The sequence below is a fragment of the Pan troglodytes genome, chromosome 4 (assembly GCF_028858775.2).
Source record: "Pan troglodytes isolate AG18354 chromosome 4, NHGRI_mPanTro3-v2.0_pri, whole genome shotgun sequence".
Lineage (NCBI taxonomy): Eukaryota > Metazoa > Chordata > Mammalia > Primates > Hominidae > Pan > Pan troglodytes.
In genome coordinates, this window is record NC_072402.2 from 11315554 (window position 1) to 11459732 (window position 144179).

The 144179-nt window shown below is 47.4% G+C and overlaps 1 protein-coding gene and 2 pseudogenes across 1 annotated transcript; 1 reads left to right on the forward strand and 2 right to left on the reverse strand.

Moving 5' to 3' along the window:
- Window positions 1-1758: 1758 nt before the first annotated feature.
- On the reverse strand, window positions 1759-14186 carry LOC129143924 (intersectin-1-like; annotated as a pseudogene).
- A 2564-nt stretch (window positions 14187-16750) lies between these two features.
- Window positions 16751-119572, reverse strand: DAP (death associated protein). Its single transcript, XM_024356551.3, has 4 exons — window positions 111781-119572; window positions 98938-99034; window positions 34123-34165; window positions 16751-18690 (listed from the first exon to the last, which is right to left on the reverse strand). The coding sequence occupies exons 1-4, from the start codon at window positions 111833-111835 to the stop codon at window positions 18577-18579; spliced, it is 309 nt and encodes a 102-aa protein (XP_024212319.1). The 5' UTR covers window positions 111836-119572; the 3' UTR covers window positions 16751-18576.
- On the forward strand, window positions 31855-57895 carry LOC134810052 (tigger transposable element-derived protein 1-like; annotated as a pseudogene).
- Window positions 119573-144179: the final 24607 nt, after the last annotated feature.

Genomic DNA, 144179 nt, shown 5'->3' on the forward strand with positions numbered 1-144179 from the left:
TTGGACCACTCCATTCTCTCCTGGGTTCACCCAGTGTCAGGAGCAAAAAATCTTGAATTTTAATTTCAGGCTTTATATTGTATTATTTGTAAAATAGACCTCAAATCCTTCACCCATTCTCTGCTACCAGCCTAGCCTGAGCTACCATCACACCTCCCAGACAACGGCCTCATTCCATGTTCGTTCCCCGCAAATCCATCCTTCCCTTAATGGGCAGAAGGATCTGTTGAGAGTATGGATGAGATCCTGCCACTGTCCTGCTCAAAACCTGCCAGCAGTCTTTGGTTGCACCTAGAAAAACCACCCAGCCCCTGTCCCACGGCCTGGAGGCCCATGGGGTGTGGCCCTATCTGCTGTTCCTCTTCCTGCTTTCCCTGCTCAGCCTTCAGCCCAGTGTCATTGCTCAGGTCCTTGCCGGGCCCCCAGCTAAATTTGGCTCCCCTTGGGGTGCGCTGCCCCCCGTCACACTCCTCTTTCCTTTATGGCATTTTCTATACTCTTCTGCTTGGTGTCCATTCCCCATGATGTGTCCGTCCCAGCACCTAAACTGGGCTTGGCCCACAGGAGTTGCTCCCTGGTATTGGTGAGCTGACAGAGAGGAGGGCTGGGGCTACTTTTTGACTTGGGCCTTGCGACTGAGTGGGGACCATGAGCAGAGCACAGCTCTCCACCCCAGGGCAGCAGCCTGGACCTCGGAGTCACGGCATGGCCTGTGGGTCAACCCTGCCCGCCTTGGCTGTGGGGCATGGGCATGTTATTTAATTTCCCATGCCCAGGGTCCTCATTTGTAAAGTGGGGATTGTAGGGTTTGCATAACAATTTAATTAAATGACAGAAATTCTACTCAGATCTTTAACGAGGCTGCTGCAGAGTTGGAGGCCACTAAAAGGTAGTTTCCTGCCTTCCTCTGTCCTGCTTCAAACTAAATAACAGATGGCTACAAAATCCAGGACCACCCAGGGTCATCTTCCAGAGGGCCAGTCACTGAGGCTGCAGGTGAGGGAGTTTTAACCCTCCCCCCAGCCCCTGTCTCCCACACCCACTGGCTCACTTTCCATCAGCTCTAAAAGTTTCTTGACTATCCAGGGGCCACAGCTGCGGCTGCCTGGGCTTTTCCATTCCTGAGACTAAAAGAATGTTCACAGCTGGAACCTGCACCAAACCCACCCAGTGACCCCAGATGAAAGCCCCCTGCACCCCATAGAGAGGCAGGAGCAGAAACAGGGCCTCCAGTCACTCCGTGCTCCAGGGTCCAGGGCCCAGCTGGGGTTTCCAGCTCCCCTGTTGGCACCTGTTCCCCTCTGCGTCTCTGGCAATGACTCATTCCCAGGGACAGAGCTACCTTCCTGGGGGATGAGCAGGAGCTGCAGGAAGCCAGAAGCGAGGCTGGAGGCAATGGTCCACCTCCTCACCCCTTGTGCCCAGGGGTCAGAAAAGTGACCTGCCACCAGCGGCCGCCTATTGGCGTGTGGGAGGTGGCTGTCCTCCCAAATGCTGCAGGACATTGCTGATTAGGCTGCTTCAATGTGGGCGTTGTTTGACTAGGGGCATATTAAATGGCAATGGAAACCAGCGAAATCAGCCCTCCAGGAGACAGCAACGCGGAAAGTACCTGCTCCATTAGGCTCAGCCTGGCTCTTCTCCCAGAAAAGCAGACTGGATGAAGGCACTGGGCCAGCTTAATGAAACCCAGCAGCAGTCCACGTATTCTTTTTTTTTTCGTTTATTTTATTAAAAAGCTAAAATATATATTTTAAAATAACTTTAAAACTATTGAAAGCACCTGTGCAAAGGTGGGGTAAAGTCAATTTGAGTAACTAGGAAAGCCACAAAAGGACCCACTGCCCTGTGTATTTTTGTAATTTTTGCTCCTATCTCTGCAAGTAATAACTCAAACATTGCAATCACATGCAACTAAGGTAAAATGAGGTAAACTGCTCTGCAGTGAGTTCTTCTACTCAGAAGGCAGTAGGTGAGCATGCTGGAAGTCACATGATCAAGGCTGCTTCTCCCATCATCCCTCTGGGCAGTGATATGGGATAGTGGGTCTCTTTGAGGACTTCCAAGCCTGAGGAGGGGATGGACAACATATGATTCATTGCTGGCTTGGGTCCATGTCTGGTCAGCTTCACATAATTGGATGGGAAGAGCCCCACTTGTCCATTGACTTCTCCTTTCCACCAGTCAGGGTCCTCCTTGTTGAGGATGTTGATGATCTGGCCCTTGTTGAAGGCCAGCTCATCATCATTCTGCGCGGTGTAGTCGTACATCCCAATCACCTGGCACACTGCCGCTAATGCCGTTGACTTAGGTGGCTCTGTTGGAGTGATTTTGCTCGTCCCAGGGCTTAGAAGCTTTACATAATTAGCTGGGAACCAGCCTATCTGGCGCTTTTTCCCACGTGCTTGCAGCTCTCCTTCCCACCATCCACCTGGGTTCTTTTTTCAGATCAAAATCAGCTGACCAGGGGCGAGAGTGAGCTGCTCGGGGCCAGTGGCGGTGTATGAGGAAATAACCTGGGCAATTTCAGGTTTTTTTCCTAAACTCCCTGATTTCCCCAGCAGTTCCAGAGCCCTCTGAATCTTTAAGCCTCACATAGTTAGAAGGGAAGACTCCGGCCTTGTCGCCCACTGTTCCTGTTCACCGGTCACCATCTTCTTGGTAACCAAAATCACATCTCCTTGCTGAAAGGTTAAATCTCCTTGCTCAGAACTCTGGTAAGTGTACATGGCAATAAATTCTTCTCCCGAAACGACTGGCTTAGCAGTCCACGTATTCTAGGCTGTGTGAGAAGGGGGCTTCAGGGGCAGAGACGGGGTTCCACCCCTGGCTACACAGTTTCTGCAGCCTTGGATGTATACTCTCTGTGCGACTCTGACAGTGTTTGTTACGTCCTAGAGAAGAGCAAACTTCTGAATTCGCTGCACACCTTGCCTGGGCCAGTCCTAGACAGAACGATGCTGGGGGCCACTCTGAGCACAGACTCTGTGCCCATCACCTTGACTGAGAGTCCTCCGGGGTTCTCCACCTCTTCTCTGCCTCCACACCCTCCCCGTGATCAGGAACGGTTCCCCAACCTCCCCCACCCCCCAGCAATTCTTGATGGAAGGTAGAGCAGCATCATACAGCCTGCAGTGGGGTGTGTTTTAAAGCAGGGGCCCCAACCCCCGGGCTAAGGCCTGGTGCTGGCCAAGGCCACACAGCAGGAGGTGAGTGGTGGGTGGGCGAGCGTTACCGCCTGGGCTCTGCCTCCTGTCAGATCAGCAGTGGCATTAGACTCTCATGGCAGCTTGAACCCTATTGTGAACTGCGCATGCGAGGGATCTAGGTCTCGCACACCTTATGAGAATCTAGTACCTGCCTGACGATCTGAGGGGGAACAGTTTCATTCTGAAACCATCTGCTGCCCCCTCTCCGGCCACCCATCCGACCCCAGTCATTGGAAAAATTGTCTTTCACAAAACCAGTTCCTGGTGCTGCAAAGGTTGGGGACTGCTGTTTAAAATCCTTCTGAATTCTCGCACCTTCCGTTACAGGTCTTCCTCCAGGAGAATCAGACCACAGCTCTTTGCCCCAGGCCCTGTGTGAGCCCCGGCTCTGGTGCGTGACCTTCCAGCAGGTGAAGAGATGCACTCGCTCCTTGTCCCTAGGGCCATGCTGTCATCATGGTCTGGAAGACCCCGTGGTGTCCTCAGTACCAGCAACAGCGTCCCAGACCATCTGGGCCCAAATCTTTCCAATCCTGGTAAGAATAGTCGGGAACCCCCAGGAGAAGCCCCCCGCTTCTCTCAGAGCCTAGAGTGAGGTGTGGCGAAGAGGCCTGGTCTGGGGCCCTCTGAGAGGAGGGGACCCCTCTGGGGTGGATGGTGTCCCAAATCTGCTCTCCCGCCATCCAGCCACTTGGAACTAGGAGAAAAGCTAGGGCGACAGGAAACGTGGGCCTTCTGTGAAACAATGGAGCCTCTCCTCTCGGCCCCTTCACCCTGCAGGTGGCACCCAACTGCAGCCCGTGCTGGCATCCTCAGGGCTAGAGCTCCAGCAAGCATGGCCTGCTGCTGCCTCTACAGACTGCAGAACACAGCCAATAGATGATTTCATTACGTCCAGGTTCTTTTCTCATCTCCAAGCGAGGAAAAATCATGCCGCTTTTGTAAAGAAATTATGGACACATGGGAAGCTTCAGAAAATCAGGGCTGAGAAAGGCATGTGACAACCTGCTTAGACACGGCCCACTGCCCCTGTATTTCTGACCAATGAAACAGTACGCAAGGGGGTCTTATTTGAGACTCCCTGCCCAGACCGAGCACAGAGAGTGGCATGCTCCTGACCCTCGGGCAGCAACTGCTCCCCCAAGAGAAGGGCCTTGGCCAGAGGCAGCTGCATAAAGAAATGGGGCTGAGGTGGCTACGGAGCCATTCGATGCCTGTGTCTGCATCTGTTTCCCAAAAAGGTTATGGGTGCACTAGGCACCCAGACTGTGAGGTTTCAGGAAATAGTTTCCAAGTCTGCCCTCACTTCTGACAGCAGCTGCAAGCTTGGAGGGTTCCCCAAGCTACCTCCCGCATTAAGAGTTTGCTAACAGGATTCACAGAACTCAGTGAAAGCTATTATACTCATTGAATACAGGGCAAGGGCACTGACAGAAATGAGCCAAAGGCAGAGAAGCATGGGGCGTCAGGGAGGGTCTGAAATGTGAAACTTCCCACTGTCCTAAGGATGTGTCACCCTCCTGAGATTGATGTGTGACAAATGCATGGAGAATTGTCAACCAAGGAAGCTTGCCAGAGCTTCAGTGTGCAGAATTTGTATTGGGGCCTCACTACATAAGCATGAAAGAATGATTGATTGATCACATGCGTAATTGAAATCAGGCACCAAGGCCACTGATATTGTGTAACTCAAAGCCACCATTGTTGGTCTTTCCTGCATGGCCAGCTCTTATCCTGAGACTGTCAGATGTGGCTGGCTCTATGCTAAGGTTCCATATGGCCAGCCTTTGCCACCAACAAAGACACTCCTATCAGGTATGCCATCAGTCACCTCCTAGAGCTGAGGGAAATGGCCAGAACCCCTCTGTGGGCAAGGCCACATTTTTTCCTATGTACCTGGCTCTGGGCTGCACTGGTAACAAATCCCATGAGGCCCACTGACATCCATGCAGACATACTTGATACTGGGTCTGATTGTATTCCAGGGTCATGCCGTGAGAACAGACACAGAGAAAATGGCAGAACCCGGCTTCCACAGCCAGTGATGCAGAGCTTACCAAACGAAGGTTAAAGAGGAGGTGAAGGATGAGTCAGTTACAACAGGCCCCACCCAAGGGGACAACTCCACCAACCCCCCTGCTGGGCACCCATGCTCCCTCTGGGGCCTCAGCCTTGACTTTTAGTCTCTGTATGTTTTCTTCCCTCCTTTGCCCCACACATCCTTGGAGATCTTTCTATTGTCCACAACTTGAATGCTGACTTAGCACAATTGAACCAGTAGTTGGCTAGGTGGGTTATATTCTGTTGCCCCAGTGTGCTCTGTCTTGAAAGTGGGTTCTACTCTATTTTTTTGGAGACAGAGTCTGGCTCTGTTGCTCAGGCTGGAGTGCAGTGATGGGGATATTGGCTCACTGCAGCCTCAACCTCCCAGGCTCAAGCGATCCTCCCATCTCAGCCACCCAGGTAGCTGGGACTACAGGTGTGTGCTACCATGCCTGGTTAGTTTTTGCATTTTTTGTAGAGATGGGGTTTCATCATGTTTCCCAGGCTGCTCTTGAATGTCTGGGCTTGGCTGATCTTCCCACCTTGGCCTCCCAAAGTGCTAGGATTACAGGTGTGAGCCACACGTCTGGTCGGCCTCTGCTCTTCTGAGCTCATGGTTTCACAGGGGAGCTACTGAAAGGTATTGAAGAGTAATGTCTCTTCCTTTGTTCAAGGTTCTGGAAAACCCATTCTGGCTTGGCCATTGTGAGCATATGTACCAGGTTAGGTTTACCTGCACATAACAGAAAACCCAGTAACCATCACTGTCACTGTCATTGTCATCATGATCATGATCATGGCCTATACTTATAAAAGTGCCTACCATAGTAGGACCCCAAGAGTTAGAGGAATAGTTAGGTCCTCTAATTGCAAGTCACGTAAACACGCCATAACATAGAGACCATTTCATGCTCGTTTTACAGATGGGGAAACAGATACAGAGAGGTCAAGTAACCTATCCAAGGTCTTGATGCTAGTGAGTGAAGGTGCTGAGATATAATCCAGGGTGTTCAGCCTCAAAATCTCTACTCCAAACTTTTCTGTTACAACCAAGAAAATAGTGGCTTAAATACTTAAGGGTTTGTGTCTCCATAAACAAAGTCCAGAGAGGCAGGCTGGGGCGATCATGGTGGGGCCACTGTCACCAGGGACCCAGGCTCCTTCTGTTCAGTTATCCTTGGAAGGGGCTGGTATTCCCTCATTGCCTCATGATCTGAAGTAGCTGCTGGAGGACAAGCCATCACACCTGTTTTCCAGGCAGGAGGAAGAAGTGAGGGGGAAAAACAGGCAAATCTTCTGGATGAGTCAGCTCCCTTTAAGATACCATCCTTTTATATAGCCTATTAACCAGAACTCAGTCATGAGTCACAATTACTGCTAGGTTGGAAAATGGAGCGGTAGAACTGGGCCAATTGCTGGCATGGATATAACGCGGCTCCAGTCCAAAGACAGAGGGGAGAATGGACACTGGGAAGCAACTTGGCAGCAAAGCCAAGAAAATCAGTTTCTTTATTGTGTTTTCTTTCCTGAAACGTCTCCTGGGGGGCAAGAGGGAAGAGGCCCCATCCTTTTCTCTGTCTGATTTTTGGAGCTCTTCATCATTCTAGACCTGCTTGCCCCATAGAACTTTCTCTTACAGTTCCCTGTTCCAGGGCCCCTGAAGACCAGCCCTGCAATGTGTGCATAGGGGGTCCTATTTGGTGCTGAGAGAGACAGGGTCTAGAGCATAGAGTTGGATTTCTGCACAGTGAAAGCAGGACTGAAGTCCAGTCTTTAAAGATTTCCTCCTTTTCATGATACGGCCCACTGTCATTGTCATTGTTATCACTGAAAATGATGACATCTCTTCAAGATTAATAGGTTTCAGACTGATAGTGTTACCATCCTGGGAACAGGACCTAGACACCTGTGAGGTTCCAATTATTGACCTAAACGGTTGACAATTGGAGGACCTAGCTGTTCCTCTAACTCTTGGGGTCCTACTTTCACCTGAATGATGGATTGATTGGTTCCATCAATCAAATGTGTGAAAATGACAGTGGAGCTTCCTGCTCTTTAAAAGTTGGTGGTAGAAATCATAGCTGTCATATTGATCTTAGCTTTGCCACCTACTAGCTATATGATTTAAGTATGTTATTTTACCACACTAAGCCTCAGTTTCCTTACCTGTAAAACAGCAATGACGAAAATGTCTACCAGTAGGATATGTGAGCATCTAGCACATAGTAAGTGTCCAATAAATGTGAGGAGGAGGATGATAATGATGATCATGATGGTGGTGATAGTGGTGGTGGTGATAGTGATGACAAATGATGGTGGTGGTAATGATGGTGATAATAGCAATGATGGTAATGATGGTGGTAATGATGGTGATAATGATGATGAAGGTGGTGATGGTGACAGTGATGATGATAATGGTAATGATGATGGTGATGGTAATTATGGTGATGGTGATGATGGTAATGATGATGGTGATGATGGCAATGATGATGATGAGGGTGATGATGGTGATGGTAGTTACGGTGATGGTGGTGATGATGGTGATGATGATGATGAGGGTGATGATAATGGTAATTATGGTAATGGTAATGACAATGATGGCAATGATGGTGATGATGGTGCTGGTGATGATGGTGGTGATGATGGTGATGGGGATCACGATGATGGTGATTTAGGACCAGAATCTCCTTCAGTGGCAAATCTGTCTACTTCAACACTTTTGTGATTAATGAAAGAAAAAGTATAACTCTGGCTAAATTTATATGGGTTAAACAAAGCATTAATTAATTAATAAATGCCCATTTGTCATTGTCTTATTATGTTCAGGTTAGTTAATTGTCCTTGAAGAAAATGCTGGTTTAGTGATCTAATGCTCTTTCTTAGACACTGCAATAGTGTTGCCCCTGAAAAGTAATAATCTTTTGGTTTTGTTATTGTTTCCCAGGATAACTTTCTTTGGGATCCTTTTGATGTACTAAGAGCATCTGTGAGGATAGCCGAATAACTATTAGGCTGAAAAAAATAGTATTAAGACAGGGAAAATACTTTAGCTGTGAAACTAAACAATACATATATGAAGTCCTTAGCATCATGTTAGGGCTGTTAAATATATGTGATGTGACATTACAGAGTAATTTGAGATGATTTCCTTAGTATGCATGATGGAAATGATTCATAATTACCCCAAATACCATTTCTTAGGTATTGTTTTTATGCATGTATTAATTATGGCTGTGGTTGTTTTTGTTTAGAGATGCTTTGTACTCCAGTTTGTCTTCTTAGGCACAGCCTTGCCTGTGATGGGGCAAGTCTCAGGATGTGGGTTTCTTGCATTGGCCACTGGTCCCACTGGGTGAGGATGGAGGTGTCATTGGTATAGAAGGTAGGGAATTTGTGATGAAACTTGCATCTTTTGAAAAGTTTTGTTTTGTACAGTGCTCTGAAATTTGTCTTTTATATATGCGTGACGCAATCTAGTTGCACATGTTGCAGCTAAAAGCGGAACCAACTAATTGAACATTTTCAGAGTCTGACGGAAATGGTGGGTGCTAGCATTCCTAGTCTATCGTCCAGTTAGTTTGGAGGCTTGGGTAAGTGCCAGGTAAGGTAAGAAATGACCACTTTCTCCCAGAACTCACATCTAGCCTTCACTCCTGTAATAGAAACAGGGATTTGTTGAGCGGCTGCGATAGGTAGGAATTCTGCTAGCAGACAGGGACACAGGACAAGGGCAAAGTCCCTGCCCTGAAGGAGATCTTTACCTACATGAGTTTCTTTTCATGCTGCTTTTCTGCAGACACACACATTTTCCTCTCAGCTATTTATCCCTTTGCCATGCACACTGATATCTGGGAGGTTAATCAGCTTGAGGGACACATGGTTCATTTCGGAAAGCAGCTGCAATTGTTTGCAAAGAGGTTTCTAGACCTGTTTTTGAGAATATTTAAATCGCTGAGCCAAAAGCCAGTGTGACTGTCCTTCCTGCCCTAGGTGAGTGTGCTGGGAAGCCACCGAGGACATTGATCTTGGCTCTTCTTTGTATCAGTGATTGAGAAAACAACCACTATGCTGGAGAGCCACTGAACGCTCTCCCTGAAGGCAAAGATTTGCTTTATCTAAAATTTTCCATTGCGTCCAGGAGCAAATCTGCATCACAGCAATTTACTATTTTCTGCTCCAGGAACTGGAAAACACAAACAAGCTTCAGCTACGTTAGCTGCTTCCACGAAACGTGCTGTCATCACTGAAACACATGTATTTTTTTTTTTTTCAGGATTCCAGGTTGAGGGAAATTTGCTTTTGATTGTTTAATTGCATTATTATAGATTTTTAGTGGCATCTCTGGCCTCCATCTACTAGCAACCTCCAGACAGTGTCAAATGTTCCCTGGGGGGGGCAACATCACCCCCAGGTGAAAATCATTGCCCTAGAAATAGTGAAGATCATTATTAGTCCTCTAAGCACATTCCATGTTCTCAGTACATCCCTATTTAAAGACTAACACAAGTGGGTTTCTGGTGACTTGCACAGGAAACTGAGTCCTTATGCTACAAAATGTTGGAGTCTTTCTTTTAAGTGACCCTTGGCAGTGCAGAATGCTGATGTCAAAATATAATCAAAAGCTCATTCCGGGCTTCTGGGTAGAGTTCCAAATCCTCCAGATTATATTAGTTCATTATAGCAGACCATGCTGGGGCTTTTCCAGTTGACAAATTAGATTTTTTTGAAAGCATGGCAGTTGGATTTATGAAAATATTTAGGATTAAAGGGGAGGATGAGGGAAACTAATTTTCTCTTGTCATGAATGCCCTTAATTGAATTTTAGAAACTGTTTGGAAGAGCAAGGTGAATGCTAGACAGAAGGTTGTAAAGATGTGCAGATAGGTCCAAGTAAAAACACATCCGAGATGCTTTAAGGACCCAGAGAAAAATCAGCCACAATGAACACTTACTTTAGCTAATTTTATGTGTCAACTCGGCTGGGTCATGATGCCCAGATATGTGGTTAAACATTATCCTACATGTTTCTGTAAGGATGTTTTGGGATGAGATTAACATTTAAATCAGTAGACTTTCTGAGTCAAGTGGACTGTCCTCCATTATGTGGGTGGGCCACATCCAATCAGTTGAAGGCTTGAATAGAACAGAAGACTGACCTTCCCTGAGCAAGAGGGATTCTGCCAGCAGACAGCTTTCAGACTTGAACAGCAGCACCAGCTCTTCCTGGGCCTCCAGCTTCCTGCCATCCCTGCAGATATGGGATTTGCTAGGCTCCATATTCTCATGAGCCAATTCCTTAAAATAAGTCTCTTCCTATATGAGTGCATGTGTGTGTACACACGGATAAACATGTACACACACACACACACACCCTACTGGTTCTGGAGGACCTGGCGAATACAACTGTGATGAGGATGTCTCAAGTTCGCAAAGCCTCATGGTTCGCCACCACCAACCACTCCCTCCCTCCCTCCCCGTTCTTCAGGCGCATATGGCTGCAGGCGCCTCCTGGGAGGGTTACAAAATGCCTGTTTTTTTGTTTTGTTTTGTTTTGTTTTTGTTTTTATACTGCAGAGGCCAGCAGGATGCCAAGTCTTATGGAAAAAGTTTACTTTCGAATTTGTAAAAAGAAGCATTTAACCAGCACAGCAGCTGTGAAGACAAGAAAAGCTGCAGAACAGCAGAATAGCATGGGCTGCCGAGGCAGAGGCAGATGCTTTAACAATAACCAGTGAATGACAAACCCACTGGGTCTGGCCCTATCTCCCCATGGCTCTGCTCTCTCGCCCCCAATCCCTGCCCTTTCTCAGGCTGCCTGCGTGGCGCTCATCCAGGCCTGGGTGTGCCCTCTGCTTGGCTGGTGGTCATTCCACGGTCTCCTTGGCCAGGTTCCTGTCCAAGCCATGGGCACATCACACCCTGTAGCTTCACTTCCTGATACACACACGGGGGTTCACCTGGTGCCCAAACCTAGTAAGTGGCAGGAGGCACCTGAACCTGAGCCCTGCCTGAGCTTCTGGGTTCTGCGGTCCAGGCACTGGCTCCATCAGGGGCCGGTTCTAGTTTGAAGAACTGGAGCTAAGGAGGTTCTTTGAAATGGTGTCGAGGTGGCAGAACTCCAGGACACATTTGAATAGGGTCCCTGTTCTCCTTCCTCCCTGGACCCAGAAAGGAAATGTCCCAGGGATTCTCTCCCTCCAGGAGGGGTCTGCGGAGAGAGGGGGTGGCCCCAGGGACCTAGCCTCTGGGTCAGGGCGGAGCAACAGGGATGTCCCAGGGGCACATTGCAGGCGCAGGGAGGGGCTGCTTGCTTCTCGGGTGGTCGCAGGGGAGAGCTCAGGGCTTGTGGTCCATGGGGCAGCAGATGAATGAGTCAGGGGCACTGGAAAACAATGTGCTCCTCTTGGTAACCCCTCCAGTCTTGGATCATTCCAGTAACACTTGTAAATGTTATGAAGAAATTTATCAGCGAAAACATTCAAGGCGCTGTGCTTTGTGCTGGGGCCACCTGAGTCCAGAGACTGCGGTGGATGGCATGCGGGAACCAGAGGCATGCACGCGCCGCTGACCTCTGGGTGACAGGTAGCCCCTGGAGGGTCCTTAGGGCCCAGCACCCTCCTGCCCATCCCTGCTCTGCCAACACTCACCTGGGCCCCTGGCCTCCTCTCCATCTCCTCATTGTTTCTGAACACAGTCTTGATTGGCATTGATCCAACCATTCCTTTCTGGAATCTTCTTGCCAACTGCAAATCTCTGTACCCCTCTAGCACCCTTTGTCCATACTGGGACCCCTGTCCTCATGATCCCAGTCACGCCTCTCATTTACTGAGCATCTGTATTAACCATGAGGTTAGCGTGTATGACTTCTTTTCATGCTCACAAAACTGAGAATGCAGAGGTGCAATTGGGTAGGTGGAGACTGGGGTCCAGAGACGCTGATGGAGGAGTCTCTTGCTCTAGCAGGGCTGAAGTTTGAGCCTGGGCAGGGGTGACTCTAGAGCCTGTGCTTGCCCCGGTGCAGTGCCATCCCCCCTCTCCCTTCCTCAAGCCTGCCATTCACCATCTGGCCTTTACCACACATAGGTGCTCACGACCCTGTCTTCCCTGGCTCTGCACAGCAGAGGACAGCTTGTCCCCTACACTGTGTCCCTAATCCAGGGGCAGCAGCTAAGCAGAGCTTCTTGCTCCCTGTGGGGGTTTTTAGGTCACCATTTGTCCTCCTTACAGGTCTCCTTTCTCCGTGTTTTATGCCTTCTGTTTAAGCTCAGCCTTTCCCGGTCCTTACTGCTATCATCTAATCACCCCTGGGATGTGCTGCTTCCCTGAGGATTTCAGTATCAGTTTCATAGTCTCTGGGGTCTCAGCATCCACACTGACCCTTCCAGGTTTTCTCATTTCCTCGACTTTCCTCAAATGGCTCCTTGCCATCCTGCTGACTAGCTCCCCTGAGTTTCTCTGACTGCCAGTCTCTCTTGCCTCCTTCAGACCCCCGAGCTGCCCTTTCCATGATATCTGTCCCTTCTGGGCTAGCAGGTGATAACGTTTGTTTGGTAATTGAACATAAGCCTTTACGGTGACACTGCCTGCGTGCAAGTCCCAAGTCTTCCAAGCCTCAGTTTCCTCATCTTGTAAATGGGTATGACAATATGGGGATCCATCTCCTGGAGCAGATGGTGCGCGTCTATGGCTCGGACAGTAACGCACGCCTGCACAGAAGGAGCACCTGGTGTGAGTCAGCCATCCCTGTCCCCTGGGCTGGGTCCCGGGCTCAGTGATTCTGGGCACTGTGGGAAGCGCTCTTGATCCTTCGGCCCATGGCCATGCTCTGGCCCCGTGTTAATCCCCACACTTCACTGCAGGCAGCCTCTACCTCTTCCAAACTCCCCTGGTCATGGCTAGAGAAAGTCCTAAGACTGGATGCATCACTTCCACTACAGATCCACTCTCCTGTCTCAGCTCAGTCTTTCCAGGCTCAGTCATCTTTCGAATCATCCGTTAGTGGCCTTGCATCTCAAACAACCTGATCTTCTCAGCGCCCTATTCTGCAGAAGCTTTCTCATAGGTTTGTTGAGAAGGCTGGCTGTACATCTGTAGTGGGTGCTCTCTGCTGTCCTCTTCCCAACCTCAGTGTGACTTTCCTGCGTCCACATTGACTTCTGTCCCTCTCGCCTCCCCTCAAGGGTGACCTTCCTGCTCTGGCTCATGAATTCACCCTCTGTGGGGCCCCAGGACCTCTGCTGTCAATGAACATCATGCAGTTGTTCTCTTTCTTATGCCTTAAATCACTCTGGGGCCTTTCCCCACAACCATGTCCAAGTCTCCCTGTAGCTCAGGCTAAAAACAACTTTTCTTCTTCAAACCTACCCTCCCCTCCAGTGAAGGTCTTACCTATAGGTTCCCATTATAGGCAAACTTTTCCATTCCTAATTTTGCGAAATCTGGCTTCCATCTCTCCACTTACCAGAAGCCCCTGCTCTAGGGTCACAGGGTGATGGAATGCAGTCACCTGTCTGCAGCTCCCTGTGTCCCATCTGCCAGAGCCCCTGGCACTCATGACCTTGTGTGTGCTGGTGTGCCTCTCCAACTTTCCCTCACCTGGCACCTCTGCACTCACGCCTTCAGTGTGTCTCCATGGCCTCTCCGTCACTGAGTCCCTGCCTTTATCAGCATCTCCAAGCAGATGGATCCCAGATGTCTCTCCAGCCCTGGCATCCCTCCAAGCAGTGGTCTCACCTTGTCAAAGCCCTGCACAGTAGCTCTGCTTGGAGGCCACGTGGGCACACTGGAGTCTGCCCAGAATGGTCTCTTGCTTCCCACGTTAATTCCTCCTCCATTCACGCTGGCTTTTCTTAACACCTTCGCCAACATCCTGGCCATCCAGTCTTGAAACCGCAGCATGCTCTTGACCCCCTTGCCCTTCACATCAAACCACATTCTGTGTTTTCTGTTATTTAGTCCCTAGACCATGGCAGGGTGAGGTGTGATGTGTTGTGGGATCAGAATGATCTGGATTCAAGCCTCAGCTCTGCCATTTGCTAACAGTGACTTTTAAAAGAAACATCTTTATTGAGATGTATTTCCCATACCACACAATTCGCCTGAAGTGTATAATTCAATGGCTTTTAAAAAGCATATTCAAGGTTATGTGCAAGTATTAACATGGTTGATTTTAGAATATTTTCATCACCTCAAGAAGAGACTCTGTACCCTTTGGCCATCACTTCCCTACTCTCCCTGCCCCCCACCAGCCCTAAGCAAGCACTGTCTCTACAGATTTCTCTGTTGTGGACATTTCATATGAATGGCATCACAGAAGTAATCTTTGGTGACTGGCTTCTTTCATTTAGCATGATGTTTTCAAAGTTCATCCATGTTGTAGTGTGTATCAGTCCTTCATTCCTTTTCATGGCTGAGTAGTACTCCACTATGTGGCTATACATTTTGTTCATTCATTCTTCAGTGGATGGACATTTGTGTTGTTTCTTCCTTTTGGCTATTATGAATAATGCTGCTATAATCATTTGTTTACAAATTTTTGCATGGACATGTTTCATTTTTATTGGGTGTATATACCTAGGAGTGGATTGCTGGGTCATATAACTCTATGTTTAATTGTTTGAGGAACTGTTTTCTCACTTGAGAAACTGTTTTTCTGTTTTTTCACTTGGGACTGTTTTCCCAAGTGGCTGCACCATTTTGCACTCCCAACAGCATTGTACGAGTTCCAATTTCTCTGCATTCCTGTCAGTACCCTTGTGCCATAGACTTTTTGGTTCTAGCCATCTTGGTGAAGTGGTATTTCATTGTGGCTTTGATCTGCATCTCCCTGGTGACGGAAGACGTTGAGCATCTTTTGATGTGCTTATTGGCCAACTGCTAACAGTGACTTTGACACTGGATGCTGAACTTCAGTCTTTCCTCCTGTAAAATGGTACAACCACCATCCATGGAGCACAGTGGCAACACCGCGACTCTCTGGGCTAAGGACACATGCGACAGCAAGTAATCCCACAGCCACTGGACCCAGGGACAGGCAGCCTCTGCAGCCAAGGGTCCTGTCCCTTCATGTCTCTGCTTCCAGTCTTTTCTCTGTATGTCCTGCAGCCAGGCTTGGGCTGCTGCACGGCTAGAGATGCTTTATCATGAAACCTGCAGCAGGTGAAGGTTCTCCCAGCAAAGTTTTTGCAGAAAAGTGATGCACTAAGTGAACTGTTCTTCAAATGGTGTGAGCTGGGAGTGAGGTTTCTGGCTTTTCAGCACATGGGTGATGTTCTTGGGTGAACGATGTTTCCCCAAAAGATATGTGGAAGTCCTAAATCTCAGTGCCTCTGAATGTAACCTTAATTGGAAACAGAGTCTCTGCAGGTGTAATTAGTGAAGGCGAGGTCATAGTGGAATAGGGTGGGCATTCATCTAATGACTGGTATCCTCAGAAAACAAGAAAGATTTGGAGACAGACACACAGACAGGGGATGGCCATATGACAGCGGAGTCAGAGACCAGAGTGATGCTGCCCACAAGCCAAGGAACGCCAAGGATGGCCACAGCCGCCAGGAGCTGGGTGAGGCCAGGAACTCCCACTGAGTCTGCGGAGGGCGTGTGGCCTGGCCAACACACTGATTTCAAACCTCTCCCGAACTGTGAGAGAATACATTCCTGTTGTTTTAAGCCACCCAGTTTGTGGCTTCATTTGTGGCTTTGTTAAGGCAGCAATAGAAAACTGACACAGGATAATGATGTTCAGGAATGATGTGGAGAGCCCTGGGGGTGGTTCTGTTCCATGCTTGTTGGATGCTTGGCATTTCTGGCCACCACAATGTATTTACTGAGAATGGACTCTCTGCCCAGTGACAGAAAATGAGTATGGCCCTGGTTCCTGTCCTCAGCTTAGCATGGGAGACAGGAGGCAGGAATACAAGCAGCAGCTTCAGAGGCAACACCAGGCAAGGCCAGGGTTGTTGGAGGCGTGGGCTCCAGCCACTCCCAAGCCGGGGCTCTGAATGTGGCCCCTGGTGCTCTCTCTGGTACTCCCTGACAAATATGGCCCTGGGTGAGAAAACCTTAGGCCCCTCCCACTCAAATTCCGATTTGATTCTGGATTGCCAGTGTAATAGTTGTGATTATTTTCTCACAAGGGTTACAGGAGACCTTCTGATTAAGGCAAACGTCTTGTACATCAAAAGCTGCTCACTGTCACCCCTGGGCTTACTATTCATCATTCTCTCTTAAATCTGTTCCCAAAGGGCCTACCTGGCACGGGCCAGCTGCTGGGCCCAAGTAATATGTTTTAATCAATGGTATTAAGCTTTTTCCATGTTCTGACATTTTAAGTAGATAATTAGACTCCAGTCACCAGGTGTCCAACAGTTCTACTTTTCTATCTGGAAAATAAGTTTTGAAAATACCTATCATGTACACGTTTGTATTTCTACTGAAACCATCTGGCAACCCTGGTAAAATGTAAAAGGGAATCTCTGATCTATAAGAAAAAACAAAGCTGGAGAGAAATGCAGGAGCTTTATTATAAATCATTAATATTCTTGAAGTTAACAACTGATAAACTCATTTAGGCAAACATTTTGGATTTAATGATCTAAAGCTCACAGATGCATGCCACATCTAGCTAAAAGTACATAAAAAGCGCACCTCTGGAAATAACAGCCCTCCCTCCGGCTGAAGTCTGCGAAGCATTAAGGATGCTTCTGGATTTCTGCAGTGGCAGGGCAGGGGTCTGCACAGGCCTGACCTGGTGTTGCTGGAGTGCGGCATCCCCTCCTGGGTGCTGCTCCAAAAGGCAGGCTGGGAGGTGCTTGCTGGGGTGTTCCATGGCAGCGCTGCCGACCAAGTCTGGGTCTCTAAAAGCCACCCTCAGTTTATACCAACTGATCAGGAAATAGGTGGTGACAGGGCCTTGAAGGGTACATGCCGGCTTCCCTTAAGTTGATTAGATGGGAAACCAAACACCGTCTTTCAAGTGTGAGGCTGTGCCATGCTCCCTCAGGGAGGAGGGGCGCTGGGTCTGACCAGGTCTGCCTCTGCCCTCACCAGCTGGCAGACGTGAACTGGAGAACAGCACCAGAAAGGCTGGTGGTTGGCAGCTGCTCATGACACAGTTGCTGACCTGCAGCAGATCGGCTGTGGGTGAGCAGGACAGTCAGGCCCTCCACAAGCACTGTTCTGGAGTTTCGTCTGACTAGGTGAACCCTCTGGCTTTTCGAAGACGCAGGGTACCCTACTGCCACCAGCCAGTGAGCAGACTAGGACATCTCTAGACAGGAAACTCATCTAAAAATCAGAGGACAACCTGATGCACCCAAGTGACAATGGACCCAGGCAGCTGTGCACACCGGGTGGGAGGCGTTTGGAACAGTTAGACTCATCAGTGGATAGGTTTTTCTAGCACAAATGGAATGTGGTGTCTCATGTCCCTAGGGAGACAAAGGGCAGGTTTCTTATCTGGTCTTTCCAAGCTTTCAACTCTCTGGCTCAAGTGTCCCAGAATGAACTAGAAGTCTATTCCTCCACCCTGGTCCGTGGTCACTTCCAGAACTCTGAAGTGGCTCAGGAGGTGACTCCTGAAAGGCAGCCCTTGCTTGATCTCCTGGTGGAGCCTGTCTGGGCTGAGGCGATGCTGGGCTTGCCGTGCCGAGATCTCATGCCAGAAGTCCTCCCTCGGAGCTACCTGTCTCCAGCCTCATTCTTTGGCATGTTGACTTCTGGAATTCAGGGGCTATTTCTAAGATGCATGCTTTTTCGGCTTTTCACATGGGTGCCTCATCAGCCTGCACAGGATTCCCCCATCTCACGAGAGAGGGAAATTTGGCATTGCTGTTGCCTGCCTCTAAGGTCCTTTCTGAGGGGCCGGCCAAACTCATTCCCTTAGTTCTTACTCTCCCACAGGTGTTAAGATTTTATTGGCCCATACTAAAAAGCATGTAATGACTGAGGTTTTCTCCTAACCTTAATCTCATCTTCTCAAATGTGTGCCTTCTTGTTTTGAAGACCATAGACAAGGACGTCAGGTGACTGCTGAAACAGAACTAAAGCTAAAGTTTTTCTCGGATCTTGGCAAATTCTGCTAATGGCACCTCTAGGGGCACAATGATCCTCAAATGACATCCAACCGGACTCCCCATAAACAAGGTTTGGGCTGGAGCTGTTTCTAGTTTTAAATACGGAAATGTAAGGCAAAGGACAGAGCACTTGGTTTTGCCTTAGATTTCCCAGCAGAGTAGGATTTGGGAGAAACTGCTGGTTCTCTCTGTCGGGGAAATACCAAGTGCAGCAGAGCCGGGGCTGCGGGGCAGGCTGGTGGACTCCAGGCTCACTTGCGTGGCTGCTGGATGTGCTGGGTTCTTGGGGAAGGATGCTTGTCCATGGAGGCATGCGGCTTCTGGTGAGCCACCTGCGCAGCTGCCGGGGGGAAATCTTTGTCACCCTGTCAGGAAACACGGAAAGCTCAGGTTAATCAATAAGGAAGCATGGGGTTTGTGGGTGAGGAAGCCCCAGGCCAGAGCCCACCAGCGTCCCTGCAGGAAGGATAGCAATTCTGTGTGAGGAAGCCTCAGGCCAGCATCCACCAGCGTCCCTGTAGGAAGCATGGGGTTTGTATGTGAGGAAGCCCCAGGCCAGCGCCCACCAGCGTCGCTGTAGGAAGCATGGGGTTTGTGGGTGAGGAACCCCCAGACCAGCGCCGACGAGCGTCCCTGCAGGAAGCATGGGGTTTGTATGTGAGGAACCCCCAGGCAAGCATCCACCAGCGTCCCTGCAGGAAGCATGGGCTTTGTATGTGAGGAAGCCCAAGGCCAGCGCCCAGCAGCGTCCCTGCAGGAAGCATAGCGGTTGCAAGTGAGGAAGCCCCAAGCCAGCGCCCACCAGGGTCCCTGTAGGAAGCATGGCGGTTGTATATGAGGAACCTCCAGGCCACTGCCCACCAGCGTCCCTGCAGGAAGCATGGTGTTTGTGGGTGAGGAAGCCCCAGGCCAGAGCCCACCAGCGTCCCTGCAGGAAGCATGGGTTTTGTTTGTGAGGAACCCCCAGGCCAGTATCCACCAGCGTGCCTGTAGGAAGCATGGCTGTTGTATGTGAGGAAGGTCCAGGCCAGCACCCAACAGCGTCCCTGCAGGAAGCATGGTGTTTGTATGTGAGGAAGCCCCAGACCAGCGCCTACCAGCGTCCCTGCAGGAAGCATGGTGTTGGTATGTGAGGAAACCCCAGGCCAGGGCCCACCAGCGTCCCTGCAGGAAGCATGGGGTTTGTACGTGAGGAAGCCCCAGGCCAGCGCCCACCAGCGTCCCTGCAGGAAGCATGGGGTTTGTATGTGAGGAAGCCCCAGGCCAGCGCCCACCAGCGTTGCTGTAGGAAGCATGGGGTTTGTGGGTAAGGAAGCCACAGACCAGTGCCCACCAGCATCCCTGCAAGAAGCATGGGGTTTGAATGTGAGGAAGTCCCAGGCCAGGGTCCAACAGGGTCCCTGCAGGAAGCATGGGGTTTGTATGTGAGGAACCCCCAGGCAAGCATCCACCAGCGTTCCTGCAGGAAGCATGGCGGTTGTATGTGAGAAAGCCCCAGGCCAGCGCCCAGCAGCGTCCCTGCAGGAAGCATAGCGGTTGTAAGTGAGGAAGCCCCAAGCCAGCGCCCACCAGGGTCCCTGTAGGAAGCATGGCAGTTGTATATGAGGAACCTCCAGGCCACTGCCCACCAGCGTCCCTGCAGGAAGCATGGTGTTTGTGGGTGAGGAAGCCCCAGGCCAGCGCCCACCAGCGTGCCTGCAGGAAGCATGGCTGTTTTATGTGAGGAAGGTCCAGGCCAGCACCCACCAGCATCCCTGCAGGAAGCATGGGGTTTGTATGTGAGGAAGCCCCAGGCCAGCGCCCACCAGCGTCCCTGCAGGAAGCATGGGGTTTGTGGGTGAGGAAGCCCCAGACCAGTGCCCACCAGCGTCCCTGCAAGAAGCATGGGGTTTGTATGTGAGGAAGCCCCAGGCCAGGGTCCACCAGGGTCCCTGCAGGAAGCATGGGGTTTGTATGTGAGGAACCCCCAGGCCAGCATCCACAAGCGTCCCTGCAGGAAGCATGGCACTTGTATGGGAGGAAGCCTCAGGCCAGCGCCCACCAGCGTCCCTGCAGGAAGCATGGGCTTCGTATGTGAGGAAGCTCAAGGCCAGCGCCCACCAGCGTCCCGGCAGGAAGCGTGGGGTTTGTATGTGAAGAAGCCCCAGGCCAGCGGCCACCAGCATCCCTGCAGGAAGCATGGCGGTTGTATATGAGGAAGCTCCAGGCCAGCGCCCACCAGCATCCCTGCAGGAAGCATGGCGGTTGTATATGAGGAAGCTCCAGGCCAGTGTCCACCAGCGTCCCTGAAGGAAGCATGGGGTTTTTATGTGAGGAAGCCTCAGGCCTGCACCCACCAGCATCCCTGCAGGAAGCATGGCGGTTGTATGTGACGAAGCCCCAGGCCACCGCCCCCCAGCGTCCCTGCAGAAAGCATGGCGGTTGCATATGAGGAAGCTTCAGGCCAGTGTCCACCAGCGTCCCTGAAGGAAGCACAGCAGTTGTATGTGAGGAAGCTCCATGCCAGCGCCCACGAGCGTCCCTGCAGGAAGCATGGCGGTTGTATGTGAGGAAGCCCCAGGCCAGCGCCCATCAGCGTCCCTGCAGGAAGCATAGGGTTTGTATGTGAGTAAGCTGAAGGCCAGCAGCAACCAGCCTCCCTGCGGGAAGCATGGTGGTTGTATGTGAGGAAGCCCCAGGCCAGCGCCCACCAGCATCCCTGCAGGAAGCATGGGGTTTGTTTGTGAGGAACCCCCAGGCCAGTATCCACCAGCGTCCCTGCAGGAAGCATGGGCTTTGTATGTGAGGAAGCCCCAGGCCAGCGCCCAGCAGCATCCCTGTAGGAAGCATGGCGGTTGTATATGAGGAACCTCCAGGCCAATGCCCACCAGCGTCCCTGCAGGAAGCATGGGGTTTGTATGTGAGGAAGCCCCAGGCCAGCACCCACCAGCGTCGCTGCAGGAAGCATGGGCTTTGTATGTTAGGAAGCCCCAGGCCAGGGTCCACCAGGGTCCCTGCAGGAAGCATGGGGTTTGTATGTGAGGAACCCCCAGGCCAGCGCCCAGCAGCGTCCCTGCAGGAAGCATAGCGGTTGTAAGTGAGGAAGCCCCAAGCCAGCGCCCACCAGGGTCCCTGTAGGAAGCATGGCGGTTGTATATGAGGAACCTCCAGGCCACTGCCCACCAGCGTCCCTGCAGGAAGTATAGCAGTTCTATGTGAGGAACCCCCAGGCCAGCATCCACAAGCGTCCCTGCAGGAAGCATGGGCTTTGTATGTGAGGAAGCTCAAGGCCAGCGCCCACCAGCCTCCCGGCAGGAAACGTGGCGGTTGTATGTGAGGAAGCCCCAAGCCAGTGCCCACCAGGGTCCCTGTAGGAAGCACGGCGGTTGTATGTGAGGAAGCCCCAGGCCAGCGTTCCCACAGAAAGCATGGCGCTTGCATATGAGGAAGCTCCAGGCCAGTGTCCACCAGCGTCCCTGCAGGAAGCACAGCAGTTGTATGTGAGGAAGCTCCAGGCCAGCGCCCACCAGTGTCCCTGCAGGAAGCTTGGCGGTTGTATGTGAGGAAGCCCCAGGCCAGCGCCCATCAGCGTCCCTGCAGGAAGCATGGGGTTTGTATGTGAGGAAGCCCCAGGCCAGCGCCCACCAGCGTCCCGGCAGGAAGCATGGGGTTTGTATGTGTGGAAACCCCAGGCCAGGGTCCACCAGGGTCCCTGCAGGAAGCATGGGGTTTGTATGTGAGGAAGCCCCAGGCCAGCGCCCACCAGCGTCCCGGCAGGAAGCATGGGGTTTGTATGTGTGGAAACCCCAGGCCAGGGTCCACCAGGGTCCCTGCAGGAAGCATGGGGTTTGTATGTGAGGAACCCCCAGGCAAGCATCCACCAGCGTTCCTGCAGGAAGCATGGGGTTTGTATGTGAGGAAACCCCAGGCCAGCACCCACCAGCATCCCTGCAGGAAGCATGGTGTTGGTATGTGACGAAGCCCCAGACCAGCGCCCACCAGCGTCCCTGCAGGAAGCATGGCGGTTGTGTGTGAGGAAGGTCCAGGCCAGCACCCACAAGCGTCCCTGCAGGAAGCATGGGGTTTGTATGTGAGGAAGCCCCAGGCCAGCATCCACCAGCGTCCCTGCAGGAAGCATGGTGTTTGTGGGTGAGGAACCCCCCAGGCCAGCACCCACCAGTGTCCCTGCAGGAAGCATGGGGTTTGTATGTGAGGAAGCCTCAGGCCAGCGCCCACCAGCGTCCCTGCAGGAAGCATGGGGTTTGTATGTCAGGAAACCGCATGCCAGCGTGCTCAGCGTCCCTGTAGGAAGCATGGGGTTTGTATGTGAGGAACCCCGAGGCCAGCACCCACCAGCGTCCCTGCAGGAAGCATGGTGTTTGTGGGTGAGGAACCCCCGAGGCCAACACCCACCAGCGTCCCTGCAGGAAGCATGGTGTTTGTGGGTGAGGAAGCCCCAGGCTAGCGCCCACCAGCGTCCCTGCAGGAAGCATGGGGTTTGTATGTGAGGAAGCCCCAGGCTAGCGCCCACCAGCGTCCCTGCAGGAAGCATGGCGGTTGTATGTGAGGTAGCCCCAGGCCAGCGCCCACCAGCGTCCCTGCAGGAAGCATGGCGGTTGTATGTGAGGAAGCCCCAGGCCAGCGCCCACCAGCGTCCCTGCAGGAAGCATGGCGGTTGTATGTGAGGAAGCCCCAGGCCAGCGCCCACCAGCGTCCCTGCAGGAAGCATGGGGTTTGTATGTGAGGAAGCCCCAGGCCAGAGACCACCAGCGTCCCTGCAGGAAGCAAGGGGTTTGTATGTGTGGAAGCCCCAGGCCAGAGCCCACCAGCGTCCCTGCAAGAAGCATGGGGTTTGTATGTGAGGAACCCCCAGGCAAGCATCCACCAGCGTTCCTGCAGGAAGCATGGCGGTTGTATGTGAGGAAGCCGCAGGCCAGCACCCACCAGCGTCCCTGCAGGAAGCATGGGGTTTGTATGTGAGGAAGCCCCAAGCCAGCGCGCACCAGGGTCCCTGTAGGAAGCATCGCGGTTGTATATGAGGAACCTCCAGGCCACTGCCCACCAGCGTCCCTGCAGGAAGCATGGGGTTTGTATGTGAGGACGCCACAGGCCAGGGTCCACCAGGGTCCCTGCAGGAAGCATGGGGTTTGTATGTGAGGAAACCCCATGCCAGCGTGCTCAGCGTCCCTGCAGGAAGCATGGGGTTTGTATGTGAGGGACCCCCAGGCAAGCATCCACCAGCATTCCTGCAGGAAGCATGGCGGTTGTATGTGAGGAAACCCCAGGCCAGCACCCACCAGCGTCCCTGCAGGAAGCATGGTGTTGGTATGTGACGAAGCCCCAGACCAGCGCCCACCAGCGTCCCTGCAGGAAGCATGGGGTTTGTATGTGAGGAAGCCCCAGGCCAGCATCCACCAGCGTCCCTGCAGGAAGCATGGTGTTTGTGGGTGAGGAACCCCCAGGCCAGCACCCACCAGCGTCCCTGCAGGAAGCATGGTGTTTGTGGGTGAGGAACCCCCCAGGCCAGCACCCACCAGCGTCCCTGCAGGAAGCATGGGGTTTGTATGTGAGGAAGCCCCAGGCCAGCGCCCACCAGCGTCCCTGCAGGAAGCATGGTGGTTGTATCTGAGGAAGGTACAGGCCAGTGCCCACCAGCGTCCCTGCAGGAAGCATGGGGTTTGTATGTGAGGACGCCACAGGCCAGGGTCCACCAGGGTCCCTGCAGGAAGCTTGGGGTTTGTATGTGAGGAAACCCCATGCCAGCGTGCTCAGCGTCCCTGCAGGAAGCATGGGGTTTGTATGTGAGGAACCCCCCAGGCAAGCATCCACCAGCGTTCCTGCAGAAAGCATGGCGGTTGTATGTGAGGAAACCCCAGGCCAGCACCCACAAGCGTCCTTGCAGGAAGCATGGTGTTTGTGGGTGAGGAACCCACCAGGCCAGCACCCAGCAGCGTCCCTGTAGGAAGCATGGTGTTTGTATGTGAGGAAGCCCCAGGCCAGCGCCCACCAGCGTCCCTGCAGTAAGCATGGGGTTTGTATGTGAGGAAGCCCCAGGCCAGAGCCCACCAGTGTCCCTGCAGGAAGCATGGGGTTTGTATGTGAGGAAGCCCCAGGCCAGGGTCCACCAGGGTCCCTGCAGGAAGCATCGGGTTTGTATGTGAGGAACCCCCAGGCAAGCATTCACCAGCGTTCCTGCAGGAAGCATGGCGGTTGTATGTGAGGAAGCCCCAGGCCAGCACCCACCAGCGTCCCTGCAGAAAGCATGGCGGTTGTATATGAGGGAAGCTCCAGGCCAGTGTCCACCAGCGTCCCTGCAGGAAGCACAGCAGTTGTATGTGAGGAAGCTCCAGGCCAGCGCCCACCACTGTCCCTGCAGGAAGCATGGCGGTTGTATGTGAGGAAGCTGCATGCCAGTGCCCACGAGCGTCCCTACAGGAAGCATGGTGTTTGTATGTGAGGAAGCCCCAGACCAGCGCCCACCAGCGTCCCTGCAAGAAGCATGGGGTTTGTATGTGAGGAAGCCCCAGGCCAGGGCCCACAAGCATCCCTGCAGGAAGCATGGGGTTTGTATGTGAGGAACCCCCAGGCCAGCGTCCACCAGCGTTGCTGTAGGAAGCATGGGGTTTGGGGGTGAGGAAGCCCCAGACCAGTGCCCACCAGCGTCCCTGCAGGAAGTATGGCAGTTCTATGTGAGGAAGCCCCAGGCCAGCGCCCACCAGCGTCCCTGTAGGAAGCATGGGGTTTGTATGTGAGGAAGCCCCAGGCCAGCGCCCACCAGCATCCCTGCAGGAAGCATGGGGTTTGTTTGTGAGGAACCCCCAGGCCAGTATCCACCAGCGTCCCTGCAGGAAGCATGGCGGTTGCATGTGAGGAAGCCCCAGGCCAACACCCACCAGCGTCCCTGCAGGAAGCATGGGCTTTGTATGTGAGGAAGCCCCAGGCCAGCGCCCAGCAGCATCCCTGTAGGAAGCATGGCGGTTGTATATGAGGAACCTCCAGGCCAATGCCCACCAGCGTCCCTGCAGGAAGCATGGTGTTTGTGGGTGAGGAAGCCCCAGGCCAGCGCCCACCAGCTTGCCTGCAGGAAGCATGGCTGTTGTATGTGAGGAAAGTCAAGGCCAGCACCCAACAGCGTCCCTGCAGGAAGCATGGGGTTTGTATGTGAGGAAGCCCCAGGCCAGCGCCCACCAGCGTTGCTGTAGGAAGCATGGGGTTTGTGGGTGAGGAAGCCCCAGGCCAGTGCCCACCAGCGTCCCTGCAAGAAGCATGGGGTTTGTATGTGAGGAAGACCCAGGCCAGGGTCCCTGCAGGAAGCATGGGGTTTGTATGTGAGGAAGCCCCAGGCCAGCACCCACCAGCGTCGCTGCAGGAAGTATGGGCTTTGTATGTTAGGAAGCCCCAGGCCAGGGTCCACCAGGGTCCCTGCAGGAAGCATGGGGTTTGTATGTGAGGAACCCCCAGGCCAGCGCCCAGCAGCGTCCCTGCAGGAAGCATAGCGGTTGTATGTGAGGAAGCCCCAAGCCAGCGCCCACCAGGGTCCCTGTAGGAAGCATGGCGGTTGTATATGAGGAACCTCCAGGCCACTGCCCACCAGCGTCCCTGCAGGAAGTATAGCAGTTCTATGTGAGGAACCCCCAGGCCAGCATCCACAAGCGTCCCTGCAGGAAGCATGGGCTTTGTATGTGAGGAAGCTCAAGGCCAGCGCCCACCAGCCTCCCGGCAGGAAACGTGGCGGTTGTATGTGAGGAAGCTCCAGGCCAGCGCCCACCAGTGTCCCGGCAGGAAACGTGGCGGTTGTATGTGAGGAAGCCCCAAGCCAGTGCCCACCAGGGTCCCTGTAGGAAGCACGGCGGTTGTAATGTGAGGAAGCCCCAGGCCAGCGTCCCCACAGAAAGCATGGCGCTTGCATATGAGGAAGCTCCAGGCCAGTGTCCACCAGCGTCCCTGCAGGAAGCACAGCAGTTGTATGTGAGGAAGCTCCAGGCCAGCGCCCACCAGTGTCCCTGCAGGAAGCTTGGCGGTTGTATGTGAGGAAGCCCCAGGCCAGTGCCCATCAGCGTCCCTGCAGGAAGCATGGGGTTTGTATGTGTGGAAACCCCAGGCCAGGGTCCACCAGGGTCCCTGCAGGAAGCATGGGGTTTGTATGTGAGGAACCCCCAGGCAAGCATCCACCAGCGTTCCTGCAGGAAGCATGGGGTTTGTATGTGAGGAAACCCCAGGCCAGCACCCACCAGCATCCCTGCAGGAAGCATGGTGTTGGTATGTGACGAAGCCCCAGACCAGCGCCCACCAGCGTCCCTGCAGGAAGCATGGCGGTTGTGTGTGAGGAAGGTCCAGGCCAGCACCCACAAGCGTCCCTGCAGGAAGCATGGGGTTTGTATGTGAGGAAGCCCCAGGCCAGCATCCACCAGCGTCCCTGCAGGAAGCATGGTGTTTGTGGGTGAGGAACCCCCCAGGCCAGCACCCACCAGTGTCCCTGCAGGAAGCATGGGGTTTGTATGTGAGGAAGCCTCAGGCCAGCGCCCACCAGCGTCCCTGCAGGAAGCATGGGGTTTGTATGTCAGGAAACCCCATGCCAGCGTGCTCAGCGTCCCTGTAGGAAGCATGGGGTTTGTATGTGAGGAACCCCGAGGCCAGCACCCACCAGCGTCCCTGCAGGAAGCATGGTGTTTGTGGGTGAGGAACCCCCGAGGCCAACACCCACCAGCGTCCCTGCAGGAAGCATGGTGTTTGTGGGTGAGGAAGCCCCAGGCTAGCGCCCACCAGCGTCCCTGCAGGAAGCATGGGGTTTGTATGTGAGGAAGCCCCAGGCCAGCACCCACCAGCGTCCCTGCAGGAAGCATGGCGGTTGTATGTGAGGAAGCCCCAGGCCAGCGCCCACCAGCGTCCCTGCAGGAAGCATGGCGGTTGTATGTGAGGAAGCCCCAGGCCAGCGCCCACCAGCGTCCCTGCAGGAAGCATGGCGGTTGTATGTGAGGAAGCCCCAGGCCAGCGCCCACCAGTGTCCCTGCAGGAAGCATGGCGGTTGTATGTGAGGAAGCCCCAGGCCAGCGCCCACCAGCGTCCCTGCAGGAAGCATGGCGGTTGTATGTGAGGAAGCCCCAGGCCAGCGCCCACCAGCGTCCCTGCAGGAAGCATGGGGTTTGTATGTGAGGAAGCCCCAGGCCAGAGACCACCAGCGTCCCTGCAGGAAGCATGGCGGTTGTATGTGAGGAAGCTACAGGCCAGTGTCCACCAGCGTCCCTGCAGGAAGCACGGCAGTTGTATGTGAGGAAGCTCCAGGCCAGCGCCCAGCAGTGTCCCTGCAGGAAGCATGGCGGTTGTATGTGAGGAAGCCCCAGGCCACCGCCCATCAGCGTCCCTGCAGGAAGAATGGCGGTTGTATGTGAGGAAGCCCCAGGCCAGCGTGCCCACAGAAAGCATGGCGCTTGCATATGAGGAAGCTCCAGGCCAGTGTCCACCAGCGTCCCTGCAGGAAGCACAGCAGTTGTATGTGAGGAAGCCCCAGGCCAGCGCCCACCAGTGTCCCTGCAGGAAGCTTGGCGGTTGTATGTGAGGAAGCCCCAGGCCAGTGCCCATCAGCGTCCCTGCAGGAAGCATGGGGTTTGTATGTGAGGAAGCCCCAGGCCAGCGCCCACCAGCGTCCCGGCAGGAAGCATGGGGTTTGTATGTGTGGAAACCCCAGGCCAGGGTCCACCAGGGTCCCTGCAGGAAGCATGGGGTTTGTATGTGAGGAACCCCCAGGCAAGCATCCACCAGCGTTCCTGCAGGAAGCATGGGGTTTGTATGTGAGGAAACCCCAGGCCAGCACCCACCAGCATCCCTGCAGGAAGCATGGTGTTGGTATGTGACGAAGCCCCAGACCAGCGCCCACCAGCGTCCCTGCAGGAAGCATGGCGGTTGTGTGTGAGGAAGGTCCAGGCCAGCACCCACAAGCGTCCCTGCAGGAAGCATGGGGTTTGTATGTGAGGAAGCCCCAGGCCAGCATCCACCAGCGTCCCTGCAGGAAGCATGGTGTTTGTGGGTGAGGAACCCCCCAGGCCAGCACCCACCAGTGTCCCTGCAGGAAGCATGGGGTTTGTATGTGAGGAAGCCTCAGGCCAGCGCCCACCAGCGTCCCTGCAGGAAGCATGGGGTTTGTATGTCAGGAAACCCCATGCCAGCGTGCTCAGCGTCCCTGTAGGAAGCATGGGGTTTGTATGTGAGGAACCCCGAGGCCAGCACCCACCAGCGTCCCTGCAGGAAGCATGGTGTTTGTGGGTGAGGAACCCCCGAGGCCAACACCCACCAGCGTCCCTGCAGGAAGCATGGTGTTTGTGGGTGAGGAACCCCCGAGGCCAACACCCACCAGCGTCCCTGCAGGAAGCATGGTGTTTGTGGGTGAGGAAGCCCCAGGCTAGCGCCCACCAGCGTCCCTGCAGGAAGCATGGGGTTTGTATGTGAGGAAGCCCCAGGCCAGCGCCCACCAGCGTCCCTGCAGTAAGCATGGGGTTTGTATGTGAGGAAGACCCAGGCCAGAGCCCACCAGTGTCCCTGCAGGAAGCATGGGGTTTGTATGTGAGGAAGCCCCAGGCCAGGGTCCACCAGCGTCCCTGCAGGAAGCATGGCGGTTGTATGTGAGGAAGCCCCAGGCCAGCGCCCACCAGTGTCCCTGCAGGAAGCATGGCGGTTGTATGTGAGGAAGCCCCAGGCCAGCGCCCACCAGCGTCCCTGCAGGAAGCATGGGGTTTGTATGTGAGGAAGCCCCAGGCCAGAGACCACCAGCGTCCCTGCAGGAAGCAAGGGGTTTGTATGTGTGGAAGCCCCAGGCCAGAGCCCACCAGCGTCCCTGGAGGAAGAATGGAGTATGTGAGGAAGCCCCAGGCCAGCTCCCACCAGCGTCCCTGCAGGAAGCATGGCGGTTGTATGTGAGGAAGCTACAGGCCAGTGTCCACCAGCGTCCCTGCAGGAAGCACGGCAGTTGTATGTGAGGAAGCTCCAGGCCAGCGCCCAGCAGTGTCCCTGCAGGAAGCATGGCGGTTGTATGTGAGGAAGCCCCAGGCCACCGCCCATCAGCGTCCCTGCAGGAAGAATGGCGGTTGTATGTGAGGAAGCCCCAGGCCAGCGTCCCCACAGAAAGCATGGCGCTTGCATATGAGGAAGCTCCAGGCCAGTGTCCACCAGCGTCCCTGCAGGAAGCACAGCAGTTGTATGTGAGGAAGCCCCAGGCCAGCGCCCACCAGTGTCCCTGCAGGAAGCTTGGCGGTTGTATGTGAGGAAGCCCCAGGCCAGTGCCCATCAGCGTCCCTGCAGGAAGCATGGGGTTTGTATGTGAGGAAGCCCCAGGCCAGCGCCCACCAGCGTCCCGGCAGGAAGCATGGGGTTTGTATGTGTGGAAACCCCAGGCCAGGGTCCACCAGAGTCCCTGCAGGAAGCATGGGGTTTATATGTGAGGAACCCCCAGGCAAGCATCCACCAGCGTTCCTGCAGGAAGCATGGGGTTTGTATGTGAGGAAATCCCAGGCCAGCACCCACCAGCATCCCTGCAGGAAGCATGGTGTTGGTATGTGACGAAGCCCCAGACCAGCGCCCACCAGCGTCCCTGCAGGAAGCATGGCGGTTGTGTGTGAGGAAGGTCCAGGCCAGCACCCACAAGCGTCCCTGCAGGAAGCATGGGGTTTGTATGTGAGGAAGCCCCAGGCCAGCATCCACCAGCGTCCCTGCAGGAAGCATGGTGTTTGTGGGTGAGGAACCCCCCAGGCCAGCACCCACCAGTGTCCCTGCAGGAAGCATGGGGTTTGTATGTGAGGAAGCCTCAGGCCAGCGCCCACCAGCGTCCCTGCAGGAAGCATGGGGTTTGTATGTCAGGAAACCCCATGCCAGCGTGCTCAGCGTCCCTGTAGGAAGCATGGGGTTTGTATGTGAGGAACCCCGAGGCCAGCACCCACCAGCGTCCCTGCAGGAAGCATGGTGTTTGTGGGTGAGGAACCCCCGAGGCCAACACCCACCAGCGTCCCTGCAGGAAGCATGGTGTTTGTGGGTGAGGAACCCCCGAGGCCAACACCCACCAGCGTCCCTGCAGGAAGCATGGTGTTTGTGGGTGAGGAAGCCCCAGGCTAGCGCCCACCAGCGTCCCTGCAGGAAGCATGGGGTTTGTATGTGAGGAAGCCCCAGGCCAGCGCCCACCAGCGTCCCTGCAGTAAGCATGGGGTTTGTATGTGAGGAAGACCCAGGCCAGAGCCCACCAGTGTCCCTGCAGGAAGCATGGGGTTTGTATGTGAGGAAGCCCCAGGCCAGGGTCCACCAGGGTCCCTGCAGGAAGCATGGCGGTTGTATGTGAGGAACCCCCAGGCAAGCATTCACCAGCGTTCCTGCAGGAAGCATGGCGGTTGTATGTGAGGAAGCCCCAGGCCAGCACCCACCAGCGTCCCTGCAGAAAGCATGGCGGTTGTATATGAGGGAAGCTCCAGGCCAGTGTCCACCAGCGTCCCTGCAGGAAGCACGGCAGTTGTATGTGAGGAAGCTCCAGGCCAGCGCCCACCACTGTCCCTGCAGGAAGCATGGCGGTTGTATGTGAGGAAGCTGCATGCCAGTGCCCACGAGCGTCCCTGCAGGAAGCATGGCGGTTGTATGTGAGGAAACCCCAGGCCAGCGCCCATCAGCGTCCCTACAGGAAGCATGGTGTTTGTATGTGAGGAAGCCCCAGACCAGCGCCCACCAGCGTCCCTGCAAGAAGCATGGGGTTTGTATGTGAGGAAGCCCCAGGCCAGGGCCCACAAGCATCCCTGCAGGAAGCATGGGGTTTGTATGTGAGGAACCCCCAGGCCAGCGTCCACCAGCGTTGCTGTAGGAAGCATGGGGTTTGGGGGTGAGGAAGCCCCAGACCAGCGCCCACCAGCGTCCCTGTAGGAAGTATGGCAGTTCTATGTGAGGAAGCCCCAGGCCAGCGCCCACCAGCGTCCCTGCAGGAAGCATGGGGTTTGTATGTGAGGAAGCCCCAGGCCAGCGCCCACCAGCGTCCCCGCAGGAAGCATGGGGTTTGTATGTGAGGAAGCCCCAGGCCAGAGCCCACCAGCGTCCCTGGAGGAAGAATGGAGTATGTGAGGAAGCCCCAGGCCAGCTCCCACCAGCGTCCCTGCAGGAAGCATGGCGGTTGTATGTGAGGAAGCTACAGGCCAGTGTCCACCAGCGTCCCTGCAGGAAGCACGGCAGTTGTATGTGAGGAAGCTCCAGGCCAGCGCCCAGCAGTGTCCCTGCAGGAAGCATGGCGGTTGTATGTGAGGAAGCCCCAGGCCACCGCCCATCAGCGTCCCTGCAGGAAGCATGGCGGTTGTATGTGAGGAAGCCCCAGGCCAGCACCCACCAGCGTCCCTGCAGGAAGCATGGTGTTTCTGGGTGAGGAAGCTCCAGACCAGCGCCCACCAGCGTCCCTGCAGGAAGCATGGGGTTTGTATGTGAGGAACCCCCAGGCAAGCATCCACCAGCGTTCCTGCAGGAAGCATGGCGGTTGTATGTGAGGAAACCCCAGGCCAGCACCCACCAGCGTCCCTGCAGGAAGCATGGTGTTGGTATGTGACGAAGCCCCAGACCAGCGCCCACCAGCGTCCCTGCAGGAAGCATGGCGGTTGTATGTGAGGAATGTCCAGGCCAGCACCCACCAGCGTCCCTGCAGGAAGCATGGGGTTTGTATGTGAGTAAGCCGAAGGCCAGCAGCAACCAGCCTCCCTGCAGGAAGCATGGTGTTTGTATGTGAGGAAGCCCCAGGCCAGCGTCCACCAGGGTCCCTGCAGGAAGCATGGTGTTTGTATTTGAGGAAGCCCCAGGCCTGCACCCACCAGCGTCCCTGCAGGAAGCATGGGGTTTGCATGTGAGGAACCCCCAGGCCAGCGTCCACCAACGTCCCTGCAGGAAGCATGGCGGTTGTATGTGAGGAAGCCCCAAGCCACGGCCCACCAGGGTCCCTGTAGGAAGCATGGCGATTGTATATGAGGAAGCTCCAGGCCAGCGCCCACCAGCTTCCCTGCCGGAAGCAAGGGGTTTGTATGTGAGGAAGCCCCAGGACAGAGCCCACCAGCGTCCTTACAGGAAGCATGGCAGTTGTATGTGAGGAAGCCCCAGGCCAGCGCGCACCAGCGTCCCTGGAGGAAGCATGGTGATTGTATATGAGGAAGCTCCAGGCCAGAGCCCACCAGCGTCCCTGCAGGAAGCATGGGGTTTGTATGTGTGGAAACCCCAGGCCAACGTGCCCAGCGTCCCTGCAGGAAGCATGGGGTTTGTATGTGAGGAACCCCGAGGCCAGTATCCACTAGCGTCCCTGCAGGAAGCATGGCGTTTGTATGTGAGGAAGCCCCAGGCCAGCACCCATCAGCGTCCCTGCAGGAAGCATGGGGTTTGTATGTGAGGAAGCCCCAGGCCAGCCCCCACCAGCGTCCCTGCAGGAAGCATGGGGTTTGTGGGTGAGGAAGCCCCAGGCCAGCACCCACCCGCTTCCCTGCAGGAAGCATGAGGTTTGTATGTGAGGAAGCCCCAGGCCAGCGCCCACCAGCATCCCTGCAGGAAGCCTGGTGTTTGTGGGTGAGGAAGCCCCAGACCAGCGCCCACCAGCGTCCCTGCAGGAAGCATGTGGTTTGTATGTGAGGAAGCCCCAGGCCAGCACCCACCAGCGTCCCTGCAGGAAGCATGGGGTTTGTATGTGAGGAAGCCCCAGGCCAGCGCCCACCAGCATCCCTGCAGGAAGCCTGGCGTTTGTGGGTGAGGAAGCCCCAGACCAGCGCCCACCAGCGTCCCTGTAGGAAGCATGGGGTTCGTATGTGAGGAAGCTCCAGGCCAGCGCCCACCAGCGTCCCTGCAGGAAGCATGGCAGTTGTATGTGAGGAAGCCCCAGGCCAGCACCCACCAGCGTCCCTGCAGGGCAGGCGTGGACTGTGAATGTGTAAAGGAAGGTGGAAGTCTGTCCCTTGTGGGTGTTAGGGGGCCTGGGCAATCAAAACCAGGGAACGGCAGGTGGCACTGAGGCCCACACACTGGCAGGACAGCAAGAATGCTCACTGGCTCTGCCCCATGCCGTGAGACACAGGAACATGCGACTCCCACAGAAGTGACTTGGATGCTGCAGGGTTTCTTCTGCTACATCTGTATTTGTGACTATTTAAATTGGCAGGACAGAACCAAATCCAGGATCTTAAGTTCAGATGTGCCACCACAGCTGTGAGCCAGGCCTGGGACGCTGGCTGGGAAGGAAATGCACAGGGTGCCTACGAGACAGAGCCAGGTTCGGCCTGTCCAGTCTCAGGAGGGACTCCCTGTTTTCCAGAGGGATCAATGGGCTTCTGTGCCAACTGTGGGTGTGGCCAGGGTGGGGTCCACATGGGCAGGCTGGAGCCACACTTCTCTGGCTGGCAGGTTGGCTGGCTGCGGTCACAGCTCCACCAACAGTGGGCTGTCCCGAACACTGGCACTTTCTTCAGGCATCCTCTGATAAGAAAGTGAATGTTCTGAGAACAGCAGCCCTATGGACGGCAATACTGTGGGGTTCACTGTGGGGGTTCGCTGGCGAGGGTTTGCTGATGGGAGTTCACTGGTGGGAGGTCTGCGCTTAAGTCACAATGTTGGGTCTCACCAGACGGCGGCTCTGGAAAGGTAAAGGATGCGCGTCTGGCCTGCGGTCTGCAGAAGCAGCCTCTGGGGAAACGCGGCAATGAAGAGAGCCATGGCCACAGAGGAGATGAGCAGTGGTGCTGGGTTATTCCAGGTAGAGTTTAACAAAACCAGAAGCAACCAGGAGACTCCATGCTGCCATGCAAAAGCCTCAAACCCACCGCAGACGCTCCCAGACTTACCCGGGCGATGACCCCAGAGATGAACACAGTGGGTTTAGGTGGACTGGAAAAAAAGAAGGGAAAAGGCAGATTTAACAAAACAGTCCACAACAGGGGACACGGTGGCAGACAATGTGTATGTGGATGAGCCAGGCTGGAGGGCCTGGAGGCAGAATGGGAAGCAAACCTCTCCTCTGCGTTATTTGTTGTAATGATCACACTACGGGGCTCGGGAGCCTCCTTCTCCTGAGGCTAGCTCAGCCCCAAGTACGAGAGAGAAACAGACTGCAGCCAACTGCAAGTGAATTGCCTTCAACCACTTTCTATTTGTGTTTTTTTTAGGGACAGGGTCTCTGTCACTCAGGCTGGAATGCAGAGGCACGATCATAGCTCACAGCAGCCTCTACCTCCTAGACTCAAGTGATCCTGCTTCAGTCTCCCGAGTAGCTGGGACAACAGGTGTGCAGCATCATACCTGGCTATTTTCTTTTATTTTTGTAGAGACAGGGTCTTGCTATGTTGCCCAGGCTAGTCTCAAACTCCTGGCCTCAAGCCATCCTTCCACCTTGGCCTCCCAAAGTGCTGGGATTACAGGGATGAGCCACCGTGCCCAGCCTATTTTTGTTTTTTGGTTAAATCAACACATTTTTAACTATGGGCAAGCCCATTTATTTGGATTTAATGAGATCGTGAAACAGGCGCTTCCCTAAAGCAGGGGAGAAGTAGCTTTACATGGTGTGGACTTGGAGACTTTCTCACTGCCTCCTCAACCCTAGGCTTCCCCTTCCAGCGTCCTCACAGGGGAGATTCCAGAGCCAACACAAACCTCCCGTCCCCATCAATCCCTGAGCATTACAAATATAAGGTCCTTGGGAAACATGTCACCTCTTGACATGTTAACTCACACTGAGCTCACCCAAACTGTGGAGCATTGAGGGAATGGATGCAGTACAGCTCAGTGTGAAAAAACAGACAAGCCCAAACAGGCTCAAATCGCCAGCAGGTCTACCACCTGGAAACACACACTGTTAACGTGGGGCTATCCTCCCAGGCTTTCCTTCTATGGACAGATGTACGTGCTTGTCTTCTTATTAACTGTTTTCTTACAAAAATAGTTATACTGTTTTGTAATCTGCCTTCTGAACTAAGGCTATGGCAAGCATCTCTCCATGTAATTATATACTCTTCTGTACACTTATTTTTTATGGCTACGTGTGCCATAATTTAAAAACATCAGGACACAGTTTGAGGTAGTGGACAAGGTGTGTGCACTTCCAAATGCCTCCACCAAGAGGTACAGACACCCAAGACCAGGAGGTGAATACAAGGTCAGCCCAGCTGGGACAGCACGATCGATCGGGGACACTCATGGAGGTGGGTGGAGGGGAAGCATCTCCCTCTTAGTTCAGTTTTGCTTAAGGCCAGTCCTGCTGGGCAGAGGGGGTAGAATTTATCCCCTGAGCTCACCAGCCTGTCTCTTCCCAGCTCTGCTTCTCCTCTGCTGCCAGTGGTCTTTTTAAGGAATCCACTTGTCTTAGCTTTGTTTTGCTGCAGGCAAAAGTCCCAGCATTCCGAAAGTTCACTGACTGTTTACTTCCCCAAAGAGTTTACCAAAAACACCTGAAATTCCCCCAAGTAATTTCTGTTACTTCGCGACATTAAGAAACTTCAAGTTTTACTAAGCAGCACAGAGATGCCCCATACATTACCTTGGTTTTATTTAGTGTTTGTTGTGTGGTTACCCAGGTTGGATTTTTTTCCCCTTCCTTTACGTACATGATTTAGCTATAGGATTAATAGCCGGCCAGAAATGAGTAAGCTCAGCTCAAGTTTAAAAGTCCCGCCACGTGGTATAACTGAATTCATTTGGATTCTTAAAGCACATCCTGCTGTGATGGCTGATACCATCCACAGGGGAGGGCTTCCAGGGATTCAGGGCCAAGGAGTTTGCATCCAAAGCTCAGGAACTGTGGTCTGAATTCTAACATTTTAGAAAAGATTTGGAAAGGAATACACAAATGGCAGCACAAAGTTTCTTAACGTCGTTTGGAATGTTCTTTTAAACATCTAGGAACAGCCTGAAGCAGGGATGGCCCCACTCTGGTAGCGAATCATATAGTATCATCTTCAACAAGGCACAGCCGTCTTTCTGTAGCAGGAGTGCACAGTGGCTTCCACTGTCTCCATGTCTTATTTGTTTTTTAACCTGTTGAGGCTCTGAAAGGCGGAAATGCAGGACATCACCCCACTCCAGAAACTTGATATAAAATGTCATCCATAGAGAGTCAATCTAGTAAGAATACATGTATAATAAAGAGAATTAGCTTCCTCACCAAACTGAGCCCTAAAAGGTGGCTGAGGAAGCTTGAGTAATTATATACATATATAAACACCCTCCCCTCTACAGACATACACACACACAAACACCTTGTTTTATGGCATCTGCTTATTGCACTTCACAGGTAATGTGTTTCTTTAGGAATTGAAGGTTTGTGGCAACTCTGCATAAGCAAGTCTATGGGTGTCCATCTTCATTATTATTATGTCTGTTATGGTGATCTGTGGTCATTGATCTTTGATGTTACTACTGTAATTGTTTTGGGGCACCATGAACTGTGCCCATATAAGATGGTAAACTTAATCAATACTTGTCGTATGTGTTCTGACAGTTCTACTGACCAGCCATTCCCTGTCTCTCTCCTTCTCTTCAGGCCTCCCTATTCCCTGAGACATAGCAATATTGAAATTAGGGCAATTAGCAACTCTACAATGGTCTATAATGGCCTGGAAGTGTTCAAGTGAAAGGAAGAGTTGCATGTCTCTCACTTTCAATCAAAAGCTAGAAATGACCAAGCTTAGCGAGGAAGACATGTCGGAAGCTCAGACAGGCTGGTCTCTTGCACCAAATAGCCAAGTTGTGAATGCAAAGGAAGAGTTATGGGAGAAAATTAAAAATGCTACTCCAGTGAGCACTGGAGTGAGTGACAAGGAAGTAAAAGAGCATTATTGTTGATATGGAGAAAGTTCGAGTGGTCTGGATAAAAGACAAGCCACAACATTCCCTTAAGCCAAAGTCTAATCTAGAGAAAGGCCCTAACTCCCTTCAGTTCTATGAAGGCTAAGAGAGGTGAGGAAGCTGCAGAAGAAAAGATGGAAACTAGCAGAGGTTGGTTCATGAGGTTTAAGGAAAGAAGCTATCTCCAGAAGATAAAAGTGCAAGGTGAAGCAGCAACTGCTGAGGAAGAAGCTGCAGCAAGTGCTCCAGAAGATCTAGCTAAGATCATTGATGAAAGTGGCCACACTAAACAACAGATTTTCAATGTTGACAAAACAGCCTTTTATTGGAAAAAGATGTCATCTAGGACTTTCACAGCTAGAGAGGGAAGTCAATGACTGGTTTCAAAGCTTCCAAGGGCAGGCTGACTCTTAGTAGGGACTAATGCAGCTGATGACTTTAATTTGAAGCCAATGCTCATTTACCATTCCAAACATCCTAGGGCCCTTACGAATTACATAAAATCTACTCTGTCTGTGCTCTATACATGGGATGACAGAGCCTGGATGATGGCACATTGGTTTACATCAAGGTTTACTGCTTATTTTAAGCCCACTGTTGAGACCTACTGCTCAGAAAAAAAGATTCCTTTCAAAGTATTACTGCTGATTTATAATGCTCCTGGCCACCCAAGACCAAGTATACAAGGAGATTAATGTTGTTTTCATGTCTGCTAAAACAACATTCATTCTGCAACCCATGGATCAAGAAGTAATTTTGACTTTCAAGTCTTATTATTTAAGAAATAAGTAATTCCACTGGTAGATTTGGGCAAAGTAAATTGAAAACCTTCTGGAAAGAATTTACTACTATAGATGCCACTAAGAACACTCATGATTCATGGGAGGAGGTCAAAATATCAATATTAACAGGAGTTTGGAAGAAGCTGATTCCAACCCTCATGGGTAACTTTGAGGCGGTTCAAGACTTCACTGGAGGAACTAACTGCAGATGTGGTGAAAACAGCAAGAGAACTAGGATTAGAAGTGGAGCCTGAAGATGGAACTGAATGGCTGCAATCTCGTGATTAAAATCCTCAGGGATGAGGAGTTGCTTCTCATGGATGAGCAAAGAAAGTGATTTCTTGAGCTGGAATCTACACCTGGTGAAGATGCTGTAAACACTGAAATAACAACAAAGGATATAGAATATTACATAAACTTAATGGATAAAGCAGTGGCAGAGTTTGAGATGACTGACTCCATTTTTGAAAGAAGTTCTACCATGGGTAAAATGCTATCAAACAACATTGTATGCTGCAGAGAAATCTTTCCTGAAAGGAAGAGTTGATCTATGTCACAAACTTCATTGTTGTCTTTTTTTTTTTTTTTTTTACAGAGGGAGAGGGTCTCACTCTGTTGCCCAGGCTGGAGTACAGTGGTGTGATCTCTGCTCACTGCAACCTCTACCTCCCAGGTTCAAGTGATTCTCATGCCTCAGCCTCCAGAGTAGCTGGGATTACAGGCACACACCACCATGCCTGGCTAATTTTTGTATTTTTAGTAGAGACAGGGTTTTGTCACGTTTGCCAGGCTGGTCTCGAACTCCTGGCCTCAAGTGATCTACCCACCTTGACCCCCGAAAGTGCTAGGATTGCAGGCATGAGCCATCACACCTGGCCTGTTGTCTTATTTTAAGAAACTGCCACAGCCACTCCAACCTTCAGCAACCACTACCCCAATCAGTCAGCAGCCATCAACACTGAGGCAAGACCCTCCACCAACAAAAAGACTGAGCCTCACTGAAGGCTCAGATGATCATTAGCATACAGAATTTTTAAATTTTTAAAATTTTAAATTAAGTTATGCATTGTTTTTTAGACGTAATGCTACTGTACACTTAATAGGCTACAGTGGAGGGTAAACATAACTTTTATATGCACTGTGAAACCAAAAAGTTGTGGGACTCACTTTATCACAATATTTGCTTTATTATGGTGGCCTGGAGCAGACCCTGCAATATCTCTGAGGTCTGCCTGTACATATTCATTATTGAAACGCAGACAAGCAAAACAAGTTAAAATCACTTGTACTTCTGTATTACTGTATGTGTGTATTTATAAAGATTGACACACACAACTACTGTCCCATCACAACTGCTGAATGGCCATGGAGACTCTGGAGGCTAAAGGAGATCCCCAGCAATGAGGGTGGTCTACCCTGTGAGTACGCCACCCTTTGCAGAGGTGGAGTGGAACTCCAGGACGCAGAGGCGCCATCCAGCAGCAGGGCGCCAGCCTGGAGAGGCCTCCATGTTGGGTGTTCCTGACAGGCTCCTTGGTTGAGCCCAGCCCCACTGTGTAGTAGCTGCCACGTGAGGCTCTCAGGGGACCTGGCTATCAGGAGTCTGTCTCCAGCACTGGTCCCCTGTGTGCACTGAGGACGGGAGTCTGGAGCCCAGGGGCCTGCCACAGTCCTGCCCTTCCTCCCTGCCCTCGGTGCTCCTCAGAGGTGGTGTCCTCTGGGCGTCTCCTGCATTGATCACGACAAGGGTGGGGTTCTATGCCTCGAGTATGTACCCGGAGAAATGTGTGTGAACAGTGATGATATGAGATCATGACAGCTCTGCTCTAGCCTGAGTGCTGGAAAGCACACACGGAAGCTGAGGCCTAGAAACCAGCCTCTGACTCCCGGGGCACGCTCTTTCCTTTCCTAAACCCACATTTAGCACCTCACTCCCATGTGAGCTGCTCAAGACACTGTCCCATCGCAACTGCTGAATGGCCATGGAGACCCTGGGGGCTAAAGGAGACCCCCAGCAGTAAGAATGACCCTCCCCCCACAGGCCCAGCTCATTCCAGGAGTGTCCAGGGCCATGGTTGCAGGTTGCAGAGTCTAAGAGTCCACAGGAGGCATTCACAGATGGCGCTGTCCTTGTGAAACCCCACATTCACGGAGATAGCTCCTTTGTGGTGAGTCATGACTGAATCTGCTGAGCTTTAGTGGCTTGGTGGATTCTGCTTATAAAGACAGAGGATGTCAATGAAAATCATGCTAGGCTCAGCATAAGAAATGTGCCTCTGCCAACCATTGGGTGGCGAGGGGTGAGGTGAGGCCCGCCGGGTGCGACGATGAGCCAGGGACTGGTGTCCTTTGTGCTGCATCCTATACAAAGTGGCTAGTCATTCTGCTGGATGTGGTGCTGGCGACTTGGCTGAGTGATGGCAAGACTGAGGGTCTGGTGCCGCAGTCAAAGGGACTCACTCAGGATGGAAAGGCCGTGAACTTGCCCTTGTGCACACCTTGAGGGCTGACTCTGAGCTGAGGAGCAGGGACAGGGAATGTCACTCAGTGGCAAGCTTAGGTCAGAGCAGTCTTTTGGGGCACAACCAAAACAGTGTGCATTCCACCTAATTAACCTGGGGAAGAACAACATGAAGGCCTGAGACTTCATCCTGCACTGCTGTGCTCCAGCGCCCCCATCTGTTTGGCACTGGTAAGAAATAAGGCACTGAAAGAAAAGAACCCCATGTGTCCAGCACTTCCGCAGGCGAGGTCCTTGCTTTAAGACTGCACTTTTTACACAATATTCAAGAATTGTGTTGCATGAGAAAGTCTTATCGAGCCTCAAGAGGCGACTCGGCGGGAAGTGACAGGACACCAGACTGAGGGTCTCCTTTAGCTCTGGTCTGCTCAAGGCAAACGTTCTTCCTAAAGACAGTCCAAGCTCTCCCTCCCTTCTAACTTCGCTTTGAAACCCCAGCCAGCTCAGCAACTAATTACAAAAAAATTATGTACCATTTTAGCCATTTTTAAGTATACAGTTCAGTGGCATTAAGTATATTCATATTATTATGCTATCATCACCTTTATCTATTTCCAGTACTTTTTCATCATTCCCAACAGAAAGTCTGTCCCCATTAAACACTAGCTCCCCATTCTCTCCTCCTCCCAGCCCCTGGCCATCACCGTGAGTTTAACTGCCCTAGGGATCTCATGTAAGTGGAATCATACAGTACTTGTCTTTTTGTGTCTGGCTTATTCCATCTAGCATAATATTGTCAAGGTTCATTTATGTTGCAGAATGTGTGGGAATTCTGTTTTGAGGCTGAATAACATTCCACTGTACGGACAGACCACATTCTGCTTATCCATTCATCTGCTGATGGACACCTAGACTGCTGCGAATGGTGCAGCTATGGACGTGGGTGTATAAATATGTGCTCGAGTTTCTACTTTCAATTATTTTGTGTGTAACTCAGAAGTGGAATTGCTGGGTTATATGGTAATTCTGTGTTTAACTTTCTGAGGAATCACCAACCTGTTTTCCACAGCGGCTGTTCCATTTTAGATTCCCACCAGCAACGCACATGGGTTGCTATTTCCCCATATCCCTGCCAACGCTCGTTGTTTTCTGTTTTGTTTTATTCTGTTTTTTTGGATAAAGGCTCTATTCTAATGGGTGTGAAGAAGTATCGTACTGTGGTTTAGATTTAGCAACTAATTTTAAGAATAAGCTTCCCTGCCACAGAATAATAAATATCAATCTGTATTGATCATTCATTAAAGGTCTTTATGAACCAAAAGTCGCCCCCAAAATTCTTCTCTAAAACTGAAAAGGCCATAATTGGCTGTAAGGACATATGGCAGCTGCCCATGAAAAGACGGCAAAAGGCAGGCCTCTTCCAAAATGTCTAACAGCGATATGTATTTTCATGTAACTTGTCCCGTGACAGAGCGTATGTTGTGTTGAAGGTTTTCATCAAGTTTGGCCCAAAGGCTTCAGAGCCCAATCCTTTTTTCCAACTATAATTAACAGCAACTTAAATTGGCAAATAATTATTTATGATGTTTATAAAGTAAAAACAGTTACTAAACTCTTTGAGATGTGGTAGCTTGAACAAAATCTCACAAGCGAGAAACCCCAGTCAAAGGTCTGGGTGTAAGGCTGTACATGCAAAACACACCTATTTTAAATGCCATTAGGCTTCCATGCAAAGTATAACCTACATTTCTCCAGTCTAAGAAGTATGATAGCTGCTTTGAGGATTTATTTAATCTGATGAAAATCATTCTGACAGATGCTGTTTTGAAGATGCAACATTATTTTCTCTCAGGAAACAGAGAGTGAAAACTATCAACCCTGCCCGCCCCATATCCTCAGGCCTTTCCAGACTTTAAAAACTACACTTATTTAAATTGAAAAGAACTGCAAGCCAGGCAGAATTAGCCAGGATTAGAATCCAGATAACACTTCCTATACACTAGCAGAAACTGCAGCTTTTTCACACCCAGACTAAGCAGCCACCTGATGTCCGTGCACGTGGGTCTCTATTGTCCATCTGGCAAGGACCACATCAAACTCTTAAAAGGACCCTTTGTCCTTAACAGAAGTTTGCTATTACTTATTTTCTAAATTTTCTTAATGAAGATTTATACCTTTTTGGCATTCTGTGGAAACTGCAGACAGACAGGATAAAATGCCAGAAACGCTCAGTGACTGAGTAACCCTGTGGAATGCAGATATCATCAAGACTGAGTTTGATGGTCTCATCTTTAAAGGAATGTGGAAAGGGCTGAGAAACCCAAATTCATAGTTTTAAAACTTCCCTAAACTCCCAAACAGCAACTATTTAACTCTACCCCAACATGTAACTCATATAAAAATTGAGAAGACTTAACATTCTTTTGTGTTCTAAGGCTTTACACCCTCCCTCATCATCGCGGTGCTCTGACAGCCTGGTTTCTGCCCCAGTTCTGAGAGGTGTAAAGCGATGCACTCTGTGAGTTAGGGCTGGACAGGAGGTTCCCTACCAGGCAGACGGCTGCTGCAATCTATACCTTCATCCTTTCGCAGTTGAAAGCTTAAGGGCCTTCAGTGGGGGCCGCCTGGATGTCTCCCAGGTGGGCCGGATTCTGTCTCCCTGCACTTAGTCCAGCGCCCATCCCAAGTCTAACGCTCTTCCACAGGACAGTCCTTTGGTATTTGAAGAAGGCTACCACAAGCCCCCAGAACATCCCTTTCCCAGACTCAAAGGCATGATTTCAAATTCCTTCACTCTCTCAGCTATTCTCCCAACTGCATTCCAGTGCGGTTTCTAGAGTTTTGCCTAGAACTGTACGCGACACCCCACATGTACCTACTCAGTCCCCACAGGACACCGATATTGCAGTAATACTTTCCCCTGGGCTACAGAGAGCAGGTCAGCCAGGAAATGAATCCGGGCTCCCCAAAAGGACCGATTGCTAATAATCTTCAAATAGGACTGCTACTGACAGGCAACTTGTGAACAAAGTAATTTGTATCTGCTGCCCTGCTCCAGCCTGGCTCACCACAGCTAGTTTTGTGGGGTCCTTACCCTTCTTCCCTTAACCCTGGAGAGCTTCTGCACTCTTAGAAAAATGCAGTGCCCTTCTCCACCCCAAAATAGGATTCTGTGCAACAGGGAGGGTCCGATGTGCATCTGACTGGTCAGCCTCTTCCTTCCCAAGCATCCTGGTAGGGATTAGGGTCAGCTTAGTTACCACGAAGGTGCATTCTGGGATGGGGAGAAACATGCATGCGCATGCGCACACACACACACACACACACACACACGTGCGTAGTAGTAGTGAAACTGGGAATCTGGTCAAATCTCTGATCCCACTGAAAGTAATCAAAATGGCAGCAAAGGCATTACTGGAGAGTTGTATGTAACAGAATCATTTTCATGTTAGTTTTGACCTGGGTTCATGGAAGTCTACTCAAGTTATCCTCTGCAAATGCTGTCTCCTTTTCATGTAAATGTACTCTATCAGCAGGAAGCGTGTACACAGAAGGCAGGGACACATGGCCTTTAATAAGCCACTGGTGCTCTATTTTCCCTAAAGGATAGAAATGATCTCAGGTTGATAAAAGCTACTGTTTATCAATCACCACTATGTACTATGGACCAGGTGCTGAGTTAGGCGCTCCCCTTAGAAGTGCTGTATCTAACTCTCTTGGTCCTGTGAGGCAGGAACTGTCCATTTCACAGATTAGAATGGTAAATCAGAAAGGGCCAGTCATTTGCCCAAGGGTTGCACAGTAATAAGTGCTGGGAACCAGACTTGGAACGAGGGCTGTATAGTGCATGTAATCTTGGCTCCAAGCCCAGTCCCCTCATTTTAAAGGGCTCAGCAGCCTCGAGTTTTAGCTTGTCTTCTGTATACGATTTAGAGATGCAGAGTTTTAAGGTAAGCAATCTAAATGTAACCTGAGAGTCCTTTATTCAACCAGACAGTACAATATATTCAAATCTACCTAAAGATTTACTTTCTGACTTGATAGTGGATTTTTTTTCCTGAAAAATGATCACTTATGTCTCTAGCATTTAACTAGCATACAAAGCACTTCCACATAAATCATTAGCTCATCTGAGTTCCTTCGGCAGGTGATGTTCTATTTTACGGAGGAAGAAATGGTGCCTCAGAGAGGCTGGAACCTTGCTTGGGGTCCTGGGGGTGGAGCCCGGGAGGAAGCGCAAGGGCTGTGCTCTTCAGTCGGGTTGTCTGAGATCTCCACCATCTCAGACGACTCTGTTCCTCAGTCTCGGGAACAAAATGCAGGGGAGGCTTCAAACCATTCAACAGATTCGAGGCAGCCGACAGGGCCAGAGACGATTCAGAACCAAAGAAAGGATGGACCGTGGCAAATGGACACCATGAGTGTGGGCTAGAGTGTTGGATGATCCGGGTTCAAATCCTGACTCTGCCAGGGACAAGCTGGTGAGCTGGTGGTTGACTTTTCTGAGGCTTAGTTTCCTTGTCTATAAAACTGGACAGCAACAGACCCTACCTTCTTAGGTGACTCTATATAAATGTGCATACACACACACACACACACACGCACATACACACAGCAGAAAGCAACAGATTCTAAACAGGGTCGAAACAGAGTTTCCGAATTTGCTTCTAGGCTGCCTGGCGGGCTCTGTGCTTTCCTGAGGAGGGTGGGCAAAGAGACTGCTTTTCCAGGGTAATGACCTTGAGAACTGGGCCGCACCTCAAATCAAACCCTCTGTCAGTGCAGAAGAAGAGGCCCTTGGGCCTCACCCACTGTGTGCTGATGAAAGGTAGTCACAGTGTGTGCTTAGCACTTGTGTAACAGAGAGGACACGACACTAGAGCACTGCAGTGGGAGGACGGGGTACCCTCGATCAGCTTCTGCCCATACAAAGTGAATGGGGCCGGGGGCTCTTCTCATGCACTGATGAAGGGGGTGACGTAGGTTGTGGCCCAGCACATGCGCTCATTGACCGGGAAAAGCAGTCTCCTCAGGAAAGCACAGAGCCTGCAGGGCAGCCTAGAAGCAAATTCCAAAACTCTTGTTTTGACTCTGCTCAGAATCCATAGCTTTGTGCTTCCAGAGTTTACAGAAAATATATTCCCAGCTGGGGTGACTTTTTAAACATTTCCCAGTAAGTCGATGGAAAACAAATCCGTTCCTGTCATTTTTAGTTCTTGAAATACCTTCTTGGCTTGGTCTTAATTTATTTGGGCTATTAATTTTCTGGACAGCAAAATAATAATTAGCATGGCTGGTGAGCAGAGGGAAACGTCTCACTCGACTGCACCCAGACATTTCTGGATAACGTCATTCTTCAGAGTGTGACAGTCGAGGCTGTCTCCCTCCTTCAGCCTGGCTTCAGCACTGACAACATTTCCACAAGATGGCACTGCTGGTCCTCTCAGCCCGCGAACGCTCCGGCCAGCTCAGCCACCTCAAGGAGAAATGGAAGCCGGCCAGGCACTGCAGGCGAGGGCTGCTGGCACCTGGGCACGAGGGTGCCCCTTCTCCCCAGGAGTGGCTAATTGTCACGAGTCTGACCAAAGGCATATAAAACTCAACTCCAGTGTCGTAAACACAATTCTAAACCCGAGAGAAAATAATCTGGAACCTAATTCCTTCTAAATTTGGCATAAGAAATTTATAACATTTTTCAAAAGGGCACAACCAGAGGTGCTTTTCTAGGGGAGAATGCTTGAGCTCATGTTCACGTTGGTCTAACAGCACCTTCTTTGCAGTGAGATGCTGGTTTCATACAACTGGAATCAGCCTTCAAATCCTTCAGTGAAGAGGCTGGGACGGCAATCTGCCCCTTCCTCAGAACTACTGCTTCCAGGACACTGTGATTTCAGGACAAAACTTCATCCCAACCTGTTCTTCTGGGTCTGGGCCAGGTCTGGGTCTGTGTGGGAAGGATGCTCTCATTTGGGGGTTCTGAAATATTTCTCTCCAGGTAGCATTCCACCCACAGATATTTGGCTAATTGTTGATCCAGATGTCAAAACTTCACAGAGATTTTTTTTTTTTTTAGTTAGGAAAGGCTAAACCCCCAAGTTCTGAGTGTGTTGGGTGAACAGGGCTCATCAGTAGATGACATGTTCCACACTCTGCATGTAGTGTGAAAGCCACAGACTGGGAGTCTGGTTTAAACAGGAGGGAACCTTCATTTTCCCTCTAGACACAGCTCCAGAAAGCTCCTGTGTGCCCAGAACTCTTCCCATTCCAGACCACTTCAGCTTCTGGCGTGTGGATCTTCCCTCCCCCTCCTCCTGCTCTTCCTTATTGTACCTCTTTCCCTGGATGCAAAGAAGGGGAAATAACAACAGGAAGTGTTAATTACCCTTCTCACATCTTATGGATTTAATACGTAGTGATGGTCCTGGGCCACTGAGAGTCTCAAAATTCATCACATATACAGAAGCGACCACATCTGAGGGGCACAGCCCAGGCACCACTTCCTGAAAGTGAGCCAGGGAATAGGGGGTGTGGCGGGGGGGAGGCCTCAGCCTGGTGTAGAAATCCCAGACATTCTGCTGCCATCTCCACAGGAGTCATAGGCGATTCAGAACCACAGACAAAAGCAGTGTCATGGCACGTTTGAGGGCTTGGGCTTAGGAAATAGATGGTTCTGGGGTTGAATCTCAGTTCAGATGAGCAGCCTCTCAAAGCCTCAGTGTCCATCTGTAAGATGGGAATGATTCCTACTTTGTAGAATAGGGAGTTTAAAGAAAATAATGTATTCACTGTGCTTGGAATAGGCCTCCACTGACAAGCTCATGTTTAGTGGCAATAAGTAATGAATTAGTTTCCTATGTAAAGAGAGTCTAGAAATTGCTTTTTGTCTTCTAAAGCATAACACTTCCTTTCTCTCTCTCTCATTTCTTTCAAGACTGGGGAATTTCAGAGTTTCTCAGGGCTTCTTTGAAGAATGCCAGCGGGCCCACCTTGAGTTTCCTCACTCCTTTGTTCTAAGCATTGCGCTGTGCCATGGCGCAGGGTTTCAGGGCATTACTATGAGAAAAGGTTCCCCCAGCACCAAAGAGTGGGAATCCGTGTCCACCTCCACTGCCAGCAGCCTGAACAATTCAAACAGTATAAAGCAGCAAAAATGACTGCTTCCTTTCCTTAATGAAATGTTCCAGAGAAGGTAACTTTTAGGAAGAATGTAGGTTATCATTAAGGGCAAGGGGCAAATTTTAAAAAAAGGGTGCGTGTTTAACTACATGGCAATGTGGAACATACTGGGGGGAAGCCTGCCTAGGCTTAGCTCTAAAGCTACATTGTTGGGAGACCTTGGCTGTAGGTGGGCCATCTCTAAAGACGCTAGATCAGGCATTGGACATAGTCCTTTGCAGTATTCAGAAAGGCTCCTGGCACTGCCCTAGGAAGTGCCTGCTCACCGTGCTTTATTACATGGTTAGCTCGTTACAAGACAGATGCGCGGCTGTCCAGCAGGGCCTGAGGACAATTGGTATGATTATTAGTCTGTATAACGATCATCTATGTATTAAAAACTTTACATGTTGCTTGATTTCAGTATGTAACATTTACCCTAAAAACCGTTCCATCTTTGATTCTGAACACGTCCACGCTTTAGAGTCATTCTTTGGAATTTCAATTATGGGGAGGTGCTGGTGACTGCTTAATGCTGATTAGACAGGTGCTTTAAAAATCACTCTATTTATTGTCTATATTTTGAAATGCAATCTTCAGGCTCAAGGGTCATGTTATAAATGGTTTAATTTTTGGGAGGTGGGTGTCCATGGTTCAAAGTACAAAGTATTTTAAATAGGATAAAACTATGGTGGCTCTAAAAAGGAAAATGATCATGTAGGTAGAAAAAAATCCAACAAGACAACTGTCATTGGAATTCCTATTAGAAAGAAGTACACATTAATCCAATACAGACACCAAAAAACTCATCTGGTCTGAGTCTACTTCCATCTCCGGAAGCACAGGTGGCTGACCTTAAATGGGACCAGCTGTCACTAGGATGTTTTTGTGTCGAACCCAGCAACAGAATTAGAGAGATGCCAGAGTTAACTTGCACTGAGGATACTTTCCAGCCAGGTGTCTGGCTGGAAAGTCACGGAGCTACGCATCTAGCAAGAATCAAAGCCTGGCCTGTGAGAACCACGCACAGTGTGGACTCAGGTCAGGGACACTGCGTGATGGACAAGGGCTTTCTGAATTCCTGAATTCACCAGGAATTATGTCCTTAGTCCACCTTTACCACACACAGCAAGGGAGGGAGTTGGTGAGCTGAGAGCACAGCTACTCACCAGCCAGCCAGGCTGATGCAGTAAGTGTCCTCAGTGGTCTCTGGATCTGCAAATTCAACTGCTACCTGACTGGAAATGCTAGCTCTGGGGACCCTCCTAAGGCCCTTCCTCAGATCATACCAAGTACTTGGGCCTTTTCCAGACTTAGCAAATAAAAAAAAATAAAAAAAAAAAAAAAAAAAAGAGAGAGCAGGGTCAAGTAGACAGAAAACTAAACTCACAACCAATTCTGCTTACTTTCCAAAACCAGCTAGTGAGTTGGGATAACTTACATTCAACCCAACAACCCTACCTTCACCCACGTTTATAGCAAACACCGCAGAGTATTAGAATAGAATGGGAGCACAGCAGGGCAGGCTGTGGTATAGACCAGCATCAAAGGCCCCTAAAGTTTGGGTTTCGAGAAATGCACTGTGAGCCACTAATTAAAGTCTTCACTCACTCCCTGATACTGACTATTCATGATGCCCTGATCTCTAGTAACTGGGTCTCTCCTGGGTAAATTAATATTCAGGGCCCTAAGGTTTATTGTGGTTTATTTATTAGTTGGTTTCATTCATTTATTCACACACATACTATACATATATATGCAGAGTGTCATCCTATCTATCAATCATCTATCTATCTGTCAACAAAAGTTCTCTGAAAAAGGAATTTGGAGGAAAGAGACTTTATTCCAGTGAACAGTTTGCAAACCAGGGAGACACAGCCTCCAATATAAAATGAAGGTATGTTCCAAAGAACAAAGGAAGGCTTGGGTTTTAGAGCAAAAGTTCCCACCCAGGTTCCCAATCAGGTCTGTTTATTCAAATTTTAAAAAATGAAATTTGCTTAGTTCTGATTGGCTGATACGGCTGAGTACTGGTTGGTTGGTTCAGGTGAGCTCTAAAAGTCCCAAAGATAAAAAGGTGCAGGTTTGGGGGCGATCTCAGCATACCTGTATGACCCCTAGTCGGCAAATGGCCACTTGGCTCTATTTCAAATCTGGACCCAGTGAGCCACTAAGGATCTATATTGGAAGACTGGCCTTCCAGGTTCACATTTGTTCACATCTACCTACCTACCTACCTACTTACCTATCTGTCTGTCTGTCTACGGTGTTTATAAGTATCAAGCATACCTGAAAATAAGGAAGCATTTGCACAATCTCTGGAGCATCTCCTACTTTTTCCTGCCTGTCCAGTTGCTGGAGGGACATAGGAGCTTGTCTCCGCTTCTTATCACTGTCACCTTCTTCCTCCTCTCCACTAACAGGCATTTGGTGTTCACACACTGTATAGGATGCTGGGTTAGGGACTGAGGTGAAGACTGGTCCCAGAGGGCTCCCTAAATAGCAAGAGGCCAACAGGCCACACCTGTGAGGTTTACCAGAAGCTAATGCGAAAGCAGGTCACCATGGGTTTCTGGAAAAGTGGGCTGTCTCTATTTTCATGTGGCCGGTCTCTGTGGCAACCACATGAAAACTAAGAATGTCCTTATTGACAGGAAGGACTTCCACAAGACTGATCCTCCATCAGGGATGAGAATTCCCCCAGAGCTATTCCTGAGGACCTGCAGGGAACCACAGAATCTCTGTGAACTTGGTTAATGAGCCTTTCCAGAGAGGAATGAAAGGGCAGGGGCAGGAAGCAAGGGGAATGTCCAGAGTGTGCTGCACTAGGCCCCAGGCCCACGGCTCTCACTCCTTCCTGCTTCTCCCAAAGGTTCCCTGGGGTGTCCCCTGCCTTGAGGCAGCTTCCTTTGCTTTCCATGAGGACAACCAGATAATATGCTTTACCACCAGCAAATCTCACCAGTGAAGATATCTATGTGCCCTGTTATTCACAAAGTGAGGAGGCAGATGCTGGATGATGGACAGAGCAAGCTGCGACCCTGAGGGCTCCTCTCTGAGCTGAGATGCACCTGGAGGGCACAACCTCGAGCATGAAGAGGGTAACCAGAATGGGGCCCTGGGTGGGCCCCTCCGCGGGCAGGACGTGACATATTTCTAGGGAGCATTAGGGCTCAATGGAAACTTTGCACTAAGACGTCAGAGGGGTATTGATGTGTAGTGTATAATCCTCACTTTGAGGTGCTATGTACGCGTAGACATCTACATGAGAGCCTTCCTTCTTCCACATGGCTGGGCAGATAAGTCCACCCACCTGACTTCTGAGGCCCACTGAGAAGTGACAGAGAGTGCAAGAACAACACAGGTGCATTTCAGGAGAAATGCCACCACCATCTATCTCTAAGGACAGCTGCAAGCCACTCTGCAAATGTTAATGAATTAGAATGCAAACTAAGGTTGGGGCCAAAGGAGGAACTGGAGGCTCTTTATTCTCCTTTTCACATCTGCTGGGACCTGTAGGAAGGGGAGTCGTTAGGGATGGGAGAAGGGAAGGACATTTTCAGCTGAGGCACAGGTTCTGGTGGGGAGTTCTCACTGGCACTGTGGAGCCCCAGGGGCAGCGTGGATGTGTGGGGCATGGTAGTCAGCGTGCATGGATCTGTGCTCACCACCACTGTGCCTGGGCGCTTCCATCAGGTAAATATTCACTGAGCAACCACCCAGTGCCTGCCCAGTGCTAGGTGCTGGAGACCCAGGAGCAACCACCCAGATGGGGCCGGCCCTGCTGCGGCACGCGGGTGCTGGGCTCTTTGCAGCATTATAGGACTCAAGGCTGACTTGACCTGCTTTGCAAACTAACCCAGGGCCCTTGTTTCTCTGGGTCACGTGCTATAGGTAAGATGGCCCTACTGTTTTACATTCTGTTATCTCAAACCAGAATACATTGGCTGACCAGCACAAGGCAGAATGTGTGAAAACAGAACTTTCCCAGAAAATCTGGGCCATGGGGCCCCTGCTCTGAATAGACGGGTGTGAAATGCCTGTGTCTGTGCTGTTCCATTCATCTGATGAACAAGCTGTCACCTTAGAAACCAGAGGGAAGAAGCCCACAGAGAGGTGAACACCCAGGAGGCAAACCATGGCATCTGGCTGGGGCATCCGGGTACTTGGTCAAGACCTGAAGCAACCATTGGCTATGAGGGCTTATTTCCCAAGGAAACAAAAAACGCAGTGTTTAAAGTGAGATACATGCATAAAGCACCCAGAGAAGTCATCTGCCTCTGTGTTGCTTGTTTAATAAAGGCAGGTGAAGATGGAACAGGAGCACTAACTCACAACACCGATTTAAAAGAAGTCAGCTGTATCATGGAGAACGCAAGTCAAAGAGGAGTTCTTTTCAAGCTCAAGATGCAATCTGCTGCTTTTCCTCAGCATTTGCCTCAATAAGGAACCAATTTGAATATTTTTAAACCCAGCATCTTTATGGTTCAGTAACGGGGCTGAGAGCCCTAAAATGGTTTTCAAGGATATAAGTACAAACATACTGTGCATTGTAGTTTCCAATAATGATTGCAATGTCAGATGACATTGTATTTGTCTTCTATCAGTTTCTTAAAATAAATAAATAAATAAAAAGGTTGAGGGGGGCGGGGGGGCAGTGGGTGGTGCAACCTATCCCCTGCCATCTCATCTCTGACCAGTAGAGGGAGAATGAACTTCATTCAGGGCAGCAAATTAGGCCTCAAGTTATCCCTAGGATGATGGTTATGTCCCTGATTCCCTGGGACGGTCTGGGTTCAGGCATTGGTCCTGGTGTTATTACTAGCAGTGCTTTCTTTCACTCTCAAAGCATGTCAGACTAAATATGCTGCATGGTCACTCCAAGCTGAGACACAGAATTCTGGTATGATCCTCAACTTTTCCGGGACTCTTAAGTTTCATTTTTCATGGAAGAAATGCTCGGATTGCCTATGCTTGGTTCCACCTTGATACTTGAGCCAGCTGATAAACAGCAACTTCAAGGCTGGCTCATGTTCTCTTTCCATCACTTTCCTTCCCCTCCAAGGGCAAGACTTACACTTTCCCAGCTGTGTTGCCGTAAGAACTTCCCAACACGGCTTTAGGCTTATCACAACACGGCTTTAGGCTTATCACAACACGGCTTTAGGCTTCTGCACGCATGGCTCCCCTTCAAGGTCAAGGACCATGGTGGAATTTGTTGTGTGCCCAGCGCCTGGCACATGGTCTGGTGCGTACACATACTCAACAAATGCTTTGAGCACCAAATGACATCACCGGTCAGCGACCCTCAGCTTAGCACAAGTTTGTGGTCGTGGCCAGGCAGTGAATGAACCAGGGTGCTTAGCTGGAACTGTTTGTTGCTCATTTCTTAGGAATGAGTAACTCTCATGCCCTACCCGCCTCAAAGGCTTGCAAAAGAGCGATTAGAGATAGTGGATTTATTTTTGTGACCCGACAATCTGGCTGAGCTGGATCTGCTGGCCATGGGTTGATATCTGGAGTCCCCAAGCAAATGGGCCCTTCCTCCAGCTTTTGCTAGACTGACCTGGAAGATTGGCTTTTCTCCCTCTTTAGAAGGAGCTCAGGCTAACAGGTACTTCTTCAGATCTTTTCAAGGCAAACTTGAGAATGGTGATAGAGCCATGAGCTGAAGCTTAAATGATAAGCACAGTTAGCTAGAGGCGGTAAGGAAAAGAGGGATGGGGTGTTATCAATGACCACATTCATGAGCCTGAATTAACGAATTCAACAGGAAAAACTCCATCTACCTTCTTTATGGCAACTCCTGGCAGCTGCCAACAACAGCTGGATGGCTTTGCAGGACTCTTGCCTAAACCAGAGAAAGACTAAGGATCAAAGGTAGCTCATCTTGTTAAGAAAGCATGTCTTTTTAATAAAGTGCGATGTCACTCATGACCAAAAAAACCCTTGCAAAAGGGACAGTAACATGCAGACAGATGTGCACCCTTACCCTGAGCATAAACGATCTGGCATGCCTTGCCTCCTCAGCCAGAGTCTCAAATGCCTGAAGAATCTGGGTCTTAAGTTTTCAACTTTCGTCTCCTTACCTAAGGTTACTCCACAATTTCTGGGTTTAGTCATCTGCAAGTGAGTGCTGGGAAACAGCCTGTTTCTGTTGATTCCCCTTATCACCAAGCACCTAGGAGCAGGAGCCAGCTGCAGGCTTCTGTGAGGAATGACTCACTGTGGGCAGTAGGACACACCTTACAAAGCAGGGGTGCTCCCAAAATAGGGAGCTTACTCGTTGGGACACAATAAGATGTTTTTCCCTTTAGAAACAATATGGATGATGCTTAGGTTCCTAAACTGTCTCAGAAGACACGTAATCCAAGCGTAGGCTGTGAAATGCTAGTGTGCTGAGTTGGGGCTGAGAGCTGGGCCTGGCTGGCTGTGGGCTTCTACAGAGTAGTTGCAGCCCTGTGCACAGGCAGGGGGGGTGTCACAGACTCGCATGTGGGCAGGTCTGTTTGCTGCGCATCAGGTGCTTTAAGCTTTGGAACAACTGTGCAGGATTCTATTTTAGTATTCTGGAAGCATCATTGAGGAAGTAGTCCAGTGAAGTTAGCTCTAAAAAAACTCTTTACTCTAACAATTAAAAGAAATATACCAAAGGATCCATAAGGGATGAATAAATTATTAAACTATTAAGAAGTTGCTATAAATATGCAGTGTTAATTCAATAATTCATAACGGACTGGTACAACAAGATTTTTTAAGGCTCATAAAATACTGCTGGCTTTGGCAGTAGCTAGTGTCCTGAGGCTCATGCCAATTGCTTCTTTACACAGCAGCCTGGGTGTGGGGGGCACAGGGAGCCTTCCCCTGGCTGGCTGCCCAGGGACTCCAGGTAGAGGACAGCGCAGGGCGTGGCTGTGGGGATGTGCCTTCACTGCCTCTCCAGCCTTGCTGGGGGCCAGGCACTGGCTTGTCTCTATGGCTTCACAAAAAATGCAGCAGCGGTGAAGAGGGGGAGAATTCACAGCACCATGCTGTGGCAGAAAGCAGCATCCCGAGGGCTGGGCAACCTCTTGCCTGAACCCGGGAACAGGGCGTCCTGCCTGTCAAATACCAGCCAGCCTGGTGACCTTCATCTCCACAGGTGCCTTTGTACCCCAGAGTTTCCTTTATAGTCCCTGATGTCTTTTACCTGGAGCCCTTGGGGCTACATAGGTTTCAGAATTCAGGATTTTTCAAGTTTTATAAAGGCAATATGTTATAAAAATCATATATAGTGAACAGTTCTGGAGGAGCTTGGGCAGCACCCCATATTCAAACCCATTAATTTTTCTACAGCAAAATGTATGGATATTACACTAAGTAGGATTTAGGGACCATAAATATCCTCACATCAGCTCAATTTTTGCCACCATGAGTTTCAGTGTGAAAACATAAAGCCCCCTGCAGTTTTCTGAGTGCTCTGGAATGTGTATTTGCCTTGGAGACATGGGCACTTTCCGCTCACCACTTCCTATGTGTCTCTGTGCTGTCGCTCAGTCTGCTGCCAAGAAAGGGAAATGGATTAGAAACAGGTAAGACGGTAAAACTGTCAGGAGGTAAAAAGATTACTCCTGGATTACATGCAGATGCCATGGTCAGCTCTATACACTTATCTGTATAGAGTAAAATTGGATTCATTCAATTAAGTGAAACTCTTGGCAAAGCAGAATAGAACAAATGTAATCAGGGAATTTTCCCCAAATTGTATCTTGGCCTTTTCTGGGTTAATAGAACTGAGCACCAACACCTGTCTTCTGTTTGTGTGGCCTTTCACTGATTCTAGAGCCCGTTGCCTGTGATCCCTCAGTCTTTCCTGCGCAGTGTACAGGGCCAGGAGCCCACAAGCATCACTGACCTCCTTTTCATACAGGTGAGAAAGCAGCTTAGAGGTAGACAGTCCCTGTGGTCGAGGGAATGGGAGGAAGTGGAGCCAGGACAAGCACCTGGGTCCTCAAACTTTCTGGCTAGCTCTGGTCTTCCTACACCTGTCGGATGCAAAACCTCAGAATTGTGGCCCAAAATACATTCTGCCTGGCTCTCATCCTGCAATGCAATTTGAGTAACCTGTGGTCAACTAAATTCTGGAAACACTACTTCCTGTATCCTCCTCTGAGAGACTGAAATGCCCCTTAGTGTACTGGGGCTCTGAGTCATCTTAAGGAAACCAGATTAACTTCATTTCACCCATTTCCTGAGTGCATTTGAATCGGGAAGCCTTTTGGGCAGAACTTCCATTAGCATCAACCCACCGTGGCCCACACTACACACGGTTGTGACACATGTATTAAAGGCTGAGTTTCAATTGTGTTCCATATTTTATGTAGAGGTGAAGGTGGTTTACACATTTTGGAAAGAGTTTTACCTCGGAGGCTAAATAGGGGTCACAGTGATCTAGTGGGAGGCCCAGGCTAGGGAATCCATTTCTCCATCCTCCTTTTCTCCACCACTGGGTCACGTGCTGTTTGGTCACTGGAAGGACAAGTCTGTGTGGCAGAAGCCTGGGCTCTCTCCACTGCTGTGTGAGAACAAGGCTGTGCATTTGGCCCCAGCCTTTCAGCTGCCTTGTCATTTGTGATGAAACAGAAGCAGTTCCATGCAGGGCCACATGCCCTCATGGTGTGTACTATCTGGGCGAAACCTGTCAGACAATGGGCATTTTTCACAGAGAAAGGAGAACTCAACTTTGGTCTAAGATGCTCTCTGCCCTCCTGCAGTTTTCCTTTCCTACTCAGTATCATCTTTCATGGGGACAGAAGCAGATTTAAACGTAAGGTGCAGTCATACCTTTGAGTGCTGATTTTCTTTTGTTATGATTTGATATACCTATGTGTTGGAAAATTCCAGAAATTATGAAATCCTTGGTTAGGTGGGTATGCTGGACCAGGTGTGCTTGGTGAGACATTAGTTCCATGAGCCATAAAAAAAGTGACATTCCTTTGGGGATTTACTGCCCCTGAATCATGTGAGAGCCCTAGAAACAAAGCATTTCTCAAATATGCATCATTTTAGGTAGATGAGAAAGAAGCCACAGTCACCTCCGCCCTCTGGACTGCAGAGAGCTTAGCTCACGTCGGCATTTGCATCCAACAGCACAACATGGAAAGCAGTACACAACAAGAACAGGCAGAAGTGTCTTCATAAACACATTTTGCCTAAATATTCTGTATTAACCACAGCCATCCACTTACAGGGTGTTAGGATAACTTTTAGTTCTAGGTGCTTGACTATAAAATGATGGCAATACATCAACTACTAATGAACATACTACTAATAATAGCTAGTATTTCTTTCTGACTCTGGGCCCAGAACTATTCTATGTACTGGAGACACATTAACCCATGTAATCTTCACAACAGTCAGCTTAGGTAATATTATTAATAATCACAGTTTACAGATAAGGACACATGCACAGAGAGGTTGAATAACCTGCCTAAGGCTACACAGTGAGTAAGAGGAGAAGCTAGGAACCAAACTCACAAGTGTGACACCGAAGCCTGGGCTCCTAACTGCAGCTGATGCTTTCAAATCCAAAACTCAAATGCATTAACGCCTTATATGGCTTGGGCACAATCTTGAGAATTTATTCAAATGTTACCTGGTTTGTCAGAAAATCGGACAGAGACGGACTTGTTAAGACAAACTCACTTTACCAATCAGTGACGAGGCAGTTGAGAAACATTTTACCTGGAAGAATTTCTTGTCTCTTGTTTATGAGACAAAAATGATGATGGGATTTGATAAGGACACACTTTTACTAACCTAGAAACAGTATCCAAATTTAATACATTAAATTGTACCTAATGAAGAGGCCAACAGATGTGTGCACCTGATCCTATGCTGTAGGTGGGAGCACTGCCCTCGAGAAAAGGGCTCAGCATTCCAGAAAAGCCCAGAAAAACCCGATGCACATGGCATGCTTCAGGTCCATCTTCATGAACAACACGAACATCCTGTGTCCTCCCCTAATTAGGTAACCTGGTCACGCGCTTCCTCCTTTCTTGATCTGAATTCCCACAACTATAAGAGGGAAGGATGGCAGGCTAAGTTCAAAACCCACATGGAGAAGTCAGAGGGGACTGGCCTTAAAAAAAGCCATGGGTCTGTCCCCAAGTCAGTCGGCCAGTTTGCAACGTCTGAGGTGGGTGGGGCTCAATGTCAAATGAATAATGAAAACTCAACTGGGCGTTTACATTTAAGCCAAGTGCTATGAAGGGGAAGGCCAAGGTGCTAAAGGAGCACACAGCAGGGGTTTAAACTGGTTTGGAGGGCCAGTGAGATTTCAGCTGATATCTGAAAGGTGTAGCTTAGTCAGCTGAGCAAGTGTTGAGAGGCAGACATGTGGGTGGGTTCGGGAATGGGAGAACTGTCCAAGGGTGCATTCTGCCTTTTCTCAACAGCAGCATAAACTTGAGTAATTTAAAGATTCATATTCAAAACCCCGTAACAATGTGGCCCCAGCACTGAGCTGAGGGCAGGAGAGCTGGTGGTGTGATGCACAGGTGACGTGGTACATAAACTATGTGGTGCAAAGGCAGTGTGATGCATAGGTGACGTGGTACATAAACTATGTGGTGCAAAGGCAGTGTGATGCATAGGTGGTGTGATGCACGGGTGCTGTGATGCATGGGTGGTGTGATTTGTGATCAGTGTGGTGCACAGGCAGTGTGATGTACAGGTGGTGTGATGCACGGTTGTGATGCAGGGGTGGTGTGATTTGTGAGCAGTGTGGTGTACAGGTGGTGTGATGTACAGGTGGTGTGATGCATGGGTGCTGTGATGCATGGGTGGTATGATTTGCGATCAGTGTGGTGCACAGGCGGCATGATGTACAGGTGGTGTGATGCATGGGTGGTGTGGTGTGTGGGTGGTATGGCACACAGGTGGCGTGGCACAGAAATCATGTGATGCACAGGTGCTATGGTGCAAGGATGGTGTGATGGATTGGTGGCACTGGATGAGCACTGGCTCTGCTCATCATCCAGTTCTCTTTTAGATTAAATTCTCCATGAATCACATTAATTTGGTGCCTCACCCCATGCTGTCGCTACCTCCAAGTGGCTCTAATTCTTATTTAGGCTTGAAATTCTTAAGAGTTGGATGCTACACTGAAGAGTTGAATCATCCTTTAATATTAAGTACAAAGGAATTTCATGGGCAATACAAACTTGAGCATTGTTACAACTCCAGGCAGATATACCAACAGGCAGATTATAAAGGGCATATGCTGTCAGAGCAGAGAAATAACTTGGGAGAATATAAACTGAAATGACCACTTTGAGGAGGAAAATTTTAAAACCAAATTATTAATTCTTCTCTACTCTGGAATTGCTTAAAAGATTTTCTATCAAATGGCTTTCCAACATTTTCAGTATGACCCACAATAAAAACCTGGATCATTTTACATTGTGATGCAGTGGGCACAAGTGCACACACACACATAGAGACACACAGACACAGACACACACATATACACACACAGATACACACAGACGCACATACACAGACACACATGCACAGACACACATACACACACATGCAGACACACACATACACACACATGCAGACACATACACACACACAGGCATACACATATACACATATCAGACACACACACACACACACACACACACACACATATCTCCCTAAACAAACAATTCTGCCCCTTGTATCCTGGGATGCACTAATCCCATGTAATATGGGATCTGCATGGTCCCATCCCTGCTGATCTCCATCCACTCAACTGACTTCATGACCCACCATCGGGCTATAGCGTACAATGTGAAAAGCACAGCGACTCTGAAACCATGTTATTAATGATAACAGTTTCCACACTTCCACTTTTCTTTGTCATCGTAAGCAATGGGGGAAAGTCCTTGTGCGGTTGTGCAGGTGGACTCCTACACTGCAGGCCCATATAGGAATGCGTTTGGGGTCAACAGATAAGGCTCTGGACGCTGTGAAATGTTCTCAGCACCTCTAACTAGGGTGCAAGAACACAGGAGCACAGCTGTGCCTGTTGCTGGGTGAGTGATTTTTCTGACAGAGTAAAACCTTATTTCGTTGGATTTCACTAATTTGAAGTTCATGTTCATTGGGTCAAAGGTTATAAGCAACATAAACAAGATAGTACAAAGAATATTAAAATCAAAAGACCCTCAATCTACAAATAATTGATACGTTCATTATAAGTAATCCTCCCTTGTGCTTTCAGTCACATCTCCTCTACGAGGAATTCACCTGGCACCTCTGGAATAGACAAGCATGTGCCATGGCTTGATCATGAAAGTACCACCATATTTCTTTGTATTTAATAATCTGGATTTTTAAAAAGCACATCTGACTACCATTCACTATAATTAACACAAACAGCTGAAGTTCTACTGTATGAGGTATGCATTATAAATGTTTTTAGGTTTGCTATTCAGGACGTGTACATGCATTCCTATAAAAACCCAGGTGAATTACTGGGGAAAGAAGATGAATAAAAGTCTGACTATGCGATGCTGCAGCCGTGGAGCTCACACAGTGTGACTACTGCATGGTGTGGTGTGCCAGACCCAAACGCAGGACACTCCCAGAGTAACGAGGTAGGTAAGGGAGCCCAGTACATCAATCCCACCACTGGGGAGAGCTTGGAAAGGATTTTCAATTCCAACCTCATTGCTTGGGTGTGTTCAAAACATCCCACTGCACTGCCCAGAGGGTTGCCTCGTGGTCAGATAGGTTTGGCAAATGGTTAAACAGGGCTGTGTGGCTTTCTCCGAGGCACGGTCTCCAGGCCAGGTCACAAGCTAAGGTGCATAATGAATTTCCAGGAGAGAATCCTAGAGGCTGCTTGCCTCCGACCACATGACAGGAAGCCAAGGAGCAGGCTTGGAACTCTGCTGCACAGCAGGGCTCCCACCCTCCACAAGGGCATTGAAAATGCGGGCAATGGACCAGAGGCTGACAGTTACCCACCTGGAACATGTCCCAGGGAATACCCCCAAAGGGAAGAGTGCTGGGCACTGCAGCCCCTCTTGTATTCTTTAGGGCAATGATGTCCTGGGACCCAGGGCATCGGTATGGATTCACCTGGGACTGGTCAGAATGCACATTTCTATATACTACATAAGCCTTCCTCAAACACAGAGGCCCAGCGATCTGTGTGTAACCAGCCCCAGGTGATGCTGGCGCTGCTCGAGGCTGATTGCCAGGCTCTGTGATGAGGGAGAAGTGCCCACATAAAGGGGCTGCCTGGGAGTTTCCGTCACCTCCACCTTCAGAAACAAAACAGGGAAAAATCACTTCCTCAGCAAACGACCCCTCCCCTTCCCTCGGCTCCAAAACAATCCAGCCCCGAAGCCTCAGGGAGAGGTGGCTAGGGCCCTTCTGAGGGCCTGCTTTTGGCCGGGGGCCATAAGGAAGCCTTCACAGCCTCAATCACACCAAATCCCCTGAAAAGTCCTGTAAACGGATATCACAGGCCCATCTCCAAGATGAGAAGCTGAGGCTCAGGGAGTTGCAGTTATCTGACCCAAGCCACAGAATGGCCCTGGCAGAGGCAGGTTTAGCTCCTGTTCTCTGTGTTCACCCCACTGCACTGAGAGGCCTCCTGGGAAATGTGTCCACAGCCCCAATACAGACAGAACCATGAGGGGGCCACAGAAGCCTTTCATGGGGCTTAGAGGCCACAGAGCGCTCTGAGTGAGGTCAGGAGGCCTCTGGCATCGGGCCTGGAAGCATGGTGGGATGATGGGTGTGCTCTGGAGGGTGCAGAGGAAGGCATGGGGGTCCACACCAATGGAGGGGCTGGTGGGAAGCACAGAGCCTGGGAGGGTGGCTGGAGAAGGTGCCCTGAAGGCAGGACGTGCCTTGACTTCTGCGGGTGACAGGGCAAGCAGGCTGGGAGTGTCCTTCAGCACTGCACCTGTGCCTGAGTCCCAATCACCGGGTGTTAAGGGACACCGTGGAGTCAGTGAGAAGCAGGTATGAAAGGGAGGGGCAAATGGAATTGTTTGGGACAACTGAAGGTATCTCAGGCATCTGCATCAAGCTGCCCAGTTAGCAATACCAAGCTGAGCCAGGGGAAGTGGTGAGGGCTGAGGGGTTGTCCACAGAGGCACGGTGTGAGAAACTGTGGCTGAAATGAATTTACCCTGGAGTGTGTTGTGTGAGGACAGAAGAGACAAAGAGAAAAGGCAGTGCAGCTAATAAATAACAACTGAGGTCTTTAATTAAACATCAGTGAATCTAAGACTTGAAATCTTGAAACATCTGAAGTTGTCAACATGAAATAAATATGGTCATGGGGTCCACACTTCCATGTTTTGAAACGACGGGAGAGAAAAGGGTTTTGCTCTTCTGTACACAGCAAGGGGAAGGTAGGTGTGAACAGACCTCGGGATCAGCAGGGCCAAGAGCAGCGCATGGCTCCCAGTTGGTGGCTGAAGTCCACCCACCCGGGGTGGCCTGGGGGTTTTACCTTCATCAGAATTTCATTTGAACTTTGCCCTGATGCCAAGCGATCCATGTCTGCATCCACCCTCTATGAAGGCCAGCCTCAGACAGGGTGGGACTGGAGACAAAGGTGGTCTCACCGGGGCATAACTGCCCTGGTTTGAGGAAGGAGCAGTGTTTACAGGATTCTCCTAATGACTGCCCCCACACTGGTCCTCTGAGGACACACGCGCACCTACCTCCAGCGTTTATGCTCTGTGAGAGCCATAACTTCTACGCTCTCTTACTCTATCGGCATTAAAAATCCTCTGAACTCTGACAGCGCTTCCTGTGTTTCCTGGAGTCGGTGCTTCTCACCACCCTGCCCTCCAACTGTCTATCCCCATCTTCCTGATGAGACCTCAGCCACCTTACTCTGGGTGGGACGTCTGTTTACTCTTTCTCACACAGTGCTCTGAATAGAGCCTCAAGAACTGCTGATTCGCTGGCTTCATTAAACCCAAGTTTGGGACTCAAGAGCAAGTCAGTTTTTCATTGAAAAATGACATGTGTCTAGCATTTGCAAGCACTGCGTGGGTGCAAAGTAATATACTACATAATCCTTCCTCAAACGCAGGACCAGGCAGGGCAGGAAGGACTTGAGGCAGGCAACCACTGTGTGCCAAGTGAGAGGCTGTTCTGGCTGAATTTCACCCCCGTCCTTCCCAGCAACACATTCCTATGTTGAAGTCCTAACTCCCAGAATCTCTGAGTGTGACTCTACTTGGGGACAGGGCCTTTAAAGAGGTGATTAAGTTAAAACAACATCATTAGGGTGGACCCTCACCCAATATGATTGGTGTCCCTATAAGGGGAGAGCAGGACACAGACAGGCAGAGAGAGAAGACTGTTTGAGGACACAGGGAGAAGACGGCCATCTACAAGCCAATGAGAAAGGCCTCAGAAGGAACCAACCCTGCTGACACCTTGGTCTTTCAACCTCCAGAACTGTGAGACAGCAAACTTATGCTGTTTCATCCACCCAGTCTGTGGCACTTTGTTAAGGCAACCCTAGCAAACTAACACAGCGACACACACAGCATGTGCAGAAAGAATTCGGATGGGGGAAGCTCCTGTGGGCTGGGGTCATAAGGGTGGGCTGGGGTCATAAGGGAAGGCTTTGAAAAAGCCGCTTCAGTGGGGCCTGGAAGGACCGGCGCAATTCAGGGTATGGAGGGACTGGGAGACCCCTCCACACAGGAAGGGCAGGAGAGGTGCGGAGGAGGACTGAGCACGGTGTATTCTGCCGAGTAGATTCCGGCCTCTCAGGTCCTGATTCATGGAAAAGGTAGACATTGATGTCTGTGAGGAGGGCTGGATGGGGTGGGGGAGACTGGGCAGGGCCTTAAATGACCGGTTACAAAGGGCAGGAACCCATAGGACCAACATGGCACAGGGGAGAGAGTTCTAGACTAGGGCAAGGGAAGCCCTGTGGGTCTACACATTAGCCTTGAAGCTGGCGGGAATGCCCTTAGCTTCTCAGGGCTTCTGTTATTCAGTTGCAGAATGACTACGTTGAACTCTTTCAGTGGTTATCAACTTCTCCGTCTGTAGCAGTAGATCCTGTTTTAAAACATCAAATCTGAATGGAACCTCAAGATATCAAATGGATCTAGGTGGGGCTCCTATTGAAGTGGGGGAGGGAGAAGCCTGAGGTGGACCCCAAGGCATCTACTCATTAGTGCAGGCCTCCATACGACACATGTACCCATGAACTAGGCTGAGGGAAAACCAAACCAGCCGACCAACCAGCCAACCAATCTGCCTTACATCTTTATCTCCGTTGACATCTGACTGATACATGCCCTCTCAGGATGAACTCCACAGGCAACCTTCCCAAGCCAAAGGCTCCATAATCGATTCCTAGGAAGCAAAGGTTACAGGGTGGGGAAACTGGAATCTCAGCAAGACAACCTAACATTGGAATCGAAGGTCAACTGACTAGGGCAAGACTGAGACAAGGTGACCAGTAAGAGGTTCTGTGGCTAACCAAGTCTAGGATCTGTGGCAGTCAGAGCAGTTCCTTGTGGGAGTTATGTTCCAGGCACGACAGCAGGACTGGGCTGGGCAGCAGAGGAGGAGATCACAATGACTGATTTTCAAGCCCAGGAGGAGCAGGGAATGAGGGAGGCAGAAGAGTGAAACAGAGAACCACCACCAACAGCCATTCATAACGTGCTTTATCTTGCTCAAGGCTGGCATCTTCTCATCTGAGAGGGGTTATTGTTTTACCCCCATTTTCCAGCTAAGAAGCCCCGCTGAGAGCTGAAGTGTTTTCCACAATCACACAGGCAACAGGTCCCAAAGCTGGTACTCAAACCCAAGTCTCCTGCCCCAAGCCCTGTGCACTCCGTCCACTAGAGGCTGAGGTAAAGCTGGACCAGCAAGGAGCCGTCCCTCCAGCCAGCAGGCACGCCTGGTGTGCTCTGGCGGGGAAGCGGGGCTGGGCAAGTGCTGCTGTGTTTATTCCTCATTCCGGTGATGACAAAGGCGGGAACATGCAAGTTCTCTAATGGACGGTGAACAGAAGAAAGCAGAGGTCTGAGAACTGAACGTCAGGGAGCAGTCAAGATCCCATCAGGCTTCCCATGTATTTCCTCTTAATATTTGACAATGAAAAGGGTAATTAGGACTCACAGCAAAGCAGGCTTGCAATGGAATCACTTAAACTAGGCCGTGGGTTCTTTCCACATGAAAAGCGCATATGGGGTGTAGAACCGTGAGAGTCACGCTGAGATCCACACCTTTGGAAAGTTGTCTGATGTAATAAAAAATTGGAGTAGACATACATGTTTTGACATAACACAGATCTAGGAGGTATAAGGTAAAGATTCTTAATCTAATGGGCCCAGAAATAAAATTCAGGACACCCATGAACTAGGCTGGGGGAAAACCAACCAACAAACCAGCCAACCCCACATCTTTATCTCCACTGACATCTGACTGATATTTAGCCGGCCTTCTCAGGGTGAACTCAGCAGCATCAGCAGTGCCTGTAACTTTTTCATCAATAGAAATCACAGATATTAATAGTTTTATATCACATTCCTGTTGTTGCACATACCTAGAATTACCGTTGACATTCATCACTACTCTAAAGTGATGGCAGTGATCAGACCTATCAGGAGACCTTGTTATTAAATCTTAAAAAAAATTACAATTTAAAGTAATATTTTGATAACTGTACCTCATACTTCTTACGGCAAGAAAACAGGTAATACAAATAAAAACAAAGTCAGGAAAAATATACAGAAAAAAATTCAAAAGGATTTGAAAAGTGAGGAAGCATAGATATGCAGATACATGGTGATATGGGGATCTGTGTCCCGCCAAATCTCATGGTGGAATCATAATCCCTAATGTTGGAGGTTGGGCCTGGTGGGAGGCGACTGGATCATGGGGGTGGATTTCTCATGAACGGTTTAGCACCACCCCCCGGTACTGTCCTCCCAGTTGTGAGTGAGCTCTCGTGAGAGCTGGTTGTTTAAAAGTGTGTAATACTTCCCCTCTTGCTCTCTTGCTCCTGCTCCCACCATGTGAGACACCTGCTCCCCCTTTGCCTTCTGCCTGATTGGAAGCTCCCTGAGGCCTCCCCAGAAGCACAAGTTGCCATGTTTCCTGTTCGGCCTGCAGAACCATGAGCCAATTCAACCTCTTTTCTTATAAATTACCCAGTCTCAGGTATTCCCAGGTATTTGCACTGCTATAGGGCAAAAATGGACTAACACATATGAATATACAGATATGCACGCCATAAGGGTCTCTGTGTCTTCCAGAGTTGTGCCACAAATGTGACTTAAATTTGCTTGTGCCCAAAGTGCAGGGAGTTATATGGACAGTTGCTGAGTTCCTGTTTTTGGAGGAGAGGAGGAGGCCCCAAATGTAAAATGTTGGAGAGGTTAAAGACACAGTAGCCTGATGTCCCTTGGGTTTGGTCCTTGGAAGGATGCTTGCTGTACTTGCACTAGGGAGTATTTGTGAAGTAATAGGAATGGCAGCCAGATTACAGGGCCCAGGACAGCAACAGGAGCAACTTCCAACCCATCAGGCTGATGCCCCACCCACCTCCAGGTGCCACTCACTCCAGTTCTAAACAGTGCCTGGCCACACCTTGCACCACTCCACCCTTGGGGACATGGAGTAGAAGCCTGAGCTGCCAGGGGCTTCCTACAGCAAAATCCTCTGAGCTTGAGAAACGCAGGCAAACTGGCAATGTCTTGTGGGTCAATTACCAGGCAGTTCCTGAAGACCCAGCAAAGGTACTTTTGAAGAAGCTGCTGGGTCATTTCTAGGTACATAGCACCTCTCAGAAGCAAAAGAAAAATGCTAAGAAGAATTAACACAGTTGTTAGGAAGTGAGTGAGTTAACTAAGGTCTCAAGGAAAACAGGGGTGAGTCTTCCGATGCCACGGAGAGAACGGGCAGGCTGCTGTAGGCAGGGAGGCCGTTAGCCTCATTTATCATTCATGCCCCCTGGCCCTGGGAACTCACCATGGAATTCCAACAAGGAGCTGGCACTGAGGTATTTATTGCTTTCTTTGCATGTCCGCTTGTCACATGTAACAATTAATTTGATGATCCCCAATTGGACCTGACAGGAAACCTCTCGATGATACACCATGCCTAGATTTAGCAGAGATAAACACTGCTGTTAAATTTCTCCAGCAGAGGATGTGAGTATCAACCCAGGGCTGCTTTCATTAATTTCCATCTCACACAATGTGGGCCCACCTCATATTGGCATTGCTCCTTTTAGCTGATAGCTGTGGCCAATTTTAGAAGTGTGGTGTCCTAGGGTTGCCTGCCAATCATTTCCCATTTTCAAAGTGATGAGAACGTGACAGGGGACACAGACATTGAGCTCCATCGGTGAAGAAACAGCAGGCAGAATGAAGCTGGATAAGCCCTGAAACTGCTGGTAAGAAGATAAAATGCGACTAAGAGAAATTGTGCTTTCAATGAACTTTTCAGGAACACATCTATCGTGCAAAGTAAACTCCTTTGAAGTCTAGATATCTGTGGGTAGTAAGAAAAAATAATATTTTTTCTCTCCCTCCACCCCTATACTAACTGTGATGGTTAGTACTGAGTGTCAACTTGATTGGATTGAAGGATGCAATATTGATCCTGGTGTGTCTGTCTGTGAGGGTGTTGCCAAAGGAGATTAACATTTGAGTCAGTGGGCTGGAGAAGGCAGACTCACCCTTAATTGGGTGGGCACCATCTAATCAGCCATCAGCAAATATAAAACAGGCAGAAAAACATGAAGCAAGAGACTGGCCTAGCCTCCCAGCCTACATCTTTCTCCCATGCTGGACGCTTCCTGCCCTCAAACATTGGACTCCAGGACTCCAAGTTCTTCAGTTTTGAGACTCGGACCTGGCTCTCCTGGCTCCTCAAGCTTGCACACAGCCTATTCTGGGAACTTGTGATCGTGTAAGTTAATACTTAATAAACTCCCCTTTATATGTATGTATCTACCTATTAGTTCTGTCCCTCTAGGGAACTCTGAGGAATACAGATTTTGGTACCAGGAGTGGTTCTAGAGGAACAGAATATTAAGGATGGAGTTCTTTCATTGGTTTTGGGGTTTCTGGAGTTGGTTGCTTAATATGATCAGACCCCAAAATGCTAAGGACTCTGCTTCTAATAGTATGGAGAACACTGATAGTCCTAGGCGGAAACTGTTTAGACTTATGCAAAATAAACGCATTTGGCACTCCTGATTCACCGCTTGTGAGAAGCAAGGAGTTCACTGACTCTATACATAATACCTTTGACCATATGTGGAGAACCAAGGAACATAATGCAGCTTGTTGGTTGCTCCCAAGTACAGTGGACAAACTGATGAAAGAAAATGATGAACTCAGGGATTCTGTCTCTGGGCTTCAGAAGCAGATACTGAACCTCAAATCTGCTAAGATTGCCCTGAGTGAGAGTCTTACCTCCTGTAGAGAAAGAGCTGAAATTGTGGAAAAACAGACACAAGCCCTTATGATGTGAGTGGCTGACCTGAAACAAAAGGTGCATGCACAGCCTCGCCAGGTGTCTACTGTTAAAGTGAGGGCATTGATTGGAAAAGAATGGGACCCGCAACTTGGAATGGGGACATTTGGGAGGACCCTGATGAAGCTGGGCACACTGAGTTTGTAAACTCTGATGAACCATTTTTGCCAGAAGGAATTTCCCTATTCCCAGTAGTGGCAACATCCCCTTCCCGACCCATGCTGCCACCAGCCTTTGCACCTCTGTCTGAGGAGATAAACCCTGCGCTGCCAGAGGGAACAGTGATGACCTCTTCTGAGGCAGTTGCCAGGCAAGATAATGTTGATTCTCCTCAGAATCCACCCCAACACCTCTGTTTGCTAATTAGATACCAAGGTGGCAGGGGCCAAGTGGCAGCACTCGACCATCAAAGGCAAGGTGGGTGCAGCTACGACAATGAACGGCAGAGGCAATGAGGCAATCAGAATAGTCTGACTAGTGTAGAGCTATGGCATTGGCTAATTAATCACAGTGTTCCTAGAAGTGAAATTGATAGGAAGCTTACTGCATTCCTACTTAATTTATACAAGCAGAAAGCTTCTAGGTGAAATGGACAAAAGACTAATTTGAATTAGAAAAACAGAATCATGGCTCCTCAATCAATTTCCAGACTTGAGCCAGTTTACACACCCAGAACCCCTTGAATGAAGGGGAGGCTGGGTCCCCTTGAGGAAGGACCCTACTACATTACCAACAATTTATGCAACAAATCTTTCTCCCATCTTTCCCCAAGGTGACCTCCGGCTTTTTACCAGAGTAACTGTGGATTGGAGAAAGGGAAATGATCAGACATTTCAGGGACTACTGGACACTGGCTCTGAGCTGACGTTGATTCCAGGGGACTCAAAACATCATTGTGGTCCTCAGTTAAAGTAGGGGCTTATGAAGGTCATGTCATTAACGGAGCTTTAGCTCAGATCTGACTTACAGTGGGTCCAGCGGGTCCCTGGACTCATCCTGTGGTCAATCCCCCAGTGCCAGGCGGCATAATTGGCACAAACATACTTAGCAGGCGGCAGAACCCCAACATTGACTCCCTGACTAATGAGGTGAGGGCTATTATGGTGGGAAAGGCCAAATGGAAGCCATTAGAGTTGTCTCTATCTAGGAAAAGAGTAAATCAAAAACAATATTGCATTCTTGGAGGGACTGCGGAGTCAGTGCCACCATCAAGGACTTGAAAGACGCAGGGGTGGTGACTCCCACGACATCCCTGTTCAACTCTCCCATTTGGCCTGTGCAGAAGACAGGTGGATCTTAGGGAATAACAGTGGATTATCATAAGCTTAACCTAGTGGTGACTCTAAGTGCAGCTGCTGTGCCAGATGTAGTTTCATTGCTTGAGCAAATTAACACATCTCCTGGTACCTGGTATGCAGCCATTGACTTGGCAAATGCCTTTTTCTCCATTTCTGTCCATAAGGCCCACCAGAAGCAATTTGCCTTCATCTGGCAAGACCAGCAATACACATTTACTGTCCTACCTCAGGGGTATATCAACTCTCTGGCTTTGTGTCATCATCTTATTCGGAGAGACCTTGATTGCTTTTTGCTTCTGCAAGATATCACACTGGTCCATTATATTGATGACCTTATGCTGATTGGATCCAGTGAGCAGGAAGTAGCAAACACATTGGACTTACTGGTGAAAACATTTGCATGCCAGAGAATGAAAAATCAATCCGACTAAAATTCAGATACCTTCTACCTCAGTAAAATTTCTAAGGGTCCAGTGGTGTACAGCCTGTCAAGATATTCCTTCTAAGGTAAAGGACAAGTTGCTGCATTTGGCCCCTCCTGCAACCAAGAAAGAGGCACAACGCCTAGGGGGCCTATTTGGATTTTGGAGGCAACACGTTCCTCATTTTGATGTGTTACTCTGGCCCATTTATCAAGTGACCCGAAAGGCTGTCAGCTTTGAGTGGGGTCCAGAACAGGAGAGGGCTCTGCAACAGGTCCAGGCTGCTATGCAAGCTGCTCTGTCACTTGGGCCATATGACCCAGCAGATCCAACGGTGCTGTAGTTGTCAGTGGCAGATAGGGGTGCTGTTTGGAGCCTACGGCAGGGCCCCATAGGCTAATCACAGCAGAGGCCACTAGGATTTTGGAGCAAGGCCCTGCCATCTTTTGCAGATAACTACTCTCCTTTTGAGAGACAGCTCTTGGCCTGTTACTGGGCTTTGGTGGAAACTGAACATTTGACTATGGGTCATGAAGTCACCATGTGACCTGAACTGCCTACCATGAACTGGGTGCTTTCTGACCCATCTATCCATAAAGTGGGTCATGCACAGCAGCATTCCATCATCGAATGGAAGTGATATAAATGTGATTGGGCTTGAGCAGGTCCTGAAGGCATAAGTAAGTTACATGAGGAAGTGGCTCAAATGCCCATGGTCTCCACTCCTGCCACCCTGCCTTCTCTCCCACAGCCTGCACTGATGGCCTCATGGGGAGTTCCCTATGATCAGTTGGCAGAGGAAGAGAAGACTAGAGCCTGGTTCACAGATGGTTCTGCACAATATGCAGGCACCACCCAAAAGTAGACAGCTGCAGCACTACAGCCCCTTTCTAGGACATCCCTGAAGGATGCAGTGAAGGGAAATCTTCCCAGTGGGCAGAACTTCCAGCAGTGCACCTGGTTGTGTACTTTGCATGGAAGGAGAAATAACCAAATGTGTGATTACATACTGACTCATGGGCTGCAGCCAATGGTTTGGCTGGATGGTCAGGGAGGTCATTCCAAGCGGTCTGATTCACCGTTTGTGAGAAGTAAGTTTATTGACTTTATACATAATACCTTTGACCATATGGTCTGACCAAGGAGACCATGGGCATTTGAGCCACTTCCTCATGTAACTTACTTGTGCCTTCAGGACTTCCTCAAGCCCAGTCATACTTACATCACTTCCATTTGATGATGGAATGCTGCTGTGCATGACCCACTTTATGGCTTGATGGGTCAGAAAGCACCCTGGATGGCTAGGGACTTCAAAGAAGCATGATTGGAAAATTGGTGACAAAGAAATTTGGGGAAGAGGTATGTGGATGGACTTCTCTCAGTGGTCAAAAACTGTGAAGATATTTGTATCCCCTGTGAGTGCTCACCAATGGGTGACCTCAGCAGAGGAGGATTTTAATAATCAAGTGGATGCGATGACCCGTTCTGTGGACACCACTCAGCCTCTTTCCCCAGCCACATGTCATCGCCCAATGGGCCCATGAACAAAGTGGCCATGGTGGCAGGGATGGAGGTTACGCATGGGCTCAGCAACGTGGACTTCCATTCACCAAGGCTGACTTGGCTACAGCCACTGCTGAGTGCCCAATTTGCCAGCAGCAGAGACCAACACTGAGCCCTCAATACGGCACCATTCCTCGGGGTGATCAGCCAGCTACCTAGTGACAAGTTGATTATAATGGACCTTTTCCATCATGGAAGATGGCATCATGGCAGAAATTTATCCTCACTGGAATAGACACTTACTCTGGATATAGGTTTGCCTATCCTGCATGCAATGCTTCTGCCAAGACTACCAGCCGTGGACTCACGGAATGCCTTATCCACTGTCATGGTATTCCACACAGTATTGCCTCTGACCAAGGCACTCACTTTATGACTAAAGAAGTCTGACACTGGGCTCATGCTCATGGAATTCACTGGTCTTACCATGTTCTCCATCATCCTGAAGCAGCTGGATTGATAGAACAGTGGAGTGGCCTTTTGAAGTCACAATTACAACACTAACTAGGTGACAATACTTTGTAGGGCTGGGGCAAAGTTCTCCAAAAGGCTGTGTATGCTCTCAGTCAGCCTCCAATATATGTTACTGTTTCTCCCACAGCCAGGATTCACGGGTCCAGGAATTAAGAGGTGGAAGTGGAAGTGGCACTACTCACCATCACCCTTAATGATCCACTGGCAAAATTTTTGCTTCCTGTTCCCACAACATTATGTTCTGCTGGCCTAGAGGTCTTAGTTCCAAAGGGAGGAACGCGGCTACCAGGAGACACAACAATGATTCCATTAAACTTGAAGTTAAGATTGCCTGGACACTTTGGGCTCTTATTACCTTAAGTCAACAGGGTAAGAAGGGAGTTACAGTGTTGGCTGGGGTGATTGACCCAGACTCTCTAGATGAAATCAGTCTACAACTCCACAACGGAGATAAGGAAGAGTATGCATGGAATACAGGAGATCCATTAGGGTGTCTCTTAGTCTTACCATTGCCTGTGATTAAGGTCGATGGGAAACTACAACAGCCCAACCCAGGCAGGACTACAAACGGCTCAGACCCCTCAAGAATGAAGCAGGGAAAAAACCACAACCTGCTGAGGTGCTTGCTGAAGGCAAAGGGAATACAGATTGGGTAGAAGAAGGTAGTCATCAATACAAGCTACGACCATGTGACCAGTTCCAGCTCCAGAAATGGGGACTGTAATTGTCATGAGTATTTCCTCTTTCTTTTGCTAAAAACATGTTTGTGCATGTATACACTTGTACTAAGAAAATATCTTTATTGTATTTCCTTTTCCTTTATTGTGTGACATAAGATTTATTGACTTCATATCAGCATTTAAGTATTGCTAATCTTATGTAATAGTATTTGGGTTGGGGATCAGTGCGTTTCTGGTAGTACAAAGGATAGTTGTATTATGTTAGGTGTAATTATGATCTTATTGTATTTGAAGATTATGTATGATCTCAGGAAATGTGTATGGGTTCAAGTTGACAAGGGATGGACTTGTGGTGGTTAATAATGAGTGTCGACTTGATTGGATTGAAGGATGCAATATTGATCCTGGGTGCATCTGTGAGGGTGTTGCCAAAGGAGATTAACATTTGAGTCAGTGGGCTGGAGAAGGCAGATCCACCCTTAATCTGGTGGGCACCATCTAATCAGCCATCAGCAAATATAAAACAGGCAGAAAAACATGAAGCAAGAGACTGGCCTAGCCTCCCAGCCTACATCTTTCTCCCATGCTGGACGCTTCCTGCCCTCGAACATCGGACTCCAAGTTCTTCAGTTTTGAGGCTCGGACCTAGCTCTTCTTGCTCCTCAAGCTTGCAGACAGCCTACTGTGGGACCTTGTAATTGTGTAAGTTAATACTTAATAAACTCTCTCTCTATATATACACATACATATGCATATATATACATATGCATATACATGCATATATATACCTATGCATATACATGCATATATATACATATGCATATACATGCATATATATACATATGCATATACATGCATATATATACATATGCATATACATGCATATATATACATATATACATATATACATATGCATACATATATACATATATACACATGCATACATATATACATATGCATACATATATACATATATACATATGCATACATATATACATATATACATATGTATACATATATACATATATACATATGTATACATATATACATATACACATATATATACATATACATATACATATATATATATATATGTTCACGACTGCAAGTGGTCAGATGCTGGCTGCTATACCCTGCCCGGACCCAGATGCCACAGCAATGTCACCTTAATGAAAACTATATGGGGGAAAATGACAACATCTAAGTGACAACACTTCACCCACCAACAGCAACGCCCTTCTCACACCCACCACCCAACGACTGATACTCATGCCAAATCTTTCTTGAAATTACTATTCCCCACCATCCTTTACAGGCTGCACTTAAGAAGGAAGGAGCCCACAGAACCGAATATCAATCACAGAAGCTGCATAGCCAGACATTCAGTGTTCGATGTACCGAAAAATCCTCTTTACATGTCTTTATGCTTCTGGCCACTGCAGCCGCAAAGTCCAGCCATTAGAAGGGACAGCCATCTTTCAGAGTCATGTCCCTTGATGAAATGTCAATGCCAAAGAAATATAGACAGATATGCCTTATGTATTTTGCCATGTCTCCTCCCTCTTGCCATCACAGTCTCCTCTAAAAGAGTAAGCAACTAAAAAAGAAAAGCTAAATGTTCAGTCCCTGTAAAACACCATTTACAATAACAAACTCACACTGATAGAAGAGGGAAGATACTGTATTAATAGCACATCAGGTCAAAAAATTAGAAGAATGATAAAAACCATGGCAATTAATTCAACGCCCTATATATAGTCTATCCTGTAAATATAATTTGATTTGCACAGAGCTGCTCAGCTGGCTATTAGTGCAGCGGTCAGCTCAGGTCTTCTAGGCCGGTCCTTGCTTTGCAGCACAATGCCTTGTAAGAACAATTCAGTGGCTACAAAACCTTGGAAATAGTACTTAACTCCTTTGGGTCATCTAAGCAAAACTACTCTCGTGAAGCTCATTTCATTGGGATATTGGGGAAAGAAATAGCAGAGAAAGGATGGAGGCACATAAGAAACAATCATTAAGAAGACCCAGGCAAGAAACAAAACAATTCTTGAGCATTTTAAGTAAAGAAAAAGGCAGCATGTTACAGTCACTAATTAACACATAGCCCTTTCTGAGGAGAGATTCTATCACAGGCTCCAGGCCAGATACTAAAGCAAAAGAATGTGTGAAACCAAACTCCTACCTCATTAAAGATCTCTGGTCTGAGTTGGCCCTACATGTTATTATATGCCATTATCTTCATCTTCATTACAATGCTGAGTTGTGACACCTTCTATGTTGACAGAGCTCCTAAGGATACAGAAGGAGAGTCGCACATCTTGCTCTGTATCTTAGGGGACTGTCTGCTATCCAAGTGTACTTGCGGGTGTCTATTTGGAAGATTATTGAAGTAAATGCCAAAATACAAACGGTGCATTGTTTGGGTGCAGAAAAAAACATATAGCAAAAAAGTAAACCTGTGGGATGTGTTCAAGGCACCATACAGCAAAGGCAATCCATTTCCTTGTGCTACCCTCAAAATGTTATACAATAATTTCTGGTAAAAACTCTAAATTAAAACGATTTAAAAGCACAGCACCTCTAATCCTGTTTAAGCCTGAAATGATTTATAAATACCTACCCAGGAACTACTCTGCCACCAAAGGAATGCAGATGGCCTCAGTGAGGATTAATCCATCTCTGGAAGGTTCTTGAGGACTGACTTATCCTTTCTTATTTTCTCCAGAGTCTAGCAAGGTTCCACCTCTATAACAGAAACCCCATGAATATGGGACTGCTGTTAATTCACGCTGTGCTTTTAGTTCTTTTCAAAGCTTACAGATATTCACATTTTTCCCTCATTTTCTTTTCTCTATAAAAGTCCCATAAGAGAAAGAGACACATGCTTGTCTTGCACTACAGATGAAGAAACAGGCACCAAAGGTTCATGATTTACCAGGGGCCACCCAGGGCCCATCAGCTTAGGGCTTTCCTAGACTAAATGCTTTACACACATTTCAGGTAGACCAGGGGAGGCTGGCTCTTGTGGACTATGTGTACCTAAATTGCTTAAGAGTCATAAATGTGGTCCCAGATTTTCAAAAAGTCATAACCAGCACATGAACTAACAGACCAAAGACTCAGCCTAGGTGGGGTCAAACTAAAGCTGCAGAGGAAACATTCCTCCTTTCTGGTTCTGTGTCCCTAATGGATGAGGGCTCCAGTGACTTGGAGGGAAGAGTGCTGGTGCTCCCCAGGGCCTCTCAACCCGGGTGCGCAGCCATCTGGAGAGAGTCAAGCTCTGACAAACCCAACAGCCGCCAGGGGGTGTAGCTCTCTCCTCCCCCCAGGAGGAGAAGGTGGGGGTTCTGCAGCTGTGTGCTGACCTGAGCTTCTTCCTCCCCCCTCTCCCCTTCAGGCTCCCCTCTGACCCAACACCCCATGGGCTTGGCCTCGCTAAGGCTGGGAAAGGGCTGCATTTGTTTCTATCTCTGATCACATTTGGAATCCCTGGCAAAGTGAAAACAAACCTTCCATTCTTCAGCCGTGTTTGTTTTGGGCCCATTTGGCACCACCCTTCCCATTTCAGGTTTATTTTTTTTCCACTTATAGTCATCATGAATTTGGTAGAGGTGAGTCATTGGTTTTAACCCTGGCTCCAGCTTCCTCTCGTTTGTACTTTTCCAGTCTAATTTCCTTTATTTGCAGCGCCTTGAAAGTCTCCAATTGCTAGCCTCTGACATGGTTATGCCAGGTCCTGAGCTCGGGCCGTCTCCAGTCCTGAGGCGTGTGGGCTCCTGCACACTGGGCCAGGGGTTTCTGAGTGGTTGTTGTGTTCCTGGTTCTGAGGCTCCTGCCCACAAGATCCGAAGACTCACCAGGGCAGCTGCTGACCTTCAGGTGGAGGCAGGGAGCCTCTGCAGAAGCTGGTGCCGCTGCAGAGCTGCTCCAACACTGCCGTGGTGTCTTATAAAGCCACAAAGCTTGAGTTGACAATTGGGGTAGAAGGCAAATCACTGAAACTCCTCTGTCTTAAATGAGCTTGATGGAAAGCAGTCCCTAATAATACAATCCTAGTGCTGAAAAGATGTCTCTCAACTTAAACATTTGAAGTAGGATTTTAGGCTTTCTTCTCAATAATTTCCCCACAACTCTTTGGGAAAAGATGACTAGTTAACAGAGCAGAAATGGTGGGCAGGAGACTGGAAGTCTTTGGAGTCACACATTTGGATTCACATCTTATTTGTCAGTTATTTTGGTAATGACCTTAGGCATGTCATTAGTCTTTCTCAGTAGATATACTTGACCATAAAAGAGAGTCCCACCACTTACCTTGTAGGATGTGAAGACTAATAAGACTAAGTATATAAAGCACCTGGTCTAAAGGTAGCTGTATTTGCTGTTATTTGGCTATTAGACTTCCTGAATACTGCTGAATTGCTTAAGTCACACTGGGGACAATCTTCTAAACTTCTCATTCCCCAAGGACCGATTAAGTTGAGACATAATCATAAAGTCAACAGGACACATGACAGATGCTTTCAAAATAGATTCAAGTCCCATGGAAAAAAATGTTCAATTCTGCCTGTTGGACAGTTGTCATTTATACTCTCTTCCGCCTCCCCTCTGGAGTCCTTATAAATATGGTGGCCAATTAGGAAGTTATCATTACTCACCCACAGTGAAAGAATAAACTGTTCATGAACCATTTTCTCCCTTTAACACAGTGTTCATACATTTCTGAAATGTGTAGGCTTCACTTGCATTGCAGAGACTGGGATGGTGTGTGTGTCTCAGATAAGTGCTGCTCACAGCGTGGTGGGGAACAAGCAGCACCACTAACTCTGGGAGCTCATGAGAAATAGTCTCAGGCCCACCCCAGCCCTGCTGAGGCAGAATCTGCATTCTGACCAGATTCTCAGGTGATCTGCAAGTGCATTCAAGTTTGGGAGGCTCCTTGGTCACACAGAGGAGGCAGAGGTGTGACGGTGAAGGTGCCGGCCCCGGCCCAGGAGGCAGGGTTCTGACTGCTCTTCAGCCCCTGCCACTTCAGCTTAGCTGAGGGACAACAGGCGAGTCATATCACCCTCCAAGCTTACCCTCGTTACATCCAAAATTGTGAAGGGCCTGAGGTTTTATGTCACTTGTCAGCTAATACGTCAGCCTGCCACTGTGTGTGCATGTGTGTGGAAAAGTGTGTGTGTGTGTGTGTGTGAGTATGAGTGTTCGCAACAGAAGGTGCAAGACCTCTGAGTCAGAGAGAGCAGAAAGAATGACATCTTAGCACTAGTTTGCTAAGTGCCAGTCCCCACAGTGATGTGACATGGTGAGGGCCAAGTGTCACTTATGCATGTAGTGGAATCATCACAGAAGAGAAGCCCCAGAATTAGGGAACGCTGACCTTGTACAGGGCTGCTGGTGACCTTCCCTCTCCACTGTCGAGAGGGAGAGACAGAGACTTAGCTTGATCCTGGAATGTAAGCAACTGTTTTAGGGAAGTGGAAGGGAGACTTCTGTAAGCTGTATTGTCCTAAAATGTCTCCTTATACGAACATTATTAACTTGGCTGTAAATGTCTTTGCTCAGAGGACCTGGACTGTGCAGAAACATGACATGTCCATAGGAACTGTCTCTCCAATGTGCCCATGTGTCAGGAGAATGGGTGGCTGGCACACAGCAGGCAACAGTACCTGGCCACTGCCCCGGGGGAGCTTGTAGTCTGAGAACCACCCACAACGGAACCACAGTGTCATGAGAGGGGAAGTCCCAGGTGCTTGTGGGAACACACAGGGATCAGCACACCCTGATGAAGGCAGGGCTGTCAGGAAAGGGTTCCTGGGGCTGGCTTCCAAGCTGAGACTTGATGTTTGGATTGGCTGGTTCTGAGTGCCAGGCAGGGAGCCCTGACAGTCGGCCGTGAGAGGGTGGTGGTGATGGGGCCTGCTGCCTTGCTCCTGATGCTCAAGGGCCCGACTTCATTCTGAGGGTTTAGATGGGGGGGGGGACTGGGGAGAGGAAGAAATACATGTTGATTCCCTGGTTCTGGCTTGGACAACTCGATATCCAAGTTATGAGAGCCTAGTAACAAGACGGAAAGGGGAGCAGAGTTTGAGGGACGAAAATGGTGTGCTGTTTGTAGGCAATCTGTTATGTTTCTGGGAGTATAAATTGAGATATCCAATCTATGCAGTCATCCCTTGGCAACCATGGGAGAGTGGTTCCAGCACCCCTGTGGATACTACAATCCCACAGATGCTCACATCCCTGATATAAAATAGTGTAGTATGTGCGTATAACCTTCACACATCCTCCCATATACTTTAAATCATCTCCAGTTACTTACAATTCCTGATACGATGTAAATGCTATGTAAATAGCTGTTATCCTGTATTGTTTGGGGAAGAATGACAAGAAAAAAAAGTCTGTACCTGTTCAGTACAGATGCAATCATCCATTTTTTTCCTGAATATTTTCAGTTCACAGTTGGGTGACTCTGCCGTGGGTTGAACCCTTGGATGCAGATCCCACAGATACAGAAGGCTGACTGTCTATGATTAACAGGCAAAGAAAAGAACATGAAGGCAGTCGTAACTTACTTTTTTTTCTGGATATCAGAAAGTGAAATGTTATTTTTTGTATTTATTTACTAACATTTGTTTACAAATATTTATTCTTTTGAGAATTATTTGTTCATCTTCTTTTGAATTCACTGGGAATTTGATGTGTTTATGACTGATTTATATGAACTTCCCATTCATTTTCAGTCTGTATTAGGTTTTCAGCTATCACTGCTACTTTTTAGAAACCTTAAGTGTGGAGTTACTTAAAATCCTGGGGGAAAGATTTAGACTGAGCCCAAGGGATAGGCCAAAAAGACAACAAAGAAGTCCTCTGATGGACCAAGACTATGTTCTTTTGCCCTATTTTCAGAGCTTCAGGGAAATTAAATATAAACGGATGTATGGACAAGTCAATTCTGAGTTTAAGAAATTAAAGCAGTGCTACTAATTGATAATTTTACTGATTTGTTAATGTTCTTGAGAAAACTTGACCTTCCAGTAAGTCCAAGTAAACAGATACAATCACCAAACTCCTGGGTTCAAATTAATCACACACTAGGAAAAACATGTCTTGCCTTAGATACAACTTTCGATCACGACCACAGCACTGGACAGGAGGCTGCGGGGCTAACCCACGAAGAAGGTCTGGAGAGATACTCTTACGTGGCACCCTTGTGTCAAAGTGTGAATGAATTGGGGGGAGAGATGCGGAGAGGAAGAGGCAGGGGGAGAGGGCCAGTCAGCCCCATCCCCAGAATCAGTGACATCATTTATTCTGCTTTTTTCAAAATGAACATTGATGCTGTTCCCCCAACCAGTACAGATTCACCATATTTCCACCTATCAAAATTCTATGTGCTCTTTTAGGTTCAAAGAGTATCAACTTTCTCATGTTAATTAAACAGCATGTTAATTGACAACATCCATGTTGTTAATTGTCCTAGTTTTTTTCTCAACCCACGGAACTTATTTAATATTGCAGGGTATCAACAACCCTTTTCCCACAAAGAGTGTAGGTTTCAAAAATGTCAAAACAATTCCCTCATGTCCACTTTCCACTGAAGCCAGGTATAGCTGAAAGTTAACCTTAGCTACAGAGGTCATGCTCTGCTGTTCTGTAGGTAGGAATGTTAGATAAATGCAATGAATTCATGCTCTTATAATCAAACAAACTTTATACCCAACCACCATCTTTGAAAATAGGCACCCATATCAGAACATGTATATTTCTACTCCATCATCTTAGCTTCCCTCCCCTTCATTTCCTACCTCCCACGATGCTCCCCCAAAAAGTAAACAGCAATTACTTCTCTTAATTTAGATTGGCCAAGATTGCCCTAAATTTCATTATCACTCTGAAACTGCTACAAAGGAATGCTCAACAGATGTCACTTATAATCTTCTTTATTCCTGACTTAGACAAATTCAAAGTGATCTAGTTAGAGGTTTTGTAAAATTCTTGGAATACCAAAGATGTACCCTATTTTCCAGTGTTCTTTCTTCGGTTGTCCCTACCTAGAATGCCAGAGCAACTATAGCCAACCACATTCTGACTAGCACACCAAACACTCTTGATCGTGCCTAGTTTGCAGGATCCTTAGCCTCAGGCTTGCCCATACATCCTGAAGCCATGTCCACAGAGATGCTACTCCAGTTCCCCTTAACAGAAAATTCATCCTTACAGCGACCCCAAGTTAACAGTGAAGCAGAAGTGCTCAGACATCCAGGAACTGCCAGAGCCTGCCTGGCGAGCTCCAGCATGCACTTGTGGGCCCACGAGGACCCTGCCTGCACAGCTGTGTCCTGGGGCAGCTACCCTAGCATCTGTCTTCATTTCCTCTTTCCACATGCATTCTGCAGAAGGCCTTGGCTACCATTAATGGTGGTTACGAAAATTCAATCAGGCTGTCCTCACAGGCGGTTTTCTCAGGAGATAAAGACCCTTCACTGCCCCTTGCCTTCTGTGCTTTCTTTGCAGCATTGCTAAGTCTACTTGCCACAGCTCATCTTCAGCTGTCCATGTGCTTATCATCTGTTGTTCCCAGCGGCATGCCTGCCCTGTGAGAAGAGGGATTTTGTTTTGCTCACTAATGTGTCCCCACTGTGTAGAGTACCTGGCACGGACAAGGCACTTACAGACATCAGGGGAATAAGCAAATGCCCACGTGCAGCGAGTGGATGCTCAGATGTGCGTGCCAGGGAAAACAGCTAAGGGCTGCTGCTGAAAAAATTATGAGGACACGAAACCCTGTCCTATACAAATCTACTACAAGAGTGGGGGACTGAGAGCCCCGGTTGGGGGGAATCTTTCTCTACTGAGAGCCCTGGTCGGGAGAATTTTTCTCTACTGAGAACCCTGGTTGGGGCAATCTTTCTGTACTGAGAGCCCGGTTCGGGGGGAATCTTTCTCTATTGAGAGCCCTGGTAGGGGGAATCTTTCTCTATTGAGAGCCCTGGTGGGGGGAATCTTTCTGTACTGAGAGCCCGGGTTGGGGGGAATCTTTCTCTATTGAGAGCCCTGGTAGGGGGGAATCTTTCTCTACTGAGAGCCCTGGTGGGGGGGAATCTTTCTCTATTGAGAGCCCTAGTGAGGGGGAATCTTTCTGTACTGAGAGCCCTGGTGGGGGGAATCTTTCTCTACTGAGAGCCCTGGTGGGGGGAATCCTTCTCTATTGAGAGCCCTGGTGGGGGGAATCTTTCTCTACTGAGAGCCCTAGTGAGGGGGAATCTTTCTCTATTGAGAGCCCTAGTGAGGGGGAATCTTTCCGTACTGAGAGCCATGGTGGGGGGAATCTTTCTCTATTGAGACCCCTGGTGGGGGGGAATCTTTCTCTACTGAGAGCCCTGGTGGGGGGAATCTTTCTCTATTGAGAGCCCTAGTGGGGGGGAATCTTTCTGTACTGAGAGCCCTGGTGGGGGGAATCTTTCTCTATTGAGAGCCCTGGTGGGGGGAATCTTTCTCTACTGAGAGCCCTGGTGGGGGGAATCTTTCTCTATTGAGAGCCCTAGTAGGGGGGAATCTTTCTGTACTGAGAGCCCTGGTGGGGGGAATCTTTCTCTATTGAGAGCCCTGGTGGGGGGAATCTTTCTCTACTGAGAGCCCTGGGGGTGGAGGAAAGGGAGGAATCTCTCCATGGCTTTGGCTGGTGCCAGTTTTACCTCAGACCCTGGACCTGGATTCTGATCTCTTGCTACCAGCTGCATTGGCTTTGGATCCCGAGCCCTGTGTGAGGGTTCCTGAACCTCACTGCCCAGGCTCCAGGTCCTAACATCTGGCTCAGCAGTGCTCCCTGCACTTCATTCCTTTTCTGTAAAGACCTGGGCCACCTGCTCATCCCCACTACTCCAGGAGACCTCCCTAGCCTGGCTTCTGCCCGGCCACACTGCCTGTGGTGCTGGTCTTTGTGCCTGACTTCCCAACCTCCATGCCACTGTAAACCACATATCTAAGGCAATCTTAGCAATGTCTGACTTAGGGATAGGCAGGTCACCTGATTCTGGCCAATGAGTTTGCTAGGGGGCTTCTGGCGAAGCTTTACTTGCTCCTAAAAAGAGATGAAAGAGGAGATGCCTGTTTCTTCCTCTCAATGCCACTTGTCTGGGTGTGAAGCATGGATCTACTATGGCCAACCCTCTGCCAGCCTGTGGAGGCAGCTGCTCTAGGAGGAGGGCAGAGAGGTGGCCCTGGAAAAGCCCCAGGCACCCACCTCTCCTGTGGTCAACCCCATCCTGAGACTTCTTCAAGGAGTCAATGTGTCCTTGCTGCCTGGGCCTGCAGCCTGGCTGCATGAGATGCCTCTCTCCCCAACCCTGAAGAGTCCTGATGTCCCTGAGGAGTTCAGCCATGGACCTCCAGAAAGTCCTGTCACCACAGTGAGCTTCCGCTTTCTCAGTGATGACAATGTGCAGGCTGAACCTAGCCATGGTTCCCAATTTTCATGCATAAGGACTTCCTTTTTATTGAGGTAACATTCATAGAACATAAAATCCATTTTAACCACCTTAAATTACACAATTTAGTGGCTTTTAATACATTCACTATGTTATGCAACCACCACCACCATCTAATTCCAGAACTTTCATCATCCTCAAAAGCAATCGATACCCACTAAGCTGTCACTCACCATTCCCCTTTTTCTCCTCAGCCCCTGGCAATCAGTCATCTGCTGCCTGTGTCTATGCATTTGCTTATTCTGGATATTTCATATAAATGGCCTTGTTGAATATGTGGCCTGGTGTCTGGTTTCTTTTATGTAGCACAGTGTTTTTAAAGTTCCTCCATGACTGTATCGTTAATCAGCACTTCATTCTTTGTATGACTTACCATGTTTTGTTTCTCCACTCATTGGCTGATGAGCATTTGGGCTGTTTCAATTTTTTGGCTATTGTGAATAATGATGGGATGAACATTCATGTACAAGTTTCTGCTTGAGCACTTGTTTTCAGTTCTCTTGAGTGTATACCTAGGAAGGGAATTGCCAGGTCACATGGAAATGCTGTTTAGCTTTTTGAGGGTCCATCAAACTGCTTACCACAGCAGCAAGGGCCTTGTTTTTTGTTTTAAAAATATTTTTATTATGGTTAAAAAATTTATCACAAAACTTACCATCTTAACCATTTTAAGTGTACAGCTTAGTAGTGTTAAGTATATTTACATTGTTGAGAAACAGATCTCCAGATCTTTGTCATCTTGCAAATCTGATACTCTGTACACATTAAACACTAATCCACATTTCCCTTTCCCCCAGTCCCTGGTAAGCACCATTCTAACTTTCTATGAGTCTGACTACTTTAGATACTGCATATACATAGAATCATGCAGTACTTTTCCTTTGGTAGCTGGTTTCTTTCACTAGGCATAATGACCTCCAGGTTCCCCCGTGATGTGGCATATGACAGGATTTCCCCCTTTTTTAAGGTTGAATAATATTCCTGTGTGCGCGCGCGCGCGCGTGTGTGTGTGTGTGTGTACCCTACATTTTGTTTCTCCATTCATCTGTTGATGGGCACGTGGGTTGCTTCCACCTCTTGGCTACTGTGAACAGTGCTGCTATGAACACAGGAGTACAGATATCTCTTGGTGACCCTGCTGCTTTCAATTCTTTTGGGTATATGCCCAGAAGAGGACGAGGGCTAATTTTTAACACAAAAAACTTTGTGGATTGCTACCCAATATATGTTTCACTTTTGGTATCTAGATCCTTCTGGATCTTTAGCAAAATCTGACATCTCACCTCTCAAGGCCTCCATTTAGGAGCACCTGGATTAAGTGATCCTCAGGTTGTGTCCAACTCTAAATCTGCTGATTCTATGAGAATCCCTTGGGTAGAACAACACCCTTGATACTCCAGCCCGTATTAATTCCACAGTAATGACTATAGTCCTGCCTTAGGGGATGTGCACTATAAAAAATCAAAGTAAACATCTGCCAAGAGAGAAGGGAAGGCCCAACAGAACATGTGAGGATAAAGAATTTTCTTCCCCAACATGGCTACTACTGCATTCACCTTTTTTCACCAACTGGAAAATAAGAAGTAATCAAATTAATTGACTATTTTATCTTTAGAGAATCAAAGTCCAAGATAATTATTACTGATTTACCAAGTGTTTTCTGAGTGCTTTGCCTTCTGAGACAATTGAAGTCAACAGGGCTTATTTAGATAAAAAGGACTTAAAAACTTCAGGCCTAGTCATTTTAATGTAATAAACTCAATAAGGGCTCTTACTTTGATGTGGTTATTATTACATATTTCATTCTATAAAATCCAAGCACTGGAGAGTTGATTTAAATTCAGTTCATATGTTTATGTAATAAGAAAACACTCCTGATAAATAGTGCAACCTTTCGAGTCACACCATAAAAACAAAGGAGCCTCCGTTCCAAGAGGATGACTGCGTGCAGACACACAGAGCAGAGCCTGGAAGGGAGAACTGACAGCCCCATTTCCTTTCTTCCCTCCTTCCATCAGATCAAAACAGTCCTGCCGGTGTAGATGGGAGTGTGACAATCTTAGAAGGAGGCTGGGACCTGTGGAGGGAGAGAGAGCAGGAAGGGGCCATTTGGAAGCTCATAAATCACACCTGGTTTCCACATCCGTTATGTAGCCAGAGTTGTACAAACACTGTCTCAAAGCCTATTACCAGAAGCCACTGGCCCTAAAGGAAAGCCTGGCCGCCCGCACTTTCTTTCTTATCCCCAAATCTAAGGAGTTCAGCCAGGATCTCGGACATATGGGTACCCATATGCTGTGTTCCTCTGTGGCGAGGCTTTGATTCACTGCCTGCCAGCCTCAAGCCTTTCTCTGGCATCCACCTCCAGGACAGGAGGAATCAGGCTAGATTCACTGGGAATCCTGACAGTGCTATTACCCTGTGTTCATAGGGCGACTCTGAGCAAAACTCCTTAAAATACTCACAGCGTCACTTCTACTGAGCATGCTAAAATACACATATCCACAGGTGTTGGGAGAAATGTTTAATTTCTATTATATACAACAACAAAAGTGGTATTGGGCCATGATGAATTAATCCATGATTAAGGCAGTCCCATGTGCTTAAGAAGGCAATTATTTAGCTGGGAAAATGAGCTAAACATGAAGATATATTCTATTTACATTTATTTTTTATCTAAAGAAACAAAATGAATTAAGCTTTGCCACTATTTACTATGTGGCCCCCAGGCAGACTGTCCCTCACCGGCCTCCTGGTCCTGAGAGCTCCCAGGGAAGCCGCGGGGCCGCCACCCAAAGGCCTCCATGCCCTTCACCTGCTTTCAGTGTCTTGCAACATATCCATGACTCCATCTGGTTAACGGGGTAATGAGTTCAATTCTCTAGTATCATCCTCAATATATCCCAAGTGCCTCAAACTGTGCTCAGATGTTGAATTTAGAGTGAATTTAAGCTAACTTTTACAAAATGGACAAGTAGCTTAAAAAAAATTCCTGAAAAAATAACCTCTGGAGGCCGAAGTTAATCTCAATACAAGCACAAGTGAACATAAGCAAAGGGAAGCGCTCCTGCCTGTCGTCATTGGTCTCCATGTTACAAATACCAACAACCTAGTCACATGTGACAAGAAGCAGCTCTCCCCAACAAAACCTGAAATTGCCTGGAAGCCCATGAGAAATTTAGATTTACATCCTGAATCATTAACGAGAAATCCCATCTCAAGGGTATCTGGACCTTGAGATTAGCTAATGATAGTACCAAGTCACTAGAAATAGCAAGACATTTAAAATACTGCTGATTTCATCTTTACCAAATATCTTACCATTCATTTTGTATATGTTTCATAACTTATATAGTGGTAATGCAGTGCACATGTATACTTTTAAAATGAATACTCATATACTGGGGATGCATGCAGAAAACATTTCTCTTAATTGATGGAGTGTGTGATCAAATTTGGGGCCACACCACTGTACACAGCATGCCCTTGGTCAGGAAAATGGGCTGCTGCAGTGCTCAGCCTGAGCAACAGTAAACACTGGCATAGGGGAAGAGAGAATCATCTGCCATGTAAGCATCACAGTTAATAAATTATCGTGCTGTCATTGCTGTTGGAATGCCAACAGAGGCGGGTACTGCCAGCTGATGCCTAGTAGCACAAGGTGCTGCTTGCTTGTTGTGGGTTGAATTTACGTTTCCCCCAGAAACAGAGGTTGAGATCCTAGGCTCCGGTACTTAAGGGCATGACCTTATCTACAAACAGAGTTGTTGCAGATGTAATTAGTTAAGAAGAGGTCATACTGGAGAAGGGTAGGCCCCTAATGCAATAGGACAGGTGTCTTTATAAAAAGGGGAAGTTTGGTCACAGCCAGGCACACAGGGAGAACGTCAGGCAAAGGCAGCAGAGTGAGGCTGCCACCAGCCAAGCACTATCAGAAGCTGCGAGACAGGCCTGCGACAGACCTTCCCCAGCGCCTGCAGAGGGAGTGTGGTCCTGCCAACACCTTGATCTCAAGCTTCTGGCCTCCACAACTGTGAGACGAAACATTTCTGTTTTTAAACCACTCAGTTTGTGCAACTGTGTTATGGGAGCCCTAGGAAAACTAACGTGCTGCTTCTTGGCGGAGAGGCAGCCAGCCTGCCTGGAAGTTCTGCCCACTCTAACCTGGGTGGAGATGAGCATGGCTTTGTCCTAATGGCAGATCTCGAAGCTGCCATTAGGACAGCTTGCAGCCTCTGGAGAGGCTGCCAGACGCCAACCCTCCCTGGGTAGCCTCGCTCGCACAGATGTCATCCTGCGTGGGGCTTCACACGCAGCGGATGCTGCCAGCAGACTCGGCTGCCGTCAGGGGGTTTGAGGGCTTGTGCTTGTTCTGTCAACTTTCTGCCACCCAAGTTGCCACAGGCAAAACGCTTCCTTTTACCACTCCCTTGCTGGCACATAAACGGTGACACTTCAGCAATGCCCCATTTTGCCTAAAAACTTGGTCTCTGAGTCTCAGTCTGACAAACCTGACAGGAAGAGCTGCCCAACAGCAACGGGAATCTTCCTGATTCTCCTTCCCAGGGCAAATGGGCTATTTGTTACTATTTTATGCTGCCATGAAATCAGGCCTGCTTTTTATTCTGAGGGTCTTGCTGTACCTTCCTTACAGCTTCTCCCTGGAAGAGGCATCTCAGTCCATAAGCAGTGACAACCAGTTACCCCCTCAAACAGACATTCCATGTCACTCAGGGCCTGGGCCATGTTGGGGCTCTGCCTTTGGCCAGTGCAGGGCTCTGTGGCCCGTGGCACTCCAGCACCTGGGTCAGCTGCTGCTGGCAAGTGGTGGGCCCTGTCTGCCAGCACAGGGCACTCACAATATTGGAGCTGAGCCAGGTACGGTGGCTCACGCCTGTAATCCCAACACTTTGGGAGGCTGAGGCAGGCAATCACCTGAGGTCAGGAGTTTGAGAGCAGCCTGGCCAACATAGTGATATCCCGTCTCTACTAAAAATACAATAATTAGCTGGGTATGTTGGCATGTAGCCTGTAATCCCAGCTACTCGGGAGGCTGAGGCAGGAGAATCACTTGAACCTGGGAGGTAGAGCTTGCAGTGAGCTGAGATCATGCCACTGCACTCCAGCCTGGGCGACAGAGCAAGACTCTGTCCCAAAACAAAAACAAAAACAAAAACAAAACAACAACAACAACAACAAAAAAAACTGGAGCTGAGAGCTGGCCGGTGCTCAGCATCCCTGGTCTGCTGAAATCTCCACACACATGGTAGAGAACAGGGACACGCCCCTCTTAAAAGGCAGCTGGCAACTAGCCTGGATATAAAAGGTGACATTAGAACTTAAGGGTAATGTTGAAATTGGTTCACCAAACGGCTTAAGGTTCAAACATGCAGATCATGGCTAAAGATAAAAATTCCCAGGCATACAGGCTTGAGATTTAAGCTGGCACATTGCTGGGCCATCTTTTAACTGAAGTTTAAAATTTTCTATTTATTATCTTAACAATGAACTTGACTGACAGAACCATTAAAAATTGCTATAGACCACCGTTTGGCATCTGCTACGGGTTGACTTGTGTCTTCCAAAAAAGGCATTCTGAAATCCTAACTCCCAGTACTTCAGAATGTGAGCTTATTTGGAAGTGGGATCTTTATTAATCCAGTTAAAATGAAGTCATCAGGATGGGTCCTAATCCAGTATGACCAGTGTCCTTATGAAAAGGGGAAATTTGGACACAAAGACACACAAAGAGGAAAGATGATGTAGAGACACAGGGAGAAACCATGTAAAGGCACAGGACTGGAGTGATGCATCTACAAGCCAGGGGATGCCAGAGATTGCAGAAACCACCAGAAGCTAGGGGAGCAGCATGGAACACATGCTTCCCACAGCTCCCAGAAGCTTTGCCAACCTGCCAACACCTTGCTTTCAGCATTCTGGCCTCCAGAACTGAGATGACAAATGTGTTATTTAAAGCCACCCAGGTTGTGGCATTTTGTTAAGGCAGCCCTGGGAAACAAATACAGTATCTCTGCAGTAGTTACTGTTTCAGGCAAGCATCATCAGTGAATGCTCAAAGTAGCAGGCAAAAGTTTGATGAGAAACACAATACTCACAGAGTTGCAAAGTATTCCCCCATGAGATACGTATGAATTACAAAGGGTAAAATAGTAAATTGATAGTGGAGAAACTTGGCAGATGCCATCTTAACCGAACAATCAAAGCTGGCATCACCGGCCATGAGATGGGGAGTGTCGTGTACCTCCTGATCCAATGCATCAAGAAGGACACGACCTCGCTTCTGTGCAGTCCCTGCCCTGAAAGCAGGACCTGAATCCAATCATGAAGGCACATCAGAAAAATTGAACTGAGGAAAATCCTACAAAATACATGACCTATACTCTTCAAACATGTCAAGGTCATGAAAGATTTTAAAAAGCTGGATAACTGTTCTAGATTAAAGGCGACTAAAGATATATCACTAAATGAAGGTATAATCCTGGACTGAAATTTGTGGCAGTAGTGGGAAAATGGGCCAAGTCTGAAGAGTCTGTAGATTAGATAACACTACTGCTTCAATGTTAGTTTCCTGATTTTGATAATTATACAGTACTTGCTTTTAGTAAACACACACTAAAGCATTCCAGAGTAAAAGAGCTCTTCAGAAGAAAGTTCGTATAAACAGACAGATGTAGATTTAGATATATGTGAGCGTAAGAAATGGGAGGAGCAGGGCCGGGCGCAGTGGCTCATGCCTGTAATCCCAGCACTTTGGGAGGCTGAGGAGGGTGGATCACAAGGTCAGGAGATCGAGACCATCCTGGCTAACATGCTGAAACTCTGTCACTACTAAAAATACAAAAAATTAGCCGAACGTGGTGGCATGTGCCTGTAGTCCCAGCTGCTGGGGAGGCTGAGGCAGGAGAATGGCATGAACCTGGGAGGTGGAGCTTGCAGAGAGCCGAGATCGCACCACTGCATTCCAGCCTGGGTGACAGAGTAAGACTCTGTCTCAAAAAAAAAAAAAAAAAAAAGAAAGAAAGAAAGAAAGAAAGAAATGGGAGGAGCAGCAAGTGTGGTGAAATTTTACCATATGAGGAATATGGTGAGGGGTAGATGGGATTTTTTTAGTATTTTTTTTTTTTTGGCAATTTTTCTGTATGTCTGAAATTATTTCAAAACAAAAAGTTTTAAAAATCACCACAGATGTAATAACAGCTATCACTTAATACGTGACTGAGATGGTTGAGGTGTTTTTATATGTTGTCTAATTGACCAGTGAATTATAATCATATGAGGCAAATATTATGATTCCCACTGGCACTCTAGGCCTCACCCAGGACCAAGAAGAGGTCCATCTTGGTTGGAAAGGGATGAAGGAACTGAAAGGCTCTTGCCCACAAGGCTCAGCACACACACAGAGCCTGCTGAAGTCCAATGGCAGGGCAGGAAAATAGACACACCTTCCAGGCATGCATATCCTAAGCCACTACAAGTGGGAAGGTTATAATCCTACCTTCAATTAATTTGATATTTGTGAAGTCTTGAATCTAACTTAAGCAGCAATAGAGCCCAGGCCCGGTTCAACTATAAATACTAAATTAACTCACACACACACACACACACACACGAATGGGTTCAAACAGAAAAGGCATGCTGTTTTCTGGACTGATGTAAATATTATTTACTTCAGCTTCTAGTGTTATTTCTGTCTCTGTCATTCTTTTACACACCAGGTTTTACTTTACTTAAAAATTAAAAGACCCTCGAAGAAGTGATGTGACCCACTGTAAAGAAACAAACAGTTAACAGAACGAGGGACGAAGCCTGGATGTTGGATTCATCAGATGAAGATTTAAAATAACTGTGACAAATATCTGTGAAAAGACAGGAAATTTCAGCAGAGAAATGGAAGCTATATATTTTTAAAAGCCAAATGGAAGTGGAAATGAAAAACAGGATATCAAAGATGAATTCTTTCACTGGACTTATTGCCACACTGGGCACAAGAGAAAGGAGTCAGGTTCAAAAGAAACCATCTACACTGAAATAGAAGAGGAAAAAAGAGTCGGCGGCAGAGAGGAGAAAAACAGAGCATCTGAGGCCTGTGAACATATCAAATGTTCACTATGGGTATAACTAGAGTCTCAAAAAAAGAAGAGAAAAATGAAGCAAGGAAATTTTTGAAAAGACAATGGCCAACAATTTTTCCAAGCTGATGACACCAAACCATAGATAAAAAATGCTCAGTGAATCCCAAGTAAGATACATACAAAGACAACCAAACTCGGTGCATCACAAACACACTGTTGAAAAACAGAAATAAAGAGAAAATCTTGAAAGTAACCATAGGTAAACAGAAACATTACATACAGAGAAAAATGACAAGAATTATGGCTGACTTCTCGCTGTACACAATGGAAGCCAGAAAAAAATGGAATGCCATGTTTAACACATTGAAAGAAAAAATTTTTAACTAGGAATTCAATATATAGTGAAAACATCTTTCAAAAGTAAAAGCAAAACAAAGACATTTTCAGAAAGACAAAACCTGGAAGAATTCATCTCCAGCAGACATTTACTATCACAAATATTTTCAGAAAGAGAATAAAACAGATAGAAACCCAGTGGGAAGAAATAAAGGACACCAGACAGAATGAACATTAGATGTGCATAATGAATCTTTAAAAGATATTTCATATCTATCTTTCTTTAAACATCTTTAAAAGGCTACTATTAAAAACAATAACAATGTAAGTGGAAGTTGTAGCCAGTGGTGTGTTGGAGCTGACTTACACTGGCATGTAGAGCTGACTGTTCACATGTCTTCACAAGTCTATGTTTAGTGATGTCATGTTGTTAGTTTAAAATTGGCTGTAGCTGGGTGTGGTGGTTCACGCCTGTAATCCCAGCACTATGGGAGGCTGAGGTAGGAGGATTGCTTGAGCTCAAGAGTTTGAGACCAGCCTGGGCAATGTGGTAAGACCTGGTCTCTACAAAAAAAATTTAAAATTTTGCTGAGCGTGGTGGTGTACACCTCTAGTCCTAGCTACTTGCGAGGCAGAGGTGGGAGGACTGCTTGAGCCCAGGAGGCTGAGGCTGCGGTAAGCCAGGATTATGCCACTGCAATCCAGCCTGGGTGGCAGAGTGAGACCCTATCTCAAAAAAAAAGCAGGTGCGGTGGGGGGCTGTGGTAGGAGTATTCACACCATAAAATTAGCAAATGCTACAAATTGGGCTTTTAAAATTTTTTCTTGGAGGGCCAGGAGATAAGTAATCACCAGCACATTATTTTTTATAGTATTGGTAGAAGTAAAGTATATGACAAAACACAAAGTGGGTAGAGTGGTAATTAGAAGTATACTGTTGTACGTTTCTTAAGTTGTTTATGAAGTAGTAGACTAGTTTCTGAAGGCAGACTAAGTTAAAATGAGGGTTGGCAAAGCTTTTCTATAAAGGGTGAGATAATAAGTTCAGTCCATCATTACTATTTATTTATTCCATTTTTGTAAACTTGCCTACTTGCTAAAATTTATTTGTAACCCCAAAATCAAACACACGTAGCACCTTCGTGGTCATTCACAGACACAGGCAGAGCAGCGAAGGCTTTTTGTAGTATTTTTTGTGACAATCAACCTGCATTTTCCCAGCTGAGGCTGAAGGTGGTGCTCTGCCTTCTTTCCGTTTTCATACTGTACACAATGTGCTTCTCATGGCTTCCACGGTAAAGACACTCTTTTCATTTTGTTTTGTAATTAATAGATATATTGGGGAAGATACTTTGAGACTACGCAAATATCCTGTTGACTATGTAAATATCGTGTTTTTCCTCAAACTTTTACCCATTAATTCTGACATCCATCAGTGGATCTTGTCTATAACAATTACTGTGCTGTTTGCCTCCTGGTGATATTCTAGTTACCTCCTTTCTTATACATTAAGTAACTGGAGTTCTTCTACAAAAAAGAGCTATCCATTCTCCTGGCTTGTTAATTCAATTATTTATGTCAGTATGGACTCATGGATATTTATTTTACCATATGGGTTAAAGTCTAACACTATCGGCCGGGCGCAGTGGCTCATGCCTGTAATCCCAGCACTTTGGCAGGCTAAGACGGGCCAATCACAAGGTCAGGAGTTCAAGACCAGCCTAGCCAACATGGTGAAACCCCGTCTCTACTAAAAAAATTAGCCAGACATGGTGGCAGGTGCCTGTAATCCCAGCTACTCGGGAGGCTGAGGCAGGAGAATCACTTGAAACCGGAAGACAGAGGTTGCAGTGAGCTGAGATCATACCACTGCACTCCAGCATGGGCAACAAGAGTGAAACTCCATCTCAAAAACAAAAACAAAAAAATCTAATACTATCACTTTGTTGCAAATTATTCCAGCTAAGGCCATAAGGAGATTCTTCAGGTGGGCTTCTATAACATTCTGCCCTGCCCCAAACCTTTCTGGAGAACTTCCTTATATTCTGGCACTACAGTATATTCCAGGCTCATCTAGTATTTTTCCTGTCCTGGCCTGGAATCAACTACTTCTCCAAGGAACCGTGGTTCCTCTGACTGGGGAATGGTGTTTAGACACCACAGTCTGGGCCCTAGGGATGCTTATGGCTGCATGGGTGTCAGTTCTTTAGGCCCTCTCAGTGAACAAAGCTAGGAAATACAGGTATGACACTAACCCTCTCATCCATATTCATTTCTGTATATCTGTATAGGTATGTTTGTATCTACCATCCATCCATCCATCCATCCATCCATCCATTCAGAACCATATGTTCATACAGATACTTCTAGTTCCCATCCAACAGCACCAAGTTCATTTCAATCTTCTCCCTTTCCTATTTGTAACCTCTTTCTCTGACAGTGAGGAACTTGGCTCTTTGTTTGTTGAATCCTAGTATTCACATAAGGCAATTTCAGAATTGCTAAACCGTGCCCCTTAAGAAGCCTGTTTACTAACTGAAGTACACCATTTATGCATAGTTTTTTATTGTCTTTAGCCTTATAGTATCCACTTAAAAATGTTGTTTTCCAAAGTTAATTAGGTAACTCCCTACTCCCTTAAATATGGTTATATCAAGCAATTGCATTTCCCTCTCCCTTCAATCCGTCAGTGCTTGTATGCCATTCTGGGTCCCTCCCACCTCTTGGTTGATGTGAATTGTTGGCTTACTTGTCAGGTGTGTGAAACAGTGCCATGGTTCTAGGTCAGAACCATGCAAAAAGTCAAGCTCAGGGAAGAATTGTTCCTTATTCCCCATTTCTGTTTCTTCCTTCTTTCCATCCCTTTTCCATCCACCACTTGTCAGTGACCAAACCCGTTCTTTTCTGGTTTACCCCTCCTGTTATCCATTCCTTTTTAATATCTTGTACCAAGCCCAGATCATGGCAGAATGTCAGCAAATGTTTGACATTAAACTGTTTTCTCTAGTGAACCTTGACTCCTAAAGTCCATTCTATGTCTGCAGTCTCTCCTTTACATAATGAAACTGGCTACTTTATCTTATGACACTCGACAAAAGGCTTGGAAACCACCACTTTCCTTAATTGGGTCGGCTCGAGATGGAATCAAGCAGCCACGCAGGAAAGTATTAGCTAATAATAATGAAGACTATTACTCTTCCTGGACATGAAGAACCACCAGTAACTAGAACTCAGGTTGACGGAAATTCTTTGGCAGCATTTTCACATTTCGGCTATATTTTTTTTAACACAGCATCTCAAAACAACTTGGTAGCATAAGAAATTACGTTTAAGTCTGTGGAAAGCTACAAGATTAAAGGGAATAAGAGTTGCATAAACAATTGCAAGAAAAATAACTAGTAAAAGTTGCAGGGCTTTTTTTTTCCTGTCAACACAATAACATCTTTAATCTTCCACTTGTCCCTTTTCTCTGTAATCAGTACTTGATTTTGCAATTAATGGGGAAGGAAGCCACCAGAGATGAGTCAGTAAATTTAAAACTAGTCTTGAATGTCTGGCAAGGAAAAGAAAGTTTTGCAAATGTACATCTATAGCTAAGAAGGAAACTGGCATTTGGTGTTAGGTACTCATTTTCATATCTGAACAACGCTGGGATCAAAATTAAAGAATATAAAACTTTAGGATCAGGGTAATGTGGATAGGAAAGTCACATGCCATAAGACATTTCCAAGAGGATAATTAAGTGTTTTATACATTCTGCAAGTAAGTAGGCTTTTCCATACCTGAAGTAAAACCAGCCTAGTCCCCTGAAACCTTATTGTAAAGTGATAATTAGACCACCTACTGATGGTGAGGCTGCAAAAGGGTAGGATTATGGGTTTGAGGAGTGTAGACAAGGTTATGGGCAACCCCAGAATCAGTAAGTTTCATTTACAGAGAGATCAGGATTGCAATCTATGTGGATCCAGGGACTTATGTGACATATCAGGGGCAAGGGCTTCCAAACCAAGACAGACTCAAGGCTGAATCCTGGCCAGGCCAATGACCGACTACATATCATTGGGTTGGAAACCTCCCTAAGCTTTGCTTTCTTCATCTCTATAATGGACACAGTAATACCAACTTATAGGTGCGGTGAGCATTAAATTCAACGTGAAGCACTTAGCAAGTGCCCAGCACAAAACAAGAGCTCAATGGGTAAGCAAAGCCTCGTGGAGGAGCGTAAGGAATCCAGAAGCTGCCACCAGCACTGGAATGTTGGCGCTGCCACTTACCCACCATGTGCCCTTGGAAAAGTCACTTCACTCTCAGAGCTCTTGAAGAGGGAGTAGTAATTCAGAATGGGAGTAATAGCCAATAATAAACAGCTCTGAGATAGGGATGATAACAAACTGAGCAGTAGCACAGATCAAATGAATTAATATGAACAGAGCAGTTAGAACAGGGCCAAGCTCATTGCACTCTGTAAGAATGAGTGATGATGATGATTAACTATGATTATTCAATCAGTCCACCAGAGAAATGGGGAGTGGGAGTGCATGGTGGTAAAAGTAAACTATTACACAGAGTACCAGGCCTCGTGGAGTGTATTAGAAAGAGCTGTTTTGGCAACTTACATCAATAGCTAAAGAGCGTACACAGGCTTACCCCGTTCTGTAAATGCTGTGTCGAGTTGTTTAACCCACAGCAGTAAACAGCCAAGCCAAAGTCAAGAGGACAAGTGCTAACACACTCATCAGGAATGTATCCTAGCAATTTGGCTGCAGGGAACAACAACAACAAAAGCCTTGCTCATGTGCTTTGCAAACCATACCCTGCAGTCGGCCTGCTTCAAAATATCTGGTTCTCTAGAGATAGAGAACAAATCTTTAAGGTAAATAAGATGCTACAATCTACAGTGGTGGGGTGCTCGATCTTTCCTCTTCAACTGTTCATCCTCTGGCATATTTATTTAAATTGATCATCTTCTAGAAAAGCTGCATGTCAACTCACGAAAAAAATCAATAGAAAGAAAACTAGTGGGCTGTTCTGTCCTTATTTCTAAACTTGCTAATAAATTGCTATCTCTCATTGTATTGACACTGTGTTAGGTAGGGAACTAGCTATCTGTACCTTATTCCACTTAAACTCACCAAGAAAAGCAGTGTTTCATTAACTTTCCAGGACCTTTTTTTCCAGGCAAGGCGTTATCTCTTGCCCTCTTTCTTCCTTAGGGAAACAGATGGTTATGAAGAAGGGCAATGACACCCCAGGTTTCCTAGAGGGAAATTACTACAGGCTTACACACTCTTAGCCTCGATTCCCAACTCAAGAATGCTCAGAAAATGGAAGGCTTCCTCATAACTTGTACGGAGGCAAAACTTAACCTGAAGTGACACTAGTCCCTAAATTTAAAAAAATTATCTAATTCAGTTTGAACATCACATATAGATTACAATATACTGCCTGAGACCCCACTGGGGGTACTATGTGGTATATGCAAGGTTTTATTCTCCTAGGGGGTACTATGTGGTATATGCAAGGTTTTATTCTCCTAAAAGCAGTAATATCCTCCTAGACTCCCAAATTTCTCCATTCTAAAATACGTCGGGCCGCAAGTCCTACAGATATACAATTGTGAACTTACAGGAGAGTTGCTGATGCTGTTACGTTCCAAACATAGCTTTGTGAATACAGTAAGTGAGAAAAATAATTCTAGCGTTTTTTTTTTGTTTGTTTTTTGTTTTTTGAGACAAGAGTTTCGTTCTGTTGCCCAGGCTGGAGTGCAGTGGCATGATCTTGGCTCAATGCAACCTCCGCCTCCTGAGTTCAGGGGGTTCTCCTGCCTCAGCCTCCTGAGTAGCTGGGATTACAGGCACATGCCACCACACCTGACTGATTTTTGTGTTTTTAGTAGAGACGGGGTTTCCCCATGTTGGCCAGGCTGGTCTCGCACCCCTGACCGCAAGTGATCCACCCACCTCGGCCTCCCAAAGTGCTGGGATTACTGGCGTGAGCCACCGTGCCCGGACAATTCTAGCATTTTCTTTAAACTGCCTTCTTTTAAACCAGAACTGGGACTGAATCTTTACACTGCTAATCTCATGATTTAAAATGGACAATAATCACTAATAATCACTCAGAAATGTCACCCAAAATGCTGTTCTTCCCTCACGTGGCCGCTCCGTAACTCATGCTGTATCAGGTTTTATAGACAATACTCAATGGGGAAGGCCACTTAGAAGCAGACAGGCAGGGTTACCAAGAACATGCACCACTTCCTCATGTGGGTGCCTACTCTTGGCAACTATCCATTTGGAAGCCTAGCCCGCTGAGCACTCCATGAGAACTGGGTTGAACTTCCTGCTACGTTACCTAGCACGGTGCATGATATGGGCAAGCTGATATCCTCTTTGGGGTTCTGTTTCCTTGTACATAAACTGGGGAGAATACCACCTACTATTCAGGACTGCTGGAATGAAATGAAATAAAAGCATGGGCCTAATCCACAGGAATCAAGGTTAGCTTCTTTCCCCAGCCTCTTTCCCCTTCCACACCCTCTCCTCTTCTGACTGAGACATCATCTGGAGACAGGCTGTATAAGTAGAGAGCTTAGTGCTTTCTTCTACGTGGACGAGCTCCCGCAGAGGTATGTTAGTGGTGCCTGTTTGTGTATTGCAAAGTCGAGAGAAATGGATTCCTTTCAAGGTCCCTGAACCCAACTGGAAATCTGAACCTTTAAGGAAAATAGGTGTTGAGCAGGGGAGGAGGGGTCTGCAAGGAGACCCCTGTGCAGGCCCCAGGAGGGTTGGCAGCAGAGGTATCATATAAGGACATCCAGTCACTCATAAGGGCATGGCCTTGTAATTCTAGATCTGGCTGATGATCCGAGGGAGGAAATGCTTCAACCATTCTGAAATCAGAAGTTCTCGCCCCAGCTACACAGACAGCCAGGTCCACCCCTGAGGTTCAACTAGTGTGGCAATTCTCAAGGGTCTCCATGTGATTTCAGTATGGAAGCCTAAGTTGCAAACTACTGCCCAGAAATTGTTAGTATTTATTTCTCTGGAATGACAACAGAAACCTGGAGTACAAAAGACTCACAGGTGCAAGAATTTGCCTACTTCGTCCACTCTGGTGGTCCAGCCTTGGGAAGAGGGTCCACCATCAGAAAACCAATGAGCCACAGGAAGCTGCTCCTGCTTGGCTTGGCTTGCCCTGGCTTCCAGGAAGGGAGGCACACTGGCTAAACCCAGGCACCTGGGCAGGTGGAGGTAGGTCTCTAACTGTGCAGACAGACGGGGCACCAGCCCTGGGTGTGGGGTGGGGAACAGGGTGGGCGCGTGGGAACTGGTCAGGAAAGAGGAACTCTAGGGGCTCTATTTTCTCCCCTGACTGAAAACAAAGCCCCCTCCTCCCTGATTAGGAAGGGAAAAATACACAGAACAGGGCCCCACATAGCCCAGGAGTTATCAGAATTATAGAACAGAGAACAAATGTTAATGTTTAACCGAATAGGGTTTTTGGAAAACATGCTCAAGAGTCGCTAGCATCATCCCACCTGGGGCTTTCCCATTCCTGGTCATCCTTGTCTTTCTCTTCTTTGGTGTCTCCTGTATGTGGGTGTTTCTGCACAATTCGCATTCCACCAGCTTTCACTGAAATGAAAACAGAGAGTGTGGGATTAATGTGGAAATGGGGCTGCCTGTGGATCAGGGGGACCAGCTGGAAAGGTTTTGGTTGCCCAGTGGCCACAAGTCAGTCTGGAGAATCTGGCAATGAAAATGATTAACTAGGGAAGGTCAGGGTTGTCGGGGTAAATTCAAAATGATACAGCACTCAACATAATCTCTTACTACAGATCCACTCAGAAACTTTCCAAGGCTCTTGTTTTTCTATCTGGTCACCTTTCAAGTATTTTGTCAGAGCAGCAGTGTAACGAGGGCACAAACTACACAAAGAGAGTGGCTGCTGCTTTCAGTTCTCCACAGTCTCAACACAAGGGCTCACCTCAACCCTCCCCTGTGAAATTTACTTTCTCAAATATCGAAGATGTTTTTGATGGGGTGATATGGTGATGGGTGACATGGGACAGCTACTGTGCCTTCACAGAGCCCAGGCAAGTGGCAACAAAACTTCTACTGCAGCTTTGCCCAAACTGTGCTGTGAAACCCTACCGCTGGCAGATGTTAACTTAGTTTTAAAAAACAGCTTTATTGATATGTAATTCATGTAGAATACAATTCATTCATTTAAACTGTATAATTCGATGGTTTTGAGTGCATTCAGAATTGTACAACCATTGCCATAATCAATTTTAGGAGATTTTCATCACCCCAAACAGAAACCCCACAGCCATGAACAGTCACCCTCCATTCCATCCCTCCCAGCTCCTGGAAGCCAGTCACCTGGACTTGCTTATTTCGGACATGTGATATAAGTGGAATTATAAACTATGTGGCCTTTGGTGACTGGCTCCTTGCACTTAGCGTGTTTTCAAGGTTCATCCATGTTACAGCACGTGTAAGTATCTCATTCCTCTTCTTGTCAAATATTCTATTGCATGGATGTATCACACTGTATCTCTCCACTCATCAATTAGACATTTGCGTTGTTTCCACTTTTTTGGCTATTATGAACAATGCAGCTGTGAAGAACTTAGACATAAGTTTTTGTATGGACATATGTTTTCATTTCCTTGAGTATATACCGAGAAATGGAACTGTCAGGCCACATGGTGACTCTGAATTTATCCTTCTGAAAACCACCAAGCTGTCTTCCAAAGCCTCCACACTATTTCACATTCCCACCAGTGTGTGGGTTCCAATTCTCCACATGTTCCCGACACTTACTATTGTGTGTCTTTTTAATTATAGCCATCCTAGTGGGTGTGAAGTGGTCTCTTATTGTGGTTTGATTTGCAATTCCTTTATGGCTAATATGTTAATACTGTGTTGTAAGGGGTCGGGTAATCTAGCATCTAATAAGAGTGGGAAATGCCAGGTTGAACAAAATTAAATAGGTTTCCCCAAGAGAGACCTTCTTGGCCCTTAGTGTGCTACCTGCATGAGGAAGACTTACAGGAGGCATACAGCATGCCGGCTCTCCCCAGCCTATCTGACCACACAACTTTTTTTTTTTTTTTTTGGCTATAATACCAGTTATCCTCCATCAGGGCTACAGTGTTCCAAGAACAGAATTTGGAAATGCTGGCTGGCCCTAAATCCAAAAAGCCAGCCTCGCATGGTGGCCACCAGCATGTGTTTGGGGTCGGCACGTTCCTCCACGCCCTCAGCTATGTGGTCTCAGACTACTGTCTCAGATTCTCAAAGATTCCCTGCTTCATTTGCAGAAAGGAGATAAACCTCCTCAGACTATTAAGAAGAGAGAGGCGTTCGGGAGAGTGGGGTGCTGGCTAGAAAGCAGGGTCATTTTCCTTGCAGTCATTGGCCCCCCAGGCTCTGGATGCGGGCCTTACTGAGCTTTACCCTTCAAGTCTCTGAGTCTCTGCCACAAGACGGCTAACATCACGATACAGTCAACTTGCCACACCATGTCCTCTGGCATTTTAAACTGAGTGGACCCTGCCGAGTCACGAAAACCCAGGCCAACTTTCTTTATGCTGCTGATGAACGGGAAGGAGAATGGGAGAGGCAGCCTGGGGCTTACATGCTTCAGGTGTACTAGTCTTCAATTTCCCTGGGAGACTTGGCCAGCCCGACTGGAGGGAGATGGTGACGTTTGCTCCCAGGACCAGCACTGCCCCAGCAGCTGGCTGTTAGAAAAGGGCAAAAGAGAGCAAGGAAAATGAAGGACTATGTTTAAACCATTCCTCTGCTGGCTTGGGTTTAGAACTAAAATCTCCCCGCTGCCCGCACCTCTTCTCAACGGAGAGGACATTCTACTTGGGGCAGAAGGAAACAGAATCCTATTCAGTAATCCTCTCAAAAATCTGCTCTATATCCCATCAATTGATTTTTAATCACTCTATTTTTCATTCCTACAGCTTTTGTCTCAAATTCACCAGGTATTTGATGGGGTCTTATTCTTTTCTTGTGCGTTCAATTCCTTTATATATTTAATCATTTTAGTTGTATATCCAATTATTTGATTTTATGAAGTCCTCTGGAGTCTAATCCTGCTGTCTGTTTTTGCCTGTGGATTCTTGCTCTTGTCCTGGGAGACTTGGAGGAGGAATCTGTCTTCACTGGGCTTTACCAGTAAGGATCTTATGGGGCCTGTGATGCAGACAGCAACCCTCTGGGGAGATGCTACACGTGTTTTTGTCAGGCCAGGAGTATAGGTGTCTGAAAATCCTTTTCAAGGCAGATTTCTCAGAAGACAAATTGCCAAACAGTACAAATACGAACTGAACTCATGTAAAAGCAAGCCTTTGTTTACAAATTCTCAAGGAGACCTCTGTCCCCATGTGGAGCCCAGCCTGACACAGTCCGGCTTCCTGGCCCTCCTAGGGCCACTGGGCAGGTTTCCCTCTTCCACCTTTCCCCAGGGGTGTGGCCTCTGAGCATCCAACTTTGGCTACTCCCTGCCTCCCGTGGGCCCACCTCTCATGCTAAAGGTCTGAATTTCGGTTCCTTCTTCGTTTTGGGTTTCCAGGAATTCCTTTCACTTCAAGGTCAAATTCTTTTAAAAAAGCAAAAAGCCAAAGACAAAACAGAAAAGACCTACCATTTGCAGGCAGCTTTTTAATCTAAGATTAAAAAGATTTCCCAGCCTATGTAGTTGGCCTCCCAGTCAGAAATGGAGACTGAAAATACAATTATCTACACCTTAGGGTCATTTTCCACTCTCTTGAAACACAGGATCTCAGAGTTATGAATGTTTTGGGCTCAAGGAAGAGCTTAGAAGAACTGTCCCACTAAATGTTTTTTAAAAATTCATTTCCCTCCCTGCTCTATCCCACCTCTTTCCCATGCTCATCAGAAATTGATGAAAGATGCTATTATGGGCTGAATAGTATCCCCCCAAAATTCATAGGTTGAAGTCCTAACTGACATACCCTTAAATTGTAATTGTATTTGGAGAGAGGGTCTTAAAAGATAATTAAGTTAAAATGAGGAATTGAGGTAGGGCTCTAATATAATAGAAATGGTGTCTCTATAAGAGAAAGAGACACCGGGTTGTACACACACAGAGAAATGGCCTGCAAGGAAACAGCAAGAAAGTGCCATCTGCAAGCCCAGGAGAGAGGCCTCAGGAGAAAGCAGAGCTGCCAACACCTTGATCTTGGATTTCAGCCTCCCAAGCTGGGAGAAATAAATGTCTATGGTTTAAGCCACCCGGTCTGTGGTATTTTGTTAAGGCAGGCCAAACCAACAATACAGATGCCCATTTAAAAATGATCTCTGAATCTTTCCAACTTGGCACACATAAAACTTTTAAACTGTAACTCATAGATGTGTTCATAAAGTAAAAATAAAAAGAGCTGTGCAACTAACTACAAAGAAAACTAATGATGAATGTGAAGGTGACATTTGAAATGATCAAGTCTTCTGAAGCTCCTGCAGGGCAGCCTGTCCACTCCTCCGCTGAAATAAGCACACAATGTCAAGGCTCAATCACCCAGCATTAGCACTTGCATTTAATTTAGTTTCTAAAAACAATTAACTTCATTAATCCCTCTCAGTTATGTTTGGTGATTAATGTAGCAATAAAAAGTGGCAATAATAACAATAATAACTCAAAGCTGAGACAGATTCATTTTAACTTACAATACTGCCAAAAAATATGACAGCACATATTTATTGTGATTGTTGTATCACTGTCTCTAGAACTCTTCATTTGTAAAACTACAAAAGAAGAATTACTTTTGCAGAAATCTTTGCAGAATTATTTGCAAATCAGTATTTTTAGGAGAAACAGAAAAACCTTAGATTTTTGTTGTGGTGGTTGTTATTCAAATAAGAGCTTCAAATGTAAAGAATAAGCTTCCTCTTAGCAGAAGTGCTGTGCAGAGGATAAGAACACAGATGCTGGAGCCAGAACCTTGGGATCAAATCTCAGTTCTGCCTGTGTGTGTGTGTGTGCATGTGCCTGTGCATAAGTGTGTACACATGTGTGCATACATATGTGCTTGTGTGTGTGTGTGGCTGTGTGTGGGCAAGTTGCTGAAGCTCTCTGTGCCTCAGGGTCTTCCACCTATGAAGAAAGAGTGAAAATGTTCCCCTCTCCCAGGGCCAGCTGAGGATTACATGAGTTAGGACACATGAAATGCATCCAACAGGACCTGGCACACAGGATGTGCTCAACTGTTAGCTAGTCTTATTAAATGGGTTTTTAAGTTAGCATTTAGTACTTAAGAGAGGCCTCTGGAGTCCTCAAATCGTTGGTGCTTTTCCAGCTCTTCACCCTCTCTTCACAGCAGTTCCTTAAAGAGTGCTGCCCTATGGGTTGCTGGGGAATGAAGGCCATGCCCTGTAAAGCACCTGCCCATCATGGTGCTGACCACCACCAGGACCTCCGTCATTACATCACCACCTGAGGAAGCTTTGGGAGAATCACAGATCCAACTTCTGCTCCTCATCACCACTCTGTGGCAGGCACCGCTCTAACCACTTGGAGTCCACGCATCTTTCACTGCACAGCAGCCCCACGGAGTAGATCCTGAGGCAGGGAGAAGGGGAAGCCAGCGGCCCCAAATTGCACAACTGGCAAGCGGCAGACTGGGTTCCACCCTTAATCGTAGGTAAGCCTTTCCTTGCTCAGACTCCCTCCAGGAAACAGAGCACCATGGCTTCTGAGAGTAACTCAAAGGAACGGCCTATAGACAGGGCCAGGTTATTACACTACCTAGATAAGGGAAGGTGAGTTTGAAATGAAAAGCTCTCCACAGAGCAGTTGCCTGCCCAAGTGGGAAGGGGAGTGGAGGAAGCTTTACCTACGGTCACATCTGGGAGGTAAGCAAACACCAAGGAGGCAAATGACTATGTGGGACCCTGGGCCAAGCATCCGTCCTCAGGTGTCAGGATGCCTGGCTGTAAGACGCAGTCACTGGTGGCTTGCTATCTGCTAGTGCCAAATAGCACACTAGAAAATGCTACTGCGGGAAGAAGAAAGGGGAAATACCGGAACAGTCCCATGAACCAGGGAGCAATTTCCAGCGGGGAGCTAGGAAGGGCTGTTAACTCACACAAATGTCCCAAAAGCATTCACTGCAGGTACTGGAGTATGACTCACAAGTATATGCTACCTTGTTCTTGCCTGAGAAGAGCTATGGAAATGTTATTCAAAGGGAAGCTCTTCTACCTAAAAGAAGTGACGAAAGGTTCTGAGGACTGTTCCGGTGGAAGGAACAAAACAAAACAGAAAACAACCAGTGCTGCAGGTTATGATTAAACCAAAGGATCTCAGGTAGAGCAATGTAGTGGCAGGTAAGCAAAGGGGTTGGTGAGATTAGGTGGGTAGAACTTCCCAATGTGAACAGGGCAAGGGACTATGGCCTATCTTAGTTAAGAAAAATGACTCCACCAGGAGAGAAGAGAATCACTGGCAAGTGGAGACTCACATCTATGGAAGCCCCTGCACCTGAAGGTGGGAACCCTAAAAAGTGGAGAGGATAAAGGGGTGAGAGGCGGTAAGAACGTATGCAGAGAGTGGGTACTGACAGTCTGGCCCAATAACAGACATGAGTTATAGAAGACCCCAATGAGAACCTTGCCCCCAGACCAAGTGGAGCCCTTACAGGAGCTTTCAGGTGTGCATACATAAGGTAGAAGTAATGGTTTGTGCTAAAAAATGAGCTGGAGCCCCAGATACTTTCCTGAATTTGCACTCTCGTTGGCTTCATACTGCTATTCTGTGCTCAGAATCATAGACTGTGAAGGTGAGAAGGCTCTTAAATTACACGGAGCAACCCCGTTAAAGAATGAAGTTCAGAGACATAGTGGGACCCCCCTGGGCCAAACACTCCATCTTCCACAGCAGTGTGTGTTCCATCCTTGACATAGTTTCTGACCCAAAGGACAAAATGAGTACTGACTGGGCCAGGATGGGCACCCTGCCGGACAGCTGACTGGGCCCCTTTCAAGCTGGGAGGTACATGGAGCAGCTACATGTATATCCTTGAGTGTAGGGAGGCTGATTTCAAAAAGTTCAGGGGAAAGTAGGATCGGCTGCCTGGAAGTGCTTTGGAAAAGCTGTCATTGGGAATTGGTTGAGGCAAGGACTAGTCAGGTGTTCGCCAGTCTCACTCCCAGCTTCCCCATAGTTGGATTGGGGGCATCAAACTGGGTCCTGCCCAATAGTATGGGGAAAAGTGACTTTGGTGGGCAGCATCATGTCATCACGTCCCCCCACTCTGGAACCTGTGAGTGTGCTGGGCTACATGGCCAGGGGAAATGAGGGTTGTAGATGGAATTAAGGTTGCTCATCAGCTGACTGTAAGCTGAGGAAGAAGAAGGGAAACTGCTATTCTGTGCTTAGAATCACAGACTGAAGGTGAGGAGATGATTCTGGATTACCCAGGTGGGCCCATGTAATCTCAAGGGTCTCTGAATGTGAAAGAGGGAGGCGGAAGAGTCAGGGCTCTGAGTGTGTGATGTGAGGATGTGACTGGTCATTGCTGCCTTTGAAGAAGCTTTCCTTGGCTCGTGGAGGAAGGCGCCACGAGCCAAGGAAAGTGGGCGGCCTCTAGAAGCTGGAAAAGGCAAGAAAATGGGATTCTCCCCTGATGATCCTCCAGAAGGAACCAGTTGCCCTGTGGATACTTAGATTTTAGCCCAGTGAGACCCATCTTGGACTTCTCACCTCTAGAACTGTAACATAATAAAACTGTGTTGTTTAGAACCACTAAGTTTATTGTGATTTGGTACAGCAGCCATAGGAAACTGATGTGATGATGCACACCACTTGTGGGCCACACCATACAGACCCCAGCACGGCGACCTACACTTGTCCCGTCTGCAGCAGCCACACAATGAAAAGCTAGTGTTATGCAGCAAGGGGTGTCTGGGCCTCTGAATTGCTCTTTGTTAAGAAGACCCCCCCCAGAAGAGAAATAAACCTGGATTAGTTTGGCCACTGAGAATTTAGGTTGTTTGTTACAACAGGAAGTACCATTCTCTATACCTAATATAGTACTTTATACAAAAGTGAATATTCTCTATAGAAACAAAAAAGACTTCTGAAGCTGGGAAGGGAAAAGCAGTCACAAAACCAAGTAAGAATGCACAGGGCACTGGCCGAAATGAAAAGGACACTCACCAAAGATGTTAGAAGTCACAGATAACCAAAAATGGCTAGGGAAGGCTGGGTGCGGTGGCTCATGCCTGGAGTCCCAACACTTTGGGAGGCCAAGGTGGGCAGGTCGCTTGAGCCCAGGAGTTTGAGACCTGACTGGACAACATAGTAAAACCTTGTGTCTACACAAAATACACAAATTAGCTGGTTGTGGTGGTGCACACCTGTAGTCCCAGCTACTCAGCACACTGAGGCGAGAAGATCTCTTGAGCCCAGGAGGCCAAGGTTGCAGTGAGCCAAGATCACGCCACTGCACTCAAGCCTGAGAGAGACCCTGTCTAGACCAAAAAAAAAAAAAAAAGGCTAGGGAAGAGGTGAAATGCCATGGGCCACCTTGACAGAAGGCTTCTGAAAAAACATAGTAACTAAAGGGTCTTGTTTTCCTTGGCATGTTGGGAACAAGGGCAGACCTCTTACCTGGACCGTTCAATTTCTGGTCCTGACTGGTTGACACTGGGACTATGCTTAGCAAATCTGTGACCACAGGGTTAATAGAAGACAAATTAGTCTTCCGTTTCTAGCAATGGATAATCTGAAAGTCTTTCTGCAGGGAGATAATTCAGGGAGAATTACACTAGACTTTTGAAAGGCATCCTTAACTCATGTCTGACGTATCAATTAGTGTAAGAGAGAACTAAGTTACTCTGAAGTTACTAAAAAAAGTAACATGGCTTGAAATAAATACAATCATGCTTATATTTCCATTTGATTCACTTTGAGAGGGGATGTAGAGTCTGCTTTTCAAAGAAAACCACATGTAAGATTAGTAACATTCAAAGCTATCATGTAGCAGATTTATGAGAACTCTACTGACACATGGTTTTGGCTCCACTGGGAAACGGAGGGGAACAGGGCCAGCAAAACGTATTTAACAAAGAGATTTTACCCATCTCACTGCCACAGACTCACAAAGACTGGCAGAAATGAGTAATAGCGAGGCTTATAATTAGGTCCTCTTTTCTGCTGTGGAATGCTATGACTGCTGTTAGATGAAACAGAAAGAATCTCGCTAATTCTAACTCTGCTAATCTGCATTTGCAATAACTCATCAAACAAGCAGTCTCACCCCATTTCTCTGCAAATATTTTGTAGTCAAGAGCAGTGGTGAGGTCTCAAATCATTAAGGCTGGATTACTTCTACAGAGGACTGCAGACGACAGCACATTTGCCAGGACATGATGCAGTGCCATCCATCACTTGTAAATAACAATACCTGTATTTGCACAGCACCTTTCTCTAACACTCTTCAGAAGCCTTTACAAACTGCCTCATTCATCTCCCACCTTGGCAGGAGGCACCTGGCCAGTGATGGAGTCGTCTGTCGGGCCGCTGAAGTTCCAAAAGGCAACAGCCTTTCCGGCCGCTCCCACTAGGTCACTAGCTCAGGGGAGTTGGCAACAGACACTCCAAACAATTTGGTCAGGTTTTTTTTTTTTTTGACGAAATATTCGCTCTTCTTGCCCAGGCTGGAGTCCAGTGGTGTGATCCTGGCTCACCACAACCTCTGCCTCCCAGGTTCAAGCGATTTTCCTGCCTCAGCCTCCAGAGTAGCTGAGATTACAGGCACCCACCAGCACACCCGACTAATTTTGTATTTTTGGTAGAGACGGGGTTTCAACATGTTGGCCAGGCTAGTCTTGAACTCCTGAGCTCAGGTGCTCTCCCCACCTGGGTCTCCCAAAGTGCTGGGATTATAGGTGTGAGCCACTGCACCCGGCTCTGGGTCAGGTTTTTAAACGGCACTGTCCTCGGTATCTCAATGTTAAGATGACTGGTGATTTCATGAGTTAAACGTGCCAAGCGCTTAGAAGTGTGTCAGCACATTGTGACACTCAACAAACTTCATTAGTGTTTCCACCAGTCTGCTGCCTGAACCGGCCAAGAGGACCACCTGCAACCCTGCGCACAGTACAGAGAGCTCAGAGTTGAGGAAGGTGTGGGCCCGGTTTGCTATGGGGGCAGTGAGGGGTGAGAAGAGGCCCTGGGGAAACTCTGGAGTGCTTATTGAGTATTTTGTGCCACCCCGGGAATAAAGAGATCAAGAAGACCCAGCCCTGGAAGCAAGAAGACAGGCAGAGAGGCGAAGGTTAGTGCACGAAGGAAAACAAGGGGATTGCGGGGAATGTACAGGAGATATGGGCCAGACAGCAACAAAGAGAAGACACAAAAGAACATTAAGATAGTCACTGTAAGAGAATTTTATTATTTCTGATTGAGCATTGAGGCACAAGTCTGTTATCCAATTTAAGCACTTAATGAAAGCATTCTCAACATTTTTAAGGCAGTGATTTTGATTTATGAACTGTGCTCTTGGCTATCCTTGATGATTACCCTTTATTGTAGTGGGCCGCCTTTTTTTTTTTTTTTTTAAAAACTGTATCCTTCAGAGCTGCCTACTCTCTGGCAATGCCAGACTAAACAAGAACACCAGAGCTTCCTGCCAGAAAAGGTTCACACATGGTCCTCTGTAACATCTGGGAAAGCACATTTGAGGGGTGCTGTTGGCATCTGAGGGGTGCTGTTGGCATTTGAGGGGTGCTGTTGGCATTTGAGGGATGCTGCTGGCATTTGAGGGGTGCTGCTGTTGGGCCCCTCCTCTAACTATGGTCTTGGAGACAGATGACAGATGGTGACAGCCACCCGCAAGAGCTCACCCCGTAAGTCTAAAGGGGTTGCCCTGAAGTTACTAGAGGAGTTTACCTGGGGGATGAACAGTGCTGGTACCCTGATGCTGAAGCGGGACGTGAGACTCACTGCAGCAAACACAGCCCCACCCTGCGACTTGCCCCGAGGCCCAAACCTCGAATTTCATAAACGAGAAAAACTGAGCCCCAGTGAAGCGTGAAGTGATGTCTTCAAACTTAGAACCCAAGCTCACTGCTACACTAGCACAAATAAGCTGCCTCTTCCCTCCTCAGGGGTAAATAAACTACTTACTCTGTAATTCACAAAGCCTAGCTGTTTACTCTGCAATTCAAAGAAAACCAGAGTCCAGCAAGGAATTTCTCCCAGGGAGTGAGTATGTACAGTTTATACCTCTGACCTTAAAAATCTCCATATGGGCACTTTGGAAGGCTGAGGCGGGTGGATCACCTGAAGTCAGGAGTTCAAGACCAGCCTGGCCAACATGGCAAAATCCGGTCTCTACTAAAAATACAAAAATCAGCCAGGTGTGGTGGCAGGCACCTGTAAACCCAGCTACTCGGGAGGCTGAGGCAGGAGAATCTCTTGAACCTAGAAGGCGGAGGTTGCAGTGAGCCAAGATCGTGCCACTGCACTCCTAGGTGACAGAGTGAGACTCTGTTTCAAAAAACAAAACAAAACAAAAAACTTCTATATGGGTGTGTCTCTGTATGCAATTTAATTACTGTACTTTGGTTCTGTATCATTCCAAGAGATACTCCTTAATGTAACCCATGTCCTGGGGAGCGGAGGGCCAGAGCAGGCGGCTGCTGCAGTTCCTGGAGGCAGCCCTGCCCCGGGTGGAAATCAAGGCGCTCCTCCCCACAGTGGACAGGGACCCGCTGTGGTAGAATGGAAGTCAGTTACCCTTAAAGGAAATCCCATTAAAAAAAAACAACTCCCTTTGAAGTACTTTTTTTCTTAAAACCAATGCAACACAAATTCCCCCAAAACCATTTTCCATCACAGTGGAATGATTTTCTAAAACCCCATGCCTCTTAAGTTCTCTGGCATCAGTTAGACATTTTTCTTTCCCAGTGCCAGTTAGTTTTGTTGTAGAGAGCCTCCGTCACCACTGAAAAATATTGCCTACTCTGGACTGCAACATATTTAAAGAACCGCTCCTATTCATTGTGCTGGTGCAGAGAATTCCCGCCCTATAGCGGAGGACAGCAGAGAAGGATAATGGGAATCTTTTTTTTTTTTTTTTTTTTTCTGAGATGGAGTCTCGCTCGCTTTGTCGCCAAGGCTGGAGTGCTTTGGCTCAATCTTGGCTCACTACAACTTCTGCCTCCCGGGTTCAAGCCATTCTCCTGCCTCGGCCTCCTGAATAGCTGGGATTACAGGCGCTCGCCAACATGCCCAGCTAATTTTTCTACTTTTAGTAGAGACGGGGTTTCACCATGTTATCCAGGCTAGTCTTGAACTCCTGACCTCAAGTGATCCACTCTCCTTGGCCTCCCAAACTGCTGGGGTTACAGGCATGAGCCACCGCGCCTGGCCAAGAATCTTTATTGTCAAGAAAATGGCACAAATGTGCCACCAAAAGAAGCCATGTTTCTCAAAGACTTCTGTTGCTAAAAGACTGAGTTTATGACACTAAGGCGTGCTATTAAGACCTAAAAGAACCTCACGCATCCATACATTGAGGGGACTTGGCTTCTGAGACCCAAGGCCTTTGATCTTCTCACCAGTGTCCCTCCATATGGGCCGACTGCCACTGGAAAGAAGAGTAGAAACGGAAACAGACCCGTCTGGACAGAATCCAAAGTGCAAACAGGAACTGTGCCCAGAGAGAGGAGGAGGTGGCAGAAGCATGAAGGCTGCTTAGATCCCTATGTTCTAAGAAAGACCGCTCTTTCCTGGCTTTAACTTCCTTGGCTCAGAAGTTTAGGATTTGCTCAAAATCAGAAAAGGCAACTTTGGGGGTAAAAAAAAATCTGGATGTGGAAGAAACTGGCGGTGAAAGTCATATTGAGTGATTAATGATAAAAATTATTTCCGCTCCTTGGTTCTTGAGTCGGTATGAAACGCTGGCAGCCTCTAATTAATCACCACCATGATATTAACACCACTTACTTTTCATTACTTCTGCTACTTTCTTTCTAGACATCTGTATCCTCTAAGTAAATATTATCCGCCAAAACTTTGTTATAAGTTATGCAACTGGGTTCGCCCAAGGCACCGGAGGCTGCGCGCAATCGCACAGGTACGCGGCCGCCCGCGTTCCTCAGGAAGAAACGCTTCGCCGCCGCCGGCAAGCGGGGCCGAAGCTCCGGCGGGCTTGTCCCGGGCCTGGGCGCCCGACCTCTCCGCGGCCCGCGCCCCTCGGGCGGGCATCAGGGCCCGGAACCCGTCTCAGCGCTCGCCGGGGCCCTCCCCGCGGAGCCCCCGCCCGGCGCCCCCGGGTTCGAGCCCGCCCCCGGCACCCGCGCGTGGAGAGAAAGAGGAAAAGAGTCAGTACCGGCGGGCGGGTGTCCAGCTTTAGTCTCTAGTTTCCCTTCGGGAGGCGAAGACATGGCGCGGCGGAGCTTCCGCGGGGCCGAGCGGGAGTGCGCGAGTGAGCTCAGGTGTGAGCGCCGGGGAGCGAGCGGGCGGGAGAGCGACGCGCGCGCGTGGGGCGCCGGGGCCGCGCGAGCCGAGTGAGTACCACTGCCGTTAAGGGGGCGCGGCCGCCGCGCGCCGACGTGGCGCAGCCGAGCCCACCGACGGCATGCGCACTGACGTCACCGCGGCCCGCCCGCCCTGCCGGGCCGCGAGCCAAGCATACGGTGCCTGCGCAGCCGGCCGCGCCACGTCGGATGCTGTGGCCGAGGGCGGAGGCGGGGGAGGAGGAGGGAGGGGAGAGAAGGGGTGAAGAAGTGAGAGGGAGAAGGAAGGAGAGGGAGGCGGGCTCCCCGACTGGCTGCGGGGACTGGAGTTGCGGGAAGTTAAGTAGCGCCCAGCTGAGGATGGCTCCTGCAGCGAACGCGCTCAGCCGGGCTCCTGGCTACGCGGCGACGGCTGGGTGACGGCGCCCCACAGTGCGGGCCAGGGCCGGGGCGTCCCGGCAGGGAGGCGACCGTCCCCTGAGGCCCTCAGCCCCTGCCGCGGCAGCGCCTAATGAAGCGCGGAAAGGAGAGCCCAGATGGCAGCGACGGGGGCCGAGAGAGCAGGAATTTGTTAAAAGACGATGAGAGGGGAGAGCCTGCTTTCCGAGTGAGGGCCAGCGCTGGGGAGCAGAGACGGTGGCTTCTGTCCCTGCCCTCCTCCGTTATGAACCAAAAATAAAATTCTAAGCCCTGCAGCCAACGGCTGGACCCTCCCCTCCGCCTGTGGCCTTCTAAGTTATCTTGAAAAACTAGTTCAGGCCTTGATGGGAAGCGGAAGTCAAACATGGCCTCACAAACATCCGCACGGAGACCCTAAGACTAATAGAGGACTCTGATAAGAAACATTTGCAGTGTATTCCCGGCTTCATCTGCATGATAACACCTTGGTCTCCACAACTCCTTCATGCAACCCGGACATTCCCTTCTACTGAGTCCAGGTCTTTAGATGATAACTCTCAACCAGTTGCCAATCAGAAAATCTTTAAATGTACCTATGACCCGGACGCCTCCACTTCACATTTTACCTCCTAAATAGCCAACCTACATCTTACATATTGATTGATGTCTCATGTCTCCCTCAAATGTATAAAACCGAGATGTTTCCTGGCCACCCTGGGCACATGTCATCAGAACCTCCTGAGGTTGTGTCAATGCACGTCCTTAACCTTGGCAAAATAAACTTCCTAAATTGAGACCACTCTCAGAAACTTCTGGTTTTCACCATCATCTACCTGTTGCCGTGGCTGACCCCTGGCTCTCGTGCCTTGGATCGTGTTCTTCCCGCCTGCCCCAGTGCTTTGCAACTGCTGTTAACTTCCGCAATGCCTTGCTGGATTCGCATTCACACAGGCCTAATCTCTTTAGCGAAGGAAACACCACCCCTCTCTTGGCTGTACTTTTCCCTTTGACAACAAAACTGTTCAGGGAGGCTGAGCTCCTCATCTCTTGTCACTCCCTCCAGTCCAGTTTGTCTGGTTTTCATCAAGTTCTGCTGCACTGCCCTCAACCATGGGAGGTCCTTTTGTGGAAGTCACTTATAACCTATGTGCTGCCAGATCCAATGGTCATTTTCTACTTTCATTCTATTTGAGCTCTTAGCAGCACTTGATGCAGCTGGCCGTCCCCCTCCTCCTTTGCTCCGGAGGTGCCACATCACTGCCTTACCCTCCAGTTCTCTGGCCACCCTGGCTACTCACTCTGTCAGCTTGGCAGTTTGCCCTCTTCTAGATTTATAAACATTTGAGTATCCCAAGGCTCAGCATTGGCCTTCTTCTCTATCTAGACTTCCCATAGATAGTCACATGCAGCCCCGTGTGGATGACTATCATGCAGATGCTTACAGATGCCAAATCTGCAACCTCATTTCTCTATTTCTGCCCCTCCACTGAACTCCAGACTCACCACCGCCACCACCTGCAGACGCTTATGGGTGCCACATCTGCAACCTAATTTCTCTCTTTCTGCCCCTCCACTGAACTCCAGACTCACCACCGCCACCTTGGCTTCTCTATTTGTTGTCTAACTCAGTGCTGCGCAACTCTGTGCATCAGGGCACACATGGAGATGCACATAGCATACATTGGTCTTGCATTCCCCACTCCATACACACATTTCAACACCGGTAATAGGATAATTGTTGGCCAGGCTGCAGTCATGATATGCTTGCCATTGTCTTGCATTCACATCCAAACTTCCAAGTGGGTGCCACAGTTTAGAAGAGAATCCTGAAATTAATACTGGGTTACTCTTTAAAGAGATAGCACATCACTCACGTTCTTAAAGGTTTAAGGATACCTAACTGATTAATTTCATGAGTAATTTCCTTTTTATGTATGTGCAAAAGTGCTATATAGTTAAAAACTTGTCTTATGTCTTAAGCCTAAAGAACTATTTCTTGGAAGTATAAAATGAAAATTTTAAGTTGAAAGAGCACATTGTGGTATCATTTAATTGGTAGTGTTTTTACCCTTAGTGGTACCTAAAACAAAGTTGCATGTTATGAGCCACAGCATCTTAGACTCAATAACAAATGCTATTGGTAAGGAACCCTGGGGGGTGGGGGAGAAAGCCTTCACAGGAAGGAGCAGAGCTCCAGAGGGGCCCTGGTGGCCCCTGGACTGCCCTGAGGTCTGACAGGTTGTGTCTCTTTGCCTGTGACCTGTTCTCCAGGGTTGTACTGATTGGGAACCTCTGGTTGTCTTACAGTAGGTAGTTAGTCGGCCTGAGCAGGGCAGGAGAGGACTCTTCCCCCACAACCCACACCACCAGAAATGTTGTGTGACCATCAAGTGATGGTCAGGAAGTTGTTACACTGTTTCTCTAAAATAATAATTGGTTGCAGTCAGTGCCAGGGAAAGGCAGTCTCCCAGTAGGTAGAAAAAACCTGAAAGTGGTGATCAGCAGCTTCCTGGTAAGATCTCTTTGCCACACATCGAGAGGCAAAATGGCAACGTTTGACTGGTATATGACCTTCTAGGAACATGGGGCTGGTAAGGGAAGATTGCCTCAAGTGAGCACGTGTACACCTCCAAAAAACACACTGCCCCTGCTCACTTTCCAAGTGCTAGCAAGTCACTGCGCATGTGGACAGCCTACCCTAAGGGAAGAATCAGGGGACGAGGGATGCAAGACTCCAGAAGTATGCCAGTGTATAAAACCCTAAGTCAGAGGTCAAACCGTGCACTTGATCTCTAAAGTTACCTGCTTGGCCATCTTCCAAGTGTACTTTCCTTTTGTTCCAGATCTAAAGCTTTTTAATAAACTTTCACTCCTCCTTTAAAGTTGCCTCAGTCTCTCTTTCTGCTTTATACCCCTCAGTTGAATTTTCTTCTGAAGAGGCAAGAATTGAGGTTGCTGCAGACTCTTACAGATTCACTGCCACTAACATATTATATTTGGGTGCTATGTGATTCAGATACATTCTGCTCCTGACAGTGTGACAGCGAAGTTAATTTCACATGTTCAAAGAACTCCTGATTCTCCCACCTACCAGCAAATAGCTTCTCCTCTAGAATACAATCCAAGCTACTCATTACAGTGTGGAATAATCTGTCTACTCAATAGCATTTCTAATGAAGGAAATACCGTTAAGAAGGTAGTGAACTTCGCAAAAAAAAAAAAAAAAAAAAAAAAAAAGACATTTATTTTTCAGCTTCATTTGTAGCTAGGGGTAGCCAAGTGACACAGTTCTGACCATGGAAATCTGCTGGGGGGTTTTGGGGGAAATTTACATTCTTAATATGGGGACACCCCTTCCTCCTGGTGACATCATTTGTACCACCTTGAATTCAGACAGAAGGCCAAAGGTAGAACAATCATATCGCAACTGTGAGGCAATCAAAGGCATGAAAATCACATGCTAAAGGTGACAGAGCAGGAAGGTCAAAGGCATGTGGGAATCTGAGGGTCCATGGAGGCACTTCAGAGCTGTGGACTCCTCGTCCAGACTTTTTTGTTGTGTGGGAAACAAATTTCTATTAAATAAAGTCCGTGTGGTTGGTGTCTTCATGGGCAGCCAAATGCAATCCCTAGCACACATGGCCTACCAGACCCTGCATGATGGGGGTCCTGCCCAATTGTGAGCTCCTCCCTCTTGGCTCCTCTGGCCACACTGGCCTTTCTGAGGTTCCTCTAGCAGGACAAGCCAATTCTTCCCCTTGGGACTTTGTGTTAGCCACTCCCACTGAGACAGCCAAGCATAAAGGGGTCCGCAGGGAAACTCTGACTACCTGCACACCGGAAGATGGGGTGGAGCCACAGAAGTTCACGCCCTTTGCAGGGGACAGGAGCCTGACCTCTTCTCTTCCCGGGTGGAACCTGGGATTCAATCTGTGACGCGGGAAACCGGCTAGCAGGACTCTTGCTTTGCTGAAAGTCCCTGTTTCCTTTTTTTCCTTTTTGCCTAATAAATTCCATTTTCCCCACCCTTCAAAGTGTCTGTGAGCCTAATCTTTCGTGGTTACGTGACAAGGATGCTGTTTTTAGCTAGGCTAACAAGAAAGTCCTACAACACCACTGCCGAGAACTGTCTCTTCCAGATCCTTGCGTAGTTAAGTTCTTCTCATTCTGGAATCAGCTTTTCAAGGGGCCTGCTCTGTCTTACTGTCTTTATAGCACTCTATCCTCATCTGAAATTCCTCATTTATCTGTCTGCTGGCTTATTGTTTTTCTCCACTGACTAGAATGTCAGCTCCATGAGGGGAGAAACCTAATCCATCTTGCCCACTAGGTATTCCCAGCACCTAAAACCATGGTGGGCACAGAAGAAGCATTCAACAGTTATTTTCTCCCCATAATTCTAGAACATAGATACATTTAATTTCTTACAACTGCTACCTAAATGAAGAGTAGCCAATGATGACTAAACAGAGAATGAAAAATGTATATAGCATATAGATGGCACATGGCCACTGATCTTTTCTGACATTTGCTTTATCTTGTAAATACTTTGTGTGTGCATATGTGTGTGCACACGTGTGTGCATGCATGCATGGGAGTGTCCAGCCCCTCCAGCCCTAGATGCTGAGGATAAATGTCAGGCATCACCCACTGGTGATATAGATGTACTATGTAGATGTTCTATGTAGATGTACATACTCAGTAGATAGGATGAGAATTGTTGAATGATCTTATTTGCATCTCACAATAACAGTAGGAGTAAGATGTACCAAAGAAAACAAAAACAAACAAAATGGAGAAGAGAAGCATTGTTGGACTTATGTGGGATGCAACTCTGGTGAGTGTGACCTGGGACCCAAAGCTGGATTTTCTAAGCCCCAGTTCCATTCCCCCAAGTGGGGGCTGACTTCTAAATAGAGTTTTGGGACCATTTTCTTTTCTTCTCTAAATAGGCTGTTTTCTCTCTCTCTCTCTTTTTTTTTTTTTTAGATGAGGTCTCTTTAGATGGGGTCTCACTCTGTCACCCCTGCTGGAGTGCAGTGGCACGATCTCGGTTCACTGCAACCTCTGCCTCCCAGGCTCAGGTGTTTGTCCCACCGCAGCCTCCCAAGTAGCTGGGACTACAGGCCCATGCCACCACGCCCAGCTAATTCTTCGTATTTCTGGTAGCGGCGGGGTTTTGTCATGTTACCCAGGCTGGTCTTGAATTCTTGAGCTCAGATGATCCACCCGTAAATAGGCTGTTTTCTAATCCCAAATGGTGGTAAATTCACTTAGTGTGAATGTTGTAAGCGCTAGAAAAAGTATTTGAAGAAGAAACGGAAAATGCAGATTCTCTTCTCCAGACGTGTATTTTGTGTCCGTGGCTACAGCACTAAACCTTTCTGAGTCTCAGTGTCCTCATCTGCAAGTCAGAGATGTGAACGCTAATGCCTCTCCCAGGAAGGTTGTGAGAATTAAGGGCTTTGACTAAACATGATTATGCCTGTACAGCTCCGTGTCACCCCACTTACCCCCTACAGGATCCTGAGACACAGGGGGTTCTCTGCCCTTTTTTGATGGAGAAATTGGATCTGTAGCTGGATTTTTTAAGCTTGGTGCAAGGATTGGTAGCTAGTGTGGGGAGACCCAAGAGAACCCAGCTCTTGCTATCTTATCCATTGTACATTTAAAAGTGTTTTGTAAGCCATAATGTACTAGAGAATGTACTGTTATTACTGCAAAGGGAGTTTCTTTTTATCAGCATTCATGAAATATACGAATAGTCCCAGTGTGTATTAAAATAATCCCACATAACAATCACTTCAATGAATATTGCTTTCTTATTCCAGGCTGGTTTCTGTTTCCTGTCTTCTTGTGCTGTTGTCTGATAGATGAGAATTTTGTATTGTTATTTACTGCTTCTATGGCTTGAATGTGTCCCCCAAAATTCATGTGTTGGAAACTTAATCCCCAATGCAATGGCGTTGAGAAGTGGGATCTTTAATAAGTGACTGGCTCATGAGGGCTCTGTTCTCATGAATGGATTTATGCTGTTATCACAGGAGTGGGCTCCCGATAAGAGGATGAATTCAGCCCTCCTTCCTCTTCTTTCATGTGTTCTCTTGCCCTTCCACCCTCCGCCATGGGATGACACACCAAGAAGGCCTTCACCAGATGTGGGGCCCTTGACCTTGGACTTCCCAGCCTCCAGAACTGTGAGAAATAAATATTTGTTTTTTATAAATTACACAGTTTCAGGTATTCTGTTATAGCAGCATAAAATGGACCAAGACAATGACCCAGGATTTCTCTGATTTCTCCTCCATTGTTAATTTTGCTCATAAGGGGAGAGCGTCAGTCATTCTTGACTTTGCTTTGTAACATCCAGGATATTTCTTATTATACTATGTAGTGTAGGCTTTAAATTAATTTTAATGTAATTTTTTGACATACACACATACACATAAAACACTTGAAGAGGATATACATATCTCAAAATCAAATAAAAATGATAGAATATATTTTACACACACACACACACACAAGTGAGGGATCTTTGGGATTTCATTGGGCCTCAACTTATCACTCAGTGACAGTTTCAGGCATTTTTCAAAAGTAATTCAACAGCTAATAAAGAGCATGGAGGTCCATTTTAGTCACATATGAGGTTATACTTTAGTTAACAGTATTCGAAGAAAAAAATAACCAGGCTGAACCTTGGCAAAATATTCCTCTTATCTTTATTTAAAAGTTAGAAAATAGAAACTTCAAAAAAGTTGAGAGTAACACAACCATGAATATTGATTTTCTAGGGAATTTCGAATGCTTTGTAAGTTATTTATAAAAAATGTGTTTTAGCAGAGAAATGGGAAGTGGTAAGGAAAATTTTATGTCTAGCTCTTGCATTGAGTCATTATTTGACCTTGTGCAAGCTACTTATGCATTCTGTAATTACATTTCCATATTGGAGGCCACAATACCTATCTTACTTAAAGATTCAAATAGTTATTCAATATTATGTCTTAGCATTTACAGCCCTCGTGCTGTACTATGTGCCTCCTAGAGGTAGTTTTGGCAATCTCAGAGTTTTGATAGCATTAGTGACACCATTTTTCAGAAGGGCTGTTTTCACAGGCTTTGAAATGAAGAAGGTCTCAAAGAAGAGGCTGTTGGCCTGGGTTATTTTTTCCTCCAAAGGAGCATGTTGTATCTTCTCTTACTGGCCATATGGACGTTTTGACTACATTCAAGAAAGAATTAATTTTTATGAATAAGTTTTTTTAAAAGTACAAAAAAAAATACACTTTGGAAAACCTAAATAACAGATTAATGTCCAAAGGAAAAAGCAAGTCACCACTTCTCAACAATCCTACCAGCAGGTAAAGTTGACTACTTGTAACATTCTGTTGTACGTCCCTCCAGGCTTCCAGACAAAAATAGACAAGGATTCTTTTTAGCTATCTTATTTTGTAAATTGTCCCTTAATTTGTGTTTGATGTTTTTCTCATAGTTAAAAACAGGAGTTACAGGTTTTTGGAAGGAAGACCATAGTGACCTTTTTTTTTTTATCACATTATGTTAATGTGATTATTAACATAATGTTATTAATATGACTAATCACTGAAGATGTCAACCTGATCACCTCATGATAGAAAGCGTTTTTAAGTATGGCCATTTTATTAGATTTAAGTTAATTTATTGGTGAGTTCAGCTCTATAATAGGACTCAATATGAACATGGGCTAAATTCTTTGTATCACAACCTTAAAGTTCCCCAAGAATTGCTAAGAGTCTATATTAACAAGCCTATGCCTGGTCATGAGTCTGGAAGATACCTCTGGGCTCTTGCCATCTCAGCTTTATTTGCTCTCACTATTCTAGGGTTAGAGATGGCAAGTAATTTCCTTAAAAAAATTTAGAGCTTTTTTTTCCTGCTGAAATTACTTGGTTTTTTTTTTAGACCATCTTTCTTCTCAGCAAGTGATTTCCTATAATTGATTAATTATTCCATTCAGGGTGAAGTATCTGTGTGTGACTTTGCAGGCTAGAGAGGGTTGTAAATAATGACTTCTGTCGGATCCTAGTCCTCAGTGTGTTTGCAGAAAAGCCAGCTCTGTTCTTGCTCAATTTTAGAAAAGGTCCAAGCTTGGGAAGTACAATTGCTGTTAATCCAGATAAGAACAAATCCCAAAGCCATCCTTCAGGTTTGGAGGGACCCTCTGGGGCACCATTCACAAGCTTTTCACTGACACAAGTTAATAAAATGCCTTTGGCCATGGAAAAAATAAAAGAAAATATACAATTTCAGTAGCTCACTGGAGACTTACAACATGACTATTCATGGCCTTAACAAAGAACCACAGGGCATTTGGGTAAAGAAAAGCTACACTTAGCATTCCAGGCAAGGTTGTGGCAAAGGTATAGCTTGACATGACATCACTCAGCACAAATATTGGGGAATAACATGCTGGGTCAGGCTTAGTTTGGGTTTGGCTTATTTACTGTTCCTCTGTCCCTTAAGAATGTTGTTATTCGCCTTTTCTTTTCCCTTCTCTTTTCATTTCAGAAGGAGAAACCAACTCCAAGTTCTTATTGGAATATTTACAGGGTACTGGAGGGGCTCACAGTATTAAGGAGAAGACTCCGGCAGCCTCTGAAAGAAAGAAAACTAGGGAAGCTCTGGAAACACCAATAAACAACCTCTGTCTAGGACGCTGCTGGTGTATGACTCAATGTGATGGTTCATTTCATGTGTCAGCTTGGATGGGCTATAGGGTGCAGGTATTGGGTCAAACATTATTCTAGATGTATCTGTGAAGCTCTATTTTAGATGAGATAGACACTGAAATGGGTGAACTTTGAGTAAAGGAGAGCACTCGCTATAATGTGGGTGAGCCTCTTCCAATCAGGTGAAGACCTTAGCAGAAAAAAGACTGACTGTAGGCGTCCCAATCTCATGAGCCAACTCCTTAAAATAAATCTCTCTGTGTGTGTCTCTCTGTCTCTCTCTCTCTCTGTCTCTCTCTCTCTCTCTCTCTCACACACACACACACACACACACACACACCCCTGTTGGTTCTGTTTCTCTGGAGCACCCTGACTGACATGCTCAGTTATGACTTTCCTCTCTCCTGGATCTCCATTCCAGACCTGATGCAGTGAGCATGCAACATTCTTGGACCTGAACCTACTTTGATTCAGGTGCTATGCTGTACATGACCTTCCTGGGTGTAAGCTGAAGTGGAGAGAACATTTACAACTTAGTGAGCTAATCAAGCAGCCCTGTCAACTGACAACAAGGATGGATGGCCTCATACCATATCACATTTGGCTATATTCTGTTATCTATCATAAGTTACTGATCCTCCTGCCAGGTTTTTCTGAAATTTGATTTCAAGAGATGAGGGCACTCCTATTATCCAGTGTTTTACCCCAGAGCCTATCTTTACCCATTAGGAATGTAACCCCTTAACCTCATACCTTGTGTAACTCCAAGTTGTAAAACACATTTAACATAATTGCATCTGTTCCTAAACCTCTCCCTTGCAGGGAATAGTGTTCATAAATTGTGCCTATTGTTAAAGACTTAAGCTGCAAAATGACCTCGTACTAATTTAGTTCATCATCGCAGATTATATCTTACATAAATTCTCTTGCTAATCAGATTTTCAGAACTCAGTTCTAGTTTTTCTCCTTTCTAACTTGCAAACTGCACATAAACAAAAAGCAATAATGGCTTTTTGTTTATTATTGTTGGTAAGAACACTTAATGAGACATCTACCCTCTTAACAAACCTTTGAGTAATACTGTATTGCTAACTACAGGCATGACGCTGTGTAGCAGATCTTTAGAATGTATTCATCTTGCAAACTGTAAGATACACCAAGAGATATGTCTTCCCCTCTCCCAGCCTTTGGCACTACCATTTTACTCTGTTTCTATGAGTTTGACTGTTGTGGCTTGCTCATGTAAGTGGGGTCTTGCAGTATTTGGCCGAATAGTTTCCCACTGCGCACAGATGTCACATTTTCTGTATTCATCTGTCGATGGACACTTACATTGCTTCTGTTCTAACGAATTCATTACACAACAGGAAGTCTTGCTTTCCACCTCCTTTCCCCCCAACTCCCACCTACCTTGCTGGCCTTTCTGATACTAAAGTCTGCCTGTCCCATGGAGCCAGCTCTTTCCATCAACAGCCCTATGCTCTCTGCTTTGTTTGATCTCAGTTCCCTGGTGTTCGTTTCCATTTCCAACTTTCACTTAGGTGTCTGGAGAGCTGAGTGGTCCTTGAGGGTCCAAACAGCAAAGTACAGGAGCTGAGAGACTGAAAGGAAGTCTGTCCTTATCATCAGCCCAAGTGTGGTTGTCATGGTAGACATCTTCTGACCCTGAGCCTTCCTCCTGGAGTCTCTTTTCTGTTCCTACAGTCCCAAGGCTGTAGTAACGGAGAGGAGGGAGGCATGGTTGGCTACTAGGCTCTGAAGGTAAATCTAGAAATCTCAAGGCCGGGAAGGGAGTTGTTGATTTCATAGACTTTCTTTTATTCAAGAAAATATTTTTGAGCACCTTCCTTTTGCCAGGCACCTTTCTAGAAAGTGAAGATAAAGTTTCAGCTCTCTCAGAGCTTATACTGTAGTCCAATGGAGGCCGACACAGTACATGGTGACGAGTAACAGAGGTAGGCTTCTGGTATTCTCCTCTAAAACAGACTGAAATGCTGAATAATGATCCAGTTTCTAAAGCTTTCCAATATTAATATAATGTGTTGTTTCTGGACAGTTCCTTGGAACACATTTTAAAAGATGAAAGTCAGGTGCCAAGGCATTCATGCTTTATGTTATGTGCAGGCAAGATCTTTCAGGAAGCAATTTTGGGTAGGGAGAGGCTGGCTTGCATACACTTTATCCCTTTCGGTTATTCATGCCAGAGAGATGGGGCAAGTCTTTTGAAGATAGTCCTTCATTCTCTCTAGCAGGTGTCAGTAAACTGTGGCTAAAGGACAAGTCCAGTCCACCACCTATTTTTGTAAATAATGTTCTAATGGAACACAGCCACATCACTCACTTAAGTATTGTCTGTGGCCGCTTTTGTGCTACAAGAGCAGAATTGAGTAGTTGCAACAGAGGTGGCATGGGCTGTAAAGCAGAAGTATTAATTTGACCCTCTAGAGAAAGTGTGTAGGCCCCTTCTCTACAACAGTGGTTTTAGTGTGGTCCCTGGAGCAGTAGCATCTGCACCACTGAGAGGTTATAAAGAAATCCAAGTTCTTATCCTACCATAGATCTGCTAAATCTGAAACCCTAGGCTGGGTCCCAGCAATCCATGTTTTCATAAGCCCTCCTGGTGGTTCTAACGCATGCTAAAGTTTGAGAACCGCTGAACATCGCTAATCTGTAGTTTCTAGGGGACTATTGCCTGCTAGGAAGTCAGAAGCCTGCAGCAGTTTTGAAATACTGATATCTCCTTATTCTTTTACGTGATTGCTTATAAACTGAGTGCTGTGTGTCATGATGTATTGGGTGATGCATTTCAAGAGAAGCTATGTGTAATGGCGCTAATGATTAAGAATTGTGCTTACAGCAGAAAGGATCATTAGCTGATTTTATAACACTTATGAGGACTAATATTTAGCTCATTGATTTATGAACATCGCATCAATGTTCCTTTTTAAAGTTAAATCTCTTTAAATTAATTTCGATCACAGTTGAGGAGAAGACGTTGACTGATGGCATTGTGTTCGTGTGCTGTGATTGCGAACAGCTCCTGGTGTTTTCCCAGGTGGCCATGAATGGGTCTGATTTATGGATTCCCCTGAAAGGCACAAGAAAAGCATGAATGTCATGGTGTCCTTCTTGGCTGGGGTCAGTTGTGATGCTGCCACTGGAGGCTGCTGCCTCTTGCCCACTGTTACCCTCCTTTAAGGAAGAAAAGGCTGGCAGGCAGGGCACACACCAAGTCAAGTTTCAGTTTTGGGATATCTGAGATGTGGTGTAAAGGACAGAATGGAAGGGCAAGCCCCGGGAGCTGTCAGCTTGAGGCCTGAAATAACAGACTTCTCTACTTCTGTGAGTGGATTAGGAAAGAGAAGACTCGGTCAGACTTCTTCAAATTTTCGACTTGGCTGACTCTTGTTTCTGGACATTCAGACTTAAAACATCTTCATGGGCAAGTGCCTTCCTCTACCTTAATTTCAGGTTTAGTAATTATTATTATGAGCTTTTTTTTTCTCATTTATATTGCCTGTATCTCCTAAATAGATGGGATTTTCATGGACAGCCTCATGATTTTTTTTTTTGCCATATTATCAACTCAAAGAAATGTATGATATCACTGTTCCAACTGATTAGGTAGACATTCATCATTAGGGTGACAAAGAGAAGATTTCACATCTTACCACTCTCACCCCAGTGGTTCAACAACTTTTTAAATGATTGTAGATGACAGGAGAAGTCACAGGTCAGGGGTCACTACTTGGATGGTGATTGCCAATACAACCTTTTAATATAATCTGCCCATATTTATGTTAAAGCATTTTATACACGTGGTACTTTAACGCCGTGTCAGAAATAATAATGTTCTAGCTGTACTGTACCATTATCGCTAATTTTAATTTTATTCTCAACTAGAGTACATTTGAGTATTGTTTACTACAGGGTTGGTAAACAGTAGTCTGCAAGGCAGGTCTGACCTGGTGCCTGTTTGTGTAAAGTTTTATTGGAACACAGTCATGCCCATTTCTTTACATATTGTTCATTGCTGCTTTTTGGCTACAATGGCGGGGTTGAGGAGTCGTGGCAGACACATTTGGCCCCCAAAGTACAATAAATTGACTCTAGCCCTTTGCAGAAGGTTTGCCATCCCCTGCTCTGCTGCATCACTTCACACACCAACAAAGGCAGCAGCTCAAGGTTAGGCATAGACATTTGTAGACACAAAATCAGATCACAAATGCCTTCCTTCACATTTTAGCTCACATTTTAGCAGGTATCAGCAAAGAAGAGGAAACAAAGTGCTTTGTACTCAGAAAGTATTTCAGATAATGAATCACTTTATGATTTTCCATGATTTACTTTTAACTCTTACTTTTCCAATTATTTATTTATTTATTTATTTATTTATTTATTTATGAAATGGAGTCTCGCTCTGTCGCCCAGGCTGGAGTGCTGTGGTGCGATCTCGCCTCACTGCAGCCTCCGCCTCCCGGGTTCACGCCATTCTCCTGCCTCAGCCTCCCGAGTAGCTGGGACTGCAGGCGCTCGCCACCACGCTCGACTAATTTTTTGTATTTTTAGTAAAGACAGGGTTTCACCGTGTTAGCCAGGATGGTCTTGATCTCCTGACCTCATGATCCACCTGCCTCGGCCTCCCAAAGTGCTGGGATTACAGGCGTGAGCCACCGCACCTGGCCAAGTATTTTAAGGCTTCTATTCAAAACTAAAACGAACTGTTAGAAAAAATGTAATATCTGAAATGTATCATTCTGAATATATTTTTGTAAATATCTAATCACAAATGGTCATTTTTTAATGGAATAGTAAAGGCCAGACTTGATCTAACACCAGCAACAGTAAACAAGTGGGAGAAAAACAAACATCTCTCCATGAATCCAATTGCGTGAGTGCCCTTGTTCACTACAGAGTGCTTTTCTTAATGATGAAATAAGAATGTCTACCTTTAGAACAATTGTCATTCAGTGGGAGGTATGGAGTCAGCCTGGAGCACCTCTAAAAATAAAAAAATTATGAAATTCAGAAACTTATAAAATTCAAACATATTCCCTTTTCCTAGCAGGCAGTAAAATGACAGCCATGTGAAACTCATGATTACAGTTAAGAAAGGAATAGAACAGAGGTCCCATTTGATCACTGTTGGGGTTAGACCTATTAGAAGATGCATGCTCTGGAAAAAGAAGCCAATGAAGAGAGCAAAAGGGCCGAGCAGCCAGGGTTGTTGCTGTTTATGTCTTTGTTGACCTATCCATCCATAATCATATATTTTGAGCACCAGCTTTGCACGAGGCATCACCTTAGAGGTAAAAAAGAAAAAAAATGAAATAAAAATAAGTCTTCCTCTAGCCTTATCATAGTTCTGCGAGGTCTTGGGTCTTTGGGGAGAACAGAGAGACCCCAGCCCCAGTGTTCACATCGCTTTGCCAATGCCCGCACTTATGTGGGTATCTATCTGCAGCTCCATCATGCCCTGGAATGGCTCTAAGACATGCTTCTGTGCTTCTTGCTGCAGCTCCTCCCAGTGGCCAACAGCAATGATCTGTCCCCTATCTAGGGGCTCCCATATACCCACTCTCCACCTGCCAGCAGAGCCCAGTCTGCACCCTCAGGTGGAGGGACAAACACAAGATGGGCCTGAGACGGGCTGGCTGAGCCTGAATCCAGCATTCTACCTTGATGAATCTCCTACTCTCTCGGCTTGAGATTCCCCCAGGGTAGAGCAAGGGGCTCTGTTCAGAGATGTATGGCTCCTCCAGCTTTAACCTGTTGAGTCTGCACAGGGAGCCATCTCCTGGTTGCAACCAAGTCAGGCCATGGAGTGGAGCAAGAGTTAGAGGCCCCACAGCAGGAGTGGATTCCACACCAAGATCCTCAGCTTAGCCTGGGAAGTTTGGATTTCTTTGGTTACGTTTAAGACACAAAACTGATTGAAGAGAGATTCACAATAGAGATTATAGAAACTAGCAAATAAACGGAAACATTGCTTCCGGCCCTTGAGTGGCAGGTTAGAGATTTAGCTGGGAACCTGGAACTTTGTCTTCCAATTCTGCTTCTGCCACTTGCTGGCTGTAAGATTTGGGGCAAGTTACTTCACCTATTCATACCTCAGTTTCTTCAAGAGTGAAATGGGAATATGAGGGGCCTGCCTCAGGGGGCCCTTGTTTAAAGAAGCTATTATGTTTAAAGACTATAGAACAATACAGGGAAACTGTGAGCACATGTTAGGCTGGTGCAGCACAGCCTCAGGGAACAGAGAGAAGGCCAGGGCTCTGGCCCTCATCTCTAACCCTGAGTGGTGACTCAGGCTGCTGCCCCAATGGCCTAAACAGTAGCTGCAGAGGCCTGACAAAACCCAAAAGCTATACAAAGGCTCAGGTCTTGGAGATCAGTCTAGGTTTTCACTGGTGAGAAGGAAGAGGCCCTTCAGAAGATCCTACAGAAGCCCCCAGGCTCTGACATCCACGGCCAGTCCACAAACTCTCTACCACTGCTGGGCAAACAGGCAGCAACGGCTCTCCCTCCTTCCTCATTCCCACCAGCCTCCCAGTCCAGGCGTCTTTTTCTCTTTAAAGGTTCCCAGATGTGAATTTGAAAGGTAAGGAAGGAGAGGCAGACAAGAGAAGGGAAAAGATATGGTTGGAGTTGCCCCTGATACTCACATTCTTCTAGAAAGAACATTCCTCAGCCTACCACTGTATGCAAGGCTCTGAGCAGCTGATCGTCCAGACTAGTGAAGGCCCAGCTCTGTTCTGATGGGCTGAGATGGAAGAGAAAGATGTGTTAGGCAGAAAGAGAAAATGTGTGTGTGGCAGAGGACAGAGGCTGCTTCAGACAACTGCTTGCAGGAGCTACAGGGCATGTATGCACACACATGCACACATGTAGGTGTACATGCACATATATAGGTACACACATGCACACACATGGGCACACATAGGTGTACACCTGCACACATGCATGCACACAGTCACATGCATGAATGCACACATAAACACAGGCACACACACACAGGCCTTCTGCATACATAAATACACACACAGGTATACACACACTCAGGCAGAGCTACTTTCAGCTGCATGATGGTAGGCAGAGGCAGTGACAGTAGGAATGTCCAGCTTACTTATCTGCTGGTGAAGACCCAGACCAATTTCCCAGATGGTGACTTTCTGTCCAACATTAGTCCCCTGTCTTCTAGGGTTTGAGGCATTGAGAAATTGACAGCCATGGGCCCTGGAGGTCTGTAATTGTTTAGCAATCAGCTCTCTGGGGGTCAGGGATATGGGGGAGAGCCCTGATTTGTAGAGTTTGCCCATTTCTGTGGTGTAAACACTCCACTCATAAATGATTTCAGGCTACCAAAATGATGTCACTGAAAACAGTGTTGGTAGGAGGCACTAGTAGTCCGCTCTTGTAAACAATACAGCTGGCTTAGGTACTAAGGAATCACAAGTTGGGTAAAGTGAAGGAATGGTTTTCCAAATCAAAAGACCACCATGATACCAAACACCAACAAGAAACAGAACTGACACACCATCTCATCTACTGGCCGAAATCTACTTGTTCAATTGATAACATGTGCTCCAGTCAACTAAAACAATGGAGAAATCTTAGAAAGAAAACATTCCCTTTTGATTTATGACACAATGTATAGTTAACAAATGTAGAATTTTTTCCTGTCTGGAAATTGGCAAAATGATAAATATTACTGTATAAGCTCTGGGAGACATCTACTCTGATGAGATTTTCAGTTGTTTTGTTTTGGTTTTGTTTATAATAATTTTGAACAGCTTTGTATCACACTGAGTTAGGGGAAAGGAGAATTTACTAGAAATGCACCCTAAGTGAGGCCAGTGTATAAGGATGTACCACCTCACATGTGTGGGATAGTTTTGCAAGAGGGATTAATGGTCATCTGAACCTTCAGAAAGACTGGAGTGGGCAGCAGCAAACTCCCCCTTCTTGAGAAATTGCTAAGTCCTTCTGCAAGCAACAGCCTTGTGCCATCATTTGGCAAAATCCTCATCAAACAACTTCTTTCATTCCTCTGCTTCCACCCAGTTGTTGCAGCTCAAATTTTTATTAGGTTTTCTGGATGTAAACTTGAGATGGCTCCCAGTGCAAACAGAGAAAGCTCCTGTTACAGTCCATTTAAAAAACTGCCCACTTGAATAGGGGAAGAGGAAACACATTCTGTATTTATTCAAAAGCAATGGAGCCTCAAACAATAAGTGAAGATTATAATATTCTTGAGGGAGGCAAAATTTTCAGTTTCAATATAAACTACACAATTGGTTATCTCTGTACCACTCAGAAAGTATCCCAGCCAAATGAGTGAAATATGCTCTGGACAGCCAAGATCCTTTACAGAACAGCAATCAAAACAAAGGGAAAAAAAAGAGATAAAAATAGAACATCTCTCCCTGACACTAGCCCCCAAGCACAAAGCTATAAACCTATCAGAAGCATAGGTTTAACATCTCATCCTTCAGGAAAATATTAATGAAGCTATAAGACGATCAGAGCTTGGATTTATGAGGCATCAGCTTCTTTCCAACTCCAGATAAACATTAAGCTCCAGCTTATAAGAGGAAAGGAGTTGATGAGTCTGGGTGTAATCACTTTAAGTAAATGTAGTATCCAAAGTCTCAAAAACAAACAACTCAAAAAACAAATAAATACATAGGAAAGGGGCAGCAAACAGCTGGCTACTTTACATGTAATCTGGTCAAGCTTCACACACCTCCATCTGCAAGAGGCTCCTGAGGAGGAAACCAGGATTCACAAAGGCAAACTTCCACCCACATTCTCACAGCTGGTCAGTGGAAGAGACAGAATCAAACCTAAGGCTCTTCTGCCTTTTGCCATGAAAATAGCATATAGGTCTGAAGAAGATAATAAATTCTTGGAGCAGGAATAGAGGCACCCAGCACTTGCCTCCTCCACAAAGAAAGACCAAAACAGCAAACAGATAACCACACGTCGAATAGTGCATCTAGGATAATACACTGGAATTCAGCAGGGAAGTGGCAGGGACACTTTGAAGCATGGAGGTGGGGAAAGCAAAGCAGCTGGTCCACCTAAGATTGGTATAAAGCCAGAAGGAACTCCCCATTGTGGGGAAAAGATAGGCAAGAGATTCCCAACAGTCCACATTCCCACCACAGACTCCTGCAATACTGGTCATGAGAGAACCCCTTGGCCTTCACAGGCCCTTAGACTAGTACAGGGAGCTGCCTGGAGTATGCATGACTGCATTGTCCTAGAGAGGAAATGCTGGGTCCTTCTCATCCCTTAAGACCCAAGCTGCTATGGCATGGCACCATTTTGAGAGTCCAGCCTCCACCAGACTACATTCTGCCCTGGAGCCCAATATCCCCTGCATCTCCACATCCATGGAGTACCCCCTGAGCTGCCCCCATGTCCACCCAGAGGTCTTTAGCATCACAACACCATCTGGACCCAGTGGTTTGGCTGGATCCTCAGCACTCTAGCCCATGCAGTGTCCTATGGCCACACAGAGAGCAGGCAGTGCACCACACAGGAAGGCTACCCTCAGAACAGAGGGAGCCCAAGTGCATGCTCTCCAGAGCCTGGGAGCCACCTGCCCAGGGCTGCTGCCACCAGAAGCACCCCACCCCTCCAGTAGTGGGGCCACTGCACACCTGCATGCTGTCCAGCTCCAGTCTACAGCTCCCAGCGTGAGCAACGCAGAAGATGGGTGATTTCTGCATTTCCAACTGAGGTACTGGGTTCATCTCACTGGGGCTTGTTGGACAGTGGGTGCAGCCCATGGAGTGTGAGCCAAAGCAGGGCGGGGCATCACCTCACCTGGGAAGTGCAAGGGGTCAGGGAATTCCCTTTCCTAGGCAAGGGAAGCTGTGACAGACAGTATTTGGAAAATCAGAACACTCCCACCCTAATACTACGCTCTTCCAATGGTCTTAGCAAACAGCACACCAGGAGATTATATTCCGTGCCTGGCTCAGAGGGTCCCACGCCCAAGGAGCCTTGCTCACTGCTAGCACAGCAGTCTGAGATAGAACTGCAAGGAGGCAGTGAGGCTGGGGGAGGGGCGTCCGCCATTGCTGAGGCTTGAGTAAGTAAACAAAGCATCTGGGAAGCTCGAACTGGGTGGAGCCCGCCGCAGCTCAAGGAGGCCTGCCTGCCTCTGTAGACTCCACCTCTGGGGGCAGGGCATAGCTGAACAAAAGGAAGCAGAAATTTTTGCAGACTTAAACATTCCTGTCTGACAGCTTTGAAGAGAGTAGTGGTTCTCCCAGCATAGAGTTTGAGATCTGAGAATGGACAGAGTGCCTCCTCAAGAGGGTCCCTGACCCCCAAGTAGCCTAACTGGGAGACACGTCCCAGTAGGGGCTGACTGACACCTCATACATCTGGGTGCCTCTCTAAGATGAAGCTTCCAGAGGAAGGATCAGGCAGCAACATTTGCCGTTCTGCAATATTTGCTGTTCTGCAGCCTCCGCTGGTGATACCCAGGCAAACAGGGTCTGGAGTGGACCTCCAGCAAACTCCAACAGACCTGCAGCTGAGGGTCATGACTGTTAGAAGGAAAACTAACAAACAGAAAGGACATCCACACCAAAACCCCATCTGTACGTCACCATCATCAAAGATCAAAGGTGGATAAAACCACAAAGATGGGGAGAAACCAGAGCAGAAAAGCTGAAAATTCTAAAAATCAGAGCACCTCTTCTCCTCCAAAGGAACACAGCTCCTCACCAGCAACAGAACAAAGCTGGACAGAGAATGACTTTGATGAGATGAGAGGAGAAGGCTTCAGATGATTGGTAATAATAAACTACTCTGAGCTAAAGGAGGTTGTTTGAACCCATCGGAAAGAAGCTGAAAACCTTGAAAAAAGATTAGACAAATGGCTAACTAGAATAAATAAGCATAGAGAGTACCTTTTTTTTTTTTTTTTTGAGATGGAGTCTCGCTCTGTCGCCCAGGCTGGAGTGCAGTGGCAGAATCTCGGCTCACTGCAAGCTCTGCCTCCCGGGTTTATGCCATTCTCCTGCCTCAGCCTCCTGAGTAGCTGGGACTACAGGCGCCCACCACCACACCTGGCTAATTTTTTGTATTTTTAGTAGAGATGGGGTTTCACCGTGTTAGCCAGGATGGTCTCAATCTCCTGACCTCGTGATCCGCCCACCTCAGCCTCCCAAAGTGCGGGGATTACAGGTGTGAGCCACTGTGCCCGGCCCGAGAAGACCTTAAATGACCTGATGGAGCAGAAAACCATGGCATGAGAACTACATGATGCATGCATAAGCTTCAGTAGCTGATTCAATCAAGTGGAAGAAAGGGTATCAGTGATTGAAGATCAGAAGAAAGAAATGAAGTGAGAAGAGAAGTTTGGAGAAAAAAGAGTAAAAATAAATGAACAAAGCCTCCAAGAAATATGGGACTATGTGAAAAGACCAAATCTACGTCTGATTGGTGTACCTGAAAGTGACGAGGAGAATGGAACCAAGTTGGAAAACACTCTGCAGGATAATTATCTAGGAGAACTTCCCCAATCTAGCAAGGCAGGCCAACATTCAAATTCAGGAAGTACAGAGAACACCACAAAGATACTCTTTGAGAAGAGCAACTCCAAGACACATAATTGTCAGATTCACCAAAGTTGAAATGAAGGAAAAAATGTTAAGGGCAGCCGTAGAGAAAGGTCGGGTTACCCACAAAGGGAAGCACATCAGACTAACAGTGGATCTCTCGGCAGAAGCTCTACAAGCCAGAAGAGAGTGGGGGCTCTTAAAGGAAATTCTTAAATATTCTTAAAGGAAAGAATTTTCAACCCAGAATTTCATATCCAACCAAACTAAACTTCATAAGTGAAGGAGAAATAAAATACTTTACAGACAAACAAATGCTAGGAGATTTTGTCACCACCAGGCCTGCCCTACAAGAGCTCCTGAAGGAAGCACTAAACATGGAAAGGAAAAACTGGTACCAGCCACTGCAAAAACATGCCAAATTGTAAAGACCATCAATGCTAGGAAGAAACTACATCAACTAACAAGCAAAATAACCAGCTAACATCATAATGACAGGATCAAATTCACACATAACAATATTAACCTTAAATGTAAATGGGCTAAATGCTCCAATTAAAAGACACAGACTGGCAAATTGGATAAAGAGTCAAGACCCATCAGTGTGCTGTGTTCAGGGGACCCATCTCACGTGCAGAGACACACATAGGTTCAAAATAAAGGGATGAAGGAAGATCTACCAAGCAAATGGAAAACAACAACAACAAAAAGCAGGGTTGCAATCCTAGTCTCTGATAAAACAGACTTTAAACCAACAAAGATCAAAAGACTCAAAGAAGGCCATTACATAATGGTAAAGGGATCAATTCAACAAGAAGAATTAACTTTCCTAAATATATATGCACCCAATAAAGGAAGACCCAGATTCATAAAGCAAGTCCTTAGAGACCTACAAAGAGACTTAGACTCCCACACAATAATAATGGGAGACTTTAACACCCCACTGTCAACATTAGACAGATCATTGAGACAGAAAGTTAACAAGGATATCCAGGAATTGAACTCAGCTCTGCACCAAGCGGACCTAATAGACATCTACAGAACTCTCCACCCCAAATCAACAGAATATACATTCTTCTCAGCACCATATCACACTTATTCCAAAATTGACCACATAGTTGGAAGTAAAGCACTCCTCAGCAAATGTAAAAGAACAGAAATTATAACAAACTGTCTCTCAGACCACAGTGCAATCAAACTACAACTCAGGATTAAGAAACTCACTCAAAACTGCTCGACTACATGGAAACTGAACAACCTGCTCCTGAATGACTACTGGGTACATAATGAAATGAAGGCAGAAATAAAGATGTTCTTTGAAACCAATAAGAACAAAGACACAACATACCAGAATCTCTGGGACACATTTAAAGCAGTGTGTAGAGGGAAATTTATAGCACTAAATGCCCACAAGAGAAAGCAGGAAAGATCTAAAATTGACACCCTAACATCACAATTAAAAGAACTAGAGAAGCAAGAGCAAACACATTCAAAACTAGTGGAAGGCAAGAAATAACTAAGATCAGAGCAGAACTGAAGGAAATAGAGACACAAAAAACCTTTCAAAAAAATCAATGAATCCAGGAGCTGGCTTTTTGAAAAGATCAGCAAAATTGATAGACCACTAGCAAGACTAATAAAGAAGAAAAGAGAGAAGAATCAAATAGATGCAATAAAAAATGATAAACAGGATATCACCACCAATCCCACAGAAATACAAACTACCATCAGAGAATACTATAAACACCTCTACGCAAATAAACTAGAAAATCTAGAAGAAATGGATGAATTCCTGGATACATACACCCTCCCAAGACTAAACCAGGAAGAAGTTGAATCCCTGAATAGACCAATAACAGGCTCTGAAATTCAGGCAATAATTAATAGCCTACCAACCAAAAAAAGTCCAGCATCAGATGGATTCACAGCTGAATTCTACCAGAGATACAAAGAGGAGCTGGTACCATTCCTTCTGAAACTATTCCAATCAATAGAAAAAGAGGGCTGAGGTGATGGGGTTTTCTAAATATACAATCATGTCATCTGCAAATAGGGACAATTTGACTTCATCTTTTCCTAATTGAATACCCTTTATTTCTTTCTCCTGCCTGATTGCCCTGGCCAGAACTTCCAACACTATGTTGAATAGGAGTGGTGAGAGAGGGCATCCCTGTCTTGTGCCAGTTTTCAAAGGGAATGCTTCCAGTTTTAACCACCACACCTGGCTAATTTTTTGTATTTTTAGTAGATACGGGGTTTCACCATGTTAGCCAGGATGGTCTCGATCAGGAAAGGGAATTCTTATACACTGTTGGTGGGAATGTAAATTAGTGCAGCCATTGTAGAAAACAGTGTAGAGATATCAAAAAAACAAGAATAGAACTACCATACAATCTAGCAATCCTACTACTGGGTGTTTATCCAAAAGAAAAAAAATCACAGATTGCTTGAGTTCAGGAGTTCAAGATCAGCCTGGGCAACATGGCAAAACCCCGTCTCTACAAAGAATACAAAAATTAACCAGGTGTGGTAACATGCGCCTATAGTCCCAGCTACTTAGAGGGCTGAGGTGGTAGGATTTCTTTAGCCTAGGAGGTAGAGGCTGCAGTGAGCCATATTATGCCACTGCACTGCAGCCTGGGTGACAGTGAGATCAGGTCTTTAAACACACACACACACACATACATGAAAGGAAATTAGCATATCAAAGGGATAACTGCATTCCCATGTTTACTGCAGCACTATTTGCAATAGCAAAGATATAGAATCAATGTAAGTGTCCATCAACAGGCAAATGGATAAAGAAAATCTGTATATATACACAATTGAATATTATTCAGCCATTTAAAAAGAATAAAATCTTGTAATTCATGGTAAATGGATGAGCTTAGAGACCACAATGTTAAGTGAAATGTCAGGCACAGGAAGATATGTACTACATGTTCTCACTTATGTGTGGGAGTTAATAAAAAATTTGAGTTCATGGAAGTGGAGAGTAGAATTGTGAGTATCAGAGGTTGGGGAGAGTAAAGGGGAGAGGGAGATAGGGAGGGTCTGGTTAATGGATACAAAATTACAGCTAGACAGAATAAGTTCAAGTGTTCTATATTGCTGTAGGGTGACTACAGTTAACAAAAATTTATTATATATTTTCGAATTAGTAGAAGAAAGGATTTTGAATGTTCATGATATGAAGAAATAAATGTTCGAGATAATGGGTATGCTAATTACCCTGATTTGATCATTACACACTGTATACATGTATTGAAATATTTCTCTGTATCCCATAAAGATGCACAACATATAGAATAAAAAAAGAATCAAACCCAAGTTTTCCTGGCTCAAGATTACTTATCTTTTCACCATGTCAGGAGGGTGCCCCATTATCAAAAGTATTATTTATATAACAACCTTTTAAAAAAATAACTTCCCCTTCATCAATTTAAAAGCTATAAGCATTTCATTTTGTGCACTTTCTAGAAACTTGTATCTTAAAAGCACTGAGGTGAATTTATTTTCTGAGTTGCAGGGGAAACAGATAGAACAGGGGTAGAGAAAGATACAACCTTGTGTTCACCAGAAGGCTGAGACATTAGGATCCTGAGGCCTTCAAGTTGAGTCCTTCCTCTACCATTTTGGAGCTGTGTAATCTTCAGCAAGTTAGTAAACCTCTCTGAATCTCAGCTGTCCTCCTTTGTAAACTGGAGTGAATAATAGATATCACTGCATGTAATAGGCATCACTGTTCAAAGTGTTTGATTAGATAAACTAGGTCTTGCTTGGCACATACAGAAGGCTGTGATTTTCAGCTATTATTTCTGTATTCATCAATCCTAAGATGCATTTTTTTTCACAATTTAACATTTTTTCAGTGCATCTGACTGCCTATGGCATCTGTGTCAAATTTTAATGTGTCACTGTGTCAAATTTTAATGATGCATCTTACAATCAGTGGAGTCTTGATTTGATGAATTGTGGTCTTGTAATTATCAGTACTATTATTACCAAAGAGATCTGGCCATAAAATAATAATGAGACTGTTTCCACAAGCTGTAGACAATAAGCACCTTATTATTTTATAATAGCATGGCACAAATTTCCCGCTGGAAGACTCTCCTGGGGGCCTCCATGTAATGGCTAAGATGGATGAATATTGCCTTCTGGCAGTAATGGACTTTCTGTAGATCTGTCTTATGTTAAGCAATCTCAAGATGTGAAAATCCAGATTTCTGTTTTAAAAATTAATTAGAAGGTGACACTTCAAAATAGAAGAGCTTCACAAAAGTATCCATTTGGAGCAGTATTTCTCAATATTTCTTTCCTCATTACCTCCCTCCCCAATAACAAGGCTTTTTAGACATTTTTGTCCTAATCACTCCCCCAATGAAATTTTAATATTGAAGACATACTGTATACCTATTTATGTATTGTTTGTATATTTTTTCTTAACACATGAAATGATATATAAAAGATGTATAAAAGAGTACCATTTGTTGCACACACCCTCTCATTCAAATTTTCACCCCCTTGAGTACAATATCTCCTCTTTGAGAATGCATACGTTAGAGACAGACCTTAAAGGACATTTAAAATATCGTATGGCTTTGGAAATTTTAATTTGCACTCAATTTTCCTAGGACACATCAACTACAGATAGGAAGGCATACAAGTATATTAGATAAAATGTCACCGTGGGGTGTCCACTCTATGTTGATTACAGGCTAATGTCTGCCTAGTTGTTTTTTAGACCATGCTACCCAACCAAAACACCAAGAGGAAGGGACACCTGTGAGCCATTTGTAATTCCTATAATGGAAGAAAACTTGTCTCAAAGTTAAGTTGACTTTTAAAAATGTGCCTAAGTGTTATTCAATCACAGAATTTCATTTGTTAACATTATTTCTACAATGGCTCCCAAATATTTTTTCTTTTCTCACATTATTATTTCTTTAATACCAGAAATCAACACCCTGATCAAAAGTTTCCAGAAATATTCCCTACAGTTGAACCCCAAGGGAAGGATTCTTTATATCCATCATCTTAAGGGCCATGGCCAGACGAAAGTTCCCTGGGCCCTCACCTGCCTTCAGGCCCCGGGCCTTAGAGGAAGGACTCTTGAAGCAGCACAAAAAGCTGCTTCCTGTTTCCCACTTCCCACTTCCTGCTTCTGGCTTCCCACTTCCTGCTTCCTGCTTCTGGCTTTGGCTGAGCATCCGACGGAGGAACAATGCTGGGTTCCTGGGCTATGGTGCTTTTGCCTCAGAGTGGATGGGGGAAACCGTGGCAGAGGCTTGGTCCAGAAGATGGGCAGAGGTACTCAGGGGGCCAGGCTCAGGCCACCCCACCCCACTGCTCAGGAGATAGGCAGTTTAGTTTGATGTTTGAAATACCATTTCAAGAGGCCCGCCACTCCACTATGAGGTAAATAGCCTAAAATGTTAAAAATAAAACAAACATCTCCACTAAAAATACAAAAATTAGGCAGGTGTGGTGGCACGCACCTGTAATCCCAGCTACTCAGGAGGCTGAGGCAGGAGAATTACTTGAACCTGGGAGGTGGAGGTTGCAGTGAGCAGAGATTGCACCATTGCACTCCAGCCTGGGCAAAAGAGTGAGACTCTGTCTCAAAAAAATAAATAAATAAAAAATAAAATAAAAATAAAATAATAAAACAAAAAACACAGGCTGTGAGAATTTTCATCTGAGTTTTAGCTTAGTACAAGGACTCTGGAAGACTCTGGAGCATTCACCGTGGCTATCATCTGTGTCTTTCTGAGCCTTGGGAAAAGCAAGGTACCTGCTTAGAGGCTTTTCTCCTTTCTGGGGCTTGATGACCTTGTGTCACCCTTCCATGCAGTGGAAGGACTGTTCCACTGTGACAGTATTTACTCTGTTATGTACCCCAAACCTGGCTACCTCCATGCCTCACTGAAGCAGGCAGGGCCAGGGCTGTCCTTGACACTCCTTTTTCCTTGTGCAATGCTGTGTTGGGGTCTCTGACTTGGAAGGAGGTTGGCCAAGTTCAAGGTTCACAAGGATGCCTGTACCCAGCCATTCTGCCAGCAGACTGCAGACATATGAGCCAGCCAAGCTGAGAACGCTGAGCCTGGCCTAGGTCAGCAGAACCTCCCCACCCAACTCAGAAATGACACACTGACACATGGTTGTGTGTGTGTGTGTGTGTGTGTTTCAGCGTCTCACTCTGTTGCCCAGGCTGGAGTGCAGTGGCGTGATCTCAGCTCTCTGCAACCCCCATCTCCCAGGTTCAAGCAATTCTCCTGCCTCAGCCTCCCGAGTAGCCGGGATTACAGGTACGTGCCACCACGCCCGGATAATTTTTGTATTTTTAGTAGAGACAGGGTTTCGCCATGTTGGCCAGGCTGGTCTTGAACTCCTGACCTCAGGTGATCCACCTGCCTCGGCATCCCAAAGTGCTGGGATTACAGGCATGAGCCACCACACCCGGCCGGTTGTGGTTTTCAGGCAGTGTATTTGGGGGTATTGTGTTGCTCATTGATAACTAATTGAAACACCTGGAGCACAATAAACATTGAGTAAATGTAGCTAGCATCTTTAGCTTTTTATTCAGCTCCCCACGTAAGTACTGGTTTCTCCATGGTGAGCCTCCGCCCCTACCTGCGTGACTGTCCTCGCTAGTCCCTGCTGGCCTCTGCTGTCCATGCTAAGCACAGGTATCACCCAGCTTCATAGGCACTGAACATCCTCTGCGTCCTGCTTTTCATTCCTGACACACAGTTCAAGGAAAAACAAACCCAAAGTGGCTTTTCCTAATAGAAGAAAGCGTAGAATATATAAATTCCCAGAACCAGATTTTCACACAACGAAGGCAAGGTGAGAACTCCTTGATTCCAGCCACTGCTGTCTGATGTCAGTTTGACTTCCTTCTATTTCTTTTAAGCAGGGAAATGAACATTAATCTTCACCCTCACAATTGTCCCAGGCAAGCCACAAAGTGCTGAGCACAAGGGGAAGGCTGGCTAAGTATGTGTGGAGTGGAATTGGATTAGATGGGGAGAAACTCTGGTTGCCTCTGAACTTGATTTCTACTTGGGCCAGCTATGTGCCGTTTGACCTTGGCCCAAACAGCCCTCCTCTCTATCTGTGCTGCTTCTTCTGTAAAATAGGAATAATTACGTCAGCTCAACTCATCTCATCCATTGTTGCAAGGAGTAAATTAGATGGCACGTGTGAAAATGCTTTGTAAACTACTGAGAACTGTGTAATGCATTGTAAGGCATTGTCATGATTGCTACTATTTCAAGTCCAGTGGGGGAGATTGGATCGAAGAAGAATGGCAGACAGCCCAGGGTTGTGGGGGCAGTGAGGCTGACTTGTTTATCAGTAGAAAAAGCATTCTGACTCATCTCAGAAAAGAATCTTGGCAAACACAAAGAAAATAGTCTGGAGAAAGCTGATGAGCCCACAGTTGGAATTCTGTATTGGGGTTTAGAAATGTGAGCACCAGGATGCTGAAAACATGAGCACCAGGATGCTGAAAACATTGAAAAGAGTCCAGGCAAAAGCAGGGCAGTTACTAGAGAACAGAAGTCTCAACTTGTGAAGAATTCAGTGTGAAACACATGCGCTTTGGCCACCAGGAAATTATACTTGTTTGCCCAAGTTTTTTCCAAGAGGAAGATGCTTCAGGGATATGTAACATGCTCTTGTGGGAAGAATGCTGGTTTATAGGCCTCTGCACAGGGACTCCCCTAAACCTCTACCCCAAGTCTGGATGAAGAAAACAGTGAGAGGTGCACCAGATGAGGAGCCAAAGCTTTTCACAAGAACCAAACAATGTTTTACCAGTTAGGGTGCTTTTGGCTGTAAGTAATAGACCAGATAACAAAGAAGCTAAGGTCGTTTATTATTTCCTTCACAAGAAGTTCAGAGATAGGCCAGTACCAGGCTTGGTTAACTCAGCAGTGCAACAAAATCCTCTAAAACTCAATTCCTCCCCCCTTCTCTCTCTGTGATCCTCGTGGGCTTGATTTATCCTTTTAGGGTTGGCTTCCCTCATGATGCAGAGATGGCTATGACAATTCCAGGCATGCCATGTAGATGACAACATCTCTGTCCCTTTTTAAGAGTAAGGGATAATTTCCCAGAGGTTCCCCAGCAGATTCTCACTTCCACTGCCCTTGACCATGACTGTGATCTCTTTCCAAGCTGTATTAGTCCGGGTTCTCCTGAGAAACAGAACTAATAGGAGATAGATATATTTATGTACATACACTCAAGTGTGTATGTGTTTGTGTGTGTGTGTATATATATAAAATAAGGAATTGGCTTACATGATTATGGAGGCTGAAATGTCCCCAGATCTGCAGTGCAAAGGCCTGAGATTCAGGAGAGCTAATGATGTTAAGTTCTAGCATGAGTCCAAAGCAGAAGAGAGACGTCCCAGCCCAAAGTCAGGCAGGCAGAGAGAGCAAATTCTGTCTTGCTCAGCCTTTTGTTCTAATCAGGCCTTCAACAGATTGAATGAGGCCCATCCACATTGGGGAGGGCAATCTGCTTCACTCAGTCTACCAATTCCCATGCTAATCTCACCTGGAAACACCATCACAGACACACCCAGAAATAATGTTTACCCAAATATCCAGATGCCTCATGGCACAGTCAAGTTGACACAACAGTAACCATCACACAATCTTAAACTAGCCACCAACAAGGGGAGTAAAATGACTATGAATGGCCGAGACCAATCCCAATTCACCCTAGGGCTAGAGGGGGAGCTCAGCCCCCAGAAGCTCAAGGCCTTCCAGTCCCTGGACACAGCTGGGGTTCTGTTGGCAAGTAATAGGGGGAAGAGCTGTGGGGCAGTGACCAAGAATGGCTGCACCCTCTGCTCCATGTAACTCACCGAGGAGGTCCCCAAAATGTAATGCATGACAGGATGTTAGCTAACGCTTGCTGGGCACGTACTCTGCACTAGGTGTGGTACTAAGCACTTGGTAGGTGTCATCTCATTCAATCAGTTTAACAACCTGAAGCTCCTTGTATTGGGCTTTGTTGGGAGGTGAGATGGACCTTAATAACTGAATCTTCCTGGAAGAGCCCAGGGTTAATCCTCTTAATATCAAATTGCTCTCCAGAAATAACTGATTTGCTGTGGTTCTTGTGAATTCCTTCTTCTTTTCTTTCTAGTAGTTGACTTCACTTTAGACAACTGCAATTTCTACTCTGGCATGATTTCTCAGAGGGGGTCCTCAGCAAACCTGCCTGGGGTCAGGGAGAGAGTCCAGTGATATGAAAAACTAGCCCAGAATGGACAACTCCTTGAAGTTCTGCAATTATATATTATTTTTTATTTTGTTTTTGATTTTTTGAATTGGATTTGATTTGTTGAATAAATTAATTCAAGCAATACAAAAGTACTGTTGAGAGCAAGTGTGCCTCCCACCTTAGTCCCTGCCCAAATCAGCTCTCCCATGGATCCATTCATCCTTCCCTTCCTAGTTATTGATAAACTATTGTTACGCAAAGGTCTGTGCCAGGTTCAAGCTGACTCGTGGAGTTCCAATGGAGTTATCTTTAGTTCTTCCCTCCCACACAGGAAGCACCCATCAGGTGCCAAGTCCTAAACATCCATCTTGACAAAATCTCTGAAGTCCTCATTCCCTGTTTGTTTATTGTTTCTCCTTGGACTCATTCTGCCAGCCTCCAGTGGCCTCCGTGACGACATTGCCTCCTTCTCTGTTGTCTCCGTCTTCTTTAAGTGCATTTTTTATAAAGATACACTACGTTATAGGTGGAATACTGTGTCGCTCCAAATGCACACGTTGATGTTCTAACCCAGTAACTCAGAATGTCACTGTAGTTGCAGGTAGGGTCTTTAAAGAGGCAATTAAATTTAAATGAGGTCTTTGAGGTGAGCCCTAATCCAATCTGACCGGTGTCCTTAATAGTAAGAGGTGATTAGGACACAGACACACACAGGGATAGACCATGTGAAGACACAGGGAGAAGACGGCTATCTACAAGCTGAGGACTGAGGCCTCAGAAGAAACAAGACCTAGTGACGCTTCGATATTAGACTTCCAGCCTCCAGAACTGTGAGAACATAAATTTGTGTTTGAGCCACACGGTCTGTGGCACTTTGTTATGGAAGGCCTTGCGGGCAAACACAGACTATGTACAATCCAGCCACTCACTTGCTGAAAGCTCTGTAGTGGCTTCTGGCTGTTTAACAGTGAGGCAGCACTGGCCCACCTCTCAGGGCCCTTCTGATCTGGCGTGGACCTGCCTCTACTGTCCCGCTTGCTTACCATCCATGCTCTGGGCTTCAGCTCACACTGGGCTGATTCCCATCCAGGGAACACGGCTGTGCTTCCTTGCCTTTCGCCTTTGCACAGGCTGTTCCCTCTGCAAAAAACATATTTGCATTTCCCATCACGCCCCTCCCATTTCTACCTGTTGAAATCACGTCCATCACTCAAACCCAGCCACAGTGCCATCTCCCTTAGAAAGGCATATGCTTTCCTAAAGCCACAATCTAGTTGGGTCCCTCCTTTTCACCTCCCTCATTGTTACAGGTAGTCAGACAGCATGAGCAGGGCAGAAGAGGGCTCTCCCATCCACTAGGAAGGTTGGGTAATGGTTCAGCAACGATCACAATGCCTCTCTAAAAATGGTAAATTGGCAGCCAGTGCCAGGGAGAGGCCATTTCCTGCTGGCCCACACCTGTTGCACTAAAGTGTTCACTGAATGCAGACACCAGGGAGAAGCAACTTCCCGGGCATATACATAAAGAGACAAAATGGCAGAGTATGACCTTCCAAGGGCACCCCACAGGAAAAGGGAAGAAAGCCTCAGATGGGCATGTGCACAGCTTCCTAAACACACTGTGGGTGCTCACTTCCCAAGGGTAAGGGCGGCACTGTGTATGTGGGCAGCCCAGCCTAACGGAAGAATCGTGGGAAAGGGGCAGCCTATAAGGCCCTAGCATCAAGGTTAAACACCGCACTTGTTCTTCAAGTCACCCGCTTGGGTTTCTTCCAAGCCTACTTTCCTTTCTTTCCTGTTCTAAAGTCTTTTAAAATAAACTTACACTCCTGCTCTGAAACTTCCTTGCTCTCTTTTTCTACCTTATGCCTCTCAGTCAAATTCTTTCTTCTTCTTCTTTTTTTTTTTTAGATGGAGTCTTGCTCTGTCTTCAGGCTGGGGTGCAGTGACGTGATCTCGGCTCACTGCAACCTCCGCCTCCCGGGTTCAAGCAATTCTCCTGCCTCAGCCTCCTGAGTACCTGGGACTATAGGCATGTGCCACCACGTCCAGCTAATTTTTGTATTTTTAGTAGAGATGGGGTTTCACCACGTTGGTGAGAATGGTCTTGGTCTCCTGACCTCATGATCCACCTGCTTGGGCCTCCCAAAGTGCTGGGATTACAGGTGTGAGCGACCGTGCCCGGCTAAATTCTTTCTTCTGTCAGGCAAGAATTGAGGTTGCTGCAGGCCCATATGGATTCACCAGTAACTCAGACATCTTCCACCAGGGTAACACCATCATCATTTGTAAAAGTCTCATGCCGGGATCAGACCTGCCCCATGTTCTATTCAGGTG

Coding starts and splice junctions, on each gene's coding strand:
- DAP (XM_024356551.3), bottom strand. CDS start 111,835: ATGTCTTCGCCTCCCGAAGGGAAACTAGAGACTAAAGCTGGACACCCG. Junction 99,035..111,780: donor AGCTGGACACCCGCCCGCCG/GTACTGACTCTT, acceptor TTTTCATTTCAG/TGAAAGCTGGTGGAATGCGA. Junction 34,166..98,937: donor CAGGAATGGGAAAGCCCCAG/GTGGGATGATGC, acceptor CTTTTTTTCCAG/TCCACCTAAACCCACTGTGT.